The sequence below is a fragment of the Pipra filicauda genome, unplaced genomic scaffold (assembly GCF_003945595.2).
Source record: "Pipra filicauda isolate LSUMZ 115617 unplaced genomic scaffold, ASM394559v2 scaffold76_size2844353_pilon, whole genome shotgun sequence".
Classification (NCBI taxonomy): Eukaryota; Metazoa; Chordata; class Aves; order Passeriformes; family Pipridae; genus Pipra; species Pipra filicauda.
This window is the reverse complement of record NW_024104942.1, coordinates 381,803-503,698: the sequence shown is the minus strand read 5'-3', so window position 1 is coordinate 503,698 and position 121,896 is coordinate 381,803. Positions and strand designations below refer to the sequence as shown.

The 121,896-nt window shown below is 52.5% G+C and overlaps 5 protein-coding genes and 1 long non-coding RNA gene across 10 annotated transcripts; 1 reads left to right on the top strand and 5 right to left on the bottom strand.

Annotated features, from left to right (window-relative positions):
- Positions 1–1,310: 1,310 nt before the first annotated feature.
- Positions 1,311–7,682, bottom strand: HSD17B7 (hydroxysteroid 17-beta dehydrogenase 7). Its single transcript, XM_027713342.2, has 9 exons — positions 7,624–7,682; positions 7,341–7,544; positions 7,145–7,237; positions 6,139–6,253; positions 5,425–5,619; positions 4,427–4,531; positions 3,324–3,380; positions 2,688–2,786; positions 1,311–2,288 (listed from the first exon to the last, which is right to left on the bottom strand). The coding sequence occupies exons 1-9, from the start codon at positions 7,656–7,658 to the stop codon at positions 2,193–2,195; spliced, it is 999 nt and encodes a 332-aa protein (XP_027569143.1). The 5' UTR covers positions 7,659–7,682; the 3' UTR covers positions 1,311–2,192.
- Positions 7,683–8,887: 1,205 nt separating this feature from the next.
- Positions 8,888–22,177, bottom strand: DDR2 (discoidin domain receptor tyrosine kinase 2). The gene is made up of 17 exons (XM_027713341.2): positions 21,891–22,177; positions 18,201–18,298; positions 16,277–16,379; positions 15,924–16,155; positions 15,693–15,840; positions 15,438–15,543; positions 14,891–15,074; positions 14,576–14,819; positions 14,391–14,453; positions 14,149–14,279; positions 13,438–13,648; positions 12,737–12,960; positions 12,485–12,621; positions 11,902–12,093; positions 11,530–11,758; positions 10,848–10,997; positions 8,888–10,387 (listed from the first exon to the last, which is right to left on the bottom strand). Exons 2-17 carry the CDS (start codon positions 18,286–18,288, stop codon positions 10,250–10,252), a joined length of 2,580 nt encoding a protein of 859 aa, XP_027569142.1. The 5' UTR covers positions 18,289–18,298; positions 21,891–22,177; the 3' UTR covers positions 8,888–10,249.
- A 1,866-nt stretch (positions 22,178–24,043) lies between these two features.
- UAP1 (UDP-N-acetylglucosamine pyrophosphorylase 1) lies at positions 24,044–31,690 on the bottom strand. The gene is made up of 9 exons (XM_027713346.2): positions 31,381–31,690; positions 31,100–31,304; positions 30,282–30,457; positions 29,845–30,017; positions 28,481–28,674; positions 27,995–28,138; positions 27,380–27,568; positions 24,864–24,930; positions 24,044–24,612 (listed from the first exon to the last, which is right to left on the bottom strand). Exons 1-9 carry the CDS (start codon positions 31,682–31,684, stop codon positions 24,520–24,522), a joined length of 1,545 nt encoding a protein of 514 aa, XP_027569147.2. The 5' UTR covers positions 31,685–31,690; the 3' UTR covers positions 24,044–24,519.
- A 245-nt stretch (positions 31,691–31,935) lies between these two features.
- Positions 31,936–32,961, top strand: LOC113983791. The gene is made up of 2 exons (XR_003539222.2): positions 31,936–32,565; positions 32,683–32,961. It is a non-coding gene; the product is annotated as an uncharacterized LOC113983791 (long non-coding RNA).
- UHMK1 (U2AF homology motif kinase 1) lies at positions 32,713–47,743 on the bottom strand. The gene is made up of 8 exons (XM_027713269.2): positions 47,355–47,743; positions 45,930–46,222; positions 43,009–43,200; positions 42,131–42,225; positions 41,122–41,198; positions 37,714–37,812; positions 36,689–36,777; positions 32,713–36,229 (listed from the first exon to the last, which is right to left on the bottom strand). The coding sequence occupies exons 1-8, from the start codon at positions 47,644–47,646 to the stop codon at positions 36,083–36,085; spliced, it is 1,284 nt and encodes a 427-aa protein (XP_027569070.1). The 5' UTR covers positions 47,647–47,743; the 3' UTR covers positions 32,713–36,082.
- A 506-nt stretch (positions 47,744–48,249) lies between these two features.
- Positions 48,250–93,135, bottom strand: LOC113983824 (nitric oxide synthase 1 adaptor protein). Of its 5 annotated transcripts, none has more exons than XM_039389806.1 (12): positions 92,983–93,087; positions 82,953–83,024; positions 61,128–61,220; positions 60,690–60,763; positions 59,974–60,082; positions 59,591–59,732; positions 58,231–58,370; positions 57,502–57,669; positions 56,316–56,481; positions 55,610–55,759; positions 50,415–50,682; positions 48,250–50,315 (listed from the first exon to the last, which is right to left on the bottom strand). In XM_039389806.1, the coding sequence occupies exons 1-12, from the start codon at positions 93,085–93,087 to the stop codon at positions 49,823–49,825; spliced, it is 1,980 nt and encodes a 659-aa protein (XP_039245740.1). In that variant the 3' UTR covers positions 48,250–49,822. The 5 variants fall into 5 exon arrangements, with proteins under 5 accessions (XP_039245740.1, XP_027569134.2, XP_039245741.1 ...); XM_027713333.2 differs by having other exon boundaries at positions 55,610–55,756; XM_039389807.1 differs by having other exon boundaries at positions 60,690–60,748.
- Between the last annotated feature and the right edge of the window lie 28,761 nt (positions 93,136–121,896).

The following is a 121,896-nucleotide window of genomic DNA, read 5'->3' as shown; positions in this document are numbered from 1 at the left end:
TGGCACTCAGCTCCTAAAGTGTTGTGTCAGATTGTTTTGAAAAACACTTGCTAATTCATTAATCTCAGCCCAGAGAGAGAATGAGGCAGGCACAAGGAATGACCCAGTGCCTCTGAATCTGCAGGAGGTGGGGAAGCCTAAACGTGGAGAGGGTGACTGACACCTACCACAACCCAGAGCAGAGGCACAGTAAAGTTCAAGATACTCATCTAAAACCAGTCAAGACAACACACTTCATTACTCTCCAGAACAAGGAGCCAAGTACTGCTGTAGGATGTTCTGGGGACCAAGTACACCAAACTGAAGAGACAGTCAGCCAGACTCCTTTCCTGTGGAGCAGAGAAAAAAACGGCGCCAGAAAAAGCGGGGTCTGGCCCCGGCATGTTTTAGGGCACAGCTGAACAAAGCCACAGAACCCAGATCTGGTGCTGGGACAGGCTTTATTGCATTTACACATCCACATAAACACACCAGATCTGCTTCACAACTGTGAACAGCTACAGATAGGTGAGGGAAGCACCACTCCACAATGGCCAACTCGTCATTCTGCTCTAATGTCAGGTGGTAACTGGTATTCATATAAGTCTGAGCTGAAAGGTGTTTCTCAGCCCAAACTCAAGAATGGCCTCCCTCTTACTGCTGATACCACCCTGCTAGCAGTACACCTCTGATTCACAGAGATGCTCAGAACCAATGGAGGGTAGGAAGAAGGAAAAAAACTAAAAGCAGGATTCTTTAAATCTGTATCCCTGCAAGCCAACTCAATAAAGAGCCTCTGCAGAGCCTGGATTCTCCTGGCTCCCAGCTCTGTGCAGGTTTCTTACAGAGACCCCTGAGTGACCCCTCTCTGTGGGTACCCCAGTCCCCTGCAGGATGTACCAGCCTGGGCATGCAGCTTCCAGAGTTCAGGGAGCCTCACCTAACCCCTGCCAGCCCCAGGGAAAGGCCTGGACTCCCATACTAGGGAGCATTAAGTAATTATGTGACACGTGAGGGTGAGCAAGCACCAGAGACATCTCCCAAGGGCCTAAGGCTGGAAAATAGTCTCAGACAGCCCACAAGTGCTCAACACACAAAAACCACACTGAAGTCTTCAGAAGTCACTCATGTCTTTCAGTAACTAAAAACAGCAAGAGAAGTAAGCCAAAAAGGTGGTTAACAGCCCTCCTGTGGCAGGAGAAGAGAGACCCCACACTTCCCAGGTACACACAGGCTTATAGTGTAAGGCAACAAACCAACCTCCCTTCCAGCCCTCCAAGTCAAAAAAAGATGGATATCAGAGTAAAAACACCACTGCAAGCAAGGACAAGTCAGTTCCAGTCATTTATTCATCAGGGCACTTGAAGGTACTTGGTGCCAGGTATTTGGTGAAGGTCCCCAGATAGGAAGAATGGTTGGTACAATAGATTTATATAAAAAGACATTTAAATAGATAAAACAACATGGTAACCTCTCACTCTTGCTATAAACAGAGCAGACTAGCACTGAGTCCAGGTTAACATCATCAGCTTCAGCCTTTACAGCCAGTCATGGTTAAAACCCTTGATGCCCTCACACCCAGGGGAGAGCAAGGCATTTATCCTCACAGCTGAGGCAGGGGTGTTCTTCTCAAGCCAGCTCTTCAGGAGCTTGGTTTCAGATGCTATGCAGAGCCTGACTGCCAGTAAGGTTCAATCTTGTTGAGCAGGTCAGTACAGCCAGCCCCAGCTTTGGTGAACAAGTGTAAGAGCAGCTCTTCTGAAGGTGAGCCTTCAAGTAGGTCAGGATCAGCCACAGGTAACAAGTTTGAGCCACCAACAAACACAAGTAGAGCCAAGATGCAGGGCAGGACCCCAGACTGCTGCCTGTACTGCTCTGAACCAGGTTTAAACCACAGGTTTTTGAGGCTGTTCCTGAACCATGCACAGTTCAGTCATGTTTTTGCAAGACACTGCTTTGCAACTCTAAGACAGACTCCGCCTACTCTGGGTCTCCAGTTTTATGCCAAAAATAAAAATCCCATACCAGAAAGTCTAAGTATTTCTCTTCAGTTTTCACATTTCCATTTTCAGGAACTGTTCACATTCTGTCGAGAAGGAAGATTGTGTCTGAGGCTGTGTGCCTGCAGAACAGCAGGCAACGCGAGTAGCACCGGAATGAAGAAAGCCCACGTGACCGATACAAGACTCTTACCCCACTGAGACTGGCTTTACTTAGTCTAAAAGGTCACTGTATCTCTCTAGAATCTGCTTCTCCAGTTCCAACAGCTTTTGGTACAACTTCTCAGCAGTGTCTTCATCCACATCCATCTGGAAGACAATAAGAACAGCACTGTGAGACCATCACCCCGGTGGCAGTCAGCACAGACACCAAGGGCAGCTCTGGGGATAGGCAGGGTGTACCTCCAGAGCTTCTACGTTCACAGAGAGGCAACCAAAGGCATCTGTCACCAGGGCACAAGCCACAACATATTTTGGGGCAGCATCATTACACACATAACCTAACTATCATTTCCACTATCTTCCAGACTCCAGCCTAAGCCAGGAATTACTCCAGGAAACCTCACAGATAAGCCCCCATCCCTCCCTGCTGCTCAGCATTCAACATGCATCTTGCTTCCACTCCAGCCACAGGACACCCTTGGCACCAACCCTTCCACACAAGGCAGATGACAGACCCCTGGCCAAGGAGGCTCCCTTTCCATTTACCTTCCTGGGCTCCACATAGCATCTCCCCAATCCAGTAGTACAGCTGTGGTATTTCACAAGTAAATCCAGATACTCCGGCTTCTGTTTGAACAGCCACACCTGGGAAGAACAGCACAAAGGTGTATGAGTCCAGCACACACTGTCCCAGCCAAGTCTGCAGGCAAGGACCCAGCTGCCAGCAGGCACAGGAGAAGTCAGTAGAGGTGCTCCCACCAAGCAGGGCAAGACACAGTATCTAGGGAAGAAGTTCTGAGCTGGCTCCCTTCACCTGTGACCTACACGAGCCAACAGTAACATTTATGCCAAAGCAGCTCAGCATGGCTAAACTTGCTCCTGCTGTGCTTGAGACACGCTGTGCCCCACATCACCCACCTCCATCCCCATATCATTCTCCCTGACAGGAGATGGAAGGAATAGTGTTTTTCCAAAACCATTTCTTTTATGGGTACTAGGTAAAGGTCATAAAGCATCACCTGGCAGATCAGCCCCAGTGACAGCTCGTCCCCCAGCACTCAGTGCTGTACATTACTGGGGGGTCAAATACAGCACCCAACCACCAGCCTTCCTGAGAGGCTCTTGGCTCAAGCCAGCAGATCCTGGAAGAGCTACCCAAAAATCAAGTTGTGAAATACTTACATGAGCTTCTGCTCCGTTATACGGTGTCAGAGTATAAGTTTTGGCAAAAAATCGGATCTGAAGGGAAAAGAAGCACACAACAGGATCTGTATTGTGATCCAAAGTTTGTTTGACAAGCCCTGCACAGCACAGATACTCCAGATAATCTACCAGTGGCAGAAATCTTCTCAAAGTTGACTACGGGTAACACCACACGATGATCAAAGCGTCCCTTTATCACCACAAACTATTTTCTGGAGCTACCCAGCAGGTCAGCAAGCTCCATGCTCATGCTCTCACACAGAGCTCACCTCAAGGCAGGAGGCAGGGGGCCACACATGCTTTGCAGGTGCCTCTACTTCAATGGTCTTAAGAGTACAAATGGCAGGAGGCAAAGGGGATCTGTACAACTGCCAGAGTTGAGGACAACTGAGAAGGCATTGCCTCTCTGCTGCCAGAAGAAACGTGATCTGTCAGGATCAGCTGCTACAACTGGGGCAGCTTAAGCTGAAAGGCCAGTCTTGCAATAAGAGCATCAAGGTTCAGAGCAGGCAGCCTTCAGAGAAAGAACTGCAGTGGACCTGAAAAGATGAAGCCCAGAGGAAGAAAGGCAAGGAAAGTTTTGGTGAAGCAGGGAAAGAGGCAATAGAAAGCAGGACGGTTTGCTTTCCAGAGGGATGGAGAGCAAAAAGCAAGAAACACTGAATTCTAGAAGGCTGGAAAGAACAACACTGAAAAACAGCCTGTTCTAGAAACAAACAGCATTTCAAAGCACACGGACCAAGTCTTGTCCTGAGCTCTGCTGCCACCAAAACAACAGTATTTCACAAGCTCGAGAAGCCTAGCAAACCTTCCAAGGGGAGACTTGATGAACATTGCTAGGGCTGAAGGGCTGAACGCTGGCTCTATGCACAGTGCTGTCCAGCACCAAACCTCCATACTCAGCTTGGAAACTGGGGCCCCAAGATGCAAAAGGGAAGGTTTGCAGAGGGGTCAGCCTGCCTACCTCAGCAAGAGGAAGAGCACAGGCAGCAAGGAGCCAGAATCATGCTGTACATCACTTGCAGTGAAGTGTATCACAGCAGGACTACCTCAGCTCAAAACCACCCAGGAGATCCACTCACCAACCATATGATGGGCATTAACAGCTTCCACAGAAAGAATGGCAAAATTCTGTAGGTCATGTTAGTCATAACGAGACCGGGACAAACAACACTGGAATACAGACCCTGCAGAGAAGAAACCAAGTCAGTGTGCAATTACACAACAGTTAAAGAATGGATCATACTCCTTCCCTCCCTGTACTCCTCAGCAAGAAAGTGAGCATGAGTATATAGACCAGATAATAGATATTCTCCTCTCATAAGTTACCAGCAATTAGACATAGTGATTTTTGAGGTGTCAAATCTGTGCTCATTACAAGCCCATGGGACAGGAGATGCACCCTCCTGACACATCACAGCCTCACAGTGCAGTCTCCCTGCAGCTCAGCAGGCACAGCAAACATCCCACAAATTACAGCTCACTCAGACCAAAGGGTCACTCAGACCTCTTATCACCTTTGAGATAAGAGTTCAGCCTTCTAGGTCTAAACCATTTTCTCCTGAAGCGTTTGACAAGAGTGCAGCTGCTACCACTGGACTAGGGCTGCGGCTTGCCAACAAAATTCCAACAATCCCCAGTGATAGGGAAGGCAGGTTGGTTGTACATGTCAGTGTGACAAACCTGAACAGCAGCATGGAGCCACTAGCAGAGCCTGCACCTCAAGTGCTTGCAGGCAACACTGCCAGAGCAGTGTTCTGATAGGCAGGGACACTCGAAAAAAAGTAGAGGCTCTTTGCTCTTAAGACCAATTCTTCAGTCTAAAGAGACAGAGCTTGCAAGGCAGGGACCGCTCCTAAAATCTTCTGGTTTTAGAACCCCAGAAGAAATCTCTTTGGCAGATTCTCTGCCACCTACGCCACCAGTTCAATCTAAACCATGTTTTGTTCTTACATGTGCATTAAGGAATGCACCAGGTTGCTGTGAGTGAATGAATTCAAGCAGGTAACTACAATGTAATGATAATTACAAACAGAAGGAGCTCATTAGTTTTTTTCAGAAAGACAAACCCCATCAGCACCTGGTTATTATATTTCCTGTTCAGAACCACGCTTGTCAGGTCAGTAGCATATTTAGAGGAACTGTATGATTGCTGCCCCTTGGCATGCTGATAGTCAGAGAGGCTGAAGGCAGACTCCCTGGCATTGCTGGAGGAGGTCCAGATGAGTCGTGAGGGCTTCTCGTTACCGCAGAGTAGAGACTGAAGCTGACGAACCTGAAAAAGAATTGTTAACTTATTTAACACAGCAATTTTCCAGTGTTAGGGTATGGCTTTACAGTACTTTAAACCTGTGAACTTATCTCAGCTTTCTCAGCCAGCCCTTCCTAGGCTAGCCAGAAGGAGACACTTCTCAGGTGTAACTTCAGGCCAGGGTGCACCAGGAACATTTAAAAGCAGCTGTCATTCTCTTTCACAGCTCAATTGAGCACTTTGGAATTTCATACAGCCAAGCCTTAGTATTTACCCTGGACAGAGAATTACATATGATTTACACCTCTATCTGCTGGCTCACTAAAGTAACCTCAAAATTATATTAACCCTTGTAACAAAAGTCAACATTTTTTTGCTATTTAAACAAATCTCAAGGCCTTTGCCCTGTCATTCTCTATCTGTCAGGCTGCATCTCGCATCAGAATCCAAACCTGTGAGAACCGATTCACCAGGACTGCCTGGACCCATCCCCACCCACATCAAACACCAGACCGAGGGCTCGACCCTCATATGCAGCCTCACCAGGATAAAGTGCCCAAAGAGGTTGGTAGTAAACACCTCCTGAAGTCCATCTCCAGTCAGCCTGTCCGTCTGGGTCATCATGCCTTCGGCAGTGGTCAGTATGTGAAGCACCTTCCTGGAAACCAAGGACAGGAATTAGCAAGGAACACTGCCAGGAGCCACCTACTTCAGACTGAGCCCCTACTTCAGTCCTTCAGAATTAACCCCCACCTCACAGGCTCCACACAGACTCTCTAGTTTCACCTTCAAGGGCTCTATCAATCCATGAAAAAAAGAGATGGAAAAGTCCCAGCTCCTACTGTCTCAGTACTGACTAGACCAGAGGAGACTTGTCCCTTCCTTCACTTTAGCACTAAATTACCATTAAAAAAAAAGGCTTGCTCTTCCATTTCACGCTCAGTTAACCAAATCAAGATCCAGCATGGAAGTAAGCCCTAGGGCCATGTCTAAAGCAGGCAAGGAAACCAGTTTGGCCTCTATGCTCAACACCCCAACAGCTGTATCACACTCAACACAAGTCACTGTGCTCCCCAGCTCAGCTTCCCTGTGTTGCTGACAGAATAATGATGCTTTTACCAGCACCCACCATTAGCTTCAGAAAATACTGTGATCCACAGCTGTGAACAACTACAAAAACCTATAGTGCGATCAAAACAACAGTAAGAAGACTCAGTATGAGCAAACTTCACCTCCCCAGCAACACAGCAGCATTTTTGACACAGTGCCAGAAACTGCAGGCTTTGGGTGACCTCCTGCCCTTCCCCTGCACCCAGTGGGCATCACACCGGAGATCAGAAGCAGCACTAGGTGCCTTGGACTACCCCAGCACTCCACTCAGCTGCCAAGCCCACCCCAAGCAAGACTGTGCATCCCATAGGGATGTGTTCTGTGTCACACTGGGGAAGGGAGACGGGGTCTTCAGCCCCAGACTCAAGGGCACATCTTCGCTGTGCCAGCACCCCAGGCTTCCCACAAGCCCCTGCTGGACCCCTCCCACATCTCCTACCCACTGAGGAGACCCTGCCAGAGGGCTTTGAAGTTCACTTGCGGGTTGGGCATGATCCCAGCATTGAGGTAGACAAAGTCCAGGCGCTGAAACCTGCATGGAGAAGAGCACAGGGGTAAGGGCTAGAGCAGGGACAGAAGGGTCCGGGGGGTGGGCTACAGGCAGGAGGGGTCCGGTGGGACAGAGACCACCATACCTGCAGCGGAGCTCTTGGGCAGCACGCAGGACGGAAGCCAGGTTGCTCAGGTCCACTTCCACAGTGGAGACCTGGGCGGCGGGGTGGGTGGCCAGGATGAGGTCCCGCGTGGCCTCGCTCTTCTGCACGCTGCGGCACGCGATGCACAGGTGGATGCGGCCATCCTCCTCCAGCAGCCGATGGCACAGCGCCAGCCCCACGCCGCTGCGGACGGGACGGGGTTAGACACAGGCAAGACAAGACAAACCAAACCAAACCAAACCAAACCCGGCCCGGCCCTCACCTGTTAGCCCCGGTCACCAGCACCACCCGCTCCATATCTGTCCCGCGCCCTCCGCCCCCCCGCGCTATAACCGCTGTCAGCGCCGCGGCCCCGCCCCGCCCCACCGCCGCCGCCAATCGGCGCGGGGAGAGGGGGCGTGGCCCGGCTCGCCCAGCCCTGCCCGCCAATCGGCGCTCGGTGAGGGGGCGGGGCCCGCCCCGCCGGTGGCGTGATAGTGAGCCGAGCGCAAGGGGCGGGGCAACCCGGGGGATACGCCCTCTGACCCCGCCCACAGGGCTGCTGGTCACGCCCACGCTGCGCGGGCCACGCCCACTTCTCCGAGCTGCCTCGGTTCCCCAGCTGTCCTTGCCTTGCCTTGCCTTGCCTTGCCTTGCCTTCCCGGCCAAGGGGAGCCCCCTCGTGCCCCGCAGCTGCCGCGGGGACGCCGTGCTCTGCCACACCGTCCTATGCCACCGAGGGACGTTTTGCAGCCCAGCAGAAACGCCCCCGGGTCCCTGTTTTCGCCGGTGTTGCTGTGGCAGGGAGCGAGGTCTGGGCACGCAGGTCCCTCCCGGAAGACATCAGGTGCAGCGCTGCTCCTGGCGATGTCCCAGTTGGAGCAGGGGATGGACACACCAGCCCCCCAGACACCCCAACGTGCTCTCTGCCCCAGGGCCGTGCAGGGTGCCCAGGCATCGAGCCCGAGCGGTGGGACCTGCAGATGTGCCCCTGCCTGGCCAGTGCTCCCAGCTCCCCGCTTGCTGAGGCAGGGCTGGGATGGGCCACAACGCACCCTGAGCAGGAGAGGGCATCCGAGGGGACAGGCAGAGGGATACCAAAGCCATGGCATGAACAAAGCCTGTCCTCGTCTTTGACACACTCAGCAAGGATGAGACCTCCTCTGCCACAGCCAGCAGGAGCACACGTGGGGAGATCAGCCAGTCCCTCTTCAGAGCACAGCCCACCATCCCTGCCCTCCCCTCTCCCAGACCCACTGTCCTGCCTCAATCCCTGCTGGTGGAGTGTCCTGACATGGATGCTGAGCCTCAGAGCAGCCTCCCTGCCACCCGAGGAGATGGACAACTGGTGTGGCTCAGCCAGCCAGTCTCTTGAGCATCCTTCCTCCATCCCTTAGGCTGTTACCTGTGTGCACTCCCCAGGCTCTTCCCACCCCACATCCCAGGACGCAGAGTGCAGCCCCAAAGCCCCCCAGCCCTGGGGGTGCCCATGGAGGAGGTGAGCTGAGCTGCCCTCGGAGGTGCCGCAAGCAAACCATGCAACCAGATTCACACACCAAATGTCTCTTCAGCGGGTTTGCCCCTACATATAGGGGGCATCTACTGAATATATACATGCCTTAGCAATGGAATACTGGGAACTGTGCCACGCGTGACTGATGGTGCTGAACTAATGCATACAAAAGTATGGAGGGGTCCATGTGCCCTCTAAGTACAAAGTTCCTCCTGTCCAGCTGCAGGAGGGTCCAATTTTGGGGCGTAACCAGTAACCTGCCAGGGCTCCTGGAGGCACATGGCTTTGGCACCTGCCCAGTTTGCTTATGATGCTGCCGGATCCGGGAGGATGGATTGGTGCCACACTGCTGTGGGAGGCTCAGGGTGGCAGAGTCCAGCCAGGTACGTCAGCTGAACTGTGATCCCAGGCTGAGAGCCAGGGAGAGCTGGAGCGCCCTGCTCCACACCCACAGGCTGTAGCAGGCATGGGCATCGGGCAGCAGCCAATGAAGCTCTGCTATGTGCCTTCCTCTCCTGACAGGTGAAGATGTGGGTTAACCCTGGGAGAGGAGGACCTGGAGATTTCCCCATGGAAGTGAAAGGTGCTGACATCCTGCTGCCAGTTGCCACGCATCACCCCATAGGGTATCCAAAATGCATTTCATGGGCAATTGAGCTGCTCTGGAGTGGCTGTGGTCCGTGAGGGGATGTCCCCTCGGTGATGCCTGCTCCTTCCTGGCTGACACAGAACAGCCATGGCTGAGCATGCTGCCTGCTCCAGCAGCAGGGTGAGGTGCTGGGAGTGGTTCAGGCTTCTCCCTGTGCAACTGGGGTCTGGCGGCCAGCAGTGACGGCGCTTCTGGCCTCTCCATGAGCCATGTCCAAAGTCCCAAATGTCCAGAGAGTGTTTCTTTTCACCCTGTAATTGCACAGCCCACTGAGAGCTGGTGGCAGCTCCCAGCTCCTCCTCAAACAGGTAGTGGCTGCTGGTCGGTCCCTGCTCCAGCAGGCACATATCTGCACACATCCCTTCCCCAGGCACCTACCCTCTGTGTGGGCTGAGAGCTTCCTCACAGAGAAAGTCCAGCTGCCCTTCCTCCCCTCCAGTCGGGGAAGAGAAGCCGCTCTGTCCTGGTCCTTGTCACCAAGAACATGCTGCGTCAATAAATAACCCTCATCCCAGCCCGCGCTGCTCCCGGGCCCAGGTCTGCAAGCAAGCGGGAGGTCTGAGTCGTCCCACGTCGTGGCTCTCTTTGCTGTCCTTGGGGTTCTCCTCTGAGGCTTCACTGTACAATGAGAACAAGACCAGCTGCCCGGGGTTTATTGCTGAGTCCAAGTGAAGTGGCTTCAGTTTGCATATGGGGCTCCTCTGGGGGCGGGGAGGGAGGGGGACCTGGCTTGGGAGAAGCCAAGGATCATTCTTCGCTGGCTGACTCCTGGAGAAGGCGATGGATGTCCTGGAAGGAGGGACGATCCTTGGTGTCCCGTCTCCAGCAGCTGAGCATTAGCTTATAGACTCTGTCAGGGCACAGTGCAGGTTGGGGAAGGTAGGTCTGCAAAACAAACAGCAGAGATGGCAAAGGGAGAGAGTTACTGCCACAGAAACGAACATGCAAACTGCGCCTGGAGAGCCCCATTTCTCGGGGAGCCCCATCTTTCCATGCCCCAGGGTGGGGGGCTGTGCCACTGTGTGCCCAGGGGCGAGGGGACCTCCAGAAGGCACAGTGAGAGGCCTGGGGACACCTGCTTCTGCCTCCCAGCCTGGCTGAGTGCTGAAGCAGAGTCAGCAAGCAAGTCGTGGCTTGGACTGTGTAAAGTTCAGAGCTTGCCATGCCAGGCCCTTCACCAGGGCTCCTTTCCAGAGGAGTTCCCATCCCATAACTGCCCCAAGCTCCCTATCTTGTCACCTTGAAGTCTCTCCCCAGGTCTCTGATGTTCCAGGCACAGTACTGCCTGTCCCATCCCATCCAAGCCCATCCCATCCCGTCCCACCCCATCCCATCCCATCCCTACCTGCCGGCCCTGGTCCCGGAAAAACTCGCCGGTGTTTTCAATGACCTGCTCATCAGACATCTGGGAATAGGGCTGTTCCCGGCAGAGTGTGAAGGTCTCCCACAGTGTCACACCAAACGCCCACACATCACTGGCTGTTGTGAACTTGCCCTGGCCAGAGGGAGCACAGTAGGGGTCAGGCATGGGCACTACCCCATCCTGCTCCATAAGCCCTAGGTCAGAGTTCAAAACCTCTTTCTGGTTGCTTCAGTTTCCAGATGTGGGCTTAGAGGGGTGTGTGGTCCCACAGACCTGCTTTCTGCCTGGGGCCAGAACCTGGTGAGCTCCAGGTTTGGCTGGCAGTGACTGCTCTGAAGGCTGGGGTTTGCCTAGGACCCAGCTCCCTTCAAAGGCAAAAAGCAACCCTGCTCCATCTTCCAGGTCTGACCATGGCCAGGAGAAAATGTCAGACATCCTGCTTGAAGGATGTCCTACCCTGGGACATCAAAAATGACCATAGTCTCCCCAGCCCACCGTGAAAAGCTGCTACCACTCTTGCTTTTCACATGCTTCACCCCAAATCTGGACTGCAGGGAGCAGAGATCTCCCCATCCCTTCTGCACCCCCCAGCCCAAGGAAACAAGACAGTGGGAATCCCCAGAGGCGTGTCAGTGTCTGTCAGAGGAACCCAGCCCCTGTGTACCAGCAGGATGCTCTCCCAGGACATCCAGCGGATGGGGAGCACCGCCCGCCCCTGGATGCGGTAGTAGTCCCCACTGTAGAGATTCCTGCTCATGCCAAAGTCAGCAATCTTGATGGTGTACTGCTTTCCCACCAGGCAGTTGCGCGTGGCCAGGTCTCGGTGCACGAAGTTGAGGGAGGAGAGGTACCTCATGCCGGAGGCTATTTGGGTGGCCATGAAACGCAGGTCACTGCCGGGAGGACAAGGGAGGGCTGAGGCGCTGGGAAGGATGGCAGCCAGGGGGTACACAGCCCTGAGCAGGGTGTCCCCCAGCCAGGCAGGGTGCTGGGAGCAAGCAGCCCTGCCCAACCCTGCCCGTCCCGGCAGCACTACCTGACGGTGGGCGCGTGGCTGGCGGGGGGGCCGCCTGCCTGCTGGCGGGACAGGAACTGGTTGAGGTCTCCATTCTCCATGTACTCAGTGATCATGCACAGCGGGTCATCCGTGATGCACACTGCCAGCAACCGGATGATGTTTGGGTCCTTCAGCCGCGACATGATCTTGATTTCCTTCAGAAAATCATTCCTTTCCGGAACAGAAACCACACGGATCGGATAGACAGACCCAGAGGGGCACAGAGGTGTGCACAGACTGGCCAAGCGTGCCACCCACCCACCCAAAGCTCGTGGGACCGGGACTCCCCTGGGACTGGAGGCCATGAGGAGGAGCTCAGGGCTGATCCACACCTGGCTGCAGGGGAGCCTTGGCAGGTAAACAGGCACTGGGGAGCTGGTTAGGATCAAGAATCCTGACACTTGACAGCCCAGAATCCCCAGAGAGCTCAGACGGGGGGTCCTTGCAGCTGCACTGAGTGCCTGGCTGCTGGAGGCAGGGATGCTTTCCGAGCTTCCCAGGTCTCCTGGTGCAGCTCTACGTGGGGGGCAATGCCGGGTGTGTGCACCGCCCAGCCCTGTACCTGGCATTCTTATTGGCGTCTGCTCGCAGCATCTTCACAGCCACCAGCACGGGGCGGTCAGAGCTGCCATCCAAGCCCTCCAGGGCAAAGTCCTTCCCTGTGAACTTCTCCATCCCCTCCACCTCACAGAGATGAACCTGGGGGAGCAAGAGGCAGCCATTACCTCTGCTGATTAACAGTGTCCCTCAGCCCCTGGGAGCTGGGAAGAGCTTTGCCTGAGCCCTGCTCAGAGCAGGTCCAGTCCCCCCTCACCTCCCCAAACTGGCCTTCCCCCAGCTTCTCCTTGAAGGTCAGGAGCTTCCTGGGGAACTCCTCGACGGCCACATCCTTGCCAGAGAGCAGGTCCATGGTGAGGGCTGGCACTGAGTAGGTGTTGCTGCCCGTCACACCCTGCAGGTTCACGATGTCGGCCTCAGCATAGTGCGGGACGCCCTCTGGGACGCTGGCCTGGGACGGCTTCACAGGGCCACTGCAGCCTGGGGGGACACAGCGGGGCCAGCCCTGCCATGGGTGTCCTGCCCTACACCCTCTGCTGCCTGGGTGCTCCCACTCCAGCTGCTGGCTTCTCCATCCCTGTCCTCCCCAGAGCCCCTGCACTGCCCCGGCACGGCTGGGTTCCTGCAGGAATCACAGGCTGCTCAACTCCTTCCCAGTCACTGACAAACACACTGATCCAGCCCTGAGCACCAGAGGAGAAGGGATCAGTGCCCGACCTCCAGATCACTCAGAAGGAGATACCAGAGCATCCAAAGGATGGTAGTGGACATCAGTGATGGCTCTCGGTCACAGGCTTTTTGTGACCTCCACATGGGATGCACAGGAGCTTTGTTGACCTCTCCCCTCAGTGCCAAAATGTTTGGAGACTGGCCAAAAGCTGGGGCTGGGGAGAGGGGCTGCAGCAGCCTCAGTGCGTGGTAGATGGCTCTGAGCATGCAGGATGTCCTGGCTCTCACCTGTGTCCTCCTCTCCAGAGGTGAACTCGGGCAGCTTGCGGATCAGGCGGGAGGGCTCCTGGTAGTCAGGTCCCAGGGGGAATATGCGGTCGTAGGTGGAGCTGGACTCCTGTTCGCTGGAGGAGGAGGAGCGGTTGTGGTTGAACATGCTGGATTCGCTGGGCAGGGAGAGGCTGACGGTCATTTCGTCATCCAGCATCCTCCGTGATGCCTGTGAGAGGGGGGAAGGGAGCAGAGAGATGGGGTTCTCCACAGCATGGGCAGGATGGGGTCTCTTGTGTTCCGTGGTGTCAGTGCTGCACCCAAACCTCTTCTCTGGTGCCCTGTCCCAGGGATTCAGCACCCACCTAGGTTTGTCCTCATGTTTCCCCCTTCTCTTTTCTGCCTCTATGGAGGAGAGTTTTGCTCCATCACTTCTGTGACTGCCCTTGGTTAGGTGGCAGCTGTGGTGAGACCCCCCCAGGCTCCTCTTGCCCAGATCAGCTTCAGGACAGAGGGATGGACAAGCAGGCAGGCCCCAAAGTGACCACCCTGCTCAGTTAAATCCCCTTGCTTGAGAGATGGGTGCAAATCGCAACCTTCCTGAGGAGGAGAGGGGAGCATCAGCCCTTACATGGAGTCTGCTTTCTCTGTACTGAGCTTCCAGAAGAACCTGCCTAGGATGAGTCTGCTGCCCTGGAGCACCTCAGCAGCCACCCCGTGTTTGCCCACCTTCTCCAGCATCTTCTGCCAGAACTGCCGCCACAGGATGATGACAATGATGGCCACCAGGATGAAGATGATCGCCACGAGGCACCCGATCAGGATGCGCGTGTTGCTGTCATCTACCTTGAGCGTGGGGTCTGGCAGGAGAAGGGTACAGCAAGAGCTGGTCATACTGGCATGTTGGGAGACCCCCTGCCCCCCCAAGCATCCCCCACCCATCACAGGGCAACACGCTTTCGATGCCTTACCGTAAGTGGTGGGGACCACGGGTGCCTCGGCGGGGGGCACTGAGTTGTTGTACATGGCTGCATCTGGCAAGGGAGCAGAGGAGAGCATCAGGGTGGGGGGTTGGGGTGCCCCACAGCCCCACTCTCTCCTTAACCCCCCCCCCCCAGTAGGGGCTGGTCCCCATGGGACTCATGGCAATGGGTACCTGACTGGAAGGTGATCTCACTGAACATCATCCAGGTGTCAGCGAAGTAGTACTGGCACTTGATGGCACTGGCCATGCGGTGGAGCAGGGGCACGGTGACAAAGCGGGCGCTGGGGTTCACGTCATCCACAACCAGCACCGAGGAGATGGTGCTGGGCTCCCACTCGCTGGCATCGGCGCGGAAGTAGCACTGCACCTCCTTGAAGATCTTCACCCCTTTGGCGAACATGTTGTTGCAGTGGACCTGCGGGTCAGCCTGTCAGTGCGGCCACAGAGGGGGACGGGGGCAGGTGACAGGGCAGGGGGTGTGCAGACCTTCATGGCAGTGAAGTTCCTGATGCGGTCAAATTCGAAGGTGATCTCCACGTAGCCACCAGTGGTGCTCTCGTTGCGCCAGCCTACGTAGTCATAGCCCGGCCAGACATGGTACTCGTGGGTCTGCATGAAGTCGTCCAGCCCCGACACCCCGTCCGTCAGCTGGCCCAGGCCCTCTGTCATGCTGGCACATGTGAAGGGGGAAGGGAGTGTGACTCTTGCCAACCCCACAAACCTGCCACCACTCAGCACTCCCCCAGCAGCTCTTCACAGCCCCTGGGACACTCAGGAAGGGGTTTAGTTATTGATGTTCTCTCTGGAAAAGGCTGTGGGGTGCTGAAGGTGAGGTGCAGCTCGCGTAAATCCAAGGGGTGTTTGCCCCATCATACTGTTCCCCTGGTGATGTGCATCCTCCCCAAGCTGGCCGTGTCCCCCACTTCAGGAAAACTCCAAGCATTTGCTTTGCTGAAGATCAGCACATCAGCCTGACAGTGCAGGGAAGAAGCAGCCCCAACCCCTCCCGCCCGGTGTGGTACCCAGTCCTCACCTGTACCCGAACGCCCCATCGTACACCGAGTCGTTCAGGTAGATGACGGTGCCCCCGGGAAGGATGAGCTGCTGCCCGGCTGGTGCGTTGTAGGACACCAGCCCATCTGCAGGGAGGGGAGGGTGAGTAGGTGGACACCCTGCCAATACCAAAGCCCTGCCAGCCCCCAGAGGGACAGACAGACCCCACTGGGATGGCCAGCCCCTTCACTGGGCTCTGGGGACAGAGGAACAAGCACAAGACTGCACCACCCACCCAGCCAGACGCAGCCGTACAGCTCCACCCGCAGGCAGACGCTCATGGAGTGGTCAGTGACGGGGATGAATCGGACAAAGCGGGCAATGAGGGGCGGCTCCAGATCCTTGAGGACAATGTCATAGGGGTTGGTGTTTCCATCCAGCACCTGGGGAGAGAGAAGCATGGTAGAGATGGGCAGGAGGAGCCTCCTCACTAACCACCCAGTGCAGCACTCACCCGCCTCCTCACCTGCTTCCCATGCCGGTTCCTCCAAGAGATCCAGCGGGTGCCGTCTCGACTGTAGTTGATCTTATACATGGGGGCAAACTCATTGCCATGGCCCTCGGCGTGGCGCCCCTGGGTGCCCACCAGCGTGATGAAGTGCAGGGCGTGCAGGTCAATCTGCAGAAACTCCTTCAGGTCATTTGGCTCCACGGCAGTCTCAGGGCACCAGGCTCCATCACCATCCTCCGAGTCCAGCCTGTGAACACACAGTGGAGGAGCTGTTTGCAGGAAGCCAAAGCCAGCCCCATGTCCCTCTTCTCCCCTCCGTGGCAGCCCAGACCCTGCCATGGCTGTTGCAGGAGGGTCTGCACACTCACCGGCCGTACTTGGCAGCTGTGGAGTCGGACCACTGGCTAGAGGCTGAGATGTCCTCGTCAGGGATGTGCCCGCCCGACATTCCCAAGGGGTACCGACACACCGCTGTAACAAGACCAGCAGGACACTGAGCAGGCACTTCCCCAGCCCAGATACGTGTTGAGAATGGCATGGGCTGGGGCACATCCAACACACGGCTGGCACTGCAGCCCCAGCACAGCACTCCCCATCCCCCTGGCTTACAGAGAGGACAAAGCAGGATGGTGTGGTCCTGCCAACGCAACACCTGCCTGAGCAAACGGAGCTGCTGGCCAGAAGTGGATGCCAGCCCAGCTCAAAGCGAAGCAGGAGTAAGGGGAGGCAGTGCTCCAGGGGCTAATAGGCACACCAGGCCCAGTCCCTGGAGATCCTGTCAGTCCTGCTGGCAGGCACCTCGGCTGCGGTAGAGAGCCTGTGAGCTGGCACCACTATCCACGTGCTCCTTGTTCTGGGGGAACCCCGAAAGTTCACTCCAGAGGCCACTCGTCCAAAAAACTCACCTGCAGCAACTGTGCCATGCTGCCCTGCTGCTCCCCCCACCTGCCTTGGGGAACAAGTGACAAAGGCGAGCACTCGCCTTCCATGCCGACCCCTCAGTTCCCATCACCAGCTCTGCTCCCACCCTGGCTGTGAGTGGAAAAGTACCCGGTGTGGCAGGCAGGCTGCGTCCCCGAGTGGCAGCCGGCTCCCCCCGGCACCACATCCACGCTGCTTCCCAGGAGTTATTTTTTCACGCCTGGCTGCCAAGAGCACTGCTGAAAGGCCGGCTTGTTTGGCTGTGTTTACTGTCTGGCCGCCGGCTCCAGCCCACCGCACTCCCTCCACACACCACCTCGAGCAAACACCCGCACCGGGGAGGCAGGGACCAGCAGGATGCTGTGCCCAAGCCGCCTCCTACCCCCACGGCCTCCGGTTCTCCTGGTGCTGCACCAGCAAAGAACGTGCATCCCAGCGTGCTGCCATCCCCAGGACCATGCTCTGCATCAGAGGGATGAGTGCATCTTCATCATGAGCACTGGCACAGTGGGAGCACCTCTTGTCTCCAGCTCTCCCACTCGTGATGCTCTGCAGAGCACAGCTCCCACCGAATTCTCATTTAATTCTTGCTGAACATGAAGCCAGCTCAGCTCCTTTGCCCAAGGAAATAAAAATCCTGGCCAGGCAAAACCAGTGCTGCCAGGCCTAGATGTCTACAGGAGAAACAGAATTGCCTCCCTAAGTAAGCACTATGAAGCCTCTGGGGAAGACTCAGCGACCCCTTCCCATAGATGGAAGAAGAGTTTGAAGGGATTTGTTACAGGGATGACCCTGGGAAACCCTGGCATGCTGAAGGAGCCTGGGCTGTGTTCATCCCTGCAACACAGGATAGGGCTGAGCCCTGCAGAAACAGCCACCTAAACACACTTCTCCCGCTGACAGCCAGCACAGTGTTGTGGTTTCGAAGTAGAAGCCAGGTACCCAGTCAAGCCACTTCACTAAAGCCAGCCTTGGTTTGCTGCAAAACCACCAAAGAAAGCACAACACAGCAGCAGAAAACAATGCCCCGGCACCTGGCAGCCTCAAAACTGAGTGGGGTCAACGAGCCCCCAATAGGGAAGAGCCCCACCCGGAACCCAGGGTTCCAGCTGCAGTGCTTTGCCTGTTCCCCAGTGTCCCACTAACTGATGGGGGTAGGACAGCACCCGTGGCACACAGAGGGAGCTCTCTGGGTCGCTGCCAGTGGCCAAGCCATATGCAGGACAGCAGTGTGCCCAGGCAGGTGCAGGCTTGAGGGGCCATCACATACTGCTCCCAGAGATGATGGAGATGAGCCCGAACTTGGACATCCTGGCAGGAGCACAGACCAGGGAAATGCCCCTCACGGCACCCACAGCCTGTCTCACTTACCAGGGTTGACCTGGGCTCTTGCAGCCTGCGGGACGTGCAGCAGCAGCAGCAGCGGCAGCAGCAGAGCTGGTCTGGGGGTGGCCGGCATGTCGGCAGTCCTGTGGAAACAGAGACAGGGCTCGTCACACTGAGGCAGCTGAGCCACGTGGAAATGTCAGCCCTGCTTGGGGCAGCCAGCTGAGAACGGGAGCACTTCCCCTGCATGAGTCCCATCTCGGCCCGGAGGAGGTGCAGAGCCCCAGACCTCAGATATGTGATGGTGGTCAAAGGGGTCCCGGTGTCCCATCCCCTCCACCACCATCCCTGGGAGCCATGGTATGCCAAATCCCTGGAGTTGGCCACATGTAGTGGCCACAGGACCCACATAAGCCTCCCAGGGCTCTGCTCTGACCCACACGAACCTCCCTGGGCTCTGCTTGGGGCCACTGCCATCCGGCTCCAGCGCCAGGCAGAAAGGCTCCGGCTGGGCTGCCCACCCTTGGACGGCTTTGAAAGCAAGAATTTGCACAACCCCATCATATAAGACAATAATAGCACGTTTCAACAGGCGGTTTCCCTGCCTGCTGGCTCTGGAGAGAGGAAAGCAGATACTCGCCCGAGATTTACAGCGTATTTATTGTGACAGCTCCCTGTGGCAGAGTGGATCTCAGGGACATGCATGACAGAGAAAGGTGTGACAGAGGGCATGGGAGCCAGCTTATACCCACTGCCTTGAGGGGAGCATGGGATGGAGCTGGAGGAGACTGGGGTCCTGGCAATGGGGCTCAGGCTGCAGCAAGGGGAGAAAAAGTGCCAGTGCTGGCAGGGCTCCTCCTCGGAGGGTACAGCCCACAGTGGGATCCCCCCAGGACGTGCCTGCCTTTGTGTCAGTGCTTTCACCACAGTCATCAACCTGGCTCTGGCCAGCTGCCAGGAGTCCCCAGAGCCCGAGAAGCTCCCACTGCACCCACACACCTCCGGGGAACCACCACGGGGCTTGGCACCACACCAGGGGATGCACCAGGGACACCCCTATATGCCACCAGCCCTGCCCTAGGCTTCCTGGGCTTCTGCCCCTCCTCTTATTTGCCAAGAGGGCATTTCACAGAAGCACCAGATGCAGATTAGTCTTCTTTTTATTAAACAAGGCTATTTTAATCTAATTTACATGCACGTTAAACTTTAGAGAACAACTTACTAACCTGAGGGTTAAAGGGACCATAGCTCCTGGCCAAGTGGGACCTGGCTGCTGGGATAAATCCCACCCGAGCCTACTGCAACAGCAATGTCTGGGCTGGGCTGGCACATCCTCAAGGCCAGCCCAGCACCAGTGATCCCGCAGGTGGGTGCTTGGTTGTGTTCTTGCATCCGCCCCACAACCTTGTCCCCACAACCTTGTCCCCACCACCAAGAAAAACCTAAACCCAACCCAAACCATCTGCCACACATCAGATGCCTTTATCCCACAAAGTACAGCTGGGAGGTGCTGGATATGATTCCCTGGTAACTGCCAAAGCCAGGGTTTGGCAGAGCAGGAGCAAGACAGGGGTTTGCTGAGACCATGCCAGCACCCAAGGGGAGTGTAAAACCCCAGAAGCTGCCACCTGCATCCTACTAGAGGCTCTTTGCACCCCACAGCATACTGCTGGATTCCTGGGGGACTCTGCTAAACACCACGAGCTCTGCAGTAGGCACAAATAAATACCTGCACTTGGAGTGATTCTTCCCCTTTTTTCATTTTTTTTTAAATTTTTTTTTTTAAAGAATAATATGTTGTTGCTTTTTTTTCAGCTGGTAAATTTTAGCTAGTTGCAACTAACTCAGCTGCAACTGGGAATTTCAGCTGCATTGCCGAGAGGTACGCAGGAGGCTCCTGTGTTTGATGATGGCCAGTTCCCCCAAAATTAAAATCTCAATTTCCTTCTGCATTCCAAAAAATATCCAGAGATATTTTTTTCCCCACTATTCTTTCAGGCTGAGTAAACTCTTTAAGCATCAGGAGACCAGATGCTGCAATCTCCTGCAGGGAATGCATTTACATTTAGTCTAATATAGGGAAATCATCCCCACGTAACCATTGGGAAGTGGTCGTCGCTCCTCAGGGGAGTGGGGCTGGGGGACACTGGGGAGACAGTGGCTCAGGTGCTGAGGCTGGGGGCTCAGGGACACGTGGTCAAACTGGCCCAGTAGTACTGGCAACCCAGCTGGAAATCATTTCTGTTCCACCAGCCCTGCAAAAGGGGTGGCTTTGCAACGTTTTGACAGAAAATGTTTGCTGAAAATTTTCAATCACTGGAAATTTTTAGTACAGAGAGTTTTTGGAGCTCCTCCCTGGCATCGCCAGGGCTTTGAGTTTCCCTTGGCCACTGCTTTTTTTTGTTTTGTTTTCCCTTTTTATTTCCCTCCTTTCTTATACTACTGAAATAACCAGGGAGAATTACCAGGGGAAAAAGTAAATCCACATTTGTTAAGAGACAGACCCCATCTGACCTGTGGTTCCTCTTGCCCTCCACCCACGCCAGCTGGTGAGATCCCCAGCTTGCTTCCCAGGTGGGCACTGCTGCCCATGCTGGCACTGGAGGAGCATCAACCATGGAGAGGGGCTGGATAGCAGCAGGTCCTGGACATGGGGCTCCCAGGACTGCCAGGGCTCCCGTTGCAACTTCCCATCCTTGCATGGGGCTGAGGCTCCCCTCCTGCTGGGATGGCAGGACATGCCAGGGCCATGCTGTAAGGAATGTCCTTCCTGGAGCAGCAGTCTGTGACCCTGGCCCAAGACATGCAGTGTGTGGGTAAGGGGGTTCAGGATCCCCACCCCAGCTGGCACTACAGCCCCCAGCATGCTGTGCCACCGGCACAGCCTTGGCAGGAGCACAGCACAGCATGACGGGACCCGTAGTCCTCCTCCCTTCCAAAAATAACACTTTAGACCTTCTCCGGGCTGGATGCAGCCCCACTTTCTTCAGCAGCAAGCGCCTCTCCAGCCACGGGCTGCCTGGCTCAGCCCGGGGCATCGCAGCCGTCCAGGGTGCGAGGAGCAACCGGCACATCCCCGTGGCTGCCAGCTGCCCTACGGAGACCTGCCAGGAGCACAGCCCATGGACAGGGGGCCTGGGGACACGGCGCTGTGGATGCTGCTGCAGCAAGCACTCCCCGCCAGCCGAAAACTTCCAGCCCTCCTCCACGGTCTGCGCCACGGCGCACAGCACTGCCCCGCCACAGCGCAGGGTCCACAGCATCGCTCCGACACGACGCGGGCTTGGGAAGCCACAAGTGAGTTCCCAGCACCAGGACGGGGCACGACGCTCAAAAGTACCAGACCAGTGGTCCTGTGTCCCCTCCCTGGTGTGACCTGGTGCCTGGCTGGGGGACAGCAGGGCCTCTCTGGCTGGCCAGCACTGCCGCCGGCTCTGCCAACAGACACATAGGCGGGAGCTGAGGAGGGACACCAGGAAATGCTGGCCCGGCACGAAGCGCGGGGGGAAACACTGGCACTGGGGGGACAACTGGTGAGAAGTGGCCAAAAGTTATGTCCCAAAGCGGAAACACCGCCCTGCTTCTGCCCCAGCCCCTTACCAGGTAGACCCACACCCCAGACCCTCTGCCGAGGTTCCACCGCAGAGCACAGCTCGCCCCACATCCCACCAAAATCCCAAACCTACGAGGGGCACACGCCTCTCCAGCCTCTCCACGTACCCAAGAGCAACTCACCGGAGCGGGGAGGCGGCGGCAGGCGGGTGGGCTCCTCGCCCCTCGCCTGGGCCGGGGGAGCCAGGCGAGGAGCGAACTTCCCCGGGCTGATGCAAGATGCCTCTGGGAGCGTTTTTGCATTCTGCGGATTCCTGGGAGCCGTCCAGAAATCCCACAATCCTACATCTTGCACATTTGGTTTCAATTAGGGAGCGGAGAGGGGGAGCCAGTCAGCAATCCGGGCTGGCTTTTCGGCGGAGGTTATTTTCCTCGGCCCGAGGGAATGTGCGCAGAGCTATAATTTACAGCAAAACCCATTCATAGCGCAAGAGAAAAAATAAAAAGATCCGCGTGGCCGGCAGGGGAACTTAAAGCAATAGGCAGCGTTTTGCTTTCCGGCACTCGCCCCCGCGGCTGCAGGATGGCACGTGTGTCCAGGACCCTCCTCCTGCACCGTGGGTCCGCGGGGGACACCCCCAAAATGTGGGCAGTGGAGACACTCCATAAGACCCCATCACTGTCCCAGAAGGACCCACATGGACTACCCCTCTCCGGGCCCCTGGTGGGAAGGGTATCAGACTCCTGCGCGGGCACGCACGGCCAGGACACCGGCCGGAGTGCCGACCCGCCTGGCACACGGCATGGAATCGGCGCTCCAACTCCCCGAGCTCCACGCTGAGGTGGCGGTTTTACATCATTTCCAGGCACTAGCTTGGCACTGCAGCCATTGACTATGCAACGCAGCAAGGAGAAAATAATAATAAAGGGCTCGCATTAATTTTTGTGCAATAGCAAAAACCACAATTAAAAAAAAAATTGAAAAGCAACTTTTTTTTTCAGACTAGTGTTTTGGCTGTATTTTATGCCACTGCCACACTGTGGGAGGGAAGCATCACGCCTGGCAGCAGGCCAGTAGCTCCCTAAAAAGCTCTCCTGTCTTGCAGGACACCCCACAGCTCCAAGGCTGCAGGCTTGCTCCTAAACACAACCTCCTCACCATACTCCCAGCCTGTCTGCTCTCCAGACAGACCAACTGAGTCACAGGCAGGGTGAGCCATCCACTGCCCACAGCAGATTCTGGTGACCCTCACCACTGCTACCAGAGGGGCTGCAGTGCCAGCTGAGCCAGGGGTGCCCAGAGTTAGGGCACAGCTGCCTCCAGGCTGGCAGGGAGGGCAGGCAGGGAACGGGTGAGAGCAGTGCCTGCTGCAGGGCTCTGTAGTGTGCCCCCTTGTGCTGCCCCAGATCAGCTGGCAGGGAGAAGCACAGGCTGCCCTATGTGCACACCCACAGGAATGCCAGCCAGCTCCGCTCTGCTCCGCTCCCCTCCTGCTACCTGGAATCAGTACTCAAATAACTTGGCAGCAGCCAGTGCTGCGCTGCTCTGTCCCAGGACCTAACGCAAAGGTGGTGGTCTGCAGAGCCAGAAGCCAAAGCCTCGGCCACACACAGCCCAGACAACCAGCGCAGAGCCACCAGCAGGCACAGCGCCAGCCGGGACCCCCCGCGTGGCCCTGGCTTCCCAGGCACACTGCCTGGGAAACTGAGTGCTTGGCTGAGCCTAGGATGCCCAACAGCCACCTTAGCACTCACAGGACTCGGTGACTTCCCCTGGGGGAGAGAGGTTTGGGTCCCATTCCCAGCCCTGCAAGGGAAAATCCCTCTCCAGGCAGCCAGGGGGCAGTGGGAGGCAGTGACCAACCACACCGGGGCTGTGATGGGACAGGATCAGGAGAGGAGCTGGCCAAGCTCCTTCTTTTCCCAAACAGGAGAGGAGGCAGCACAGCTGCTCTGCCCGGGGGCGTCAGGATGCCACACTCCACAGCAGTGTGCTGTGGAAGGAGCCCTCTCAGGAAAAGCAGAGGGCACACAGCGCTGCTGGAGGGCTCCATGCCAGGCTGGCTTCACCCTGAGCACTCCGGCAGCCCAGCACACCCACCTGTTCCTACCTGCTCAAGGCTTGCCCCTGTCGGCAGGATTACAAGAGGAAAGTGCAACTCACAGCTTCCTCCAGAAATGCCCCAAACAAGCACTGCAGGCCAGAGGACCTGCCTGCAGCCACCCCAGGCAGCAACCCTTGCTGCACTGGCAGAGCACGTGGTATGATACAGTCAGCTCTCTACTCCATGAGCAGAGCCTCTGTGGAAAGTCATCGTCACTCAAACACCACCAGATGACAAACAGGAGGGACTCAGAGTTTAATTGGGTGCTTCCAGTTGTGCAACGTAGAAAGGATGACCAAAAGGAGGGACATGGGCAATGACAAGGACCCTATTAAAAAAAAATAGTCATGTAGATTTAAGAAAAATAAAAATTCAAGATTAATCCCAGCCCCGTACCATAAAAATCCTCTCTCTGCATGTACAATGAGTACTACTATATACATGTTTAAAAATAAATGCCCACAGCCTGGAGTGCAAAGAGCAGCACACTATAGCTGTGCTTCTTGGCAGGGGAATCCATAAAGTGTTTGGTTTTTAAATTAAAATATAAATAGAAGCATACAACGTGCTGAGAACCAAGTGGGCCACATCCTCCCCTGCACAGGGCTGGAGTGAGCAGGACCAGCCCCAACCAGTCACAGCTATAAACCTTCATGTGTCTGAGTTCCTGGTGGGATGGACAGCCCTGCTTGGGCACCCTGCTGCCACTACATCCCATTCTTCACCAGCTCGTGGATCCCATCCTCGTCAATAATCAGAGGTGCGCGAAACTCTTGGTCCTTCACGTACTTTTCCAGACCCTACAGGAAGACAAAGTGGCTCATCAGGAACACACCACGCGTCATCTGCTCTGCTGACCCACTGAGCTGCTCACAGGTGGCTCTGGTCCCCTCCTGGGCTAGCAGCTTGGGGGACACTGTCTCAAAAAGCCCCACAGTGAATTCAAGTCTCACTTCCATGGCTTATCCCCTCACGTGTGTGCCCTGCCAGCCCCTCCACCCGTCTAGTCCATCTGCAAGGACCTCTTCAGCTCTGGAGAGTCAGTACTCACTTCTCCTCCATAGGACACGAGGGGAGAAATTTCACACTGGATTGGCAGGTCGTTTGCATCCTTCAAGCTGCAGAGAAAAAGCCAGGAGAGTTAGTTACATCCCACCAGGGGACATGGACGGGGCCCAAGATCTTGCTGATGCCAGGTGGGGGGTCAGCACAGAGCTGCCACCAGCACAGAGCTGCCCTGGGTTAGTCAAGCCTTGCGTGCTCTCCACAGAGGTGCAAGTGAAAGTTTAGATACCAGCAGCGACTGAAAGGAAAGAGAGCTTTAGATGTGGGTTTCATGATGCCTTTCCATGTGTGCAACTACGGCAGTGCCTGTGTCCCCAGCCCCACTATTTTTGATGCTGCATGCAAACTCCTTCCTCCTCCTCCTCCTGCACCCTTGGGGTGATGGCAGATGCACTCACACAGCACCTTCCCATTTGCTGGCTGTAACTGGTCTTTCTTTCAGCCCTCTCCTGCTTAAAGCACAATCTGAGGACGGAGGGTAAGCCTGTCTGCTCACTCAGAAATGCTCCCTGCAGCACTGTTTGCTCCTCCTGCCTTTGCCTCTTAGATCAACTGTTTCAGCTCCTTTGTTCTGCCTGTGCGCTGGCACTGGTGAGCAAAACATCAGAACACACCAGTACTGGCCACTGCAGCAGCACTGCTGGGCAGGGGCTGTGTGGGGGCCCCAAGGCTGCTCCTGCTGTCACTAGCCTTCGTAGGACCCCCTCCCAGATAGTCCCCGGATCCAGCTGGTGTATAAGTCTGGATAGGGGGTGCATCCACGTGGAGCCAACAAGGAGCCACAGCAGTACCCCAGGGTGCCTCTTCCCAGCCACTCACCATGACAGCCAGGCAGGCGTGGCAGGATGTCATCCATGACAATGTTCCCTTCACTTTGGTTAAAGCTCATCCCTGCTGCCATGCACTCACTCAGCACCCCTCCTGTCCCAGCTGTAAATAAAACTCACCCATCCTAACCCAGCCCTCATACTTGTGTTTGCCTTGGGAGTCAGATTCCAGATAATTGTTAAAAAAAAAAAAAAAGAATTGACATCAACTGGCAATGAAGAGTAAATGTAGGATAAAGTGCATCCTTCTTCCTATGTTATAACTAGTGTGATGGCCCAGTCATAAGCCTGTAAACACTTGGAGTCTGGAATTAAAACAGAGATCCTAGGAATATCTCACCAGAAAGTACTATAAGATACAACTTCTGAAGCGGGGGAAGGTAACAAGCTTGCTTAGAGCTGGTGAATGACTCGCAGACCAAGTCCCAGACACCCCACCTGCCCCGTGCCTACAGAACATGCTGCTGTTAACAGAAGTGTTAAAGCTCTCCCGTGTATTCCTGTAAGCTTTCAGGCGCTGAGCCAGGGGCTTTTCCTGGTGTCATGGTCTGGATGTACCAACCTTAAGAGCTGAAGTCACCCAAAGCATAGCTGGCCGCTGTGCTGTGATTCACACATGCTACATCAAAGCCTGCTTGACGTTAACTCAACGCTTTCAATCCCGTTTCCATCTGCCTGGACGCCTGGCGGACATCGGGAGACAGCAGCCATCTCCAGCACTGGGACCGGCCGGGACCAGTCCAGCCTGTGCTGTGCCATGGTGTGATTAACAGGGGGGTGTCATTGAAGGGACGTGCCAGCATGTTTCCCAACAGCATCCCACCTGTGGGGTGTCCTTTGGGGGCCGTGGGCAGTCAGCATCAGGCTGCTGCCACCCCGCATCCACACCAGCAGCACAAGCCCCATCCAGTCACCCCCGCTGGCTGCCCCTGCGGAAAGGAGCCTAGGAGGGAGCAGACACTGCCTACTGCCCGCCACCATGAGAAGCAGCATCCACGGGGACGAGCTGTGGGACGTGCCCCGCTCCCAGCATGCGGCCCAGAGCCCCCCAGCCCCGTTAGTGGCTGCGGGCACCTGTCCCAGCGCGCACCCACAGCCTGGCCTACAGCCCATTAGTTCCTAAGCACAGCCCCGCCACCATGCAAGCTGCACGGTATAGTTACTTGTCTTTGACATCTGCTGGCGTGGCAGCGGACCTTCCATTTGGGATGCTACATGGGAATAGACAACGGTTAGCGAGGCAGGGAAAAAACACAGCAGAACAAGTCTGGGCTTTGATCTCCAAAGAGGGGTTGTGGGGAGGGTCCTGTGGTCAAGGGATGCCCTGACTCCAGCCTGGCTGCTGCATGGATCTGCTGGTGTGCTTGGGCTTTAGGGAGCCACCTCCTCCCTGCAGAGGCAACCTTCGCTGTGCAAGGGAGTCCGGCAGGATTTGGTTCAGAGGTGCTGAATCAAGAAGGAAAACTGCTGCTGAGTGAGCAAGCACTGCTCCTGTGGCCACCACTCAGCCCGCATCCAGCTCTGCCCCATGGACCATCCAGGAGAAAGGCCCCATAGCTGGTTACTTCAGTGACACTGTTATCAGGAGCAGTGAAATGCAGAAGGGCTGGGGACTGCCTCGTGCCTTATATCCAGCCCAAAAAAGGATGCAGGAGTGCCAGGAGCAGCAACTCACCGAGGGATGGCAGGGATGCGTGTGCCGTTTTCGTCCACAAAGTGCCCCCCTGCATTGAGAACCCAGCAGTGGTGCAGGGACATCAAGGCATGTCGGGCTGTGGTGGGGTTGTCCTTGCCATTCTGGCTGTCTGCGTTCTTCAGGGGAGAGAACTCGTCCTCACGCAGCACCTCGTACACCACAAACTTCCTTAGGGGGAAACAGAGCATGGAAGGGTCAGGTTTGGAAATCGTGGCTGCTTCATCACTTCTCCCCTGCCAGGGTGGCTGAGCTGGGGCCATGGCCCTCCCACAGCCTACACCCATGGGCTGTTTTTTACAGTCATGAAGGAGGGAAGGGAGGGCCTGGGCTGTAGAGTCAGCAGATGTTCTTCTGGCCCAGAAGCAGGGCTCAGCCAAGCAAGAAGCACACAGCGCCTGTCCCTCCTGCTGCTCATCTCCAAGCACAACCATCCACTGCTGCGGCAAAGCACAGGAGCTGGCATCTTATCCTGGTATCAGGGCATCACCAGTGGGCACACCCCTGGCACCACCCCGGAGGCTCTCAGAGCTGCCCGAGGCAGAGCCAACAGCCTCTGGAGAGGCTGTTCAACCCCGTGGAGAGAAAAGGACATACTTGGAAAACTGGAAGATGTCAAAGACGAATTTTTCCATCTTAATCCCATTGGGCTTCTCGGGTTGGATTAACTGCCCTGTAGCGATGTCCACATGTGGGATCTTCTTCTCAGCTACATGGTGCTGCAGTTGTGGTTCATAAGTGCTGCAACAGGCCAAGAAAGAGATGTCACTTGCCTGAGCAAGCCACGTCTCCATCTCAGACACTGCTGCAGCAGGAGAGCCTCTCTGAGGCACAGGCAGCCAGGAGAGGACGGCTCCACATGCCTGCACTCTGGAAGCTGCATCTAGCTATGGCCAGGAGAAATCTTATCTCAAGGAAGAGACTGTGTGGAGAGGCAAGGGTCAGGCCACATGTGCAGAGGCTGGATATCAGGGGCCTCATATCAGCACACCTGCAAACAGCTGGAGCTTAGCCAACAGAAAGCAAGGTACAGTCAACTCCACTTGGCAGCAGGACTCCAGCAGCACCCTAGCAGGCCCTTACTTGACTACATCTTTCAGGAAGGCAGTGGTGAAGTAGTGATTGGCGATGTTGCCCGCGTTGAAGAGCAGCCGCCCGTCTGGGCCCCGTTTCTGGGCAGTGGCCAGGGAGATCTCGCTGTACTCCACCACCTGGTACACACCATCCACTCGGCACACCACACCCACCGGCTCCGTGGGGTTGGTCTTCTCCACCACCTGCCCAAGGGAAGGACTGTCAGAGAGACACTCAAAGCCCAGCACTTCAAATATACTCCCTCGTACCCAGCATCCCCTGCCAAGGCTTTTTGCTGTGCTGGGATAGTGCAGGGATAGGGATGCTGGAGCCCTCCCCTCTCAGGTACTTCTGGCAATGGGGACTAGAGGAGGTTGATGGCAGAACTGGGTGACAGGGTGTCAGACACACCCAGAGGGTGCTGGCAGGATCTGGCACCAAGCCCATGTGCAGCTGGCAGAGGGCATGGATATTTTTAGCCAGCTTGCTGTGCACAACCAGGAGGCTGCTGGCTCAGCAGAGCCATCCCCCTACACTTGACCTCCCTCCTCTTCCTAACAACCCACATACCTCCATCTGGGCACAGGACTACCCCAGCAAATCCCTACCCATCACTGTCACCACGGGGGGGTGGCATGCAGGGACAAAGAGCATTCTGCTTATTTCCTCTTTCTCTCGTGCAAGCCAGGAGGAGGAACTGCTTTCCCTTTCTCAGCTTGCTCTCTGAAAGCTTCAGACCCAGTAAGTCCTCTTGTCTGTTTGCCAGAGCCAAGCCCAATGTAAACAAGAACAGCCTCTTTGGCTGTTAAGCCAGTCTTTAGGTAAAGCTTGGAGTATGCAATGTCCTATCCACAACACATAGGGCTGGGTTCAGTGTGTCAGCTGCACCCACCAGATCCTGGTCCGGTGGCCCAGGATGTCACTCCTGGGGACAGCTGGCAGACTATGGCAAGGATCTTGTCCACCTGTGCTACCCACAGCCACCTGGAAAACAGCTGCCCAGCATCCAGGTGTGAACCAGGGAGCTCCACAGGACTCCCTAGGAGCCTCTTGTCCCCAGGCACTAAGGGACCTCTGAGCCCTGGGCCTGTCAGTGCCACATTCCTGTGCAAGACAGGAGAGGAACGGCACCAGGCAGGGCTCAGTGATGCCCCACATCCCCCACAGTGCCAAGGGCAGGCAGGACTACCCAAGGGGCAGGTAGGACTGGCAACATGTGCTACTTCACCACTATGCTCCTGGTGCTTAGCTATCCCTTCTGAATGTGGTGAACCAGAAAACAAAGGATGAGGAATCAGGGAAGACAGGCAAGGAGCAGGACAGACCCCACTCGGCTCCAGGGAAGCAGTGCCTGCCAGCCCCCAAAACCGTACCTTAGCCCCACAGTCTGCTCCCTTCTCCAAGCAGAACCCAATGAACCTGGGGTCAGCCACCTTCACCAGGATGTTGTCCACGCAGTACACATGGACACTCTGCACACCCCTCCGCTCCATGTCCTCCACGATGCCGTGTGCCCCCAGGGCCCGGTACAGGCCCCCATTGCCATCTGCAAAGAGAACAAACTATTGGGGCTGCAGCAACATCCAGCAGTCCCATCAGCCACCCACGCTCATCCTCATTCCCCATGGAGATGGTGTGGAGGGTTGTCAGCCCAGCCATACCCCACCCTGGTCCTCCCTCCCAAGACAGACACCTCTCAGCCTGCATCACCCGTCAGCCACGTCACACTGCACGACTCCAGCTCCAAAAGCTTGTCCTCAGCACCGCATCTCGCCCCTGTGCGCCCCTCCCATCAGCTCCCACCACTAACCTGGTGCCATAGCAATCTTGCCCTTCTCCTCCAACAGGATTTTCCCATCGAACCCCAGGGCAGGCAGCATGCCCTGCTGGAAGAAGATGATGTTTTCCTTCTTCAAGCCAAAATAACAATGCTTCTGGAAGAATTCCTTGGTGGACTCCATAGTGCGGCCACTTGTCATGATGTACCTGTTGCAGAGCAGGAGACCCCCAATGAGCAAGGAGGAGAGGCAGGGTCTCACACCCCTCATCCCAAATGTAGGAACAGCCCTCTCCATGTTTAGGAGGATCTGACCTGCTGTCAGATGGTGGCTTGCCACCACTTTGGCAAGCCAATGAAGAGCTTCACTCTTCCTTGCAACATGTATCTCCAAAACCATAAAATACCCTGCACAGTGCAGGGGACACCAGTAGCAGCTTCTTCCTTGACACCAACCTCCTGCTCACAGCACCACGGCTGTCCCTTGCTGCCTAGACCCCTGCTTTGCATGGCTGCTGTCCCATATGGGGACATGACAGACCTTCCCAAGGGCCACGGGGCTGAGTTTGACAACGTGGGACCTGTCAGTGCCACTCACTGAGCCTGGAACCACTAACTCCAAAGGGATATGCCCATAGCAATAGCACTAGTATCAAGAGGAGCTGCGCCAACCCATTGTTCCTGGGCGGCCAAGGGGCTCTGCATCAGCCCAGGGGCTGGGAAGGGGAACTGCACCAATCCGGGGGATCTCGGGCTGCTGACACCCACAGGGCTACACCAGCCCATCAGCGCCAACGGGATCCTGCCGACACCTCCCGGTTCCCCAGAGGCCACCCGGGGCCAGAGCTCACCAGGGGATATGGCAGGGGGTGCCGTGCTGCTCCTCCGCCAGCTGCTGCAGCCGCCGCAGGCGCTGGGCCTGGAGGTGGAAGAGGGTCTTGCGGGAGGGCAGCCCCACGTCGCACATGCCCTTGGGGTAGGGGACGCCGAGGCGGGTGCCCTGCCCGCCGGCCAGCAGCAGCGCGGCCACACGGCTTCCCGCGATCTCCGCCAGCCCTGGGGGAGCACACACGCGTGGGGCCGGCGGCTCCGGCACCGCGCCGCGCCGGGCCCCGCCGCCCCCGCCACCTACCGCGGCTCTCCCAGCGCGGCACCAGCCCGCGGTCGCGGCTGGCGCTGCCCAGCACGTCCCGCGGCACCGGCTCCATCCGCGCGTCAAGCGCCGCCGCCGCTTCGCCGCCGCCGTCCCCGCGGGCGCGGCGGAAGAAGCGGTTGATCTCGGCCACGTCCATGCCGCGCAGCTCGGCCGCCAGCGCCCGGCGGTCCGCGTCGCCCAGCTCCTGCCAGAAGCGCAGCACATGGCCCTGCCCGCCCGCCTCCAGCCGCTCCTGCAGCGCCGCCGCGTCCGCCGCCTCCATCCCGTCCGTGGCCTCCATCCCGCCCGCCGCCGCCGCGGGGCCGACGCGCCCCCGCCGGCATTTTATAGCTCCACGCCGCCGCCGTGCCGCCAATGGCCGCGCCCCGCGCCACGTGGTGCCCGCCGCCCGCCCAATAGGCGCCGGGGGAGGGGGCAGGACGGCCCGACCCCCTCGCGGCGCCGCCGCCAATGGGAGCGGCCGCTGCGGGGGCGCGCGCCGGAGGCTGCCATGGCAACGCGCGCCACGTCAGCGCACGGCCCCGGCCGGGCCGGAGGGGAGGGGCCCGTAAGGAAAAAACCCAAATCCACCCGAAAATCCGCGTGCGAGTCCCTGCGGAGGAGGAGCCCCGCAGGAACAGCCCCCTCAGCCGGGAACCTTGCCGGTCCAGGATCGGTGAGACACCGCTCGTCCCGTTATTCAGAGGGCGCGTGGTGTCACAGACTCAGAACATCCCGAGTTGGAAGGGACCCACCGGGACCATCAGTCCGACCCTCAGCCCCGCACGGGACCCTCCCCAAGAGTCGCACCGTGTACCCGAGAGCGTTGTCCCAGCGCTTCCCGAGCTCTGCCGGGCCCGATGCTGCGACACGGCCCCGGGGCTGTGCCAGCGCGGCCGCAGCCACAGAACCGCCCACGCGGCCCCCCCGGCGGCTGCGGGACCTTGTGCAACCCGCATCATCTCCCGGGAAGGCTCCTGCGTCACGGAGTGGTTTCCCCCCTGGATGACATCGGAAGCCCTTATGCCAGAGCGAGCGAGGAACACGCCCGTGTGAGGTGTCCGTAGGCGGTGCTGCCGCAAGCAGAGCCTCCAGTGACTGGGAGGGGACACGCTGGACTCTGGCCAGGCAGAGGTCACCCCGGCGCTCCCACCCGGGTTTTCAGCCCTGCTGGTGCACAAGGTAAGTTCCAACAGCCAAACATAAATACCACCACCACGGCCAGGTCACAGCCCTGTCCCCCCAGACTGGCACACGGTGACAGAGAACTTGCTCAGCTACGTGTTTTTTCACCATCAGTGCCACAAGAACAGCACACTGCACAACCACTTCCTACTGAAGCATCGTTTATTAATCACCTGTATCAAGCACACATCTGCTCAGCAAGGGTGCATGATGAGATACAACAGTTGACATCTAACCCAAAGGGAGGCACGTGGTTACAGGATCCAGCACAGCAGGAGGAAGTGTACTGAACCCTCTGGAAAGACAACCCGGGTGCAACATGGTGCCCGTTGTTAGGCTATGTTGTTAGGAGGCTGAAGACCAGTGAGAATAAAATTAGGAATACAGCTAAAATCAGAGCTGATTTGTGCTTTGGCCAGTGACTTAAACACCAGTTACCCTACGACTAAGGTAGGACTACATAGGTCGGTGCTACACCAAGGGCTAGTGAGAGGGAGCAGCACAAACCAGGAAACCCAGCAAGCATCTGAGTGGAAAGCCTCAACACTTCTGCACTTCAAGCAGGCAGTAATCTAGAGACAAGGAAAGCCAGGCCCATCCAGGCACATGCCACGACAGACACCTTGGACTGAATCACCACTCACACTTGAGATACAATCTAGAGTTAAGAAACTCACAGGTTTTAGCCAAGCCACCACTAGGTTGCTGAGACACCAGAGTAAGCCTCATCTTGGGAGAAAGTCTTTGAAGGCAGAGGGTGAGGAATAACAACGAAATGCATCGAAATCTCCCTGTACCCCACAGCCTGCAGAGGGGTGGATCCAGTGACAGGACAGAGATCAGCATCTTCAGCTCTCGCCAGAAGGAAAATGAAAAGCAGCTCTGGGTTTTTTGCCCAGCTCAGTGCTCAAGCCTGGTCAATGAACATCGGGAGAAAAAGACCTGATAGCAGAAGTTTGCATCCGGAGGATTCATGTAGGTCTTATTAAAGCAGCTGAACAAAACCCCATGCAAACTCTAGTGGAGGAGCTCTACCATGCTGCAGGAACAGGCTGTAGCTCCTCTCTAAAGATTAATCCTGGCACAGCTCTTTTGTTGAAAATCCCAAAGCATAATTCTGACTGAAAAAGATATGCTTGAAAGATGACAGAGCAGCTCACGGTCCTAGAGAAATGCATGTGAGAACTTAAAACACATTCAAGTTCTGCACCTGCACCTCAACATCTCCCTGTCCTGGTACTGCTGTAGGTGACAGCACCCAGGGGAGCTCCCTGTGTCCCCACGTGGGTGGCACTCAGCAGGGCAGGAACTCTCAGGTTTGTTCCTGCCAGCTTAATGCTGCTGACACGATGGCATTCAACATGTGTAAGTCTGGGCCAAAGTGCTTTGACCCCTGGCTCAGCCCCTCAGGGACAGCAACAACGCAGAGCTGAGGCAGTCAGTCAATGCCTACCAATACTTTAAACACTGCTCTTCACATAGGAAAAAGCCTCACCCAGTTAATCATCCAGTTCCTCCCAGACACTAAAAGGTGCTTCACTGCAAGGGCAGTTAAATTAAAAGCAATGAATCACACACCCCAAAGCTGGTTAACAGCTATGTACACCAAAATAGCATCATTCCCAGAAAAATGTGATCGGCAAATCACACCTTAAAACTCATTGTGGCATTTTTTTTTTTTCCCTGGCAAGCCCACCATCTCAAAGGCAATAGAAGAATTCAGAGATTGGTCCTTTCAGGGGGAGTTTGGGAAGGGCCACAGTAGACAGGACTACACACCAGCACAGAGAGGAAACTCAGACTTGTGAAATGCTACAGACATTGGATCTTCTGACACACCACACACAGGGCAAAAAATCAACAGGAACTTTTAAGTGCAGGATTCCAGCAAGTCCAGCATCTGCAAGATGCAAACAGTAAACTGCAAGGTAATTCAGGTATTATTCCAAGGAAGGTCAAGGATGGTTCAGGCAGCTGCCCACAAGTATTTCAGCTGGAGAAAAGAATTCAGGAGGGCTCTCCTCCTCACTAAAACTGGTACCAGGGTCACAAGCCACCACCAGCCACAAGCTGGTCACCCTCTAAGCAGGGCTGTTTCACCCTGTGCTCATCAGGAGCAAAGTGCCTACCCTGCAGGGAAAGGCTCTGCTGGGTTACAGGTTTGGACACCCCTGGGAAACAAGTCACTGCCAACCCCACACCAGCAGCTGTGCAGTGTCTGCCTGAGCACTGCAGCCACATGACCAAAGCGTGCTCTGGGGGGAGCAGCGATGCTGCTGGCCCAGTGCTTTTTCCCCAAAAGCACATGGCTGTTGTCCCTGACAGTGGGAAAGACCTTCTCCTGGCCAGTCAAGTCTGATGACTGATTAAGCCCTTTCCATACAGGATCTCAGATTGCCTCAGGCCCTTTGTGTAACCTATGAAGGACCAAAAGTGTCAGTGCTTCTAATCTACAAGTCTAATGGGTTAATGCAAAACCAAAACGCACATCACAGAAAAGCCAAGCATGGGACCTACAACAGACAAATATTTGTTCTTATAAGACTGGAAGGGCAGGAGTCCTGCTGAGACACAAAGAATACTGCGTGCTGTAGCACTCCTTTCCAAAAACATCACCTAAAGATGCTTATGTATTACAGATGATTTGGCATCAGAGCTAGGGAGCATCAGTGCCAGCACAGGGTATGTGCTAGAAAGATGACTCCACATGGCAGGGTTTTCACATCACCTCAGGCTACAAAGTGCTTACAGGTTGTGTGGGGACTGAGGCTGCCACTGCTCTGACCTGCTATCCACCACCAGTCCCGGCCCACTCCAGGCATACAAGCAAGCTCAGCTCCCCACAGGCATTGTCACCCACATCTCATTGCCTCAGCACAGATGTCTGTGCCAGGTCAGTTGGATGACTCTGCTTGGCTCACGGTGACAGGGCAACCCCATAGGCTCAGCAGATCCGATTTCACAGCCTCCCTCTGCTCTACGTGATGAGAAGACTCAAAAGTCCTCCTGGTCTGTTTTAGAGAGGATGCTGGTTTTGCTTCTTTATTTATTACAGGTATCAACAAAAAGCGGGGAAGCCTTCCTCCTCTTCTTCCTCCCCAGCACTGGAGTTATAGGAAAGCTTAACAGAGAAACTCTCTCCCTAGAGCCAAGTCCAGTGCTAAGGCCAAGACTTTGGTCTCACTGCAAATCGCTGAAGAGAGGTTGCCAAGGTCTGCTCGGCCTGCCGGGCTCCCACCGTCACCGCCCCTGCCATGCGAGCGCCCACCAGGGCAGAGCCACACACCCCCTGCACATGAGCAAGCACAACACACACACAGGCACACGCTGAAAGCCATCCCGGCCTCCTCGGCACATCACAAAGCAGCAGTAAAGGTTTCAAAGCCCATTCAAGTCCTTCGCATCTCTCCTTCACAGATGACTCGAAAGCAGGGCTAGGAAGATCTTTTGCACATTCAACTTTAAAACACGTGAGGAAGAGGAGCAAGACAACTCTCCTGATTGTTGCTACTGCCTACAGCAAGTTTTGGTACAGATATCCTCTCTTATAGGCACTCAGTGGGTAAAACGTAGCCACAACAAACTTGCCATCAAAAATCTTTCCAGTCAGCATTTTTTGGGCAGCTTTGGAATCACCAGCATTTGCATATTCAACAAAGACCTGAAAGAGAGAGAGGAGAAACAGGACTTCCAGTGCTCCATGCCACTCACCCCCTCCCACCCCGCAGCTGGGAAAACCATTCCTGAACAAATTCTTCCCCTCCATCCTTGGCTGAGCACAGAGCACTGAAGCTAAAAAGGAAAGAGCTGCTTCTCTGAATTGGAATTTCATCTCCTACTCCTCATTTGGTAAGGTGAGAGAAAGTATGATAATGCTCTACATCCTCAACATTTCCTCTCCCACCCATTAGCTTCTATACTTCCATCCCATATCCCAGCCCCCCTGCTAAAGCTGTTTGGGCAACCTTATGTAACTAGGAAGGAACCTGTGCTGTTCTTCAAAATAGCCATTTATTTTTAGCACTTCCATCAGCCAAGAGATTTCCAGGCACTGAGCAGCAGTCCTGCAGCACATGGAGTGCACGTAAGAATACACAGCCTCTTCCCTCCGTTCACTTACTTGGCCTTTACCAGGATTCTCCTTTGGAATAAGCAAGGAAACCACCGGTCCATATTTCTGACACTCCTCCCTTATGTCTTCCAGGATATCTGAGAAAGGAAAGAGTTGGTTGTCTTTCACTTGCAAACCAGGACGAGCCAAGAAACAAACGAAGGCAAGATAACACATCAAGAACACTTAGTCAACACATAGCTTTTTCTTTTCAATTTAAAGTAAACAAGCATGAAGTGCCACAGCAGAAGCTTATGCTGCTTAATGGCCACGTAATGAGATGGAAGTGTCTGAACTGAGGCTCAGGAACACAGACCTGCAGGCAGTGAACCTCCATGAGCAGGGTTTGAAGCACATGAACTCTTCCTTGCACACAAAGACTGGCCTTCCAGTAGCTAAAACATTTGGGATTTACGAGTGCCTGCTATGGCACTGCGAGGAGGGGAACTAAAGTAGCTGCCACAAGCCCTTCTTTGTGTGAACAGAACCTGGCCTTTAAACTTGTATTCCCAGAGCTCTCTAGCTTTTGCCACTCACATGGATTTGACAGCAAGCAGAAATGCAAATTCCACCAACATGCCTGGCCATCTACCACAGTTTAAGAACTCCAATGAGATATTTCAGTTCTCTGCTGAGATCTTGGATAAGTTCGTTAGCAATTTTTTAAGGATGTGTGCTACTGAACTCCAGAGTCCTGTACATGTCCAGTGGAAGCTCAGAGCTACAAACACACAATGAAGTCTACAGGCATTTAAACAAAGAAGAAAATAAAAATAAACTGTTTGTTTGTTTGTTTTTAAATTTGGGATCCTTCAAGAAATTCCTACAATCTCTGCTTTCTCTCTCAGTCTCTTAGTCTATTCTCCATTGGTGCAGTTGAACCACTTGGTACCAAATCTCAGCCGAGCAGCTCTTTATTTACTGTTCTTGAGCCTATTAATTGCTCACCTGCTTGCTCTCACATCCCCAGAGGCAAACAAAACAGAGTCTGTAAGACAACATTGCTACATGGGAATTGCATGGCTTGCACCAACCTTCATATTCTTCTTCGCACTGCAGAGAAGCATCACTTAGAACATTTAGCAGCCTCAGCACAGGCGTGGGGAGCATCACCAAATCTTCGATATGGGGAGCTGTTTGGCATCCAAAGAATTAAAGAAAAGAAATCAAAGGAGCAAGAAAACGGGAAGTTGACTCAAAATGCATTATGATACACAAGCACTCACTGCTCCTTGCAGTACAGTTCTGCTTCTCTGCTCCATTACCTGCATTTACAGCCTGTATTCTCTGTTTCCAACTTATCTTCACCTGTGCACTGAGAGACTCTTCCAATGGGTTCAGTGCACTCTGCAATTATTCTGAGGCCAGCACCTGAAATTGCTCTTTAAATGAAGACTAGAGTTGTGTCTACTTAGCTCAGTCTCAGAAATTGATGTGACCTCAAGAGCTACACTCGTTGAACAAACTACCCCATATATGTGGAGATGTGAGAAGATGAAAGAACTACTCTGCAACTCGCCTCTCCTGTTACTGCTAACAGACAAGCTGAAAAAAGGCTGGCCAGCTTCTGTAACTCCAATTCTTAAATCATACTAAGGCACAGGCCTCAGATTTCCCTAGAATATCTTTCCCTGAACACCATGTAAACCTTCCCTCTTCAAAAACCAACTGCAATCCACTGCTTTGAAGACCACCATACAATCTTGCAACAGAAGTGGGGAAAACTATTTGGTTACTTAAATAATGCAGCGCTGTAGAATCAGGCATGGCCACAAGGTGGGGGAGCAGTGATCCTGTGAACAACTTCATAGGAGCAGAAATAAAACACTTTGGGCACTTGGATCAGTGTAGTATAGATACCACTGTGGGAGAAGGAAACAGTCAAGGTGGAAAGGCTAATGGCAAAAATGAGGATATCCTCTATAAACTCAAAGCTGCAGGGACAGTGTCACTTCTCCAAGAAAAAAAGCTTGATTTCTCAGTTCCTGGACAGGACTGGCAGGCCACTCATGAATTTAAGATCTGGAAGCCCAACTTGCAGTACTTAGAGAGTGTTAATGTGTTTATTTGTTTTGGCAGCTGAACACAATAGCAGTACTTCAAAGCTCTCCGACTTGACAGTGAGAGGGGACAGAAAAGGGAAATGGCTTCAATTCTCCAGCCTGAGCCTTCTAACCACGTTTGCGAAGTGGGCTATTATTTCCTAGGAAATACTTTTCCAAGCTAAGCACATAATGCATATGAGGGAGCCGACATCTTCACTAGACACAGACAGAAGATGTTGATCTCATAGTCCAAGAAAAGATGCAAGGCAAACACAGACGTTGTAAATCTCCTCCTGCCTGACAAGGAAAAGCCCTTGTGAAAAGCTTAGAGTATGAAAGGCCTTATCAGTCTAGACGATGCCAGGAATCACTCAGGGCAGCCCTTTGAAGAAAAGTGCTGCCTTCAGATAACCAGTATTCCAGTTCCAAGTGAACTTTGAGGACCATTCTTCCACAGGACTATTTGCAACCAAGAGACAGCAGATGAACTGGAGACTGAAAGAACATGTAAGTGTCACCTTGGTCTTACATGCTGCCCCTTTTATTCACAGAATCATTTAGTATGGAAAAGACTTGTAAGATCAAGTCCCACACAGCACTGCCAAGTTCACCACCAAATGTCCCCAGTCCACCACCAAATGCCACATCTATACTTCTTTTAAATACCTCTGGGAATAGTGACTCCACCACTTCCCTGGACAGCCTGTTCCAATGCTTGACAACCTTTTCAGTGAAGAAAATTTTCCTAATATCCAATTTAAACCTCCTGTGGTACAACTTGAGGCCATTTCTTCTTGCCCTGTCACTTGCTACCCAGAAGAAGAAACAGACACTAAAGTAAATCTGTCCTTCATTTCATATGTCTTTTTTCAGAGGGGGAAACAAACCAATACTTAGAATTCAGAGCCATCTGGTATTCTTGCACCCAAGTGACAAACACATTTCTTGCAATACTCTTCTGCTTTAGGAGGTACTTTCTACCCAGTCCCTCTGCTCCTCTTCAAATGCCAGGTGACACCAACCACACTGACAACACAGGAAAGGAGCTGATGAACTGGAAAGTCAAGACTTGGCTGTAAATGACAAGGAAAGCCATTCTTATCTGTCTTTGCTCTAAACAGAAAAGCTGTGTCCAAGTGAAAGGCAATGACAGATCATTTTCTGACTTGCTAGGAAAGCAACAGTAAATGGTTCTTTGTGCAGACAAGCATAAGCACAAATTTGGCAAAGAAAAGAACCAGCAAAGAGAACTAAGAAAAATGGAAGCTCTCATATAAACTCATAGCACTAACCACAGAAGCACCTTCCTCAGTACAGTTAGAAGTCTGTGTGTTTAAAACTAGATCAGAAAGCACTGCCAATACACTATTCCCTCTGCTCTAAAGCACTACTGGCTGCAAGGTTCAGCCATGGAAGGCAGCTTTGATTACAACAGTCCCAGTTTCTGAGATGCAAGTGAAGTTTGAAAACAGGAATGAGTTGTTACCTTTGCCTAATACACAGAAATATCAGTATCTATAAGAAGCAACACTTAGTGATCTTTACTGCAAGATACAACAAGGAGCTTAAGAAAAGCAGGGCTAAGATTCCAAGGGAACTCCTAGCCCAGCCAGAAGCTGGATGCCTGAAGCATTAATTTATGCTGCAGAAAAGCTGGATGCAGAGCTCTTCACTGGTGTTCTTGAAAGAAGACAAGCTCCGGAGAATGCTACTGTGTTGCTTTTGGAACAGAAAACAGGGAGATCTCAGCCCACCTTTTGCTGACCACCTGCAACCCACATGGGGAGGTCCTGAGGAAACACCTCTATTTCACTAAATTTAAGAGTCAGATGAAAGTGACAGTGACATCTGTCCGTGATCTGCCACACAGGCACCAGAACAGGCAGGCCAGTCACTGCAAAAAAGGCTCCCACCTTGAGAACACACTGGGACTGTCTGACCTATGCAGAGGCAGCAGCACGTGCCACCACCAGCCACTGCCTTAGTCGCTCACATTCCTGGCTATTTCTCAACTGGGAAACACTTGGCATAAGAAAACCCATCCACTCACCATAAATAGCATTTCACTCTTCAAAAGCACCTCAATGGTCACAATATTAGGTAAATATCTTGGTTATTTCTGTCCCCTCAGATGAATTCTGCTGCCAATACCCTCTTAGTCAGAATTTAATGGGATTCCAACCAGGGAATAGTGACAGCCCACGGGGCTGGAGAGGCAGGGCAGCGCTGAGAGCACAGGCATCACTCTGACCTGCCTGCTGCGGTACCATGGAGGGCTGGGAAGAGCCACAGAGCAGCAGCAATGAGGCCTGAACCAGAAACAACAGTTGAACTGTACTCTGTGCTGCTTCCAGCACATGCTGAGAGCCGTGAGCAGGAGCGACACACACAGCTTACCAAAGGGAATGCTGAAGAACGGGCTGCATAAAGCCTTCTCAGCGGAGGCTCGCTTGCCTTGGTCACAATGAAGCATGCTGGAAGAGAAGACACACTTATGTTCTTGCGTGGGACATTCCTGCACAGACCAATTCCACTCAGTGGAAGCCAGCACAGAGGAGTACCATATTTTTGGGGTGGTTATGGTACAAAGAGAAGAGTGAGAAACACACCTTCCAACCCACAGCTGAAGCACACCAGAAGGATCCCCTGAAAGCATTTTGGGTATATGGCAGAGCAGGCTTTCCTTCTTGATGTCTCTCAGCACCAGAAAATGGAAGTTGCTCACTTACAAGTTTACAGGGAACACAGCATGTTCCAGCTTGACCTCTCCAGGCCATTCAGCCCACATCTCAGGCATGCATGCAGTCTCATGAAAGTTATCACACTCCAAGGTGCTCCCACATCTTTCCACAAATGAGATTCAAAGCAGCTAATAGCCCAGGGCTTGCCTGAGAACATGCCCTACTCAGCTTTACCAGTGGCTCCCAATACTATTTCTGCCCAGTTGTGTCCTCATTCACTCTGTAGCCTCAGAGCACAGTCACAAAACAGCGAAAACAATCCCCTTGGCAGACTTCTCAGCAGAGTTTCACAAGTGCATCTGAATCCTGAGAGCAGCGGAGAGCAGCACTTTCTGCCCCTCTCCCTCGTTTCTGACAACACTCCCCCAAAGCAGCAAAGTCTTCAGTATTCTCCAAATATAACCTCTTGGCTTTAAGTGCTAAGCACTGAAAGAGCAAATGATCAACATCATGACTGATACTCTTTACATACTTACTCCAAACTGTGCCAAAATCAGAGGAACCAAAACATCTCTGATAATGCTTGCGCTCGTTATGAGTACAGTGGGAGATTTAAAAAAAAAGGAAAGTGTTAAGTGTAGGCTCTAAGTTGCCAAGAGCAAGGCTACAGGCTTGACTTTACAGAGCACATCTTTAAGCACCAGTAGGCAAATATGATAAGATACCTTTTGATAAGGTCTCTGAGGTGATAAGCTGGAATGGCTGAATTAACCACCCCTTCACTGGCAAATATACGATCAATGATGGCAGAACTGTTTGTCTGTAAAGAAAAAGAAACAGTGATTAGGGAGGTAAAAAACAGACCAGTGCAAAGCTTGCAATATCCCACCATTTTCCGGACTGGATGGCAGAGGGCTGTAGTACTGTGGGGTTTTGTGAGACATCCCCAATGCCCAAGCCTCACATGTTAAACTAGCAGGCTCACATCAAATGAAGCTTTTCTCATTTGCCTGTGCAAAAGCTGGAAATTTCCATATGCAGGAAAATTTGCTGTGACTGTGGAGGTTATGATGCTGAAAGGATATTCTTACTGGGAAGGGTAACACAAAACAAGGTTATTTCATACAAAACAGAGGACAGGCTCACAACACAGAGACTTCCTCTTGTTTTCTCAGGATATAGACTTACAAAAAGATCCCCAAATTAGAGCTAACATTAATCTAAAATCAGCAAATAATTCCTCTGTCATTGTGCTGTTGAACTAGCTGACAAACATCAGCCATTGATTTTTTTCTTCCTCCTGTGCCACAACAACAACCAGGACAACTTGCCTACCAAATCTAGGCAAGACACAGGCTCCAAACACAGACTCCTGGAACCCTCACCTTTCAGTAACCTGAACACGGGCAGCATTCAGAGATGCCAGTCCCACAGGACAGGTGTGTCTTTAAGGCTCTGGAACCTTAATCCTCAAAGCAATAGGATTAGAGAAACATCCTGGAAACACTATCTAGTTGCCAGGTGCTACCTCAAAAATCCAGGTTACGAACAAAGACTTGTTTGGTGCAAGCAAGAATGCTCTCAGCAGCTCTCTCTCACTCACCTTCCATTCCTGAGATTGGACTGTATGTTTCAGTTTCATTCCTGAGAACATTTCCAGTAAAACAATTCCCAGACTCCACAGATCCACAGCAGAGGTACATTCTGTCTCACTCTGGAGCCCTGCCTGTGCCAGGCAGTTCTGCAGTTCTGCCTCTGGAGCCCGATACCCGTCTGTTTGAATATATTTCACATCCTACGGGAGACCAAACACACAGAAAAAGTTAATTTTCCAGAATCACGTTCTCCACTCTATCCTTAAATCAATTCACAGCTATCCTTCCAAATGGGGCCCCAAAATACTACTGCCAAATTGACAGAGAGCATTGTACAGCCTTGTGCAAGGCAGGGAGCTCAACTCTCTATACTGCTGTGCTGAGGAAAAAACAAGACTATCTGGAAAAGAAAACATCTCCCAGCAAAACAGCAGGCATCCCACTAACATCTGCCCTCTCTGAAAGACAGCACTGCTGGGAGGAAGAGGCTGGATGTCATTGCAGACTGGCCCTTTAGCCTCTCCTAAGCACAGAAGACGCTAGAAATTTCAGGATAAGAGTCGAACACCCACACTGTGCTCCCACGTCGGCTGCGTGAGAGCACAAACAGCCCTATCTGAGCAGTGAGGATCAGTAACTGCTGCCATCATTCAAGTGCTGATGTTCTCTGGAACAAAATGTTAAAAGAACGAAGCAGGCACCTAATGCTCAGACAAGGAAATTACCAAAGGCACTTCCCACACACCTCTTCCTTCTCCCCCTCACAGCCTCAAGTGCTGCAGCAATCAATACCTGCCCAGCTGCCGTGGCTGGCACAGCAGAAGAAAATGCCCATACACTGCCTGCTTCAAAGAAAACAGGAAATTGTAGAACCACACAAGTGCTGGCTGGAGGGGCTGCTCTGAAGGCTCCAGTCCAGCCTCGTGCTCTCAGGCAATACCCGGTCAGTCAGCTGTGGCTTTGTCCAGCCAAGTGTACAAAGACAAACTGCATGCTGCATCTTTTTAACATGGGAGGGCTTGTTTTACGCTCAGAGAATGACAGAAGAATATGCAAGCTTACTTCCTGGATAAGGCACAGGATTGGGAATTCCTACCAGGATAATACAGTCAAACCAAGATTATCTGGTTCTCTGACTGAAAATACACTTTACGGAAAACATTTTCCAGCAACAGAGCTCAAAAGTGGTTTACGAACTCTAAAAAAAATAAATAAAAAAAATACACAAATTGCTCATCAGTGTCCCTCCTCCTATCAGCAAGGAGCAGAACCTCCAGCATGGCAAAAGCAGCAATTTGGCAGCCCCACCAAAAAACATTCAAAGATAAAGAAAACACCATGGTCAATGGCACCAGGGAAAAGAGTGAGATGGAATGTCACTCCTACAACCTAAAGCATTTTGAGAGCTGCAAGTGGTTGAGACCTTGCTGTATGTACAGCCATTCTCTGTTAAAACAGTAATGGCAGGAAACTTGATATAAGGATAAGCTTGGCAGGACTGTCATACATAAAAGTAGCATGGTCTTTGACTCAGATAAGGAAATCATGCATGTAGGCTGCTGCCCAAGGCAGGGGTGGGAGGAGACGCTGAGACCTGGTGCACATGCAAAGCAGGGTCAGACGGTTCACCCCACGCAGCCACTGTGTTTGTGAGAAAGGGCAAAGGAAACTCAGCCCAAAGAAAGCAGATTGGAAGGAACCATGGAAGCAAATAAAACAACTGATCACCTATTACAAAGCAACTCACAGAGCAAGCAGCAAAACACAGACCTGAATTAAATAAAAATATGTGCATTAGACACAGGACACCAGGAGCATGTATTTTGCTGATAGACAGCAACAGATTACCAACACAAACTCAGCCGAGAACGTGGGAGAACTGAAGACAACATGGAGGAGTTAAGAAGCCCAAACATTAAAAACAGCTCCTGTACCAAAGAATTCAGAGACAGGTCACCCACACAACCCTCTGATATTCACAACCAGTGAGCTGTACTGTTAATACCAGGTAAAACAGTATAAAAAAAGTCTATTAAAACCTCTAAAAGAGAAGCGTGCATGGAATGGGGACAAGCCAGGACAAAGTCTGAACAAAAAAATTAAAGCTCGCTTACTGGACTTACCATCCATCACCCAATGATCACAGGCAAATGTTCTATGAGGCTACCTGATGGAAAAGCTTTACTGAGAGAGGGAGGGGTGAAAGGAAGCTCTATCAAGCCCACAGCAGAACCTCCCGAGGCTCTCTGCTTCCATGAGAAGCCATGGAAGAGAATAAAATGGACAAGAACTAACTTAGAAAACTCAGTATCACCAAAACGAAAAAGTGACAGCAAGAAGAGAGAGAAAGCTCAGCAAATGAGAGAAGCAGAGTAGAACAGGCAGAGATTGTTCACGTCAGTAAAGAACAGACACTGCCCACCCACAACCAGAGCATGGGCTCGAAAGAAACATCCAGACTTCCTGAAAAAGGGAAGCTGCTGAAGCTAGGGTAAAGACAAGCACAAGGACACTGTCAGAGATAACACAATTGATTGGGGAAGCTAATGGTGAAGCCTGGACTCCTACTACCCACGATAAGGGATGATAAAAGCAAATTCTGCATTTCTGGGTGCTCCCACTGGTCCGACCATGCAAAAACTAGCAAACTCCCCAAGAAGCCGAGACACCACTTTTCTCAGTGCATCATTAACTCTGGAATTTGTAGCACAAAGGCTAAGCCATCAGCAGAAACCAGAGACATGCAAGGAGATGGGAACATGAGCTTCTGTTTCTGGGGCCAGACAACATTTTAGCCTTTTCCAGGAAACCCTCAGCACCAGCTCAGCTACTCTGATCAGGTCACATCAAGTCCTACACTCATGACCTGAAAGCATCACAGAGCCACACAACACAGAGCCATCTGCTTCAAGAGTAGCACATTCCAAACCTGATTCCCCTCTTTGAAGCTAAGTCCAAAGTCAATGAGCTTAAAGCACTCCTCCTCTGCGCTCCACAGGATGTTGCGTGGCTTGAGGTCTGCGTGCACGTAGCCTTTGTGGTGCAGGAAAGCCAGGGCTTCCAGAACGTCTCGGGCGCAGTGCTGGATCATCCACATGGAGCAGCCCTGGTTGCTGGAGTGCAGCAGCAGCTCGGACACACTGATGTCCAGCAGCTCCAGCAGCAGGCAGCGAGACGGGCCGTTGGCAGAGTAGTGGTTGGTGAACACACCGTACAGAGTCACTGCAGTGAGACACAGCGACAGGCATCGGTCATCCCCTTCCACTGCTGCACAACACCACAGCTGCAGGGGGCAGCCCAGCTGTTTTGTAACGGGTGATGTTCAGAGGGATGGAGAATCATGCTTGGGAGGGAAGCAGCAAGGGAAAACCAGCCCTGTCACTTCTATGGGCTTCATAGGACAGGCCAGTCTCACAACACCCCACCAGGCTTTGCTAAAGGTCAGGGCTGGGTGCTCCTGCTCAGGACAATCTGGGACATGGATAAGCGGGGGGGGGGGGGCAAATTGGATGTAGCACCACTCTTTTGAGACATGCTGATCTCTTTCCTGTGATAAATCTTGCACAGTGGGACCCAAGCTCTGTCTGGGTGTCCAGGCACATTATGGCATAAGAAAACATTTCATACCAACAAAAAAATAGCATCAGTGGTGAACTAGGGCGCTTCCAGCAGCCACCTCAAATACACAGACTTCCTCCCTTCCCAAGCTCATTCCCACCTGTGGAGGCAGCCCAGGAGCTCCAGCCCAGCCCAGGCAGGCCAGCAGGCACACACTGTCCCACTGCTGCCCCACAGACAGCATGGCTCTTGCCAGGGCAGCTCTGGCACCCTGCCCAAAGGAGGACTCAGGGGTGCCCTGCCTGCAGTGACCCTCTCTGCCCACACAAAGGGTGATTCCTGTCTCTCCTGCCTACCCTGGGGACATCCCCTGCAGACCCTGTGTCCAGGTAAGGGTTGAGGTACCAGGAGCACCCACCACAGCGAGGCTGCTTTGGGGCACCCTGGCTGAGGGCCCTTAAACCTGCCCACCAGGGGTGCCAACCCCAAAAGCACAATGCCCTGCCAGCGGGGGTGGGCTTGGGGGCGAGGATGCCCGTATTCCCAAAGGAGTTGGGGGTTCCCCTCCCTGGCTGGAGGGGTTGGCTTGGGGGTTTGCCCTGGGTGGGCAGAGGTGGGGGCTATAAGGACAGAGGGTGCCCGCGAGGGTCCCCGAGAAGAGGCGTTTGGGGATCCGAGGGAGATCGGGGGGTGCCCGGGCTGCGGGGCGGGAGGCCGAGGGGAGGGGGATGCCGGGTGCCGGGGTTGGGGTGCCGGGGCGTGGGGGTCTGGGGTGCCCGGGTCGCGGTGCTGTTACCGATGTTGCGGTGCCCGCGGAGCTGCTCCAGCGCGGCGCGCTCCTTGCGGAACCCGTACTCGGCGCAGTCGGCGGCGGGCGGGCGGGCGCCGGGGCGGCGAGCGGGGCCGGGCCGCGGCCCCGGGGGCGGCACGAACTCCTTGACGGCGCCGGGGGGGGCCCGCGGGTCCCCGCAGCAGCGCACCCGGTACACCGAGGCCGAGGAGCCGCTGCCCAGCGGCGCCTGCACCTCCCACAGCCGGCCCAGCGCCTCCAGCAGCGGCGGCGCCGCGCCCCACGCGCACCCCGACATGGCTCCGCGCCGCCTCACATCGCCATCCCGCCGCCGCCGCGCCGCCGCTGCCCCGCGGGCCGCCCCGGCCCCGTCCCCGGCCGCGGCCGCGCTCCGGCCGCCATGGCACCGGAAACGGGGCGGCACCGCCGGCGGCACCGCCCCCAGCGGGGCGGGGCGGGGGGCGCGGCCCGTCCGCCCGGAACGGGCTGGGCCCCTCAGCAGCCCCTGCACGGGCCGGGGTCTGGGCCCCTCAGCCGGGGCACAGGCGGTCTCCAGCACCCTAAGTCGCTCCTCACAGACCCTCAGTACCCCCGGAGTGCCGTCCCTGCAGCCCTCAGCACTCCCGGGGTCTGGTCCCCTCAGACCGGGTACAAGCGGGCTCCAGCATCCTCAGTACCCCCCGGCTCACATCTCCTCATCCCAGACACCAGCTAGGGCTCCCGTCCCCTCAATGCCAAGCACAGCAGGGCAGCCACGTTCCCTTCTCAGCCCGGGCACCGCCAAACTCCCCCAACGCCCCCCGGCTCTCCACCGGACCGGTCTCCCGGGATAGTGATCTCCTGTGCAGGTGCCAGGCTGGTGCAGGGGGTCCCCACCCATCAAGGGACTGCCACATGTCAGTGGGTAAAAAAGAAAAAAAAAATTTATTGTGCAATCTGTATCTTTTGTCCAAGCAACACACACCTCCTGACAACATAAATAGAAGTACTGGACCGGCGGTGAGTGTGATGACCGTTCCATTAAGGGGAAGGTTCCTTTGGGATCGCAGCAATGGAAGATGCTGGTTCCTCAGAGAAGGGCTACAAGGCCTGGTTTCTATCAACACCTACAGTGTAGCACAGGTCTGGGCAGCACACAAATACACATACACAGATTCCTGTTTGGGGTGGCACCTGCCATGCACAGTGTGATCACATTGAACACACATGAGCACCAGCCACGGGCTCTGTGCATTTCTGTATCCCCTTTGCTCCTGAGCAGGGCTTTCCCAGGGCCGAGAGCTTCAGAACCCCAGCATCACCATGGCACCACCATGACAACAGCAAGGAGATGGGTGGCTGCTCCCAAGGCAAAGGGATCACAAATGCTCACAGCCTCCTTCAGTGGTACAACCTGGCTTCAGGTGGTAGAAGATATTTCTTCAGTCCAGCCACCCTGCATGGCCCAGAAGGAGCTGCAAGCAGAAGTGCCCACCCATGAGCTCCTTGCCTCCTCCAGCCCAAATCTGGGCTTTGGAGCTTTTCTTCTCAAAGCCACTTTTGTGGTAAAGGTATACATAAAAGCTCTAAGCAAAAAGTTCCATCTCATAACTGCTTCCTTGCACTGGCCCAGGGGTCCACAGGCTGGCTAACCCTCCTGTAATCCATGGGGTAACACTCATAGAGCAGTATCAGAGAACCATGTGGCTTCTTGTGTCCTGCAAAGACATCATGGACATCAGTGACACTGGCCCGTACGGAGTGGGCTGCCTGCCTGGACAGGGCGGTCCTGTCCACGATGGCTGGGGTGAGACCAGGAAATAAGTGGGGAAGGGGGTCTCACAGGAGCTTGGCACCAGAGCCCGTGCTGTGAGCAGGTCTCCTCCATCTGAGGCTCTGCTGCAGAGAGATGGCACTGGGCAGAGTACTGCCATGGGATCATCACCTGGAGAAGGTCCTGGGCACTTCTGCCCTCCCAGCACCCTGGCAGCCAGCGCTAGAGCTGGATGAGCCTGCTGGCACCCTGGGATAGAGTATCTTGGCAAGCACATGGCATAAGCTGGGGAAGTCCTCTAGACCAAGGCAGCCAGCCAGAAATGGGGAACAATAGTGTGGAACATTCACTCCAGCAGAGCTGATGGGGTTGGGGCAGACTGGCACTTCTGCCCCCCCCACCCCTTTGGTCCCCAGCTGAGCATGGCTCCTGTCTGCAGATGGGGTGGTAGTGACACCGTGGCAGGACAGGACCTTGGCACTGACCAGGGTGGGGTCGCAGAAGCCACAAAAGCCATGGCAGGACACACTGTGCCCCTCCCAGGAATCTGGGGAGAACTAGGTTGTCATGGCTCCCCACACCCCACACTGGGGAAGCAATGGCTCCTTCCACCCTGGGGCTCCCCCTCCCAAAATAAAGACCCCAAAAATGGCAAGTGGCAGCAAGAGGCATGTTTGGGAGAGCCAGCCCCCACACTGCCCCTGTCATGGCTCCCCCACTGCTACTCAAAAGACAGTAAGTCGGGGTGGGTCCCCTCCACCTCCCAGCCAGGGGTACGTGGCTCCGGCCTCCCTGTGCTCCCTGGTGGCTCATGCTCCAGCCTTGGTTTCTGTGAGGGCTTCTCTGTGGGGGGTGACATCTCAGTGGCCCTCTCACCCACTCGCCACTGGCTCTCCTGGCTGCCCTTATGGATGAGGTCGGGCACGGGTAGGGCACCAGTAGGCTGGTTCCTGCTGGGCTCTGGGGTGCTTGTCGTGCTGGGTGCCCCAGGGCATTCTGGAGGGGATGGGTCTCCCCTATCCAGCTGCTCCTCTGTAAGGTCAGGGTGGGCTGTGGGTGGTTCTGGAGGCTCCTCTGTGCCAATCCTTGTACTGGTCTCCTCTGGCTGTGGAGCAATAAGCATGTCCTGCGGGGTCTTCAGGGCACGTGGTGTCCGCTTCTTGGTGATAGGGGGTGGGGGGTCCAGCCGGGGAAAGGCATCCAGCTCCACAGCCCTGCAAGCACAGAGGGAAAGTCACATACAGCCCCATGCTGAGGCCTCTCCAGCCTGTCCCAGTGGCCCCGCCATGGGGTGCACAATGCAGGACACTCACCCGTCCTCGACAGCCAGCTGTGCTGTGCCCAGCATGGCACCCACGCCGGCGTTCGCTTCCATCGCTCCCACGCTGGGGAGACCGGCGGACTCCTTTCGGCGCAGGAGGTCGTTCACCTTGGCCCCCATGGCCTTGCCCAGGTTGCGGAGGTGTTGGCTGCTGGCGGGGCGGGAGGGCTGTGGCAGAGTGCCCGCCGAGGAAGGGACGTGCTGCAGCCGCGGGGTGGGTGCCGTGCTGGCGCTGGTGTTCTCAAACATGCTCTGGTCCACTGGAGGGGGAAGGGAACAGAGATGGGATGTGAGCCGGGCTGGAAGGGCGATCCCAGCAAGGACAGCTGGCCTGAAGCTGCCTGCCAGCAGCATGGGAATGCAATCTTGGGGTCAGGGAGGCTGCTCCTTCAGCCCCGCAGAGGCTGTGGGCAGCCAGGCCATGCCAGGGCTGCATGCATGGGGGACAGCATGGGGCAAGACAGGGTAGCAGCGAGCCCAGGGCTCCAGGCTGGCACTGCCAACACACCGAGAGCTTCTCTTACCTGACACCAAACGACTTGGAAAGCAGGTTGTGGAAAGAAAGAGAGAGAGAGCATTTACCAAGGGAATGGCAAGGGGAAGGCCTGTCCCTTCCACACTGCCAGGTGGGGTGTGCTGCCAACCCTCTGCCTGGACCTGCCACGCTACCTTGTGGAGATGGGATTCATGTGGTGTCATGTCACTCAGGCCCTGGCAAAGCTGCAGGGGCTGCAGTGGGGGCACCCACAGCCTGAGCTCTGCACTGGCCACCCCACCAAGGCTCCTTCAGCCCAGCCCAGCCCAGAATGGGTCTGTGTGGTGGGTGGCAGTGGGTACTTTCTGGGGACCCAGTGGGTTTCTGCAGTCACACCCCACCTCTGAGCTACACTGGTTTCTCCCCCATGTCTTCTCAGCAGGACTCCTTGAAGCAGTGGGTGCTGCCCCCAGGAGTGCCAGCTTGGACCCCCCATGGCTGCCCCCATGCCAGTGTGGCTCTCCATGTGATGGCTCCAGCCACCTGCTGGGTAAGCCTGGTGCTGCCAGGGCCTCAGTGCCCACCAGCATCCTGTGCCCAACTCCACCTCTGCATCCCAGGAGCATGTACTGGGACAGAGCCAACCACCTTTGCATCCCATGGAGACAGACACAGAGGAAGGGTTCCCAGCACTGCTTCCAACTCCATGGGGGCCAGACTCTTACAGGGACCCCCGACTCACTGCAGACCCTTTCCTCTGCAGTCTGTGGCCCCACAGTCCTGCTGAACAGCAAGCTCCCTGTCTGCACCCACAGCATCTACCAGTCCTGGAGTTCATCTTACAGCTACTTCATTGCACCAAAGGAGCAACACAGCAGTGCCTGAGTAGCCTCTCCTCCAACCTGGACACCAGCCCCCAGAAGCATGAGCAGCCTGACAACCTCTTGTAGAGCATCTGCTCCTCCTCTGACTCCTCAGATGACCCCTAGGCCCCTGAGAGGGACAGGCTGGCCAGCAGCAGAGCCAGCATCATGGTCCAGGACATCCTCACCACTTCCCAGTGGCAGACAGTGCTCCAGCGTGGCTACCAGTGCATGTTGTGTTGCCGCATCTTCCCCACATTGTGGTTGCTCAAGACCCAGATCCAGCACAGCTCCCAGGAGGGCTACAGCTGCAACGGGTTCTACTGCAGGCTCAATGCCCTGGGGAAGCAGGAGCTCAAGGCTCAGGAGGCTGCAGCCTCCAGGCTGTCCATGTAGCCCCACCAGCCAAGCAGCCACCACGGGAGGGCACTGCTCCATCGCTCCTGCCAGCGGCAGAATAAATTCTTTTAGGATCAGCCAGCCCTGCCTCTGTGCTGCTCTTCCTACGCAACACTGCCATCCTTTGAGAGGCTCTTCCCTACTTTTCCTCCCCCAGCAGACAAAAATCTCCTGAGCTCCTAAAAGTGCTGCTTAGCATTTCTGCACCTCTGTGGGGAGCTCTGCAGATGTCAGGAACCCACTGGCACCATCAAGCTGTTGGGTCAGCCCTAAGACAAGCTTGCGCTGTGCAGTGGCTGAAGGGGAAGACTGAAACCCTTCTACTCCCAGAGGTATTCAGAGCACCTGACTCTCATGGGTAGCCTGTGGCTGGCACCACAACAGGGGTCCCACAGGGGAGTACGCTTAGGTTGGAGGGGGTCTGTGCAAGGCCAGAGGATGTCGCTGCTGGTGCTGGCAGCCAGCATGGAGGGGGAAGGAAGTACAGAAAGAGAGAGAGTCAGTGAGAAGAAAGAGACAACAGAAAGCCTTGAGAAATAGAAAGATTTATTTAGCAAAAGCCAGTTGACTAATGACAACACCCAAGGGTTAAGTGCACTTACATTGACAGATTGGTTTCCCAGATAGAGTCAACAGTTAGTAATATGACAGTTGTAGGAAAAGAAAGGACAAAAAATATAGCTATAAATCCCCTGTCAAGGTCCATAATAAAAGTGAGAGGCTAGAGAGGCATCTTGGAGGCAGTGCTGACTTAGGAGGAGGGTCATTTATACATGTACACCTGTGGTGCGGCATGGTGCTGGCAGGTCCCACCCGCCTCCGGCATCACCCCATCAGCCTGCGGGGCACCTGCCACTGTCCCCTGTGGGCAGAGTGCCAGGCAGGAGCCCAAACCCACAGCTGGTCCTGAAGCTCCTCAAGGGACACTGCCTGTGTGTGTGGAGCAGGAATGGACCGGAGCGGTGTCCCAGGAGATGGCTCCTCCCTGCCTGCTTTCTGAGGCAGCCCAGCCTGGAAGAGACCTCTGTCCTACTGCTGCTCCTCCCAGGCTCTCCCTTCATCTGCCCTGTGTGTACAGCTGAGCTCCTGCTGTCCCCTCTGCTGAACAATCTGTCTGCCCACGTGGAAATCCCTCTCCAAGCTCACCCATGCATCCCTACCCTGTCTGCGCCATGTCCTGTGTGTGCTGCCATACCCACTTCTTCCTCCTAGCTGGACCAGCCTCCCACCCCATGCTTTCACCTCCAACTGCTGCAAGCTGGCAGTGGGATGCTGGGGTTCCCAGCAGAGGGGCTAGCACACTGCTGTGCCCACAGCGGTATGGGACAGGGCACATGGAGGTAGTGGTGGCCAGACAACAGGAGCACCCATATACCAAACAACACCCTCTCTCACTCTGCCCCCTCTGTGGCTGGTGCAGGGGCTCCCCTGGACACTAGGGTACTTCTGGGGACACTAAAACATGTCCTTCCTTCCTTTCCACTGGGACTCTCTAGCTCCTCACATCATCCAGCCCTGTCTCGTGGCAGAGGGTACATAGCACAGCTCATACTGACCCCGGGGGTCTCATTCACACCTCACTCCTCAGCAGCCCTCAGTCCCAGGGGGACCCGGGCAGAAAGAAGTGATGGACCTTCCTCAGCAGCCAGGCTAAGCCCTGGAGGAGAGCAAGAGCTGGTGTCAGCCAGGGGTTAGTTGCAGGCAGATCGAGCAGAGACAGAGCTGGCAAAGGCGAGAGCAGCAGGGAAGCAACAAAGCAAAGCAGAAGCAGGATAGGAGGGAGGATGGGGAGAAAGACAACTGTGCCAATCCCCACCTCATTGAGTGCTTCCACAGGGAGCAGGGCGGACATCAGGACTCTGGTTCATACCCCTTCAGTCATGGCCTCTTAGAGGCTGTAGCACCAGGCAGGTGATAAAAGTGCTTGCAGAAAAGAAACAAGCTCTGGGTCCCTTGGAGGCCCCCACAGATGGCTCTCAGCCAAGAGCATCCTGGGGGCTGGTGGGGGATCCTGAGATCTTGGATTCACTTTTCTGGAGGGTGTAAACCATAGATGTGACAGAGCCCCTCTGCAGACACCAGCAGTTCACTCCCCACTGAGGGGTGGAAGTGTGCTCATCCCTGCAGATACCAATGCCAGCACTGCAGGCCCCAGCCCTGGTCTGGAGGAAGACAACTGCTTGGAAATGGGAGGGTTTGTCTATAAAGCAAAGCAAGGAGTTTGTGGTGATGGGGGTGCAAGGAAGTGCTTGAAAAAGTGGCGTGAGAGCACCAAAAAGGCTTTGAAACCTGGCAGGTGTGCCAAAGAGCCAAAGGACTAGATGATGTCGGGGAGGACACTCCATAGCCCAGTGCTGCATTCCTGGCTCCCTGCTCCACACTGAGCTGTGCCACCTTCTCTGCCCCACAGCCTGGGAAAGGAGTGGCTGTGCCTGCATGCCCTCCACCTGCCTCAGACAGGGACAAACTCTGTCCTAGAAGTGCCACATCACCCTGCAGGAACTGTCTGCACCTGGCCAGCCTGCGCAACCTCATCTTATCCCATCAACTCCTTTCCAGGCTCGTCCCCACTGTCCCTCTATGCCTCACCTCTCACTCACAGACCCACTACAACAGTGCACTGTCACCAACCCTAACGTAGCATGACCCTATCCTTGTCTTCCACCCTGCCCATAATACAGAGAGCCAGACCACCTGCCAGCCACTCTGTCCTTGCTCACCACCCCAGCATTCCCCCCTTGGTCCCTCTTGTCCCTGCTCCCTGCCCTGCATCTCCTCTCTTGTTCCCTCCGAAAAATCCTTCCTCTCCTTTACTGCTTCCCCAGCAGCAGGAGGGGCTAATCCAGCAGGGAGTCCCCTTGCTTCTGCCCCACCTGGACACACAGTTTGTGGGGGGGTGAGAGCCAGGGGGGAGCACAAGGAGCTGTCAGCTCGCTGTCAGCTGAGAAGCAGGGATGCTCCAGCTCAGCACACAAGCCCATGCACGCTGGAGCACAGCACGCCCAGCACACTCCCTCAGCACGACTCCACCTAACCCCTGCATATCTCCTGACTGGGTGCTGGAAGCCTCACACTCCCCCCTCCACCCCGCTCCCTCCGGGCTGTCCCATCCCTGCCAGGGCCACTGGGCTATGGCCAGGGTCTGTCCCAGCTCTGGCAGGTCCTGGCTGCTCCGCACCACCTCCTGCTGACCCCCCTACACCGCGATCTCGTCCTCCAGGCTATCACCCAGGTCCTGCCTGGGCTGGACGTGGAGCAGGCGTGGCGGTTCCTCCTGGGACCAGGAGTCACGCTCCTCACTCTCGTCCGTGTTGGACTCGTACTCGGAGGCGATGCCCGACTCGCGGAACTTGATGAGCTCCAGGCTGCCCAGCGGTGGCTCTGGGGCAGGTGGCCCCGAGTCCGGCAGAAAGCGGTAGCACTCCAGCTTCACCAGACAGTCGTTCCTACCTATGGGACTGCCCAGGGTGCTGGGGAAAGCTGAGCTGGGGCCCAGCGGCGGCGGGTGGGTGTCCTCGGGCTGCGGGGTGATCGGGTCGCAGAGGACAGGGAGGACGTTGGAGCGGAAGGTGATCTCCAGCAGACTGTCCTGGGAGCCTGCTGCAAGAGAAGGGCATGGCTGAGAGGCCTAGCTTGCCTGGGCGTCCCCTGGCTACCATGGCTGGCTGCACACTGCCCAGAGGAGGACAGGCTGGGGCCACTTGGCTACCAACCTCCCTACTGCCACTGTTGAGAGGGGCTTATTTGGTGTTACTGCTGCTGACCAACAAAGAGCCAGTTCTGCAGGACAAAACGTTAACTGTCTCCTACCCCAGCTCCTGCAGGGAGCTGATGGCCACATCTGCTGGAGAGGAAGGTCAAGAAGGGGCTCTTGGGCAGGTATGGAGCTGGCCTAGAGCATGCAGCCACTGGGGAATGCAGACATACAGCTGATGGAGGTAGGTAAGTACCTGTCCATACAGCCCTCCCCAAGCCCCATCCCACACGGCATGCAAGCACCCTGCTGCACATGCACAAGCCTGGCCAGAAGGGCACAAATATCCCTCTAAACAAAACGAATGGAAACACACAAAAAACCCCAACAGAAACACCCATGTGCATGTGCCTCACAGCCGTTGCTAGAAGTGAGGGGAGAAGAAGTGACGGGAGCGCTTACTCGTCGTGTTCCCTGCCAGCTTCAGCTCCAGCTCCTGCACCTGTTTGACCAGGAGCGAGATGTGCTGCAGCAAGTCCTTGTTCTGGAGCAGGAGCTGGTGCACTCGAGCCTGGGCCTCCAGCCGTGCCGCCGCCTCTGCTGCCAGCTGGTCCTTCAGCAGGTGCACCTGTGGGACAGCCGAGAGGGGGTGAGCGTGGGGAGACACTGCTCAAGGGTTGAGGGCTTTGACTCTGGCCACCACCACTCATCTACCAGGGCTCACCAGCATCCCACCCAATGGTGTGATGAGGCACCCACTCCTTGCAGGTACAGCAGACGTGATGGGGAGCGTGCGGGCAGGTGGCAGTGTAACACCAGAGCACACTCAGCACATGGTCCCCTGGCCTCTCTGATGGCAAAGCTCAAGGCAAAGGGGGCCGGCACTGACCAAACTATCAGTCACAGGGGCAAGGGGTGCAATAATTTACACTCTGAGCAGGCACCACAGAGCCCTTTTGGATTGCAGGCAACACTGTACTTGGGCAGATATAAAGGATCCCCCGAGGATGAAGGTCTCTCTTCCAGAGGGGAAAGCAGCTTTGCAGCCTGTGACCCCAGATGGCACGTGGGCTCTGGGGCAGCAGCTCAGGCAGAAGCACAAACACTGATTTACTGATGCGAGAGGAGGAAAGCCATGGGACAGCACAAAAAGGCTGCTGGAGCCCATTGCTCGGGCCAGGTCAAGAAGAAAGTTGAGCAGTTGTGAAGAGCTCTGCGAGGGGTCAATGAACAAGTAAAGCTCAGGTAATGAGTTGGATAAAGCAGCCAGAGCTGCTTAAATGAGAAATAGCTGCATGGAGAGTAAGCTGCCAGACACACAGCTCAGGCAGCAGTTATTCAGGGTGAACACTGAGGCCAGGTACTGGCAAGCAGAGAGGGGCTGAAAGCCCAAGAAACCTGGTGGCATGCAGACCTAAGCACCTCATCTTTCCTGAGGGCAAATTGCCACTCCTCTCCCCTTGCTGCACGTCCCATCCTCTGAGTCACAGTTTCTCCCACAGTTGCCACCTGAACATTTCTGCCTGGAGCTCCCCACAGAGCAGCCTGCCTTCAACACTGCCTCCAGGTGCCACTCCCCTTGGTGGCACCAAGGGGTTCGGTGTGCCCCAGCCCTGTTGCCGCCCCAGAAAAGAGTGGAGGGGAGAACCTGTGCCACAGCCACTTGTGTCTGCTGCTGCTGCTGCTGCAGGAGCTGCTGGAGAAGCTGCATCTGATGGTGGGCAGAGAGGGGTGTTCCCAGGTCAGGCAGCTGGGCAGATGAGGGCAGCAGCATCTTGGGCGACGCTGTCAGGATATCTTCAGGGTGGAGGCAGGCCTGCAAAACACCAATGTGGAAAGTGTGATCCCATGCCACTCACCTCAGAGAGCCACCTGGCACATACAGGCTGCGGAAGAGAGCAGCCCCCCCGAATACCCAGGAAAGAAGCAAATGCATTCAAAGCAAATGCACACTTTGCTGGGGGTTCTGACAAACTTTGAGGACAGTATTTTTTCAGTTTCGACAACAACCCAAATACTTCTGAAGAAAATTCCTGAAAAGGCTGGCGTTTCCAATGGGAATTTCCACTGTATCAAAAAAGTCCTTTATTTTTGTTTTTTTGGTGGAAAAAATCCCTATCAGCTCTGCCCAAAACACTTTCCGTGTGGCTGCACAGAGTTCAGCCTCATCCCAGCGCTCTCCAGGAGCGCCCTGGGCCCCAAGCCAAAGGGCAGCCCTGCAGCGGCAGATGGCTTTGATCTGGGAGCTGGGGAATGCTGCTGAATCCCTCCCGATCCCTGGGCCCTAGGGGTGCACATCAGAGCCACGGGGCTGGGGCTGTGCAGTGCCCCAAGAGTGGAGGGCAGGGACTCAGGTACCTTGGCATAGGCCACCCACCTCCTTGCCCACAGCATCGAGGTCGGTCACGCCACGGCTGAAGTCCAGGATGTCGGCTCCGGACAGCGGCAGCTCCACGGCGTCGATGTCCGTCTCTTCCGCTGCGGCAGCTGCCCTCTCCACACCGGAGAGGCGGCAGGCTGTGGGAGCAGCGTCAGAGTAGAGCACAGTCTGCTTGGAGCAGGAGCTTGCTGTGGTGCACCCCAAGTGTAGTGAGCGACGCCCAGGGTCGGTCCCCACCACCCCCCTGCCACCCGCCCTCCAGCTCTGGGGGGAAGCAGGTACACAGAGACACAGCTGCTCTTCCTGCTGCTGCTCAGGATGGGGGTTGCAGCCAAAAACACACCCAGCCCCAGCACACCAAACCTTGGGAACAGCAGCCAAAACCCCTGAGGCTGGACAAATGGGCCACCAAGAGCAGAAAACACAGATAAAGAAAGGTAAACAAGAGATTACGAAAGAAAAACAAAAAACAGATGCTCGGAATTCTCCAGGGAACTGCATATCATGGCCCGGACATTGTGTGGAGGAAAACCAAACAATGACAGGTCCATAACAGCCCAATGATTAGGTCATCACGACGGCACTGGTCAGAGGCAAGCAGGAAACCACAGCCCACTCCAGGCTGCTCCTATTGTGATGGGGGGGAACTGGCCCCCAGCATGGGATGGCAGGGCAGGCAATCCACACACAAGCAGGCAGCAGGACCCATCAGTGTCTCAGCTGGCACTAGACGGGTATTTGACCAACCTCTTGAAAAACATCTGCCTCCCCTCCAGTGCAGGCACAGGCACCAAGGAGCAGGGCAGCTCCCTGGGGCCCTGCAGAGCTTGGGTGATGGGCCTGGACCAACAGCCAGGAGCACTTGTTCCAGCACCCTCTACCTATGGGGCTGAGAAGGAACAGGGTCCGCAGGCTGCCTGCAGACCTGGCAGCTTGATGCAAGACCACAAACATAGATTAGTCCATTCAAGGAACTGCAGAGAGCCCCAGCCCCAGGCACGCCTCTGGACACAGGTCTGTGCTGAGGCCTCTGCTGCAGAAGCAGCGAGGGAATGTTTGCAGCGTGTGCAGCCAAGCACGGAGAGTACTCTGGCGCCCAGCAGAGTCCCGGGCCCTGCTAATTGGTTCCCAGCAAGGGGGATGTCTGCGAGGATGAGGGCTAACACCTAGCGAAGGCTCCTTGCTGGGCAAGATCCCAGCTTGAGCCAGAGGCGCCACAGGCCAGATTGCTGTGCAAATCTATTCCCCACAGGTGTCAGCCAGCAAGGAGCAGTATGGGAAGACAGTGCTTCTCTGGACCGTGTCTGCCAGGCTCCAGGAACCCCATGCTACCCCCACCTCCGCCTTTGCGAAATACCTGGGACATCCAGGTCATCTCCGTTCCTCTCACTGTCTCCATCCTCCTGCCCATCTGCGTTTTGCTGGGTGTGCTGCAGGCTCAGCTTGTGGCAGACCTCGAACGCCTGCCCCACCGTCCGCACGATGCGCATGGCTTGGCTCTGCGGCAGGCGAGGAGAGGAGAGGAGGGATGTAACTTCAGCTGGGCCACCCCTTCCTGGTGACCCCCCAGCCTGGTGCAGCTCTCAGGGGTCTCTGTGTGCTGCCACAGGGCCTGGGGCACCAGAGCTCAGATCCCCGGTGTGCTCTGGGCTGCCACCTGCAATGCAGTGCCACCGGATCCTGCCCCAGCTGCTCCACCGAGGCCACACCATGACAAGACGAGCACCCCAGCACCTTTACCTTCTTCTTGGATTTGAAGACGTTGCACCTGAAGATGTTGCTAGACCCATCCCTGGCAATGTAGCTGAAGATCTTTAGGTCCTGGGAGTCATGAGACACATAGAATATTCTGCAAGGACAGAAAAGAAGGGAAGATATCATCATACACATTACCTACATGCCCAGGAGACTGCAAAGGCCACAGCCAGCGCTTCCCAGGGCACGGGGTGCTGGCAGATCCCCAGCCTCCGCAGCACGTCCCTGCTAAAGCCCATCAGAATATTTTTTTGGCAGTGGTTTTGCCTCGGCTGGGAAAATTAGCCTGCTGATTCAGCAGCAGCAAATGTTTTGCAAAGGCAGCATGGGACTTCTCTGCTCAGCCCTCAGGGACAGAGTCAGCGGCCCAGGAGCCCTCCAGGGACAGAGGAGAGCAAACCTCACTCCTTGCCTGCTCAGAGAGTCAGCCTTCTTGCCTGGGTGCCTGCTGCCCCCTCCCCAGCATGGCTGGGGCCCGTCTCAGCCCCGTTCAGCCTCGCTGGGACAGACACCCCATGCTCTTGCTTTTGGCAACAAGATGGAGGAAGAGAGCTGGGGACTCCAGAGAGCACCGCGAGCCAGGGGAGCTGCCCTCTGCAGGGATGGTGGCAGCTCTCCAGGTCAGTCCCCAGCACAGTGCCAGTGTGGTGTGAGTAAGTGGCATGGCAGAGAGCCTCTGTCCCCTCACCCATCAGGTTTACCTGTAGATGGGGTCGTGCATGACGAGCATTTTGTTCTCGTCCCAGGCCCATTCTTTTTTCTGCAATGAAAGAAGCTGAAAATGAGTACGTCAGATGCTGTCCTTCAGAACAAGGACAGGGCAGAGACAGTCCAGGGACAGACTCAGGAAGCTCTTGTCTGTTGCTGCTCCCAGGGAACCAAGGGTTGGGTCCTGCTGGGGATCAGCCACGTCCCACATCACTGCCATGGGGCCCCCCAAACCCCTTCTACACCCACATCAGGACGACCTCAGCCACACTGTGGGAACATGGTCCACCCATGGCTGATCCCAGCCCATCTCTCTCTCTCCCAGCCCACCAGATTTTCCCAGAAGTTCAAGGATGCTGCAGGTCCCTGCTCTGGGAAGGGAGAGTTCCTGCTGTCAAGGCACTGCTGCCCCAGGGACCAGTGCTGCCTACCTTCTTCTTCTTCTTCAGAATGACCTTCACGCCATCCACTGACACAATGAGATTCACTTTCTTCTTCTTGATATTCTTGGCTTTAAACTCATACTGCAGAAGATGGAAGAAAACACTTGAATTAGCCTTTCTGTGCCAGGACAGTCTCAGGTAGGGCTGAAGAGGCTGCAAGAGGAAGGGGCAAGAGAGACGAGAACATGTTTTCCTGATCTCACATGCCTGCATCAACATGCACATCCATGCTAGGACAGGACAAGGAATCTTTTTGCCCTGCAGTGTTCTTATGCCCCGCAGGAGGACACATCAAAGCAATCCAGACCCAGGATGCTGCTGAGAATGGTAGCTTGTTTCAAAGGCACTCCCTCTGACCCTCCAAAGGGCTGAGCCTCCCCAAAGAAGGATTGCCACCTCCCTAGCCCTGCCAGCTCCCAGGGATCCACAGCCTGGCTGCGTTTGCCCCGCTGGCTTGTGGCCATTGCTGAGCTCTGGTAAGGGAAATGGCATTTAGAGTGGGGTATTTTTGGGCTCAGTATAAAACTGATGATGATTGCTGAGGACTCTGTGAACCTCTCCAGGGGATATGGGATAATGCAATTACCCACTTCAATTAGAAGTCACTGGACAGGAAAAAATCCCAATAGGAACTTCTAAAGATCAGCGGCTAAACACAAAGCTCTGGTCTGGCCTGGGGAGAGAATGAGATTTCTGAAAAATCCATCCACTTTGGCATTTAGAGTCTTACTTACATTTAGAGAGCTGGCAGGGGAATAGGCTAAATAAGCCATTTAGGCTGAGCAACCTCCTGCTGTGGGACTTTTGAGGAGTCCCATCACCTGTCTGCCTCAGGTGCACCCACATCAGGTACCCGATGTGCTGGTCCTACGTGCAGAGTGCTGTGCACAGCCGTGGGGACAGATCCTCTGTGCCCAGAAAAGCCCTGCATCCTGCACCTAGCCTGCCTGAGGAAGTGGGATTTAATTCATCCTCTCCTTATTTCAGCAATGTCTCTGCAGAGGGAGCACAGGGCAGACGCCCGACGCAGTGCCCTGCCTCCAGCCCGCGCCGAGCCTCGCCGTGACATTTCCAGCACCGCATGATGTATTAACTCTGGCAGCCAGAGCCAGCAGGCAGGAAAAGCTGCTGGCCCTGACCTGTGATCAAATGATAAAAGACCTGAAAGCACAATTCCTCAAAGCCATTTTAAAATTGTCGATGGGGATGGGAGATTCAGATGGCTTGGAAAACAGTGCAGGGAATGCAGCTCTGCCCTTCCCCATGGCCAACCAGACGAGCCCACAAACTCCAGGGCTGAAGCCATGGTGATGGGCTGGAGAAAGCAGAGCTCAGGATCCCACCATAGAATCAACCAAGTTGGAAAAGACCTCCGAGACCATCAAGTCCAACCCTTGATCCAACACCGCCATGGTTACCAGACCATGGCACCAAGTGCCACATCCAGTCTCATCTTAAAAACCTCCAGGGATGGTGAATCCACCACCTCCCTGGGCAGCCCATTCCAATGTCTGATTACTCTCTCCATAAAAAATTTCTTCCTAATATCCAACCTAAACTTCCACTGGCAGAGCTTAAGATCATGCCCTCTTGTCTTACTGCTGGTTGCCTGGGAGAAGAGACCAAACCCCACCTGGCTACAACCTCCTTTCAGGGAGTTGTAGAGAGTGATGAGGTCTCCCCTGAGCTTCCTCTTCTCAAGGCTGAACAGCCCCAGTTCCCTCAGCCTCTCCTCACAGCATTTGTGCTCGAGTCCCTTCACCAGCCTCGTTGCTCTTCTCTGGACCTGCTCCAGGACCTCAATATCCTTCCTGAACTGAGGGACCCAGAACTGGACACAGCACTCCAGGTGTGGCCTCACCAGCGCTAAGTACAGGGGAATGGCTATGGCCAGCCTTAAAACCCCCAGCACATACCCATATGCTACTTGCACAGCCTATTCCTCATGGAGAAGGGTCTCACCAGAGTCCCTCAACAAAGAACCCATTGGTGTGGGTTTCCAGGTCCATCTCTCATATCTCCTTTCCCATCATTACTCGCAGAGGTGAAGCTGCATTCAAAAGCCCCTTCTCTGTGCCTTGCTAAGACAGCAGACCAGTGCCAAGATCAGGTGCCTGGTACCTAACACTAGAGAAATGTCTTGATTTAGCCCTGAGAAGGTGAGCTCTGGCCCGACTACCTTGGAGTAATTAACCCAGCCCCTTCTGAAGCTCTGTGTGTGATTTTTCCAGGAGCTGAGGGCTGAGCTGGATGCTCTTTGCAGCATTCAGGCTGACTGCACAGCACCTTGGAGCACTGCAGCCTGATTTATTGGTCCTAACGATCATTGATTATAAACATCAAGTTGCATTTCTGAGCTGCTGGTGCCGTGGGGTTTCTATTCTGGGTTACCCCATGTGCTAATTAACGTGGGCTTGGAAGAGACATCAACCCTGAAAAATATGCCAGGGTTAAACAGACTAATTTTAGCTTGGTTTTTTTGGTGAGTAACAGCTCCAGGACAACAATGCAGACAGGCCAGGAGCTTTCAGCAAAGATGTTACCCAGTCCTGGCATGTTTCAGGGATAGAATAAACGTAGAGCTCCTTGGAGAGGCTTCTGGAATTCCTGGCTGCAGGCAAGGGATTCTGCCCAGGCTCGCCCCAAGCCTGGCAGAGGGGAGAGCTGTTGTGTGTGTGCCTCTGCCACACTAAAGCCAAAGTCCCCTTGTGCCAATGGCTCATAGCAAAACTCCAGCAAGGACCAACAGAAGCAAAAAAGTCAAATTCTCAAAAGAACCAACCAGCCGGAATTGTTAAGCCCTTCCACAAATCCAGGTCTTTATCCTGACACCAAAGTGAGAGCCAAGCTTCTTTGCAAGCCTGAGACATGCGCTTAGAGAGCTATTGCCCATCCCACCCCATCCAGAGCTCATTAGTGCAGTCACTCCAACGAGCCCAGAGGCTCTCCGGGATACACTTCCCATGCACGAAAGCACAGCTCTAGCCAATAAAATGCTAATGAACTCATGCCCACTGGGGCTCTAATGAAACACTAACCGTCACTTAATAATAAATTAGCAAGGAAGAGGATTCAATAAGACAGCAATTCAGTCGAGTCGCCTCTTGCATCCCGGGGCTGTGCAGGGAAGGCAAGCTGAGTCCCACAGGCCAGGAGATGCGTTGCTGATCTTGAGGGGCTTTCTAATTTGGTCTAAGGGAGCGTTAGCTCTGTGCAGTTCCTCTAAGTGAGATCTAAGCCACAGAGACTGTAAGGGATGAACCCAAAGCTGTGCAGGGCAGAATCTGCACCATCTCATGGGGCAGCAGTTCACATTAGCAGTGACAGCAAGTGCCATGACCAGCCCAGTTCAATGCCTGGCTGTCCTGGGTGCTGCTCGCTGGTTAAGGCAGGAAGAAGGCATGGCTACCACAAGCCCTTGCCCAATCCAGCAAGCCCCTGCAGCTCCCAGGAAGGCAGTGGCTGATGGCGACAGCCAGCCCCAGGCACCAGCCCAGGAGTAGTGCTCAGGGCTGGGCTGGGTACCCTGCCTGCACATGCACTCTCTCCAGCCTGGGAAGGGTACCTGGCCCTACACTACCTCCTTGGACTTCTCCAAAGCCAAGGCAAATCCTTCCCACTAGCAGGCTACCGGTGCCAGGATGGTATTTCTGCTTCTGAAGACTACTGGATGTTTCAGATGGTTTCACCAAAGCATGGACAGGACCTGCCCTTGCTAATACCTGCCCTGCAAGCCCCTTTAGTTAACAGGGCCATGGAAAAACCTCTCTGTATGATCGATCAGGACCTCCCTGGCTTGGAGTTATTCTTGACTACAACTGTGTGTGCCCCAGGCACAGAGATCTGCGTGTCTGCCCATGTTTGTCAACATCCCTCCTTCTGCTGCAAAATAAAGCTTAAGAGGGATGAAAAGCATTAGGGTTTTAACTTTTCCTGCTGCTGGGAGGAAAGCAGAGGTGATGACAGGGTTGAAAATGCCACCAAAGGGAGTATGAGAAGGTATGCACAGCCACTGTTTGCTGCTGCATCCAAAACAAGCAGGCACTGGTTGACCCACAGGAAAAGAAAACGCACATGTTTCCAGAAACACTGGACCACTGCCATACAACCCTTGTTGGGGATACATCCTGCATCCCCAAAGATGTGCTAAAATGCACAGCACTGCTGCTAAGAAGCTTTTCTCTGAGCCAGTACAAAACTGCCTGCATGCAGCAAAGCAAAAGGGGGTTTGTCAAAGCCACCAGCATAGGACCCGTTCCACTGCCAAGAGGGGATGGGGATGCTCAGGGGAAGCTTTGCTATTCATTACACCAGGAGCAACAGGAGTGTCCCTGTGATCTGATGCAGGGAGGTGGGTGACAGCGATTCACCCCACACTCTCTGGGCACCGCATTCTGCTTTGTGGTGACTCCTTCAGGAGAAAAAACACATGAAAAGAACTTCACACATGATAAGCTCAGCTACCAATAGCTCCATCTTGGAGAGCTGAATTCCACCCTACGGCTTAATAAAGAAGTGATACAGAAATAATTATCCAGCTTGGGATCAAGAAAGAAAAGAGGATTTGTGCAGCTTTCCCATGATCCCCTTGTGTTTCACACCATGTAGCATTTCACTGTATTACTTATAAATGACTAAATGGTGTAAGAGTCAGAAGAGCTTTCTTAGCCTTCAGCCCATCTTGGGTATGACTCTGGATCTTTAAATATCTGTAATAATAATGCAAGCTTGGGTTAATTATATTAATTCTTGGCTATAGAAATGTGGCGATCCCAGAAGACAAAGAAGAATTAATTTCAGGGAAATACACAGAAAATGGAAAAAGCAAGAGAAACTGTCCGTTCCTGGACTTTCACAGCTTCACAGTCGGTCTCCAACTGAAGCTCTAAGAACTGTACTAAAAGGTTTGAGCAAAGACTGAAAATGGACATTCGAGATGCATCAGTCAAAAAACCCCACAACTATTCGAGAAAAAAAGCAAAGGTGGTCTCAGTAATGAAAAAGAAGTATAAGATCACCCACAAAACCCAACCAGCTAAGAAGTGAATTCAGATCATCCCTTAATATTACACTGCCCACAAAAAACACATTCATCTTTTCATCTGGAAAAGAAAACATCTACTCCATCAGAGCACGAAAGCCTTACCAGTGACCTCAGGTTTGTGGGAGTCTATTCTCAACATCTGTCTTTTATGTGGAGTTCAGTATTTAAATAACTTCAGAAGGAAAAGAAGCCAGCTGGTGTATGCATCATTGCGCAACACATTCCTACTGGCAGAATATTAAAACTGCCCTTTCTGGAGAACTGAGTAACATATGTTGCTTAATAGAGAGCGCATGTAACCTCGTCAGCTTAGAGTAAAATTATGTATGAATCCCAGTGTGATGGGTATGTGTGAAAAGCGGGGAAAATTCAGCATCCCTAGAAAGATGCTATCCACTCCTGTTGTGGTGTTTCCACACAGTAGAAGTGTAAGAAAACTTGCAACCACGCGCTGCACACTAGGTTAGGCAGATCGGACACTAAAGAGGAGAGATGATATCTTTCTAGATTCATCATCCCCCCACATTCACAAGCATCCAAAAAATGTTAACCTGAATAAAAATGCCCTCACTTCATCCCAGCCCATCTAAACAGACGTGGGTACAGTTTTAAGTCTGCCCACTAGCACCATTCATCAGTGAGGGAAGGTACCAGAAATGCTATATGGTCTGATTACGCCAACAGAATGCAAATAAACAGAATGTTTTTTAATGGAAGTTGCTCTAAATGCATTGAACTGCCCCATCCTCTTCCATCCTCTATCCCCATCCTTAAAAAAACACCAAAGTTACAAGCTTTTTCTGGGAAAAAGCAGCAGTCTGAGAACTAAATTAATAGGGAAAAAGCAATTCCCACAAAACTCATTGCTACTCTGCTATAAGAAAAACCATTGAAGGGGATGTAATTTTGCCAGAAAGCAGAATTTCTCTGTGTTTATCCAGAAAGCACACAAAACTGCGAGCAGTGCCGGATCCCCCAGAACCACCTTTGTCAAATGCAAAGGGTTGGCTGGCCAGGACCCTGCACTGTGAGCACCCCGAGGTCTCCTAACCGTGGTGATGCCCCCGCAGCTCCCACAGCCAGTGCCCGCCTCCCCTGGCACCCCCTGCGGCTCCTCCTCGCAGCTGGCTGGCACAGCACCTCGTAAAATACTTTCAGAGTTAGACTTTAACCCAAGGTCAGCTCGGGCTAATGACAGACGTGGCAGACTAGCAACCGCTTTCCCAGCACTTTGGGGGAGGAGCGGTGCTGCGCTCTTGATGAAGAATTAACTTATTACAAAATGACAGCCGAGCTCGAGTTCAATCGGCACAGGCTCCGCGGCGCCGAGAATTAACGACTGGGGGGGAACCACATACCTTGCAATTTGTGCTGCTGAAAACATGGGGAATGATGGTAAATCTCAGAAATGTACAGGAGCTCAGGTGTAACCCACAGGAGGGAAGCCTGAGAAACCTTGCTGGGATCCTAATAGCTGTAATTGTGAGGAATAGCAAACAGCAGCGCTGTGCAGGGGACAAGGATTTCACTTTACTGAACCACACAAAGAAATGGCATCAACACCAGTGCCCCTAAATGACTCAGAAGCCACCTGTGGGCTGTGCGGGAACAGGAACCTGTGAAGGACAAGCCTTTTTTTCCTGGACAGGGGTGCCAAGTTGCCTCGGGGATGGGCACAGAAAGCTGGAGGAGCAGGAATGCAACACTGGCTTTCCACTGGCCTTTTGTGGGGTAATCAACACCCAGAGCTCAGCGCTGGGGTCCTGCCAAAGCACTGTGAGCAGATTGCAGCCAGAATATCTCATCTCTTCTTTTTCCTTCTGGTGCTTTGTTAACTGGAGGAGAAGCGTGACTTGCAGTGTTGGAGGGGCTGCACACATCAAGGTGAGCAGCACAGGGAACACGGGACCACAATGTGCCCATCTGGCCTGTGAACCAAGAATTCCGTGGGCCAGAAGGCCGGGAAAGGCCATGTGGTGGTAGGGCACACACTGCACCCAGCCTGCCCAGCGCAGGTGCTGTGCGCTGGGACTGGTGGGTGCGTATGGGATGCAGCAAACGCAGCTGTGCCTGAAAGAAAAGAGCACTGCAGAGGAGAAGGGAATGATTTAAATACAGCTTTGGCACATTAGCAAACAGAGGCCACCTGGCCAGGAGCAGCCTTGCAGAGCAGAAGAGTCCTCAGCCATCTAAGCCACACAGGTCTGGGAACACCGGGTGGTGTCCAGAAGACAGCTGGGCACAGTCTGCCACACGGCAGGGAGTGGAGGCAGCACAGCCTCTCCCCAGAGCCTTTCTGTCAGAAGGGTAGGGCAGCAGAGAGCCAGCATCCTGCCAGCAGGGTCCCTAGGCATGGAGCATCACTCCCTTCCACTATGGGCTGCTGTCCTGAAAAGAGAAATGCACCTGCTAGCCTGCCCTGGTCCGAATCTCCCTCCAGCTCTACTGGAGCAGCAGCAGATGTCAAGGGATAAAGTGGCTGGAAAGCAGGACACCTCCCAGAAGGGCAATCAGCTTCATCCAAGAGGCATTTCTGGACAAGGCTTCAAAACATCTGACAGTCCACTACTCTGGGCTGCACTTTATGCCCTCAGGGGACTCAGGCTTGCTAGAGGGGAGCATACTGGAATACCTGCTTAGCCTACTAATGTCATCAGCAATAAATGGACTAAAACCCATTTTTAAAAGGCTGCCTTAAGCCACCCTACCAAAGTGTTGTGCTGCTGCCTGTGACTTGAGAATCTCCATAACCTTTACCATGGGCATGCTATCCCATCACAGCTCTGGTGAGGAGGCTTTACCACCCCAATTCCTGCATGCAGCTGAAAGTATATGCCTGGCCATGACTGTGCCCATGATCCACACATGAGCAGGGTACTTGCCCATGGGATGCCAGCAGCACCTTCCTGTTCCCCTCAGGGCTGGGAGAAAAAGAGACAAGGACAGCAGGGAGATTTGGGGATCTCCTTGGTGTGGTCACTTCACTTGTGCTCCCTGTTCCTGTTGCCAAAAACTGGGACAAAACTAGTCCATAGCACTCGCACTTGCAGCAGGGATGATTCCCACTGTGGGGCACAGAATCATGGAGATATCTGGGGGCAGGATCAAGGTTCCCACCAGCTCCATTGGCAAACTGCTGGCATGGCATGGGCAAACAGGCTGGAGACCTCTGCCATCCTCCTAGCTCAGGCGTAAGATGCTCCTCACTATTAAATTTCCCCTGTCTACCTGTCTACACACCATTGCTTGTGGTTTTGCCAATAGCTAGACTTAAATTAAAGAGCGCAGTAATTTGAAAAAGAGAAGGAATAATGGAGTATTGGATGCTTGCTCTTGGGCTTAATGATTCTTTTTAAAACTCTCCTACAGTTCCTTGGAGTTTGCATTTGCACATATGGGAAATGCGGCTCTGAGGTACATGTGTTTGTCTGAAATAGATATGATTTTGGTTTGCACTGACAAGGTCAGTGCCTATTTTCCCATCCAACTTCAGGTTTAATTTTGGTAACCGTCTGTAACGGTTGCAAGTACTGATGGGTATAAATGGGAATCAGTCTAAAAATACCCATGTTGTGAGAGCAGCACAGCAGAGTTAAGGTTGCTGCTTTGAAAGCATCCCAGGATCACAGCATACCCATTTATCACAAAAAATATGTTTTCCAATAACATTGAATACTTCACAATAAATGCCTTCTGCTCGGTTTGCTATTTCCTACCAGAGAGCTGCCTCCATCCACTTCCTCTCACTACCTCCGAGTTTCACAAGTTGAGGTGGCAAACTGGGACACATACATGAGCCATCTGCAGTCAAAGCAGTTTGACAGGAATCTCAGAGAAATCAGAACTGGTAAAAATTAAATCAATACCAGTCATAGGGTTAAATGAAGAAAGTTCCTCCAGGTAACAGCTTATTCTCACCTCCTCTTTTCCGGACTTCCATTTACAAGATTCTTTACCTCCCTTACAAGCAATCCTTAGGAATTCCAGACTTCCCTGTGTTTTTGTTTTTTTTTTAAACACCTGAAAATCAGAGGTTCAAAGGAGACTTGAGACTCATCAGCAGCTCGCAGCTGCTCTGCATGCCAGGGGATGCAGCAGCACAGTGCACGTGAGGGATGCAGCTGGTGGAGCAGGAGCACACTTCCCAGCAACATCCCTCAGTTCCACCAGCAGCTCCTCAAAGCCAACAAGGTCCCTGTGCAAGAGATCCTGTTCACTTCATTGAGGCTTGTCTAATACCAACATTACAAAAGAAAGCCATATAATTTCTCCTCCAGCTTGGGCACATGCAGCGATGGCTCCGAGTGGGAGCTCAGGGGCTGGGAAAAGTGGTACCTCTCAGCCAGTCATGAAGGTTGGTGGAGACCATGCAACACGCCAGCCTCCAGCCTTGAAAACACGCCTAAACCCCTTTCAGAGATCCAAGCAAGTGATAACAGCACAGACTGGACCTGTGTGGGAGGTGGCAAGCTCCCCCCTGCCTTCACATGCTGCCATCTCCGATGGCCAAGCGAGAGCGCAAATTAACCGGGGAGTGGGTGTGTTTGGGATACTGGTCGAACTGGTTACAAAAATAACAACCAGGCTTTGAGCTACTTCCTTCAGTGAAGGAAAACAAGGGCAGGCTCTGCGTGCATCTGCGGGCACTGCTCTCGCACTGCTTTTCACAGCCCGGGGGGGAGAAGACAAGAATTGAGCTGTACACGTTTTAATATTTGCCACCTCTTGCTAGAAGAAGCAGAAGCCCATTCCTCGGAAACCCCACATCTGACTGGAATTTGTGGTATTTCCAATTAGACATGCATTGGTTCGACCTATGCAGGCAGTGGGTGCACAAGCTGTTTGGTGCAATCGCCCTTTGAAGAAAGCAAGAAACTAAAAGAGCCTGGAAATGGCCTCTGTTCATCCAGCCCACAGCGGGTTTGAGCCCATGTGTTAGAATGAGCTTGGCCTAAAGAGCAGCATTGTCATTTGCAGCAATTTAGTCATGCCCCTTTACAGTAATCCCTAATAAACTCCTGCCCCTTTCTGGCACCAGAAAGTCCCTGTGGCCCGGGGGACCACAGGACTGAGCAGTGCAGACAATGTCCAGCCCAGCACCTTCCTCCACCTGAGAAGGGAAACAAAATTTCTGTGTTCAAGATTAGCTTTCTTCCTGAAATGCTTTCTTTCTAAGACAGACCCTGGCTCAAGGCAGCTGAGATAATCCCTACTCACATGTAGGGGGTCAAAGGCGGGGCTGATACTGCAGAAGAGCAGAGTCACCCCAAATCCACCCTGAGGGCAGGTGACAAAGCAAGGGGCACCCTGTGAAGACACCCACGCAGCACTTCAGAAAGGTGTCAGCTCAGCAAAGTGAGCCCAATCACAACACAATTATATTTATGCCCCAAGTTGTAAAACACAGGATTTATAGCTGTATTTTTTTACTGCTCACCACAGAGCTGCTCCCCCAGTTGCATAAAAAGCTTGAGTAAGACCAGTTGAGAAGGCAGATGAGAATAGCCAGGCAGAGGAGCAGTGACACACCGAGGAAGGCAGGCTGGTAACACTGTAACTAAATCAGCAATTATGAAATTCAGACAATTAATAATGAATGAGCAGCAGCATTAAACGCTTGGTGCATCAGAAACAAGCCAGCCCTGTGGGGCTCATTAGATGCTGGCAGTGCTCAACAATGTTTCTGGGTTGTAACCAGAGAAAAGAGGTAATTATTCATATCACACTTGCTTTGCTGTTCCTATTTCAGCAATAACTAATGCAGGTGTTAAAAACCATTCACTAAATTCTGTATGTTAAAGGCAATACGAATAATGTCCTTTAGACAGATTTACACAGAATTATAAAAAAATTTCCAAGTAATAAAAGTGCTGACATTTCAGATGGAGTTAGAAAACAGGGGTTGAAATCCACCTTAGGGGTGGAGCCCCAGATGAAGCAAGGACAGACAGACAGATGACAGAATGCCACTGCGCTTCCAGGAAACTCCAGTGAGGAGAACACAGCAATGCTCATTTTTATGCAGGTCTGGGGTAAAAAAAAAACACGTACTTGCTATCCAGGTCAAGTGTACAGGAATCTGGCATCTACCCATTTCAGGTTGATTTTATATGGCATTGGCCAAGCAGCTCTCACAGGAAAACGGAACAGAAGCTGCATCTGCAAGATGCAGAAATGTATCCTAGAAAAGCCATCAAAAGGTGGAAAGTGGAAAAGTCCAGTGGAAAAGACAAGATGAAGACAATGTGGTCCTCAGCAATGTGCAGCAAAGGTGACATTATCTCAAAACACAGCACTGCTGAAATCACTACCAATACAACCCATTCCAACAGAACATGTGCTGCTTTATTGTACACTTCAAAAAAACAACAGAAAAGAGTTCAGAAAAAAGCAACATGAACATGAGGCAGCTTTCCCAGACTCCTACATCCTAGAGGTCAAAACAAACTCTCTCTATTTAGCTTATCCAAAAAGCAAGTTTGGAGGGGACTTGTCCACAGATCAGACCTGGGACTTGGGAAGAGCTTCCTCACATCAAAGGCTCTGACTTTAGGCAAATGCACAAAATCAACTAGCTGGGAGTTGAAGTTTAATCCATTCAAACCACAGAAAGACAAGTCTTTTTTCACAGAAAGCTCCAGGGGACCTGCACTCCAAGTCACACTCACCAACAGCTTTGGACAATTACTCTAGATTTCTCTTCTTTTAGATATTGTGGATTTCTTAACAAGTATGTAGAGGTCAGCAGAGATGTGCTCTTTGTGCTTCCAGTACTGGAGAAATGCACATATCCCTAAAGTTCCCAAGGATCAGGGAGTGTTTGAAGGAGTCCAGACCAGTCCCATCCATCATGTCAAGAGGAAGTAAGAAATTGTCATTGGAGCAAAATGCTAAAAAAAACCTGGAGGCCTTGGAGAGGAAAAGAAAGAGAAGGCTCTCTCTGATGCATATCACTACTGCAATCCAAGAACAACACTGTAGGGCTGTTTTCTGTTAAAAGAGTTAAGCTGAAATTCAACCATCTTTGCTGAAGTTTCCTGTGGTAAATATATACTTCAGACTTTTGCAGTTTCTGCTGAAATAGATCGGCAGTTTCTATAGGCAAGCACATGGCAGGGGGAACTGGTTTGGTTGGGGATTTTTTCCCCATCATGTTAAACTAACACTGCTGAAAACCAAGCAACAGATTAAGAATCACTGGGATCCTCATTCTCCATCAGAGAAGCCTGGCCTGAGAAGGAAAACTCACCCAAATTTCTCTGAAAATTCATCCAAATTTGGCTACACTCTTTGTCTACAATCTTCGCCCTGGGTACACTTCAGAGGGGAATGTCCATGCCATCCAAAAATCCCAGTTGAAGCACATCACTTCTCCCACCAGCCATCATTTACAGGGATACCAGGGCATTCAGGGACCACATCCATGGCCACAGTGGCATGAGGAGAAGCAGCAGACTTGTGCAGCCTCCCTGTGGGGTGAGGAGGTGCAGACAGGAGGAGGCAGGGAACCTCCAGGGCTTTCATCATGCTTTGCACACTAGAGCCCTTCTCTGCTGGGATGGGGACAGTGCTTGGCTCCTTTCTCTTGTCCTCAGCAGTGTTCCTTCCAGTGCCCTACAACAGACACATCCCTTCCTCTGACTGAAACGAGAGCAAGGCCTAAAAGAGTTAACTGAAGTATCTTGCTCTGTTGAGAAAATCCCCCCCCAACACCTGCTCTGCCTGTGCTGCTAAGGAACCCTAGCAAAAACATTGATAACTCGCTTTGTTCTGCTTACTGGACCTGAACCTAATCATAAGAAGAATGCTAGAAATGCTATATAATCAACCTAGAGGTCATAAATTAAGACAAGGTAGACATTTGAATAGGAGAAAAGGGTTTAGAGCCAGGGGTTTCTGCAAGCTTCAGTAGTTATAACATTAACAATAGAAAGGTAAGGAGGTCAAAGCGAGAAAGAAGAGAAACAGACTCCTGATTTGAGGCTGAAGGTTGGAACGACCACCAAAATTCAGTGCCAAGAGAAGAATTTGGAAAGCACCGCCCTAAGCTCCGCCCAGACCCCGCCTATTATTAATATGCATGATTAGATGTTGTAATTATATGAATATGTATGTAGACTGTATAAATTACCCTGGGTTTGTATTGGTGCCTTCGAGCAAGTTTGTCCGGCGCGAGCTGGCTTGCTCCCAACGTTGAATAAACAAATACCTTGCTGCTTATAGATCCAAAAGTCTCTGAGCAGTTAATCATTCCGAGGTTTTTCGGCACCACGACTCCCTAATTAAACGAGATCCATTTCACAGACCAGCTCACACAACAGTTTTTGCAGCCTCTCGTTTTAAACAGACGCGATCTTTCCCTCTGCTCCCGCACACGGCAGGGACATCCCGTAACATCCTTACAGCTCTCACAGCCTCGGAGCTGCGCGACAAAACCCTTCTCACCTTGCCGCAGGCTGCACGGCAGGTTCTGACACTGCGCTTCTCCCCGGCTGTTTGGTGTACAGCATCTTCTGCTGCACCAAGTCAAAACCACCAAGAATTAATTTTAGCAGTGGAGAAACTGGGGCACATGGCTTTTTTTTTTTTTTTTTTGGAAGGCTGCAGCCCCAGGCTTTGCATCTCTTCTGAGGTGATGCAACAGAGAACACTTCAACTTCAAGGGGTACTTGGCCTTTGAGGACCAGCAGAGAAGCATAAGAACAGAAAGGATCATACACAAGAGTAGCATTTAAAGTTGACTTCAGTTTGGATTGACTTTAATTCAGCCTGGTTCCACGTGCAGGAATGTCTCCCTCAGAAGGAATCCGACAAGTCATTCAGTCTCCCCATGTCTTAGTTTCTCATCCATAAAACAGATATGAAATATTGCTTGACCCCTGCCCCCCCCCCCTCCCCCGCAGGTGAAGTTCTTTAACTCTTTGCTCTCCTTTCCCTAAGCTATTTCTCCCTTTAACCACAGAGCAAGAGTGAGGCATCCTCTCTGGACACACTCATGCCTGGCTGGAAGATGTGGCTGTCCAGGATAAGGCTGCCTGCATCTCTCCTGCTCAGGCCCATGCAGCGTCAGTACTCAGCACCAGGGAGCATTTAGACCCACTCCATCCCAAGAATAAAACACTGCCATGATGGCAGAAAATTGATGAAAGCACTGATTTATTAAAAAACACTGGAAAACTCCATGTTGCATTAAACAAGAAGGAAAAAGCCTCCAAATAAAAGCAATTCCAAGGGGGTGGGGAGATACAAACTCAGGGGGATTGGAATAGGGGGCAGGTCCAGTTCTCCACTCTGCTGACCAGATAGTGCTGGGAGATGCCAGGATGAGTTGCAGACCTTGAAATCAACCAAACCTCAGCATGCCTCTCTCAAACCCATTTTTTCCTCTCAACAACCTCTCAGGTAGGCAGGAGCACAGAACCTGTGCTATTCTTAGAAATTTACTCTAAAATGCAAAGGTAAGTGCAGATGTTTATCTTCATTAGCAAGCTTCTAGCAGCACCTCTTGGTGACAGTGGTGGGGCTGGTGTGTGCTGAGTTGGGTGTGTTACAGCTGGTGACACTAAACACAGCCCTTTCCCTCAATAACAAAACCTTCTGCAGAGATTTATGCAAGTTTGAGGGTCAAATTATCAAAAGCAGCTCTATCACCTTGCAGAAAGAGCAGAGACCTATCAAAGGACAATGGTTTCTGTAAGAACTCTTCAAACCCTTACAAACAGCAATTACCAGCACTAACAGGACCCCAGATCTCCCAGAACAAGCTGCAGACATCCCTGCCTTGACAGCCAGGCTAAATCCCATGAGCCACAGTGTGCAACAAATCACTCCTTTCTAGACAGGAGGAAAAGCCAGAGCAGGCACACAGAGGAGAGCCCCATGGACACCTCTGGCAGCTTCCACAGCATTTGCAGTCCCACAGACATTATGTGTGACAGGAGGAAAAGCCAGAGCAGGCACACAGAGGAGAGCCCCATGGACACCTCTGGCAGCTTCCACAGCATTTGCAGTCCCACAGACATTATGTGTGTCCACACTCCAGCTATGCTCCTGCAGAAAGCAAGGTTTGCAGCGCCGTATTCCCCTGCCTCAAGTGCAGCTGAGCTCTGGCACGGAACTGAGCCTGCTGCCCCACCAAAACCATGTGTGCAACATGGGAGCCTCACAGGAAGGAGCCACAGAAAGCCAGGGTTACCTGTCCAGCGTGCTGTGTCCCACAGACTGTGCAATCCAAAAGTGCAATCTCTAAAACCTGCTCAAAGAACCATTTCTGAGGAAGAAAAAGTGGGAAGCAGAAGGAAGAGGAGGAAGCACAAGGGCCCACAGGGGACGGACATTTGTGAAATTACTTTACATGCTGACCGTGAACTTAGAGAAGGGGTGGGATCCAGCAGAGCATGTCCTGGCTGGAAAGGAACGATGCTGAAGGTCTGCCCTCTCCCCCATGTTCAGGGAGCCTGGCAGATGTTATTCCCTGTCCTCTCCCTTGAGCTCCTAGCAGATATTTGCTGATGGCTCAGATGATGGCACTGGCAAGCTGGAAACGTGACTCACTGTGAGCGTGGTGGGGAAAGCCCCCAGCCAGGGAGCGAGATGAATCACAGGGAGACACCACAGGCTCTCCGAGAAGGAAGAGAGTCCAACCAAGGGAAGGCCAAGCCAAGCAAACAGAGGGCAAGGATGTGTTACAGGGATGTAGGGGACTGGAGACACTGCTGCCTCCCAGCTTTTTGACGGAAGCTCCAGTCCTGCCCCGGGCTCGGCGTCTACTTGGCTCCCAGCCCTCTCAAAGGCACTGGACTGGCTCCAGGCCAGCATCACCCATCAGGAACACTGCTGCTTGTGCTGGCACGCCCAGCGTCAGTCGATGTGTTCCTGCCAGAGCCCCGGGCATCACCTGCCCGTGGGACACTTGCCCAGAGCTGAAGTGCTGAGCTCCTCAGAGAGACTTGGAGGCATGGGGAAGATCGCACACTGGCATGTACCTCCTGGTTCAGGAGCTTTCCCAAATCATGCTGCCCCATCTGAGTTATGGTTTCCTTCATTCTCGACCAAGCTCTCTGTCCAGCTGGGAACCCCTTTCCCCGGCTGGACCCCCTGCCATCAAGCTCTCCACCTCACCACATTTTGGAGCCTGGCCACAAGGGACATGGTGCTGTCTCAAGTTCAGTAGAGAACTCTTAGGTAGGACATAGCTGGAAGTCAAAAGGCAACGAGCTTATCAGGACTGATTTATGAAGCTAGCTACCAGGGGAAGAAAAGCATGCCTGTACCTTGTCTCCTCAGCACCCACCAGGTCTCATGTCTGCTGAGCCCAGACATTCCTGCCACCACATGACCCAGCACGCCCAGCAGACAGCCAGCACAGGTGATGGTTGCTCGTGTCTGCCCTCAGTGCCTTCCCAAAGCCTCTCTGGCAAGGACTGCCCGAAGCACCACCCATAACTACCTTCCTTGGGACTCAGACCTTCCTTTCCAGAATTAATGGCTCACACTTCACACCTCTTTACCAGTCCAGATGCCTGCCCTCTGCCACACAGAGTCATTTACCTCCCTAAACTTTTAATTTTACTAAGTGTGCATTACAACTCACCCTACTTAATGCTGCCAGTAACCTCCACATTTCCACTGAAAAGCACTTGTCCCATCCTGGCCATGATATTAAGGCAGGCAATAAAGCCAGGGCCACCATGCTTTGGCCAACCCTCCTGGAAAACAACCTTTCCTTGTGGGCAGTCTTGGACAAAAGGCTGTTCCAATCAATCTGGGTATTTAACCAGTATATTGATTAAATAGTAACCACAGGACGAGATCTTGACCTATTTCATGCCATCAAGTAGGCGGCGTGTTGGTAGCAATACGGGACCAGCCATTATTTTATTATGACATTAAGTGGCACTGGTGATGCCAGCAGAAATACAACGAGCTTGCCCAGAAGCCTTCACCCATTTACTGTGACTGTCAGAGCACTGAAAGAGCAATTGAAATTATTACAGATATCATTTGGGTTCCTCCCAGATCTCACACAACATAATCTCGTTCATCTCAGATAATCACGTCAAGCCATTAGCTTGTTAATCATTCTCCTTGTGCTGAGTGCCGTGACTTGGCAAGCAGGCTGTGTTTTTCAAGCAGCCAAAGCCTGGCCAGCCCACTGCCCACAGTGCTGGTCCTCACAGACAGATGGGGGTGGGCTGCCCCAGGCACACAGGGCCAGCTTGCTCCCAAATCCTGCTCCACTTTACAGCAGGGAGAGCCGTGCTGCTCCTTGCATGGTGAAAGAAAGATCAAAAAAAAAAGTAGGCATCACTGTAAGTGACCTGATGCTTCTAAAAACTCACCATGGCAGGGACATGGGCTATCTCAGATATATTCTAATTAAACGAGCTCAAAATTACACCAGGTGCTCTACACAAATAACCAGCCGCATGCATCAATTTTCACACCAGTCCAACTGCACCTGTGGCCTGCAGAGGATGCAAAATCTTGCTTTAAACAAGCTTGTTGAAATTCAGTAATTTTGCCAATTTGCTAAAATTGAGCTCAGCTATGCAAAGCAGCAGAAGTCCCACAAAATCAGATGTACCTGACAGAGTAGGAGGTGTAGAGAAGCTAGATTTTCAAGTGCTTGGAATGCCTCCCTGTTCTGAGCCTGCAAAACTCAGCTGGACACTTCCCAGAAACAGGCTTGCAGAAGACTTCCACAGAAGCAGCTTTTAAGAAGTGCCTATGTAGGATTTCTCCAAAGGAAACCAGGATTAAAGCTGCACTCAGCAATCCAAGTAGCAAATTGGAAGGGAAAAAAGGCTGATTCCAAATTCTCTAGAACCACAGCACCAAGCCCCTGCCAGGTAGCACTGGCTGCACTGGAGACATGCCAGGGGCACAGAGAGGAAAGCATTTGCACACATTTGCATCATGACAACACAAAGAAATATATAGTTATCATTGTCATTTAGGGCTCCACGTGTCCATCAGGAAAAGAAGGGAAGCAAAAAGATATCTTGCAGGCATTTTCAACTGAAATCTTCAACAGTTCGTAATCCTTATGGCTGGGAAGATACATCACTTGAGCTCTTGCTCTCCAGTACTGAAACACCCTCTCTGGTATCTGACGGACCCAGGAGCTCACTCCTGAATTTCTCCAGCTTTGCCCATGACTGGCCCAGAACAGAAGATCACTATGTCCTCTTGGCTGCTGCTTCCCAGAGAACCTGGGCAAGGAAGGTGTCCTGGGCTCACATCAACAGGACAGGCTGTCTGCAGCTGCAGCGACCACTTAATTACTCGAGTTTGGGACTTTCTGACATTCAGGTGCCTGCAGGTCTGGACTCACAGATCGGTTCCTCACACCTTGCATCCAGAGGAGCCAAGGAGCATTTTGAAAGCCAACCTACCCCAGCAGCAACATGGAGTGGGTCACCCTGTTTTGAGATGAGGAGGAGAAGGGGGCCAGTTGTACTAACAGAAGCCGAGCAGCTTGCCTGGAAAGCAAGCCCTGGCCTGTTGTATTTATTGGTACTGACGTGGCCATCAGTGCTCTGCAGGAAAGATGTAGGCTTTGGAGGAAAGCTGCAGCAAATGCTCACAAAATTGCTGTCCAAGTGCATCCTTGGCATGGCTAACGTCCCATTCCACTGAGTCCTTTCAGGGGCAGGGATTTGCACCAAGGTGCAGTGCAGATAGGGCTGTATCCTCAGAAAGCCCAGTTGATGCAGGAAGGAAAAGCAGGAAGGCAGAGAGAGCCAGCTGAGCACCTCCCCTTCCCTCCTCTCCCTGAGCTGCAAGAATCCTGGGAATTCTCCACAACCTCTTGCTTCTGGACAGAAACTCTCCCTCCAGCCAACGTCATAAGGATGGCCAAGGCTTCACCAGGCCTTCAGCAGTGGGGAGGAAGGGGATGGCATCCCTGCCCTGCAACATCAACCCCCTGTTTAAAGTTCCTCTCCACCTAGATCCACACAATGGACCACATTTGCATTTAATCTGTACCTCTTGCTCAGGTGAAACTGTCCTGCCCACAGCCACTGCTCTGCTCTGCAGAGTGGGAGAGCAGCAGAAGGCGAGAGAGCCCGCCTGGAGAAGGCATCCCAACAATGTCAGCTATGCTGTGTCCTCCTCTGTGCCCCCAAAGGGTCAGGTCTCCATGTAAACAGGAAGCCAGGGGGAGTAGAAGGGAGGCAGCACTACAGGAGGTGCTGCTGCTACTGCTGCCCCCCTCCCTCCCTGCTCCCAGCCCAGCGCAGGCAGTCATGGGAGGCTTCCAGGGCACTCTCCCCTCTGGGATCCCCACTGTTAGCAGCTTCCTCACTTCTCTGCAGGATCATTTTCTTTATCATTTCGTAAATAGAGGCAAAGCCAAGAGAGCAGCTATGGTGCCTGCAGCACTGAGAAAGGGGAGTTGCAGCAGGGACAGAGAAGGTCCCCCTCCTTCCCCAGCAGTGACTAACTTGGAACAAGCTGAGACAGAGCACTTTGCCCCTAAACCAGGGACCGCACTAAAAACCACACAAACCTCAGGGTCAGCAGCTGCTTCCCACCCTGGACACAGAACCATTGTTGCTTGCACTCGATGATCTCCCATTGCTTGCTTTCTGCGCCTAAGTAAGCTTTTTCTTCCTCTGTTTTCCCTACGCCAATGTTTTGGGATTATTTTATTCCCTAAAGCAGAAGGGTAGCTGTGTTCTTTAAGAAGGACATGCATTCCTTCACCTCCAGCCCAACTGAAATCAGCCCCCAGCACCCAGCCAGAAATGCCCTTGCAATGCTGTGGTACATCCTGCTGCCAGACGTGAGGCCACCACAAAGCACAGGAAACCAGGGGAGGGCTCTACACTTAAACATCCACAAAACAAACCATCCTGGCATCCTCCTCAGAAACAGCACCCCGCAACAAATAAACAACCATTAAAAATCTCTCTGGCAGATCTGACCTGCAAAGTCATGGCCTTTCAATGACTTGCATCTCTCCTGTCTTACACTAGACGAAGGAAGCCTGAGCACATGTTTCAAGCACATCATTCACCATGAAAAAACATTATTTTACCCTATTTCGTGTCCCTTCTCCGCCATTCAGAGCTTAATCTATGAATTTTCTAAACTGTGCTAAAGTTTATTTATATTGGTCAACAAAGATATTTTGGTGTTCTTTCTTTTTTTTCTCCTAGGGTTTACTTAAACCCTCGAAGTTGTGCCAATCCTCCCATACTGAGGTGGAGTTCTGTGATTTTGGGGCTGGAGCTGCATTCTTTCAAAAGCCTTATCTTGAAAGGCAGAGGAGGAAACTGCTGTTTATGAGAACTCTTGATGGCATAACAGTTGTTCTGTCCCAAACCTCATCTGGAAACATGGTGAGCAAACCTAATGCCATAAAGGACTTCCCAGCTTGTGCACCCGTCACAACATTAAACACCATGGAGAGGACAGGGCAGCAGGTGGGAAAGCTGTTGAGGAGTAAAGCCCACAATCTATTTACACCCTGAAAGCTTGAAAAAGAAGAGCCTGACAATCTGTGTCCTTGGGATGTGATACTCCTTGACTTGAGATATAATATCCCTCTCCTCCTGGTGATAAGGAAAGAGAAATTCAGATTATAGCAAGAATCTGCAGGAAGGGCTGAGAGGAGCAGAACTCCGATAGGGCTGCTCAGTGACAGGAGCAGATCCAGTGCCTATGGGATCTCATGAGGCCACCAGAAAGACAGCTCATCCACTACCCAACATCCTTGAGAATGCCCTCAGGTCCTTCCAGTTAAGGGTGTTATTCCCAGGAGGGAGCCATCCCTGGAAGACAGGGACAGGCCAAATTGCTTACGGACAGGCCAAATTACCTGCGCCTGTGGCCATGTGGCCACAGATACCATGCCAAGGTCCACCCCAGCCCAAAGGTCTGTCTCATGTTTTAAAGAGCAGTCAAGCTCCTGCTGTTTTAAGCATGGGGGCAGCGAGCTCACAGGGTGTGTGGTTTTCTCCCCTCCCAGCCTGCCCTGAACACCTTCCAGTTCTGCAGGCGAGAGGCTGGGGGAGCAGAAGAAAAGTTCCTCTCCTGGCTATTGGCCAAGCATTATACAGCAAGAGTGTCCTATATCCTGACTGTAAGTATTTTGGGAAGCCAGATGACTTCATTACCAGATGACATCCCCTGACCTACTCGCTGTTAAACAAGCTTGCTGCTGGCCAACCCCAGAGCTCGTAACTCTGCACTTTAATTTGCACATTGCCATTAGGCAGGCACTATCCTTCTGCCATATCCAGGCAGCAAGGAAATTTTCACGCAGCTGAAACACACAAACAGTAAAACCCTAACATACCTCTTCCATAAATAGTTTGTTGTTACTTTGTTACTGCGACTGACAAATGAGGAAATCTTCCGAATGGTGGAAGTGCTACACAGTTACCAGTCGGCGCCAAGAGCGCCACGTCCGTCGCCCACTTTCCACCCCATCCCTGCCCCCACAGCACATGCTCCTGCAGCGGACACAGCACTGTGAGAATGGAGACAGCCCTGCTGCTGACCCCAGCCACAGCACACAGCATGCCTGGGTACCACAGGGGCCAGCCACGCTGCACATGTGACTCCGTGGCACATGGAGCTCACAGGCATCGTGCCTGGGTTACATGGAGGTGTCAGCGGAGAAAGTGGAAAAATACAGAGTTATGAATAACCTGGAGGACAGGACTCATGCGAGGCAAAGCTGCAAGTGCAGATGGAGGAGGGGTGCCCCAGCTACCCCAACACAGAAGGGGAAGGAGCATCCTCGCCACACTCACCCTGATCCGCCGCATGGCCGTCACGATCTCCACCCGGCTGTTTGGCCGTGGCACATCCAGGCTCCCGATGTACTGGAGGGAAAGAAAGAGGAGATCAGTCGAGTTTCTACAAAACTGGAAACGTCATAGTCCCACCATGGCCTCAATAGCATCCATGAAGGGAACTCAGGGTCACTTCTGGGGAATGGGCAGCATTTTGCCTGCTGCACCTGAATCCTTGTACTCCTCCCATCATGAAGCTGTTTCCTCACCATAACGTTGCAAGTACTCAGCAGCCCTTTCTCTAGCAATAAAATAACTTCATTCATCAGGCCAGCAGGGCTCATTCATCTAGGCCATGATCAAAGCATGTAGGTATAAGCCAACATCCCCTCAGCTGCACTGAGTCATCTGTTATAGACCTGGGTGTTGGAATATCCCTAAAATAGCTGGGCCAACCTGTCCTGTGTCAGGCCCCTCATTATTTAATTACAGCCCTACCAAACCCGTGGCTGTTTTTGCAGCGATGCTGAGCCTCCAGGCCAAGCCTTTAGAATAAAGGAGCTGCTTTGCTATTCAGAGGGGACCAAAGGCAGCGCCACTGTGACCCAGCACGGAGAAACGCCAAACAAAAACCTTTTTAAAAATAAAATGGAAGAGGGCAGATTCAGAAGAAGGATCAGAAAACAGACAAGTGATGAAGAGTCAATGCTGAGTGCTAAAAACATGTAGTTAGAAGAAAAGCATTTTGAGCCTATTAACTAGCCCCCTGTGCTCCCATGCTTCATCTCGACACAAAGGCTGACGTAACACTCGGGAGCACAGCACGGGCACTAAAACTGACAGGGCTACATGTTCCTGTGAATATGCCCATAACCTTCACTGACATCACAAAAGCCCAAGTCACTGGCTTCAAGCAGCAGTGCTGAGATGGGTGCCTAAGTGTCTGAACGTGTGCTTGGGGATCACTGCACAGGCAGAGGCTGCTAAGAGGGGTTATTTCTCACCCAGCATCGCTGTGGGAGCCCCAGCTCCTCTCTCCTGGGCTGCTGCTGCCACCTCTATGGAGGACAAGGTGCGGGGGCTGCATGACCACATCTGAGCTTTGGGTGCATGCTGTCCCAGAGAGCCTTCTGGGACAGAAACTCAGAGAGCCCTGTGTTTCTGAGAGCCCTCCTTGCTAAACCCCCACACACCAATCCAACAAGCCTACCAGCCCAGTGAGGCCATCCCCAACGGCACAGCTCCTGCCTGGGGGCAGACACAGGCAGGTGTACAGTGACCAGCACCGGGCAGCCAGTGCTGAGAGGAGATGTGAAGAGAGAGAATATAAAAATAAACACCCAACAGCTGGCATGTCCGTCACATGCTGTGCAGGCTGCTGCAGTGCAGGGCAGCTTTACGTAACTGGGAATTACAGCCCACGATGGGCAGTGCCGGCACACGTGGCACTAACCCAGGCCCCAGCCCCTCGCTGCCCGGCTACAAACGCAAAGGCCTGGGTAAGTTTTCAGTCACATCCCCAACACAGAGTCTTCCACCCCTTCAAAGTATCAGGTCATACTGAGAGAGGCATTTCAGACACAATCGATTCCCTTTTCTTATATAAAGTCTGGAAACCATCAGTAAAAAGCAGGAGCTGAGGAGAAGGGCTGAGGCAGCTGGAGCCCTGAACACACAGTCACCATTCAGCACCTAAGGAAGAAGCCTCTCCTCATCCTGCCCTGCCAGGCGAATGCCCCCACTGCACAGCACCTCCCCACACCACTCTTCTGCCAAGGACCATCTGGGGAAGGGAAATTCTTAAGCTACATGAGGAGGAGGACAGACTTTTGCAGCCAGAGGATGCCTATCTTCTTCCAGCTATTCCCAACAGCATGAGGTCACTACCACTGGCAGGGTAATTGCTTTCCTTCCCCTGTGTTTCCTTCTGCAGGCAGGTGCAGAACACAGGCACGTCCAAGGACAGGGCAAGCAGTGGCAGCTGGGCAGGAGATGGGCTGCATCCACCACTGACTCCCACAGCCACATGAATTCCAGCAATGCCAATCTCCTGGCTGCCGACCACAACCTCATGCCCAAAATTGCATGCGCAGGCCCAGGAGGGCTGGGGCACCCTGTAAGCAAGTGATGGAGCATAAGCCAGACACCACCTTGGGATGAGCACACCTCCCTGGATGGGCCTCCTGGGAAACAGCACCAGCAGCAGAGATCTCTCAGTGCTGTCCTATCTGTGCCCCTTCACTCAGCTATTCCCCTCCAGCCCACATTCACATGTACCCAAAACAAGGGGCACAGGTCACAAACTCTGCAGGATTCAGCTTTGCTCCCAAACGTGGGCTCCAGGGCATCATGCTGTATCCCACATCCTGTGGGTGCTCCCACCAGAGACCTCAGCACATGCAGCCCCAGTGTGGGCTCACTTCACACAATTACTGTGCTCACAGCTCTGAAAACACCCCCTTCTCCCTTCACTCCGGAGGCAGGTATTTTTTGCACATTTCACCAAACTCAACAGATGGACAAAGTCTCCCCAGATTATTTGTGCCTGCAGGGCAGAAATCACACGTGAGAATCGCACTGCAGAACAGTAACCCTTCACAATGTGGCAAATATTGCCCAAAAACGTGGACTTGGAAATCGGTCTTTCAGATGAAATGTGGACTTGCGAGTTGGTCTTTGACTTCCCAGGCAAGGAGGGAGGATGGCCTGAGAAACCATCCGTATTTAGTAGTGTTTTCCAAGTGATAAGCACAACAAGGGCTGCTCCTGCTCTGCTCTACTCCAGCCCTCCTACTCACAGCACCAACTTTAATTACGGAAAGAGGTGTGGGAAAAAGCAGGTGAGGCAAAGGCAAGAATTAGCAAAGCAGCCAGAGCCTCCACAGTGCAATACTTCCCCCTCATCCCACCCCAACACTGAGACTGAGCTCCCCCGCTCCCAGGGCAGGAGCTCCAGAGACCCCCCAGGCATGGGGACTCCCAGGCACAGAGTTTTGCCTTCCTTTAACATATGTGTGCCCCAAGCGAGGTGCCAGGCACACGGCGGTGGTCCTGGTCCCTGCAGGGGCCATTGTCCTGGCTCCCAGGACTCAGTCCAGCATCTGTGCCAGCACGCTGACCCCATGGAAAAGGGAGGCAGTGGGGCCAGGGCTGAGCCCAGGAAGGAGAAAGGAAGGTGCCTGAGACAAAAGGAAAGAAAATAAAGCTGTGTGAAAGGACTGCCAAAGAAAATAGGCCTACGAAAGAATCCATCCACCCCAAAGCCCCGCAAACTGAGGGGGAAAACATATGTACATATGCAGGATGCGGCTTTTCCAAATAATTGCCTACTGACCCACGGCCCCACGACCCCACCAAAGGATGGGGGCACAAAGGTAGAGCCCCCCACCTGCACCCAAGAGCCAAGAGGAATTAGGATGCTCTGAAGGTGGGGAGGGCAGTCCCAGGCAGCCCCCTCCTCCTCAACCCAATTAGGAGAAGAAAGGCCACCCTCTCGGAGCGCTGGTGAATGGGCAGCTGAGAGGGTCCCTCGTGTAACAGGCGCCCTGGCAGCCCCACAAAGGCAGCCCTCACACTGCCAACACCAGCACAAAGCACCTCTTTTGTAGGGTGCTTTTGGTCCCTTCACATGCCCCGCTGCTTCTCATCCCTGTGTGTGGCATCCAGCCTTTCATTCATCATGCCAGGGCCCCCAGAATGGGCAGCCCCTCTTCCTGCCACGGCACAGGTAGACATCACCCATCGGGCTTCTGAGCACCTGAAGGGACTCTGCTTGCTCTCCCCCTGCCGTGCAAATAGGCTCTCCTCTCTGTCCCAGGCACGGCGGGAAGGGGTCTCTGGACACAGCTCACACCATGCACCCCCTGCCCGTGGCTTCCAAAAGATCTGCCCATTTCTGGGAAATGCCAGGGGAAAAAAAAAATCTGTTTTTTAAACAGAAGACAAAGGGGAGCACTTTGCCAAAGCACTGTTTGCACAAGTCACTCAGTTTCTCATTTTTGCTTGAGGCTATTTAATATTGCTCGTTTTCTGCTCTGTCAGAAATGAATTTTCTTGAGAAGATGATTTTTCTGTGACAGCAGGTGGCAGATAATTTCGGAAAATTGAAGGCCGATCGCATCCCTGACAGGGGACACCTTGGAAGGGGTGTTGATGAGATCGGTGGTGGGCAGAGGTGGGCAGCCAAAGCCTTCCCAGAGAGGAGCTTCTTCCCGAGGGAGGCACACTGCTGCTCTGGCAGCCCAATGCAGTGTGCAAAGGTCAGGGCTGAATCATCCCCAGTTTACAGGGGAGCCTGGATCAGCTGGCTGTCAGGTTTCCAGCTTCGAAAGCCACCCTGAACCAGAGACCCTGCCACGAATGGGGAGCCACTGCTTCTGCAGAGGAGCTACAGGCAGGCAGCAGGGCAGCACGGGCAGGGGGGACATGCTGGCACCAGCCCGAGGCTGGGGCATCCCACCACAGGTTACACAGCCACCTGCAGAGCCAGGAGAGCCTCGTCCAAGCAGAGGATCCTGCACCCGGGTTACGGAGGGGTCACTGGAGTTACCAGCAGCCCGTTGGGAGGCATCAGACATGGGGCATGAGGGACCCCAGATTTCTGAAGAGTCCAGGATGATGTGAGGCTGCACCAGATACTGGAACATTGACCCCTGGTCCTGTGCCAGGTGCCCCAAGATCTTAAACCTTGATTTCCTCAGTGCCCAGGGAACACCCAGCCTGCCTGCAGATTGGCTGATAAGGGTTTCTCCCTGGGCTTCTGCCATTAGGAAAAGCAAGGAGAAATCCAATTCCCAGGACTTTTGCTGTCCCACTGTTCCTGCTCTCCTGTTGCCCACACATGGCCTCAGCCCAGGGAGCCAAGGGTCTGGGCTGGCACGGTCCCAGCTCTGCCCTGCACCTCAGGAACACCCAGCCTCGCTGGGAGGAAAGGGGGAAGTTTACTCAGACTGCGGTGGTGCAGGCTCAGAGGCCAAAAGGGATGGAAAACTCATGATGCCAGCTGACTTCAATGGAAAAAAGCCCTGGCTTTCCATCCTGAGCCCAGCAGACGGGTGCCCTGCTGAACTGTGGGCCTCCAGCCTTGCCCAGTCCTCCCATAGCAGGGCTCTGCACCCCGAGGACAACTGGGTACATCCAGCCCTGGCAGCCAGGCAGTTTTAGGCAGTATGTCAGACTCATCCAGAGCTGGGATGCACCCGGACAGCAGGCATTAACACAGGGACTCCCACACCAGGCAGCACTGGCCAGGTTGAACCCTTAAGGATATCAGTGCTTATCTATCTGCTGGTCCCAGCAGCGCTTGCCATGCTTATGAGCTGTGCAGGGGCTCAAGTGCCAGAAACACAGAGTTCTGGGGGTGCCAAGACAAGATCCAGCACCCACCAGAGCCATGTGCACTGCACCCACCTTCCCCTCTCACCAGCCAAAACAGGGCTGGCATGAAAAGGGGAGACATCTTTGCTGCAGGTGACTGTGCAGTGGGGACACCAGGGCACAGAGATAGCAGGTGCAGAGGAGGGATAAAGTTTTTCCACGATGATGAAGCAGGGCTGTCCACTCGCCCCACTTCTGTACCACACCCAGGCACACCACCCACAGCCGCCCCCCACGCAGGGCCTGAGCTTCCTGCACCTACACCCAGCTACAGCCCCAACAGGTGTTCATGTACGAGATGCTCAAGACCAGAGCACTGCAGAAAGTAGGGCTGGGAGCATCCCACCCCCATTACTGCTTCCTTGGGACCTTCTGGCATCTGCTGAGCCCACGTGCTGCCCGGCTGGGCACACATGGCTTTACCAAATCCTGACTGAGTTTTCTTTGCTAAGAGCTTCACTAAGCAGTCTGTGAACTGACTTAACAAGTACGGCAGAAATATGCCACTGTTTCAGAGGAGAACCTTTGTAGACTTGGGAAGGTTATTTATAGCCTGAAGCAAGCAATCCTGGGCTCAGGCACACTGCAGCTTTGCTCTGGGCTGAGCAGCCCCAACAGAGCACACCAGAGCTGCCAGTACAAACAGCCCCCAAATCGAGCTGCCAAGTCTCTCCCAGCCAGCCAAATTGGTGCACAGCTTCATACAACCTGTCTCCTGCTGCCCAGCCCTCCGGGGAAGGAACAGTTGCTGGGAAGGGAGCCTGAAGAAGTGGAGGAGAACTAAGCACCCCAATCAGAGCTGCCTGCAATTCAACCAATTTCCAACACTGTTACATGCAGCCCCTACGTACATAAAAATACACACAGGAGTGGAATTACGTGGAATACATGTCCATTCCCTGCTTAGTGTTCATCTGAGGCTATAATTGTTTTCCAGGGAATGAATTTCTCTTTGGAGCAACCAGCAGGCACTGCTGGTGCTCGCAGCCTCAGGAGGGTGGCAGGCAGGTGGGCTGGAGAGGTTCAGAGGAAGGGACATATTGGTTTAGACTAAAGTCTCCTTCATGTCCCATCTCCAAACATAGAGAGCAGCAGATGCTCGGTTCAACTTCAGTTTCCCACGCACAGAAGCAGAGAAAAGCACTGACAAAAATGAGAGAAAATGCTTGGTTGCCAAGATCACTTAAAGGAAAAAAAAATACCCCACCACCCAAACCCAAAAACCCCACCTGCTGCACAGAAGAACAGCAATCTTCCTGAACCTCCAGTCCTGCACTTATCTGCAAGCAGGTCCGGTATCAGGAACATCAGGTTTCAGCATATGTGATGTCCAGGCCCATGGCAGTCCCAGACCTCAGGCACTGGGTCTGTCAAAGATCAAGATGTGTTTGCCCTTTCTGCCCTCACCTGTACTTGGGGAAGCAGCAGAGAGGGTCCTGACACCCATCTGCCCCTTCACTGGGAACCATGTACATTAAGGCACTGCAAAGGGATTAACAGGACTGAAGGATTAATAGCTGTTTCCAAATAATGGATATTAGGCAGGTGGGACCTTGCTCTGGACAAGACCTCTGGGGCAGAAGGAGAGCCCAGCCCAGCCCAGCGGGCTCCCAAAAGGGGCTCAAAGGACAGAGACAGTAACAGTTTTCCTGTGGAAACCCAGAAGCACCAAGCACGCCCCAAAACTCCAACAGACAGAGGTCTGGCAGTCCAGTGACAGACTCTGCCACCCCACCTAATTCTCTCTGCCTGCTGATCTCTCTGGAGGCGTTGGAGTAGCCTGAGTCATAATTTCTGAATGCACAGAATTGCTGGTGTTGCACAAGGTGGCTCTTGGGTTTTGTCCTGCAGCACCATGGCTTTGGGAAGATAAGGAGTAAGCTCATATCCCTCTCCTTCTCATGGAGGTGGAGGAGGATGGGAGGTGTCTTTCCTCTCTACATCTCCATTTATTTAACCAGAAAACCACTGCACAAGTGGGAATTTCTGTCTGCTCCCCTGCACCATGTTGCAGTTCCCAGTTCTTTCATCTGAATGCTTCAGCTAACCCAAGAGGCCAGGCTTTTGATTTTACTCAACAATTCAGACTGCAAGACACAGAAGAAAACAAACGTCCTGCCTTCCCTCGGAGCCAGCTCCTCCGATTCCCAGCAGCCTGACTGAGGCACCTCTGGGATACAGAGGGGTCTGGTGCCAAGACAAGTGGCCAATGAAAACAGATCCAAAAGTGTGAAATGTATTGCTGTTCCTAAGAAGATGTGGTGTAATTTTCCATCTATTGGATTTATCTCCAGAAAATGGACTAACATAATCCTTAGAGGACACTTTGCTCTGACTCGGTGTCCCTGTGCCATAGTATATGAGCACTGCAAGTGGCTCCAGTGGGGATGAGAGGCACAACTCTCCTGACAGCATCACATCACATGTGACAGCACTGCTTCCTTCAGATAGACTCTATCGCTCTCTGCTTGACAAGGGTCCAAATTCTGACTGCCCATGGCCACCCACCCGTCCTGGGATGCCAAGACTCCCTAAGGACAGAGGCAAGGGGGACAACGGCACGGATGCCAGCTGCTACTGATGGACCAAAACACACCCTACATCCACCACACATGCCAGTTAAAGTCAGCAGCAGGTCTGAGCGTAAAAATAAAATTAAAAATTAAAACAATAAATCAGCACATACCAACTCAGGCTTACATTACCCCCCTGCAGTGAGCCCCAAGCAAGCTCGTCAGGAATCTCAGGCTGCTGGAGCAAAGAGCACTGATCCAGCTGCCGAGGGCTGTAACACCAGGATCCTCACCGCCCGCACTATCAGCCATCCCAGGAGGATTTTAGGAGACAGACATGCAAGTCCTGATGCCCCAGATGAGCATTTTTCTTGTTTAAGCTTGCCCCACAGTTCGGCTCTAAATCAGAGTTCCACACTTGTGTGACTTGCGCTGGGTGCCTGGCTGCAACAAGAGCTGCGCGGGTATAAGCGCTTGGGACTCTTGGGGATAAAAGGAACTAAAGGAGTGTAAGCATTTAATTAATCTCCAGCAATCTAATAAAAGGATAGAGTAATTGCCTAAGCCATCTGCATTCCGTATCTGGCATCAAAGGCTGCTGGAGAAACCCACGAATTCAGAAGCTGGGTTTCGTACAGATTGTGCTTGGCATTAACGTGTGCCACCGGATACCAAATAAGAGAAAGAGGAGCTAACAAAGACTAATATGCAGCACTGCATTAACACAGCCAGCCCACCAGCATGGAGCAGACATGAGCCATGAGCAGACCAAGGGGCTGCTGACGCCCTATCCCACTCCTCAGCCCCAAGCCAGGTCACCCAAACCTGGCATGGAAGTGGCACATGGGATTTGGGAGATGCCTTGCAGCCTCCCCACAGGTGAGGGGTGAGCGGGTGCTGGCAGTAAAACAGCGATCGGCTCAAATAACGCAGGAGCAAAAGGCTACAAAGTTGAGCTTGAATAGTCTTTCCCAGGAAACAGTTGCAAAGTAGGTTTAAGTTTGCTCCATAAACAACAACTCCGCTGTTTTGCGCTCTGCAGCACAGCGCCTGCCATGAGGCAGGTGATGGCTTCGGCACAGGAACTCTCCCAGCCCGGAGAAAAGGGGGAAAATAAGACTTTGACACCTTCTGATGAGCCACAGCCTTGCCCTGAGGGCACTGCACACAATTAGATGCCAAATCTGTGATTTTCTTCCCCTGAGAGTACATGTGCTCCGAGGACAACAGTATGTGACAGATGCCTGCTTTCCTGTCACTCAAAACTGCTTTACATCAGTTCTTTTTCCTAAGTCAGCCTCACTTGAGTATCTTGTCAGCATGATAACCATGTCCCCCAGGAGAAGCAAAAGGGGTAGGATTTTATGCTTCCCTTTTTAAATCTTCTGGCCAGCTCCTCCCCAATTTACTGCTGGCCAGCATTACTTGCTCAGGCTGGGCAATGCAGCCAGCTAGCTTGACTTTTCCCAGCCTGTGGGAAGCCACAGTCTAAGTGCAGTAAGAGACTGAAAGGTCCTAACAGAAATAAAAATAAAAAAAGAAAGGAGCACTTCCTGCGAAATCCACTAGCAAGGATGGTTTATGTATGTAAAGCCAAACAGCAAGCCTTTATTTTAGGTGGGCATCTTGCACCGCACCGCAAATGGCACGCAGTTCCTCTGGCTGCTCACACGTGAGCATTAGAGGAGCACCTGGGTCAAGGCATCCTGCAGACCCCTAACATCCGTCTCCCATCCCACCGGCACTCCAGCAGTACCCACAGCGCTTGAGCCGCAGATCAAAGCCTGAGCCCTCTGCTCTTTCCCGGGAAGATGCACACAGACTCCGCTCTTTCGGGCCACCGTCCCCAAGCAACACCACGCAGAGCCACGGAGGAATGCAGGGCCAAGGAGGGATGCTGGGGTGAAGCAGGAGGTTGACTCTTCACTCCAGCCTGACCCATCTCACCAGCCTACAGGATAGGCGGGAAGCCTCGCCCAACTCTGCATCTGAGTTTTGGGGAGAGCAAGAAACGCCAAGGGGAAGGGAAAGCAAAAAAAAAACCAAAACCCATGGCTATGCGATGTGAGAGCTGGAAAACAGTGCATACCGGAGAGTCAGGGCGCAGCGCCGGGACCCCCGCGCGGAACCCCCGCGGAACCCCCGCGCCCACCGCCCACCTTGGCCTCGAAGCAGATGCCGTGCTGGAAGGCGTCCTCGTTGTGCAGGGGGATGCGGAGGTCGTGCCGGTCGTCCACCAGGTTGTACTTGGACTTGGCGGGCATGGCGGCCCCGCGGCGGCCGGGCAGCCCTGCAGCGCGCCCGGCCCTGCCGCCGCCGAGCCCCCGCCCCGCCCGGCCCCGGGGCGGGGACGCGCCAGCGCGGAGCGATGGGGCGGGCGGGAGGCAGCGGCGGGGGGCTCCGAGCCCCCCTCCGGCGGGGAAGGACCGGCCCCGAAAGCATCGCGGGGGCGGGCGGCGCTGACACCTAGTGCGCGGGGCCGGGCTTGCGCCCCGCCGCCAAACTTAAAAAAAAAAAAAAAAAGAAAAAAAAAAGGGAAAAATGGAAAACAATGCTTCGTGAAGAGTCTCGGTGGCGGCGGGCAGCGCCGGCCGCGCCCCCCGGGACGCACAGGGCGAGCCCGCTGCTGGGAGCGGGACGCGCATCCCTCCGGGCTGGGGGAGCCGGGTGCGGCGGTCGCTGGGGCCAGAGAACTGCTGACAAATCTCTGTATGAACACCGGACACGGTGGAAACCAAGCAAGCTGGAAGTGGAAAATATCCATCTTGCGCCTAAAGAAAGGCCTTGCGACCAGACCTGGCCCTATTGTGCCCTCCCTTATAAAAGCCCCAAAAGCAGTGAGTGTGCCCCACCCCGCCTCCCCCGAGAGCACCATGGAGTTGCTTTCCAGATGACCTGCTCACAGAGATCTGACCACAAGTCCAAGCTGTTGCACCCCTTATCCCCACAAGCATAGCGCACCCTCAGAAAGAGCTCCATCCTTCTATGTTCGAATACCACAGATGCTGCAGAGCTCATCTCCCGGCAATATGCATGAAGAGCTCACAATGGCCTCAGAGGCACTTGGAACAAGCCTTTCCCAGGACAAATGGGTCCTTGCACTCTGCAGGAGGCTCACAGTTCCCCAAGTCCTTGCCTTGCTGTGCTTGCATGATCCTACAGCCACAGCCCATTACCCTTGGGTTTCTAAATGCAATGTGAAGACCAATGCCAGCTGCTGACCCTTTCCTGGGCCGAGCAGATCCAGGGCCATTGATTTTTCATACTGAATCAATGGCAGTGACCTTCCTTTGAGTTTAGAGTTCAGAGTCAGTCAAGAATTCAGAGCCAGCCACAGCTGAAAAATGTATTGTTCCCCTTAAAATGGAGTGGGCTTTCCACCACCCTCAGAGGCTCGGGTAAGAGTGTGGGCACAAACACACGACAAGCTGAGAAATCCCTGTGCTCCATCATTCCCATGAGACTTGTATGGGAACAGTGGCTGTGCTGCCAATTTCCTTGTGCCTGAACCAGGGAGGAATCTCACAGGGCTGTCAGCGCTTGGATAAATGAATCAGGGGATGATTTCCCATTGAAGACAAGATGCCAGCAAGTCCTGGGCTCTTGGAAACCTTTACTCCTGTTTTTGGAAGAGGGCAGGGGATCAGCGCTGTGTGCTGCAGCATCTTAGTGACTGCACCTGCAGAGATCCCCGGGGGAAAAAAAGTGCAGAGAACTGAACACCCACTTGAACTCACTTCAGCCTGGGACAGGCAGAAGGCAGTGGTGGGAAAGTCTTGAACCTGGATATGCTCTCTAGTGTTTAATGCTCTAGGTTCTTGATGAAGTTTTATAATTATCTCTAGCAAAGGTTTAGCTGACAACACTGAAGTCCCAAGTGCTGGAAATGATACAGCCACCAGAGAAGTCTCCCGGGAGTCTCTAGTCCGATGCCTGCTCCCAGCAGGGCAAGCTCAGAGACAAGAGCAGCAGCTCAGGGCTGTGTCTAGGTGTATTGCAAGTATCCCCAGGGATAAAGATCCCACAGCCTCTCTGGAGCCCTGTTCCTGTGCTGAAGTTGATTAAAGACACACATTCTTGCAGACTGCAGGCTTTCCACAGCCAGCAAAGCCCCGTGGATTTGGTGAAGGATTGAATTCCCATGTGGGAGGGCTTGTGAGCATCTCTTCAGTGAATGGCATCCTCGGGGAGGTGTTCCCCTACATGCAGGCACGGGTGTTTGATAGAAAGCCTTCAGAGTCTGGGGAACAAACCAGCTTCTCCTGGGTAATCCTGGTGGGTTTGCATGGCAGTGCTGGGACTGCTCACAGATACCCTGGGCAGTCCATAGCTTGCTCCTCTGGCTTCTCCCACAGCACAGCATCTGTTTTCAGCGACTACCGCAGCACCTGGAGACTGCTCTTAAAATATTGGGGTTGAACCAAGGGACGAGTCCCCCTCTGCAGTTACTCGTGTGTCTCTCACACCAGCAGCTTGGCACTGCTGCAGCACAGGAAACAGCAGCTCCTCTGCGACTGGTTTGCCCCAAATACACCTGCCTGTTGCCCCAAGTGTGACTGGGGGGGACTTGCTTCATCAGGTGGTACTCCAGCTAAAGTCACACAGGCAGTTTACAATACCTGCAGCATTTCACAGGATTCCACTTTCTTGTTATGTAACAAAAATTAACTGTATCTTTTTTTTTTTTCCTGGGATCAATGACCTTACACACCCTGCCGTTGTTCCAGGCCTGCCAAAACACCACCTCTTCCTGGAAGAGCCTTTTCGGACTGCTAATCCCAGGATGCCAAGCCAAGCCGCCCCCCCCCCCCCCCCCGCCCCCCCCCCCGGTACAGGAGATCCGCGAAGGATAGGGAGAGGACTAAACTCTCACACTCATGTTTGTCCCGAGTCCAGAACCTGTTTCCTCCCTTTCAAAGTCAATAATTAGGAGCCCTGGAATAACCCGTTGAAGTTGTGTAACCGGTTTGCTGGTTGTCGCAGCCTCGTCTGTCCCCACCCGGTGGCATGACCGGGGCTCGCCCGCGTGCAGCCGCCCGTCGGGGTCTGAGGTGTCCCCCCAGCCCGAGGGGACCCCACCAGGGTTGGGCGGCGGATGGCAAGGGACACGGCTATGCGACCCTGAGCCACCTACAGGGACACTTCGATGGAAGCATCGCCGAGGCTTCGAGCAGCGCAGGAGACAGCAGCGGCCGGCGGAGAAAGCGGCTCAGTCCCGCTCCCGCCTCTCCCGGCGCAAGTTGGGCTGCGGGGTGTGGATTTGTAAGGCTGGCCTGCCATCTCCTGGGAAGTCCGGGAAATGCGGCACGGAAAGCCCAAAGCCTTCCTCAGCCTCGCCCCAGCTTTCGGTGTGTGTGTATAGGGGCGCGAGGAGTGATGTTCTGCCTGTGCACTGTTCCAGCGCCCCAGGGAAACCGCCCCGCCTGCCATTCATTGCCTTTGGCATCCTCGAGAGGCTGTTCTTGCACTGCTTATGCAGAAGTAAGACCAAAAAGCATGTCAGTGATCACCATAACTGGTCTACTCTGGCCTCAAATCAGGAGGCCTGGAGAAACACCATCTATAACGCAGCTGTCTCCTTTGAGAACACACGCAGGATCACTCTCGAGGAGAAAAGGCAACGCAGAAAGAATCATGTTCTGCAGAATATACCATCTAAAGAGTCTTTCTACTGTGCCTTTTGCAATTGGATATGTCTATCTCGTATTGGCCTCATAAGTCACCAGCGTGCCTGTAACAAATGTGGTTAGAGCCTTCCCAAATCTTCGTTCGCGAAGCCCAGCCATGGTGATGATGGTGTGCCAGCTAAGGAGCCCCCCCCCCAGCAGCAGCAGCAGCTGGGATGTCATCGGGTGCAGTGGGAAGAGACTGTCCCTCACTTGGGAACACATCTGTGCATTGGTCTGAGTGGGCCACAAACCCCAAAAGCAAAGGTCCAAAAGAGTTTGTCAGGGTAGTTTAAGTTTGCGCACAGTGGTTTCCAAAGCATCCCACACTTTTGGTAGGTTTCAGGGCTAGAAAATAGCTAATATTGTGCAAATATTTTATTAAGACAACCTGGCCTGCAAGAGTCAGTTTCCACTGTCTAGTCTGTTACAAAAAAACCCAAACAAACAAAAACGAACAACAGAAAACAAAACAAAACAAAGCCAAAAAAACCCAAACCCAAAACCACAAAACAAAACCAAACAAAGCACTGTGAAATTACTGCACTATTTCCATAATAAAGTCCTATTTGTTACTGTAATATTCACAGTCTATAACAGAACAACCCACAGTCCTTTATCTAACCTAAAACGTAATGTTTGCAGAGAACTTCATACCTAAAACACTGATGGTGCCAGCATGGGAAAGCTGCAACCTTCCCTAAAACATTCCCTGCAACTCTTGTGCCACACCACTGTGGGAGGAGAGGACAGCAACCTGCGAAGGTAACAATGAAAAGCACTTCAGCCCCAGGAGGCTGCTACACCCCTCCTCTTGCTGCCTGTGCTCTCAAAGAGAGGGAGTTGATGTACCCCACAGCCACCACTGCCCACGTTGCTTCCACAGCACAGTGGTTTTGGGGAAAATACCCTGTGCATTGCTTGGGCTCAGGAGGCTCCCTCTGCCAGAGCAGTAATAAAAGAGCTTTTGGCCAGGGATGCAAATATTTTTTATTGTGCTGGATGCAGGTGGGAAAAGCAAACATCACAGGGCATGGCTGCGAGAAGAAGTGAGCAGATGGCAGACTTTGCAGCTCTGCACAATAATTTGTAAAGCAAATTGGCCCTCAGGCAGGCATTCAGACAGGAAAGGTAGGATCCAGCTCATAGTTAGGTGCTCCCGCTTGCTTTAACATCCTTCCACAAAATCCTATAGCAGCAACATTTTTTAGGGTCATGGTCCAGCAATTGGAAAGTGCAATAGGGCACACAACTGTGCATCGTGAGAGCATCCCAAAGCTCACTGGCTGTGAGCCCGTGGTGGGCTTGGGCCAGGAGTCTCTTTGTCCCTCCAGTTACCTGCACAGCCCCGGGTAGAAGAAGCACCAAGCAAGGCATGTGGGTCAGCACCCCGGGCAGATGCTTCTTCTACCCAATAAAACCTGATGATCAACATCGAAATGGCAAGGGCTGGGAAGGAAGTAAAACACTTCAGCAAGGGGAGGAAGGCAAGTCTGCTGAAATTAAGGTCAGGAACTTGCTGGCATTTGCTGACATTTTATTCTGATGAGCTGGCAGAGCTCCTCATCAGGCACAAACTTATGTATGCATTTAATTATTTTAGAGGTGAGACTGGGCAGAGTTTCAGAGCTGTTTTTAAAAACACAGGCACATCTTTGGTATCCACTGGGGTGCAGACAGACTCCTAATGAATCCACCTTAAAACTCAGATTTTCTCTTCATAGACATTTTGACTCTTTGCACAATGATTTCCTTTCAATTTGAAATTATTCCTGGCTTATGAAAGTTCTCCACAAACCCCAAGTGTTGAAATGTTTTTGTTTCAGATAGACGAACACATGGTGCTTCTGAAACAAATACACTCCCTGGAGGAGAGCAGGTGCTGAATAAAATTAACATTACTCCCTGCCAGCCCCACCAAAGTCTGCAAGCCAGCAACAAGAGCCTGGAAGGTTTGGGGCACCCAGAGTCCCATTGCCATGGAAGGGAGCTTTTGGGAGTGGAAGCCCATCCCTGGGAACCTCCCACATGGCTCCAAATACGAGCAGGAGTACTCCCACAGCAGACTGGAGCAATGCCTACATCTCTTGAACATCTCAAAGCCACACAGGAGCCATCCCATACAATATTCACCTTACTCTAATCTCACTGGCCCATTAATAATAAACACCCCGATATGGTATTATGAGAAAAACACACTGCATAAATATCAGTTTTGACCATTCTCAGCACGATGAAGTGTATTAGTTGTCAGTGAGTTTATAAATAACCGTATTAACAGATGCTCTTTGTAAAAATCAGTACTTACCTTCTCAACATTCAGTATTTCCCATCCCCACAGCAACAGCCTGCAGCCCCAGGGCTCAGCTTCTTCCCCAGCTCCCAGAACATTTAGGTTGTGCCTAACCACAACTGGAAAACATCTGCAAGCTGCTGAGGGCTGCACACAGGGCACAGCTTAACCACTTCTACCCACCAACGACCTGCCATCAGCCCTAGCCAGGACAGACCACTTGACTGCAAATAGAGCAACATCCCCTTAAATCACCACTGCTCCAGGTGCTCCCAATAAGTGAAGTAAAGCCACCCCATGCTGCCAGACCATGGAGGGTTAAAGAAAAAAAACACATGGAAGAAGCCAACAAGTGTTTCCAGGTACCTGGCAGGTTCCCCTGCCCATGAGAGGCTAGGGCTGCCTACAGCAGTGGGAATGGCAATTGCTGAGGGCAGATGTCCTAGAAAAATAGAGCAAGGACCTGAAGTGAGGGCAATCCCAGAGGTTGGCAAGGAGGGCTGTGTCAGCACACAGCCAGTCCAGGTGTGTGACACATCCAGGTGCTGGATCTCCAAGCCCTGGGCCTGAAATTCAATTTCGGTTCATCATGTCACTGTTCTGAAGGCAGAATCGCTACAGAAGGAAAGGTCTGAAAGTTGTTTTTTGTCTCTGCGTAGAGCAATTATACAGTTAACCCTTCCATTTCTGTAGGAAGTTCTCAGGGCACCAGGGACTCCAGACTAACCTTGTCCTTATGATCCCAGTCCAGAGGATACAATGTTAGCCATGGCTTTTATGTTGCAGCGGATGCAAGAAGGAATATGTCTTTTCTCAGCTTCTAAACCATGGAGCAAGAAGGGCATCTTCTTAATTTATGTGGCAAGCAAATAGACATATTCAAATTATATGTTAATTGCCACATCTAGCTGTCAGGCTTCTTGTAGCAATTCCCCACTTGTGCCTGATAAATAAACACGCTACTTGGCATTCTTCATTTGGGAATGCAGCTTATGATCTTCAGACATGTTTTTGCCCAGTTCCCAAGTGCAGGACACCGAGCAGAGGAGGAGGCGTCATCCTGGGTGCTCTCCCCTGTGGATCACTGCAGCTAATTAAAACTACCTTTGATATGTTTGTAATTTGCCAGGGCTTATTTGCTGTAAAATCAGACACATGGCCCCTTCCTTTAATTGCCTTGTAAACTGCCAGAATGATTAATTCTGACACAAGCCTGCTTTTATCTGGGGATTGACATATGGTGACTTATGAGGGTGGTGAGATGAGGGCTGGGGGACCATCCCTTCTTCTGAATCTGAGTGGCTGGTGCTCACCTGTGATGAACATGAGAGTGTGCATACTTTCCCTGGACAAGGAGAAGACGTGAAAACCTTACAGGTGCACAAAACACAGCCATCCCTGAGTGCTACAGGCTGGTGCCTGCTGATGAGTGCAGCATTCCCAGAAACACTCCCTGTGCCCAGCCCTGCTCGGGCAAAGTCCACAGCAAACACCTCCTTTCGCATCCAAGTGCACACCTGGGGACATGTGCCAATCCCTACTCACATTTGGAAAACCTCTCCCAGCTCTGCCTTTCTCCCACAGCCCTTCCCATAGCCTGTTGATAGGCACTGGCCTGCAAAGGCAATATTTCACCCTCTCTCACACGTATTTTACACGCTAGCTCTGTAGCTCTGATATAATCTCCTAAGGGGCCTCTCATATCTGGGCAGTGAACATTTCTGTGCTTGCAGCTCAACTTTCTTGCCTGGAGATATATTTGTATGAAAGAATAATCTATATCAGCCTCCAAATCCCAGTGACTGTAAATACCAGGGGAGAATGAAAGGCAGCACAGTTAATAGTCCTAGCTTCCATTCACTATGGAATATACACAATTTCACTGTCTCTGGACAGTGGTGAAAGGAGGGACAAGCAGCTCAGGTGGGTGCCTGGGGTCTCAACTGCTTGCTGCTGCTGGGACAGATGGACAGAAGGAAGTGTGGGAAGAGATGGGGAAATGTGCTGGACATGCCAATGGGGTGACGGACAAGAGGAAACGGGGATGTGCCTGCAGACTGTGGGATGGGGACAGGGGGATGACTAAGCCTCGCAGGAGGAGCTGGAAGTTGGGATCCAGTGGGAACAATTTTCACAGCTTTGGCCAGAGATGGCATCCAAGGAAGGTCATCTGTCCAAAAATATGGGACAAGAGACTTGTTCTGGGCTGTGAGCAAGTGCCTCAGGTTTCAGAGGACCAGGCATGTGGGAAGGTGCCTTCATTCCTTGGGCATTCATGATCTGCTTCCCTTCAGGAGGATTTGGTGCTGGAGGAAGCACAGAGAGGTCAGTGGGATGAACAGCCTGCTTGTAGGAGTGATCAGCAGGAAGAAAGCTCTTGAAATTTTCCATCCCTTGCCTTATTTATGTTTCAAGGACCAGGTTGTTTTGGAAACATACCATGGAAAAATGCCCACAAAGGAAAGAAGGCAAGGAGGGTGAGAGAGTGCATGCAGGTGCTAAGGTGGAGGGAGCAGCTATGCAGCAGAGCCCTGGGGTCCCCAATTAAGTTTCCTTTTCTGCTCCTCTTAGGGCCTGATTAGGTGTCAGCTGAATTCTGCTGTAGCCAGCTCAGCCCTCTTCCAGAGCCAGGGGAGAAATTAAAGAGGACTTTGTTCCTAAACAATTGCAAATGCATAGTTTGAGCATCTGTAATTTAAACTCAAATCCTTCTTCTGCTAACAGTGATGGATGTCTCTTTCATACTGCTTTGAGAGCCCTTGGATCCTGCATGGCAGATGCCTCCCTGATTTATGGCTTGTCTCTTCATGGGAAAGGAAACAAACAGTGCAGTCCTAATTGCCACACTCTTGTTAGGACACTTTTCTATACTGCTTCCATCTTATTACCAGGGCTCCCCGCTCCACCTTTGTGCAGCTGGCTTGTGTGTTGTGGGTAACCTTGGCATGGATTCAAATCATCTCTGTTGCACTTATTTTGCTGGGAAACAAGTTCATGTGCACCATAGATGGACGACGCGATAGAAATTCCATTTTTTCCCGAGTGGCTCAGTCGTTGAGGGGGTCAAGATGTGGGAATGGGGGTGATGGGGAGTTTAAAAAAAGCTGATGCCAGTGGAATCGGGCAGAAAGAAGGGAGGGATGGATGGGGCCACACGAGGCTCTAAAAATAAATGTTCTATCTAAAGAGAATCTTGCTGGTTCAACTCTTTCCCATTCTTTTGTGTGTGAGAATGGTTAATTCTCCTTGGGAGCCCATTCAATCAGCAGATGTTGCTTTTCTTTCTGTGACTAGCCTGAAATCAATGGAAAATAATCCTGTCCTTTAACAAATATGGGAGAGCACAATTCCAGTGCTACAAGGCACTTCAGCAGCCCGAACACATGCTGAAATTACCGTCCGTAAGAAAAGCACACACAGATGAGTTCATGCTTTTAAAATACCATCACCCAGGTTTATGTGATGATGGGAGAAAAATGCCTGTGTGCGCCTGCAGACCTGGAGATGGCTTGGCCTCTCTGGCAAAAGGACAGGGACATCCTGGAAGGACTCCACTGAGGCCAAAGCGCTGGCCAAGCCAGGAGCACAGGTTGTACAAGGAGAAGCCGAGAGTGACGTTAGATCAGCCCAGGGAAGGGGAGCAACATGAAAAAACCTCCACCCTTGTGCTTTCTGTTCAGCATAGTCTGCAAAGCTCAGCCCAGTGCTCACCATCGTGTGTGCTCGGCTCATCCTGGCTGAGTGACAAACACTGCCAGCAGTGATGCTCCTGGCAGAAATGCCAAGCCCTGACCCCCCACACCCCAGCAATGCCATCACCTGAGGGTATCTGGCTCATGCTGGCATCTTAAAGTGAGCTTGTCAGCTATGTTTTAGTTCACATGGCGTCTCTTTTCTCAATAACTTTTAAAATCAGACTGTTGGGCCACCCAGACTCAAATGCCAGGAAAGCCAACCTATTTCACATCTGTACTGTTACCTTTACCAGCCAAAATCATAATCTCATCAAAGGGCAAAATCAGAATTACCTGATCAGATAATCAGATTATCAGAGTCTCCGTTAGAAGTCAGAGGATGGGGATGAATTTTCTCCCTAGTGCCCACATTAAACCACTGAATCCCAGTAAATATGCCCTTTATTTGCTGTAATGAAGTTTTGAGGTTTGCTATTCTCGGTGCTAGCCCAGTCCAGTCCTTCACTAGCACCTTTCTGGCCCTTCAGTCAACATGCTTAGCTGGAGCATGCACTGATGTCCAACTTCTCTCCTGCTTCTCATGTGATGGGGGAAAATACACTTATTTCTAATCACCCTCCCATCTCTTGCCTGTGCTCAGCAGTCTGAGGGCATTCCCTGCCACACGGAGAGCTGTGTGACTGCTCTGCGTGGAGCCCAGACTTCAAGCCACCACCAGTCTCATCTTCTTACTTGTTCAGGTGATAATTTTCCCAACAAGTAATCCTTTGGGTCACAAAACAAGTACTTTTATTTCAACTTATTTGCAGTCAACACTGTTTCATATTTCAAAGTCACTCTTTGTGTTCTGGGGAGAGAGGAGGGAATAGCCCAGGAGAGCTTTTTGGAAGTTGGTGTCTCTATTCTTCCTCTCAGACACATGAAAATGGAAATCCTTTCCAAATGACATTAGATCATTGGATCCAGCAATATATTTTCGTGGCAAATTTTTTACTGGTCCCTGAAACCATTACCCTGCCTCAGTGCAGCACTGGATTGCTCTCTACTCTCAGAATCAGTATCTCTTCCAGCTGAAACCTCGGTGGAACGGGGTGGGGCTGGGGGGGAGACACTGCCGTTGTTTGTGGCTGGTGTCACCTGAGCAGATGGGCTGGCCCTGCTTGTCATTGGGGTGCTGACTCCAGCACTGAAAACTTTTCCTCTCCCTTGCCCAGATCCCAAGATTGTTTCATGGAGCAAGGGGCTCTGCCAGGTTCTGCCGCTTTGCCAGACAGCAATGACCCAGTCCCTCTGGCACCAGGGGAGCTGGGGACGATCCCCGCAGATGGAAGGATATGAAACCCATTAATCACCTCCCGTCACTGTGCCCTTGCATGAAATTGGATTTAGCACCATTAGCTGAGCGGCTTCTGAGCAACTCCTTGACTCCTGCTGAAACCACTTTCCAAAGCTGATTAACAGACTGTGTCCAGAGTATTTAATTAACCTAATGAACCCTGACGATAAAATTAGAGCCCACTTAATTCCTAGTCCTGTGCTGTGCATGCAGGTGAAACAGCTCATGGTGCCACAACAGCCAGCAGCCTCTTTGCAGGGGGTCTAAGGGGCCTGGCCCTGGGCCTGCTGCCTCCCTTGCAGCCCAGGACATGGGGAATGAATCGGGTCTTTTTGCCCACTGCGCTTATAAACCCCCACAGAGGATTGGAGACAGCAGACTGACAACTTGCATTGGAGCAATTCACTGGTCCTCACACCGTGGGGGCTGGAGTGGCTGCTGCTTCTGCAAAGGACCCCAGGTCCCAACTCTAGGCATTTCTTCTCACAGAAAAAGAAAATAAAGGCTCAGGGATTCTGGCAGAGTCTGTGACATCCTGCTGTGCTGCCCTGGATGTTACAGACACCAGGGCCCTTAGAGAGAAGGGAGGGGGTGGACAGGGTGGGTTCTGTGCAATCCTGCTTCCGATGGCAGCAGCCAGCTGCAATGGTGCTGCAGCCCAGCCTTTCTCTGCAATTGCTCCAGATATTAGTAAGGAAACAGTTGAAGCAGAGATATTTTTTTTTCCTGGTATGAAGAGAGCTCTGTGCTAAGGAAAGTTACCTTGGACCCAGCCATAGTGGAACATGGTCTGCTCCTCTGCCTCTTTCAGCACAGCTGGGGGGGGAACTGCCAAGCACCTCCACACAGGTTTGGTGTGCCTGTAGGGGATGTAAATTCTCCAGCATTTGGGGCTCCCTGGTTCTGACAGAGCTTCTCTCTGTGCAAAGATGGATTATCACTCAGCCAGAAACGCTGGGCTTGAAGCAGGGAATCATCAGGCAAGTGACTTTGGCCACAGCTCCACATATCGTAATAATCCCTTCTGGCCCCAAAGCTTATGAATCTATAAAACAGAAAATTACTAAAATAGCTATGCCATTTTCCTGTAACATAACAATCATTTAGAATGTATTTTAATACACAGAATATAAAAGAGAAATATCCCATGTAAACAGAAAATTCAAAAATCATCAATGCCAACACTTGCAGCAAGCCAAGAGGCTTTTTGTGATGGAGGTGCTGTTTTCAGGAAAATGAGAAACAGCCCCCTCTGCCTCATTCCCTAACCTCAGTTACATCCACCTTTCCGCTAACACCTACATTTTACAACCTGCTCCATAGCCCCAGGAAGTCACAGTACAATCAGGAGTATAATGTCAGGTAGCAGTCCAAGGGAAAGCTGCCTTTCTTCACTGGAAGTCAATTATTTTCTTTGTGTCCAATTGCTAGAGCCAGAGGGCTTGTAGTCTTCTTGGTGCAAGGACTCAGTGGAGGAGTTTAAGGGGCTGATTTAAGGGCAAGTTCGATGACAGGGAGGCCTCATCCTACCTTTGCTTTGTGCTTGACCCTCCTTAGGCTGGGAGGCTTCAGAGAAAGAGGTGCAAAACTCATGGGAGAAAAACTCTTTTGAGGCCAGAATGAAGATGAAAAACAATCTCCTTTTTCCTGGAGATTTACAGCTGCAGAAACGTGGGCTTCGAGCAAAAATTTGTGGGAGATAGTTCTTGTCAGGATTTCTAAAGAGAGTCTCAGGGACTGGATTTGGGGCAGTGAAACTGGAGAGAAGCAATAGTCCAGCTGCCCAAGCTGTTTACGACTGCTAGATAAAAGGTACGGAAAAAAAGTGAAAAGTAAAGAAAATGAGAAAATAAATAAGACTTTTTCCCTGTTCTGAACATGTAATAATCTATATTGTGGAGATAAGCAAATGACAGATACTCCAAATCCACTCAGATGGAGTTATTTAGTATTCCTTCAACATGTAGAGAAATGGAAATAAAGTCTAATAAGGCTCCTGAAGTCTTTCTTTACTACCCTCAGAGACAACCAACAGGCATTTAATTTCCTGCAACCCAAGAGCATAAACTTCTCTCAGATGCTTTATAAAACCCGTCAGGCATCTTTCCCGAAGATTAAATAAGGAGGACAACATTTTTAACCAGCTGAATAGGATCTGCATGAGCACAGTGCCTGGCCAGCACTGTGCCGTGCCTCTGCCTGCTCCAATTCCTGCCTCACTCTCCTGCATGGCTCTGCTCCCACCACCAGCAGAGCAGAAATGACACTTGGATGGCATCAGCTACCCCAGAGCAGTGGCAGGGCCCTGTGCCTGCCTGGCTTTGGCAGCACAGCTGCAGGGATTCCTTTGCTGCTTGCACACTCCCTTTTGCACAGGTGGGAGCTCCTTGAGCATCACTCCTGGTGCCTGGGACAGATGGGAAAAGATGCAGAGATTGCTATTCTTCTTTGGGAGGATAATCCCTCTCCCAGGGCTGCTCAGCAAGATGGGGACAGTCAGAGGGGCCCGTCTGTCAGAGGAGCCCTCAGAGCTGATGCAGTGAACATGTGGGATGCTGTGTTCTCAGCCGTGGGTCCCGTTGGCAGGGCGAGGGACAGGCAGCCCTCCCTCACAGATGCCATGGCTTTCAAAGCTGCAGTTCCTGCAGCACTTGGGAAGCTTGGCAAGCCACTGCCCAGGGCAAAGTTATATTGAGGATGGTTGTTCTTTAAGAAGAGGGAAGATGGTCGTTCTTTAAGAAGAGGGAAGATGGTCGGATGCAAAAGAATGCTGGCTTCCCCATGGCTCTAAGCAGGGGATGGAAAAGGAATCCTACCCACAGATTGTATGGCGTGGGCAGGAGGCTCTGCTGAACTGCTCCGCTGCTCAGGGTAAGAATAAGCAACAATTAAGAATAAGCTCTAACCTATTTGCACAAAGCCCTGTAGGGATGATGGATGCATCCACTTCCATGTTATCTCTCCTGCAGGATTAGGGTATTTCAGAGAAATGGAGCAGGCCAGAGAGCATTTTCTTCCCCCATTCAGTTGAGATGCTACCCCTGCACTTGGGCAAGCAGATCCCATAAGACAAGAGCCATGCTATTTAGACAGCTCTGCTTCTTTGCCACACACCTTAATCTTGCAGCAAAAGGCTTCAGGGGGTAAAATACCTTTGTTAGACAGAGCTCGATTAGAGGAAGAACTTGCAGTTACTTTGGGAGAGAGTGATCTGTAGGAAGGGGGATGATGTGGCTGCACACTGTCAGTTCGGGCATCCCCTCTCTGGTCTGCACTCTTCAAACTCTTTGTTGTGGGGAATACATCCTTAGAAGTACAGGAAAGATTCCCATGCATGCCAGTTCCTGGAGCATGGGGGACAGCATTTTCGGGGAGCATTGCAAGGGGACGGGGACGGATCCTGTGTGTGTATGGACAGCTAATTTTTGTGCAGGAGGCAGGATTTCTGTATCAGACACGGAAGCTGGAAGGAGCCCAAAAACTGCAGCTGTGCTGAGCAAATTGGATCCTTCCATTAGAAAGCGAACAGGAGGAATCTGTGAACAAGAGCAGCTTGATGCTAGCTATTTTTCATCTGAAGAGGGATTCAACAAGGCAAACCCACTTCCCACCGTTACCTTGGCCACAGGATGACGGAGATGACAGTTTGATATTCACTCCCATCATATCTCCTGCTATCAATGCAAACAGTCAGGCTTTCCCTACCCCTGCCTGCCTTTCTGGCTGATGAAGTTCTGCTGGGAACACAGAGAGCACACAGGCCCCACAGGTCTGGAGAGCAGAGGCTGACACACAAATCAAGGCAGGACATGTCAGTGACAGGAGCCATCCACAACCTCGTGCACTACTTGAAAACCCCTGCCAATAGGGATGGGTGGCTGCAGGGGACAGGCAGCAAGAGCCAGGTCTCCTGCCTGCTTTGGTGCTGGGGGATGGGAATGTATGAGACCCACCTGGTTGTATATTACCAGGATCCACCCTTGGGTGCTCAACGTGTTCTCTTCATGTGCCAGTGAGGAGTGGAGCAGGGAGCAGAAGGGCACATGCTGTCCTGGCTGCTGGGCTGCAGGGCTGGGCCATGACAGCTCATGGCTTTATTTGGGAGAGAGGTGACCTGCAGCCCCAGAGGGGAATTAGTTACTGGCACACAACTGAGTTGTCGTTCCACTTCCAGCCCTTTTGCCAGGGCAAATCCTAACCCCTGGCTTTACTGGCAGTGTGAAATGGGAGTCAGGTTTTCCTGCAAGATGCACATCTCTGTGCTTGGTTAAAAGCCCCAGCCAGCCATCAGAATCCAGAGGATGATCTCTGACTGTGAAGGGGCTGCAGCTTGCATGGGAGGTGTGCTACCTGTGGCCATTAGCTCCTCGTTAGGGACGGCAGCATTCCCAGCCTCCAATACCAATGGAGGCGATGTGCCCGGGGCTCCTGGAGCAGACTCCTGTCTGTTGCAGCACACTCAGTAAGGGGAGTCTAAGTTAAATGTCAGATTTGATGTGGCATTTTATCTCTAAGTGGGGTGAGTGACCTTTCTGGCTGTGGTGGGTACATGTTCCCAGCCCCACCGAGGCAGGCGCAGGTGGCTGAGGGAGGAAGCACCCGGCCACGCAATCATTTTTGGCAGGAGCAACCTTCATTCTTTGCTGATTTTTTGCTAGCCTTAAGTGATTGTTAAGCTTGTCAAGACTGATTTACAGCTTTGTCAACAAGTGGGTTCCAAGCTGCTGCTCCACACCACAGGGAGGAAGAGGAGGAATATCAGGAATAGCTCCCGAGGCAGAATACAAACTGGAAGGCTTGAAGAGAAAACCACAGCCACTCACTGAAGCTGCAGGCTTGCCTTGTTGGGGTTTGTGTAGTTGCTCTGCAGTTCCCAGGATCTGACATGACCCCCGGACATTCCTGTCACCATTCGAATGTGGCTGAGTCTGTTTGGCAGGGCTGAAATTCAGACTGCAGTTCACAGGGGTGCAATATCTTCAGCCTGTTTCTGCAGCATGAAAAGAAGAAACATGGTTGTCTCACCAAAGATACCACAGTCCTTGCTCGCCTCGAACACCAGAATCACCAGTGTTTGCTCTCCAGCCCCTGGCTCGCAACAGGGCTACACCAGCACTGACCATCTTGGTTGCCTTTGGTTTCTCCATGTCTGCTCTGAACTGGGGGCAGGGACCCAAACTGGCTCTATTTCAGGGGCAAACTTGCCAGCACCAAGCAGAGGAGAGTTGGTAAGTCCCCTTCATCTCCTGGTCTCACTCCTCCTGAAGTAGCTCAGGATGTGGCTGCCTTGTCCTGCCACGTGCTTGCAGACTGGAATGGCTGTGAGCCTTTTTCTGAGGAGAACAAAAACCCACCTCCTCCTGGAGATGACAGAGAGCTGGCCACCAGCCACAGGGTCACCCACTGTGGAACAAATGGTCTGGCTTGCAGTGGATGGAGCTGGTTCAACACAAAAGGAGATAACTGAGCTTCTGTGTCACCCCAACCAAATCAAACACCCTGCCCCTTGCAAAGCACTGGAAGGTTCAGCAGTCAAAGGCAAGGAAAGAAACGATTCACTTCTATTTAACATCACAAGCCAGTGCCTGCAGAGCCCTTCTGCTCCATTGGAGATGTCGCAGAGCCCTTCAGTCAGCATCGGGCACTGCGTCCTCGTTGCAAAGGGCCCTGCTTCTTGGGTTCCCTTCTGCCTGCTGCTGCCTGACTGCGAGCAGAGAGCTGCAGAAATTCCTGCTTCCAAACCTGTGCTTTAATGCTTTTTTTGAGGTCAGCGTGGAGAAAGACACATTGTCACACCCTGGAGATCTGTGGAAGCAGTAATGAGGATTCATGACATTTTACTTCTGCTTTATGACTGGAGAAATCTGGACAGACAGCAGTTATATGCTGGAATGAAATACCACTGCCACCACAGAGCTGCATGTGGCTGCTGTTTATTTCCCAATGAAGAGAATTACTGTAATCAGTGACAAATATATAATTGCCAATAAAAAGCAGCAATGGAAGCAACCGCACACAGGAGCAATGCATCCCATTGCCTAGAAATGCACCCATGAGAACAGCCATTCTCCCTTACTTACCTTCAACTGGTAAACAAAATTGCCACACATTTGTACTGTGAGGTCTCAGACTAAACTGGGTCATCTTACCATCCAAATGGCCTGGGGAACAAGTCATGGCAATCTGAGGCAATAGAAAAGTTCTTTCTCTACTTCCCATTAAAATTTTAGCGTGATAAGCGAGTTCTGCTTGTCATTAGGGGATATTCACACGTGAGTAAGCTGTGGTTGATTAAATATATCATTTAAATGTAAATGTAAATGTGGCTGATTTAAATGTATCATCCACACAATAAAACCCACTGGTATAAAAATTACCTTAATGAGAAATCCTTAGAAGGTTTGGAGCCACTGTCCTCACAGCTCTGCAGAAGGAACTCTTACAGCTGAGCGTGGATGTCTGCTAGGGAAAGGCATAGACTCCTGGAAAGGTTTGGGTTGGAAGGGACCTTTAAAAGCCACCTAGTCCAATCTCCCTGGAATGAGCAGGGACATCTGAAACTAGAGCACTGTCCACCCTGATCTTGAATGTTTCCAGGATGGGGTATCCACCACATCTCTGGAGGAGATGTTTGCTGAAGCCAGGGGCTGCTGCACCAGGGAAGGTTTTAAGGTGCATGCAGAGCTTTCCTGCAGAGGAGTCCCGCTGCCGTGCCCCTCTTTTGCACATGAAAGGGTTGGTAAGTAACCTGATTCCCAGAGCTTGACAAGAAGCACTGCCAGGGCTATATCACTGCTCTGCCAGGGCTATATCACCTCCCTCCCTTCAGCATTCTACTCCTCCTGCTGCAAACACAGTTTATTGCCGTCATTACTGTTATTGCTGCTATTGTTACATAGCAATTTTTAATTGCCTGCTGAATTTGCGATATCTTGGAAAAAAAAAAAACAATGGAGGATGTGTAATTTCAAATGCTAAAGAGACCAAGAGCAGACAGGGAAAATGCAGTGCATCCAGTAGTAGTATTGAAGAGTCAAAGAGGACATCCTTAACCTTAATTATTTCAAATCAACCAATTTTGTACAGTAAGTTTATGAATCATATGAAATGTATATTGGTTCATAAATAATTTCCTTTAATTTTCTGCTTTTTGGAGAATTTAAATCTATATTAACATAACCTCTACGAACCAGTTACTAAGAGAGAGGAGAAAATTAGAATGGGCAAATTGCAGAGACTGGTATTTTAATATGCTCGAGCCCATGGGCTATGTGGTGTTTGGAATTGGGACACATCAGTGTGGGGCTGCTCCCAGTCCCCTAAGCCCCCACTGCCACTGCCTCCTACTACACTCCTGGGGTGGGAAATGGAGGGCTCAAGGAAGCGCCAGGTGTGCACAACTAGAGGGCATGGTCCAAGCTTGTTCTTGCTGTTCAACGGAAATAAAAGCAACTCAAGGACTAGTAGAAAAGTTAATATCATCCATCACAGAGGTGGAGATCTGCTGCCAGTCCCCTCCAGGCAGTTTCAACTTGCTGTTTGCCTGTGTTCTCCTTCCAGTGCCTTTCATTTTTGTGAGGTTCTCCTCATCATTTGCTCGCTTGAAATTATCCTTCTGTGCCCATTTTCTGCTACACGAAAATGCACATTAAAGGAAATGTGTGAATCAATTTTTTTGTTCTGGAATACAAAGGGTGTCACTGTAAGTTTAGGCACATAAGTACTGCACAGAAATTCTAAAATCTTCTTGCCCTCTGCTGCTGAATGTCCTGAGACAGTCGGTGATGCAAAGTGACACCATGTCCCCCAGGTACGAGCTCTCCACTGTGCCAGGCTGCACAGGGATGTGCAATCCTCTGAAGCACTCTATGAACATAACGCCAGCCTTTCTCACTTCTGGTTTTAAGGAGAAGTCTTTCCTTCAGGAAATAAGCAAATACAGGGTTCACCAGCTACAAGAAAAAAGTAATCATGTTTGCTGGGCTGCAAGAATGTAAGCAAAATTGCTTTCTTGCTCTTTTTATTTGTACCGAGTCTGTACTGTAGCTGTTTCCTTTTCTGTGCATCCGGGGGCTGAGGGGGGATGTGGATGGTGGTTTAGGGACACCGTGTTCATGCCCTTCTCCAAAGCAAGGCAGCATCAAGCTGTGCTGCAGCGGTGGTCCAGGGTGACCCTGCTTGAAAGTCCTTTTGGGATGTGACAAATGCCACCCTTAAGAGACTGCTCTTTTTTTGGGTTGGATGGTAACCAAACGTAAAAAGCTCGAGAGAGTTGGCAGGGATGGGAACAGTTCATTACCATTTTCACTTGTCCTGGCCATTGTCCTCCTTGACTCAGCCGTGCTAATGTGGTCTGGGCAGCTGGGGCACCTGCACTGCTGCCAGCGCTGGCACAGGTCCATGCACAGAGGTCAGCAGGGATGAAAGGAGCTGCCTGGGCAAACCACTGCAAAACCCTTTGCTTGGCTACTATGCTGGATCTGGTAATGGGCATGGGGAGATGACCCATCCCTGGAAGTGTTCAAGGCCAGGCTGAATGCAGCCCTGAGTACTGGGCCTAGTGGAAGTTGTGCCTCCCCATGGCAGGGGATTGGAACTAAATGATATTTAATGTGCCTTTCAACCCAAACCATTCTATAGTTTCTCTGAGTTTTGCGAAGGCAGTAGCAAAGTTGTTCCCAGCCCAGGCAGGTGTTGGCAGAGCAAAACCCAACCCAATCATTAACATTTCATGTTAATGATATTTCCTGTTTGCACCCCTAGCTGTAGTCTTGTTCCTGTTCCCTTGCAAGAGTGCCAAGAAAAGGGACATGCACGTGCCCCATGCAGGAAACGCAGTTCGTGGTGAAACATCTGCACGGGCACATTATTGCTGGTGTATTAAATGTGCTGATTGAAAGAGCAGGTCGTGGAAATATCAATCCAATAGAACAAAAATCAATAGTGGAATTCAGTTCAGGAGGGAGGGATTTTGCATCTCCCTCTTGCAAGTGCAAACACACATTATGTCATCAGCAGTACAGTAAATCAGCATTTCTGAGACCAGCTGCCCAATTACCAAGACAGCTAGATGACAGGAACTGTAAATTGGATGTATGCAAATACATAAGAGAGCAAACAGAGAGTAAAGTAAACAACTCCAAGAATTACTGAGGAATCTCTGGACTGAGTAGCTGCCCGGGCAGATAGCCAGGTGTGCAACATCATGGGGCATGGAGCAGAAAATATGTCTGCATGCTTTGGGTGCTCACCACCATCCCAGGGCCCTGCCAGGCCACATCAGAGACCTGCAAACTCCCTGTAATGTTCAAAGTCTCATGGCTGTGGTTGGCAGGAGAGCTAGATGCCAGACGTAGCTTGGGCTGTCCCACAGAACACATCTCCTCTGGAAGAGAAGGGATTTAAACTCGATATAAACTAGAATAAATCCTTTACTGTGAGGGTGGTGAGGCACTGGAAAAATCCGTCCAGAGAAACCATGGATGCCCCATCCCAGGACATGTTTAAGGCCGGGCTGAATGGGGCTTGGAGCAACCTGGTCTAGTGGAAGGTGTCCCTGCCCGTGGCAGCAGGGTTAGAACTAGACGAGTTTTAACATCCCTTTCAATCTTAACCTTTCCGTGATTGTATTATTCTATATGCTGGTTTACATCTCCTTCAGGGTCCTTTGGTGTTATGAAGCTCTGGGTACCTACAAAGGTAGGAGCCAGGAGCTGCAAGATGTGGCTAAATCTATGCTGCTGGTCTTGAGGGTGATATGACCATCTTGTATTTCCATGTGTTTGCTCTGAATTGTGTCTTTTCTGAGCACATGATGTGCTAAGGAATTATATCAGTTTTGTCTTTTCAACAACTCAAGAAAAAAACCAAAAATTAACATCATTATTTGCTTTCCTTGCAAAATTTCTTCCCTCTATTGTACTTACAGAGATAAAGTAAAGCTGTGATTCAGAGGGAAGCTGAAGATTTAGGAGTGACAATGATGGGAGAAGTCAAATCATGTGCTGGTGCCCACAGCAGAGACAAGTAAAGCCATTACTTCAGTGTATTTGTAGGGAATACACCCGTGCCAGAGCACACCGTGAAAGCCTGCCTGAAGCACACTCTTTCCTATGCCTTTTTAAAGGACTACTGCTCAGCTTCTTTCTATAGTTTTTTTTCTCCTTACGTGTGTCATCTTCACTCACAGGTTTTCCTCCTGCTCCATGCAGTTTTTGCTTTCTCCCAGGGTCTGTCCCTCCATCACTCCCTGCTCAGGGTAGATCATATGTGCCTACGTGCAGATTTGGGATGGAGGAGTTTGTGTATGTTTTCTCATTTGAACACCTGCATAACTCTGAGTGAGGGGGTTTTCCTTGCTCATCCACAGAGCATACTGACAATTAGTGGGTGACCAGACTCTGAGTGTGGCTCAGCCCACCAAGTCTTGGTAGTCTCCTAGACGGTCAGCTGCTGTTACAAGCAAAGTGCTCATTGCATTTTCTGCTTAAAATTTGCTGGTTTTTCAGTGCTGGACATTGTGGTGCCTTTATCATCTTCTGCAAAGACCTGTTTAATATCATATATCATCTCCATGGACAGGTGCTTAAATACTGTAGTCAGATTTCTTCTTTACCCAGCGCTTTAATAAGCTAAACAGCTTGAGCTCCTTAAATCACTCTTTAGTGTAAAGGCATTTGAAGAGCTAATTACCTTGGAGGCAGGATGTGGGACAAAAAGAGTTTGAACACAGCTTGGCAGAAGTGACTTTTATCCTGGCTTCCTATGGAAACCAACATCAATATACCCACACTGCCTATTAGTTGTCTGTCTGTCAGTCCCATCATATCCTGTCCTCTTCATCTCAACTTATTGCAACCCTATTTTTCAGAGGGACATAGTGCCAGAGAAAGCCATGCAGGAAACCTCCTGGCTGCCTGGCAGAGAGACCTGGCAGTTGTAGCCCCCCAGGTGTAATGGGGGGGACCTCGTGCCCCAAGGACTGTGGTTATCCGTGGTTTCATTGTCTGCCCCTCACAGCACTGAGAGCACAAGGGCACCCTGCCGAGAGAGGCATGGATTGACTGACTGCAGCTAGGCTGAGGTGAGCACATCTTGGAGTGTGGCTAACTGCTAGCCCAGCTCCAGAGAGCAACTTGGTAGAAAGATGAAGCCTCCTCAGATCCTCCTGGGACCCCAACTGGTATGAGAGAATGGCTCTGGGCTGAACATCTTCCCAACTTCACTGCACCGACCAGTGTTCCCAACTTCACTGCACCGACCAGTGTTCCAGTCACACCAGAAGGACCCCTGATTTCCCTGCTGCCTTGGCCGAAGACCAGGTTTGCCTGCTCCAACCCTACCAACACCAGTGGAGGGTGTGGACACACCAATGTCCAGTGTCTGTGGTGCAGCATCATCTCCATGTGGTCTCTGGCCTGTCACTGGGTGAGGAAAGCTTTGGGAGGAATCTCCCTGCTGCAATTTCCTGTGGGCTGCCCGGCCAGCAGCAGATGAGGGGGCGAGAGGGAACATCTTGGCTCAGAATTCCTGCTCTCCCAGAGGGACACTCCCCTGCCTGACATGGCAGGCGTGCAGCTGCAGCCGGAGAGAGTCTCGCTGCCGGTAATCCGTCCCTCCCTGTGGGATGTATCTCAGCTTAGCCTGGCATTGTGACACTGCAAAAACCTTCTGCCAAAGCCAGCTTGTGCCAGAGCCGAGAGGGGGTTAAAAATAACCTTGCATCCACGGGACTGAGGCAGGAAACTGCTCCTGGGCAAAGCATGGCTGTGCTTCCAAGGGATCGCAAGGGAGGACGTGGGCACCAGAGGCCAGGCCAGCTTTTGGAAATGTTACTTGGATTTGCCATGTTGGTCTCTGGGCCAAGATTTCATCCCAAGAGCTGGGGCTGGCAGGCTCTGTCCTGCCATGCAAAATGGGTGTTTGTCCAGCAGATAGAGTTGGCATCGCTGCCCCAGCTTCCCAGGTGGCACATGCAAGCAGAGCCAGCACAAGGGTCAAGGGTAGGACACTTCTTTTGCTCCCACAACTTGGCCTGAGTTTGAATTTGTGTTTGTTTCAATTTTGACCATCTGAATCTATTTTAATTGTCAGCCCACCTCAGTGGGTACTCAGCGGAAGCTGCCCCGGCTGGGTAATCTGATCCCTTGTTGCTGCTTGGGACATGGGGGTGATGCAGGACAAGGCAATGGGTCCCACAGTGCCTGGGGGAAAGGACAGCTCTTACCAGAGCTTGGTCTCAGCAGGGCAAGCAATGCTGCACTTCCACCCCATTGCTGGAAATTTAAATATTTCATTATGCAGTTCTTATAATTTAGTCTCAAGCTAGCCAAGTGTGTTATGAGTTGTACCAGCACTGACAAAGGGAAAGGCATCTTCTGCTTGTCATTGGCTGTTCACCACCCCCTGTGTCCTCAGGTGATGAGACTGCCCTTAATAGGCAGGGACACCTTGCTGCCCGGTGACCTCTCTAAGGACAGAGCCACTGGCCATCAGGCTTGGGACTACCAGTGCTAGCACAGGACATATGAGAACTGCTGGCAGTTGGCAGGGGATGGCCACGGTGTGGGAATGGGCAGAGAGAGCAGCTCTAGGGGTGTATGCATCCCCAGGAGATGCTCCCTGGGGAGCCCATTGTCCTCCTCATCAATCTCTGAACCCCAAACAGAGCTCCTGGGGTGGTGATTGCACTTCAGGGCTCTCATGTGCCCTATCAAAAATTGGAGGGCAGTGAGAGCCTCTGGACAGCATCTTGTGGGGATCACAAGGGCAGAGACAGTCTTTTGAAACAGCTTGCTGCTGTCCCCAGGCAATGTTCATGGCCCAATCCTGGGAAGCTAGCAAGTGCACAGGGGGACGGAGGTGAGAACCTGGGCATTGCTGCATGTCCATCGTTTTGCCTGTGCCCAGGTATCACTCCCCATGGCCATTGCCACTCTGAGTGCTATCCAGGAGACATCTACTTCTCCTCTTCCTTCGCTGCAGGAAAAAAGCATTGGAAGTAGGGATGGTATCCCACATAGAAATGTTGCTCTTCAGGACAGGCTGCTCTAGGGCATGGCTTCTGTGCCTGTCCCTCTGGTGCCAGGCTGCTAGGTCTCTCCATCATTTCATGAAGCACCAAACTGGAACCACTGCCTGGATAGTGTTGGTGTGCAGGGAGGTGGTGACACTCCCCACAACACCATCCCCCCCTCGGATTTGGAGCATCACCCCAAAAACTGTTTTGGGGACTGTCCAGCTTGGATTATTTTCATCCAGGCTTGATAATGCAATTAATTCCAATCGCTGATTCATGATGTCTGCTTCCTGAACCATAAGAGCTTTAATATTTCATTTTATGTGGCTTTCAGTGTTACACAGTTTATTCCACAAACAAGAGGTTGGGACAGTCATTACCTTGTGAAATCAGAAATGCATGCATCAGTAACTATGGCAACTCTGAGAGAACAGCAGCTTCCAGTAAAACCAAGAGTTAAGCTTACATGGAAATGCTGAAGTAGGAGAGATCCTATCTGCTGAGGGCCTAGCATACATTTATAAAAGAAAGGAAAGTTCTAAAATACTCAAGTGAACTGGACCCACCCTAACTCTAGACCAGAGGCTTTCCTGTAATCTGGTCGTGCTGGTGCATCCCTGTAAAAGGATGAGCCTGCTCGCATCCGAAAAATAGATGCAGGTAACTACTGGGCCCATCAGCCTTAACCAAAGACCCCCCCCGTGCTGACCTTGTACCCCTCCCCCTGTTCATGGGGTCTGTCTTTCCCTGGAGCAAGCCGATGTAGTAGGGTAGCTCACAGACCAGCATAGCTTAAAGCAGAGGGTGTCTGCCAGGGGATGCTTGGAGCAGCATCCATAATTAATGCTGTAAAAACAACACTGCTATTTTGGGCCCTCTCCTAATCTTTGGTGTCAGATGCCAATGAAGCTGCTTGCCATACAGCTTGTAGATACAGCGGTTTGCTGCACTCTGTGCAGGTGTCACAGAGCTCCCCCTAAATAATTCAGGCCATCTTTTTGACAACTTCAGTGTGTAAGGGCTTTTCCTCACCACAATAAAGTCTTTTCTTTGTTCTCCTGAAAGCTCATTGCCACAGAATTTCCCTTCCCTGTTACGCAGTTGGGTACACGTTAACAAACTAACAGCACCAGTGAGAAGTTCTGAGGCATCATCCCCTCTGTGGAGCAGTGAGGGCTGAGCCCTGTCTGTGAGGGCTAGTGAGATGACACCTGCAACAGGTTGCCGTTAATCTCTGAGCAACTAGGTGCCAAGTCCAGCTGCTGCTCTGTGGACAGCATCTGCTTGAACTGAGCAGGGATTTTAATACCAAACAAGGTGCTATAAATACATCAGCCGCCCAGCAAAAAGCAGCAATTAAAAGAAACTAAGTCTTTTGGGACAGGCTGCTTTTTCAGAGCCTGATTTAATGATGCTCATACTGCTACCTGTGATTATGTTTCCCCTATTCCCAGTTGCTTTTCCAGTGTAATCAGCCTCGAAGCGTTCAAATGGAAATCTTTCCTGCTGCTTTCCGCTTCACATTGATTTGGGAGCAGGAGAGGGAAGGAAAGAGCTGCTGGCTGATGGGGGCCATGAGGAAATCAGGAATGGTGTTGGCAGGTGGCAGGTGAGCAGCAGAGGATGCAAGGTGAGCAGTACACAAGGGGAACAGCCTACCCACAGCAGGACCCGGCCCGTGCTCACCCTGGTACATGCTCTGGTATCAGGATGTTGCACGTGCTGGTGTCAGGATGCTGAATGAATGCCTGCTTAGTCCTTAAAAAAAATCTATATATGAAACAGAGCTCTGAAGAAGTGACCCTGCCTGTTTCTATCACATTACAGCTGACACAACACAGGCCTTTCCTGGCTGCAGCGGATGACTTTTCCATTGGCTTTTCTCTCTGAGCCAGGAGACACAGCTCTGCACCCAAGGGACTTTCTTCCAGCCCAAGCTCGTTGAGGACCACATCACCCACCATGGTCCATGTGCAGACAGTGAGTATGGGATTGCCCAGGCTGGCCCAGCAAGCACCTGGCATGCAGACCAGCTTCCAGATGCCTTTGCCCCAGGGTTGACATCGTCAGACTGCATGGTCTCCATCTTCTGAAGCACCAGAAGCTTGTGAACTGCCTTCTCCATAAATGCACTGCCAATTTTCATCCCCAGACATATTTTCAGGTATGGACCCCAGGATGCCCCAGCATGGTGGACATTCAGAAAGAAATCACAGGGACTTAGCACAGTGGCCTTGCACTCCAAGAGATCAAGCTTTTAAAAAGAACTTGTATATTTGAGCTGAAAAATATTCAGGAAATATTCTGATGATGAAAACTGTAAATTCCTTTGAACCCTTGAGATTCAGACATTCACAACCCATTTGTTGTGCTCATCAAAAAGGCGGTACCATGCGCATGGACTGCACTTTGCAAAGGCACTTAGCATGAGCTTGAAACCCTGACCCAAATCCAAATTAAATATTTTTCCCACAAAAGAGGTTTATTTTAGATGAGTTTTTATCCTTACTGAGAGCACCTTGTCCTCTGCAAATTATCTGCAGGCTGGAAGTCTGTACAATTATTGTACTTAAAATAAAAGGAGCTTTTGCAAATGGCAGGAAAATTTCTTCCCTGTTTTTTTGCTCTTAGATGTGGTGCATTTCCTTTTCACCAACGTCACAATAAGCTGATATTTTTGAGCATTAACAAAGAAAAAGGGTCACAAGTACTGAATAGACAAAGCAGCTGTGTTCTTTTGCAATAATATTGCTCAAGTAGGCAGGAGCACCCCAGCTGCCCAATGCCTTCACTCTCTGACACAGAGGAAGGAAGCTCAGAGGTCTCTTATTTTTGCGGGATTAACTCCTCACTTGTCCTTGGCCCTGGGAGACATCTCTTGATCTCCTGCTTTGCTGGATCTGTGGTGGCAGAGGTTGCCCTCACTCGCTTTGTGCCTTGGGCAGGAAGAACCCAGTGTGATGGGCAGGAGAAAGTGATAAAAAATAGATTCTCTTTGGATCCATGCCCAGTGGCCTACGAAGGCTCCTTTCTCCCCCCACTGTTTTCTCCTTTGATGTGGTTGCTTTGATTTGCACTGCAGAGGCCATATGAGAACCCTCCAGGCTGAAAGGAAGACAGGGTTTAGGGGAAGAGAATTGCCCTGCAGCACGGCCCGACCTGCTCTCTCTCCTTCTGCAGCATCCCACTGAGAAATGGATGCTGCAGGCAGCAGCTCGAGGGGAGAATAAATGTGGAGCTCCAGAGAGCAGCTCTCAGCCTGCCCCTTTTTTATTTAAAATTACATTACGCCTCACTTTGAATTATTTCAATAAGAAAATAATGCAGGAGAAGACTGGTATCTGTGAGGTGCCATGGACTTACCCACATTCGGTAAAGCTTGTGGATTCCCAGGTATTTTGGGATCTATGAGTCTATTTTCAGACTATAAACTGCACACATTCATGCCTCGTGTATTGATCTTGATGATGAGTGATACCATGGCAGATGCTCATGTGTAATGTCAAAACAGTTACTTTTATCAATCAAGCTTGTATCTACATGGAAAAAAACCCCCAACACGCAGGGTTTGAGAGGCTTGATTTTTCATTTAAAGCTCCAGACTGGAAATAATTTTCCAGTAAAGCATATGGACTACTGGCCAGGGTGCTCTCACATGCTTTGCAAGCTGCTCTGCCCATTGCTGGCATTCATCCTGCCATGGCTACTCCCTCCTTCTAGCCTGTCATTCTTGTCTCCTAGGGACATAGCTGTGAAACTGCTTTTACAGAGAACTGATCAGATTCTTCAGGCATGTCAGGTGGAGAGGCTGTCACATAGCCAGTCTGCGTGACAGCAGCAGAAGGCACCTTTATCCCAGATGTCTTCCTTCATCATCCCCAGCTAGGGAAAATAATTTGAAAAGTGACTGACAACTCTGGAAAGAAATCCCATTTGGAGAAAATTTGGCATCTGCTTCATGAGTTTGCTTAATTTTCCTGCACCCCAGTTGTGTATGTTAACATGGAATAAGAGTCTTTGTCATCAGCTCATCAATGCCAATTATTGACTGTTCTACTCATGACAGCGTTTGATGGGGGGCTGTAGCAGCAGAGACCAGCCCAAAGCTGCAAAACCCCATATGTGGTCCATGCCCCAGATCTGCCACAAAGCTCCAGAGATGGAGCTGAAATAATTCTCAGGGTTTGTAACCTCCTCCTTGGTATGACTCAGGATCTCAGTGTGTCCCCTGAAAGTGTCAGGGTGAAGTCAGCAGAGGTGGAGTGCAAAAGCAGAGGGTTTGGAGAATGCAACCCACTCACTGATTGCAGCCTGTCCAAGCTGTGAGTGACAGACAGCCCAGTCAGTCTGACACAGATGGCTTTCTTGGGAGGTAATGTGACTCTACTTCCTGGGCAGGAGAATGGCAGCATGATGCTGAGAGCCCAGGAAGGGGGTGTTTTGCAGAAGGAATGAATAGCTGCGTTGGGAAGCTGGTATTGGCCTCAAATTAAATGGAAAGATGACTCTGTGTCTCAACACCTATATGGATTGGATGGAATGTTAAATGAAGAAGAATTTTAACGTAACATCAGGGTTCTGAGTTTAAGGTGAGAAGCACAAGCCCAGGGAGCTGGGAAGGGCCGCTGCACCAGGGACTGTGCGGCACTTCTGGGAGCTGGTCTCTGAGCTCCATGGCAGAGGACAAGCCAGAGACTGCCGGTAGCATCTTTCCAATAGGGAGAGGCTCATCGTGCCTTGAATTTCAGGTAGCTGTAAAGCCTGCAAGATTAAGATTTAGTACCTAGAAAAACTGCACCTTGTGAAGCCTGGAGACTGAGCACTCTGGGCTTGCAGCTGGACTTTTGAGGAGCAGACTCTGCATTCATCAGGGAGTTGCTGATGCTCACGAGGAGAGGTGAGAGCCCATGATGAGCACAGCAAATGTACTGTGAGAACGGACAACGTGGCCCTCTGTGTGAACACCAGTGTGCTGGAGGCTGCCTGTGGAATAAAGCAGATAAAATTTCAGAGCTCTATTTTCATGATCTGAAAGGCAAGCATGTCTCCCCTCTCCAAATGAGGA

What these genes read in the sequence shown, in the direction of transcription:
- HSD17B7 (XM_027713342.2), bottom strand. Translation starts at nt 7,658, where the DNA reads ATGGAGCGGGTGGTGCTGGTGACCGGGGCTAACAG. An exon ending in TCTTTGGGCACTTTATCCTG is followed by an intron (nt 5,620 to 6,138) that starts GTGAGGCTGCAT and finishes ATTCTTTTTCAG; the next exon opens with GTTCGTCAGCTTCAGTCTCT. An exon ending in GCTATGTGGAGCCCAGGAAG is followed by an intron (nt 2,289 to 2,687) that starts GTAAATGGAAAG and finishes ATTGTCTTCCAG; the next exon opens with ATGGATGTGGATGAAGACAC.
- DDR2 (XM_027713341.2), bottom strand. Translation starts at nt 18,288, where the DNA reads ATGCCGGCCACCCCCAGACCAGCTCTGCTGCTGCCGCTGCTGCTGCTG. An exon ending in CGTGGTCCCCACCACTTACG is followed by an intron (nt 14,280 to 14,390) that starts GTAAGGCATCGA and finishes TTCTCCTGCCAG; the next exon opens with ACCCCACGCTCAAGGTAGAT. An exon ending in GGGAAGGCCAGTTTGGGGAG is followed by an intron (nt 12,622 to 12,736) that starts GTGAGGGGGGAC and finishes TTGCTCCCCCAG; the next exon opens with GTTCATCTCTGTGAGGTGGA.
- UAP1 (XM_027713346.2), bottom strand. Translation starts at nt 31,684, where the DNA reads ATGGAGGCCACGGACGGGATGGAGGCGGCGGACGCGGCGGCGCTGCAG. An exon ending in GAGCAGACTGTGGGGCTAAG is followed by an intron (nt 28,675 to 29,844) that starts GTACGGTTTTGG and finishes TCCCTTGGGCAG; the next exon opens with GTGGTGGAGAAGACCAACCC. An exon ending in TTCCTGAAAGATGTAGTCAA is followed by an intron (nt 28,139 to 28,480) that starts GTAAGGGCCTGC and finishes GGCCTGTTGCAG; the next exon opens with CACTTATGAACCACAACTGC.
- UHMK1 (XM_027713269.2), bottom strand. Translation starts at nt 47,646, where the DNA reads ATGTCGGGGTGCGCGTGGGGCGCGGCGCCGCCGCTGCTGGAGGCGCTG. An exon ending in CCGCGGGCACCGCAACATCG is followed by an intron (nt 46,223 to 47,354) that starts GTAACAGCACCG and finishes GTCTCACTGCAG; the next exon opens with TGACTCTGTACGGTGTGTTC. An exon ending in GTTCTTCAGCATTCCCTTTG is followed by an intron (nt 37,813 to 41,121) that starts GTAAGCTGTGTG and finishes GATGCCAAACAG; the next exon opens with CTCCCCATATCGAAGATTTG.
- LOC113983824 (XM_039389806.1), bottom strand. Translation starts at nt 93,087, where the DNA reads ATGCCCGCCAAGTCCAAGTACAACCTGGTGGACGACCGGCACGACCTC. An exon ending in CGGCCATGCGGCGGATCAGG is followed by an intron (nt 61,221 to 82,952) that starts GTGAGTGTGGCG and finishes CATCTTCTGCAG; the next exon opens with TATGAGTTTAAAGCCAAGAA. An exon ending in GCTGGCAGGGAACACGACGA is followed by an intron (nt 55,760 to 56,315) that starts GTAAGCGCTCCC and finishes CTTCTCTTGCAG; the next exon opens with CAGGCTCCCAGGACAGTCTG.